Source organism: Prinia subflava, chromosome 22 (assembly GCF_021018805.1).
Source record: "Prinia subflava isolate CZ2003 ecotype Zambia chromosome 22, Cam_Psub_1.2, whole genome shotgun sequence".
In the NCBI taxonomy this organism is placed as follows: domain Eukaryota; kingdom Metazoa; phylum Chordata; class Aves; order Passeriformes; family Cisticolidae; genus Prinia; species Prinia subflava.
In genome coordinates this window covers 3,761,034-3,878,990 of record NC_086268.1, presented here as the reverse complement: position 1 = coordinate 3,878,990, position 117,957 = coordinate 3,761,034, and the positions used below count along the sequence as shown (strand labels likewise).

Genomic DNA, 117,957 nt, shown 5'->3' with positions numbered 1-117,957 from the left:
GGGCAGTTTAAAGGATAAACACCCGTGCCTCAAAGAGAAACAGCCACCTGCCCACGGGGGAGACCCTCTACCTGCCCAGGGTAGAACCCCTTCCCTGCGGCTGGGAAGGGTCTGTGGACAGTGGGAGGGGGTCTCTGCCAAGGGAGGGGGTCTCTCTCCAGGGTCTCTCTGGGGAGTTCCTGGCCCGAGGTCTCTGTCAGGGGTCTCTCCCCGGGACCTCTGTGCAGGTTCTCCTCTGGGGGTCTCTGCCGTGGGCCTCTCTGTGGGATCCCTGCCTGGGGTCTCTCTATTGGGGTTGTCTCTCGGGGGTCCCTGGCCATGGTCTCAGCCCGGCCTCTGTCCCGGGGCTCTCAGTCCGAGCTCTCAGTCCAGGCTCTCTCCCAGGGCTCTCAGTCCGAGCTCTCAGTCCAGGCTCTCTCTCGAGGGTTTCTCTGTCTGTCTCTCAGCCCGGGTTCTCTCCCGGGGCTCTCTGTCCATGCTCTCTGTCCGAGCTCTCAGTCCGGGCTCTCTCTCGAGCGTTTCTCTGTCTGTCTCTCTGTCTGGACTTTCTCACAGGGCTCTCAGCCCGGCCTCTCTCCCGGGGGTCTCTGTCCGTGCTCTATGTCCGAGCTCTCAGTCTGGGCTCTCTCCCAGGGCTCTCAGTCCAGGCTCTCAGTCTGGGTTCTCTCTCGGGGGTCTCTCTCTCCGAACTCTCAGTCCGGGCTCTCAATCTGGACTCGCTCCCAGGGCTCGTAGTCCGGGCTCTCTCCCGGGGGTCTCTCTGTCTGTCCCTCAGTCCGGGCTCTCTCCCGGGGGTCTCTGTCCGGTCTGTCGGTCTGTCTGTCCGTCTCTCCGCGCCCCCCCCAATCCCCTCGCACTCCCCCGCCCCACCCCGCGCCGTTCCCTCACGGCCCCGCCGCTCCCTCACGGCCCCGCCCCCGTGGGCGCGCGCGGGCCCCTCCGGCAGCCAATGGGAGGCGGGAGGCGGGGCCGCGGGGCGGGGCGCGGCCAATGGCGCCGGGGCTGCGGGCGGGGCGGGGCCGGGCCGGGCCGGGGCGGGGCCGGGCTGTGTCGGCGCCCGGCGGGTCGGGGGTTCGGGGCCCGGGCCGCGGTGCCCCGGTCCCTCGGTCCCTCCGCCATGTGGCCGTGCGGGGGCCGGCGGCAGCGCCGCCTCGGGGGCGTCGCGCTGCTCCTCGTCGTGCTGTGGCTGCTGCTGCGCAGGTGAGACCCGGCGCGGGCCCGGGGGCGCGGGGGTCGCGCCCCGGGGGCGGCGGGCGGGGTCCCGCGGCGGCGGGGCCGGGCGGGGGTGGGCGATGGGCGGGTGTCGCTGCCCCGGCGGGCGCAGGCCCCGCCGCCGCCAGCGGGGTTGGCTGCGGGAGAACTGCGCATGGATGGAATCGGCGGCGTCGGTGGAGGGGAGAACGGGTATTAATGTAATTAACATAATTAACGTGATTAAAGTCCGCTCCTCCTGCTCGCTGCCGGAGAGTTACGGGCGGGAGGCAGGCTCGGTAGAACCCCATCTTTTCCCACCGGAGACCCCCGCTCCCATCATCCCTCGGCGGAGCGGGAGCGTGGGAAGGAGCGCGGCAGTAACGCGGCCGCCGCGCCGGGATCACCCAAAGCTTTAAATAAATATCGCACCTGATCCCCACAGCCCTTGTCCATCACCGAAGGCACCGCGGAGGGGAGCCCCGCTGCCAGCGCCCTCGGTCGGGTTCTGTGCGGGGCTCCTGCTCTCCTGCCGACCTTGGCTCGGGGGAGCTTTACATCATCGCAGCGCTGATGGATGATGCACTTGGAGAATCGATCGCTCCGGCACATCTAACCCGGCTCCGGGGCTCCCTGACGTGCTCGCCCCAGCGTTGTTTCTCTCTCTCCAGCCCGTTCTGGAGCTGGCTGTCCCTGCTCTGTGTCCCCAGAGCAGTGTGGTACCCATGGCCCATGCCCACCAGTCTTCCAGTCTTATCTTCCATCTGCTGGTCCTCTGTAGGCCACCAGTAGCAGCCAAAAGTTGTTTAAGGTTCCAGCTTGAATCCCACGTAATTCAGACCACGTTCATTTTAGGGGTGATGCTCTTTCCCAGAGGAAATATCCCAAGTTTGCAGCTTCCAGGTGACAGAAACTCTTCAGTCCCTCACAGTGACATGCTGGAGAATGCATGGAAATACACATGGATATGTATGGAGATGTAATATAGTTGTTTATTGCCAGCTGGAAGTTTTATAACAGGTTCTTAAAATCATAGTCGGAAGTAAACCTGATCCTCGGGGCTATGGAAAAGCTTTAATAAATCTTTGCATAATTAGAAGCAAAATTCATGCACAGCTGGCCTTGGGTTTGTGCCACCTGGGTTTTTAGGGAGGATTATTGGAAACTGATACCTGATGGAGGCACAGAATCTGTCTCCTGGAAGGGTGTATGCAAACCCCTGCATGCAGAATAAACCCCTGTGTGCAGAATTAACTCTTCTACAAAATATTGTGGTTGTTACCTCAGCCATGGTCAGTGAGCTGTGAGCCAGGGCAGCTCAGGGCTTTCACTTTCCCCTGGCCTGAGGAAGCCCAGAATAAACAGCAAAGCCCTTGGAGGTCTCAGTGGAGCTTAGGGATTAGCAGCAAAGTCCCTTCTCCTCTGAAGCACGTCCTTTAGCAGCAACAAAGAATTTACTGCCTTTTCCCCCTGGTTTGGCTGTTTTCTTTTCCACCAGCTTTTTTCTCTGCTCTGGATATGGGGTGGTTGAACACTGAAGGTAAATCTCTCTTGCAGAGATGACTTCAGCCACATTTGAGTTTCACAGGCACGAACAGCGAGGCTCTTTGGTTCAGAAGTTAATTGGGACTTTCCGTGTGTTGTATTTTGCACTTGGAATTCCATCTTACAAAGGCTTATTCCATCTTGTTGGACTAACTCATCCGATCCGACTTCAGAGTCTCTGCTCTGGGGTTAGCTGGGTAATGGAATGCTTGTTTTTGTTAGTTTAGTTTTGGTTTGGTTTGGTTTGGTTTGGTTTGGTTTTTTTTGCAAAAGAGACTTCCCTGAAGCAGGGATGAAATCACAGAATCACAGAGTCCTAGAATTTGGGCCCGAAAGGATATTAATGATGACCCAGTCCCACCCCTGCAATGGCCAGGGACAACTTCCACTACCCCAGGTTGCTCCAAGCCCCATCCAGCCTGACCTGGAACACTCCCAGGGATGGCTACTGAGGTTGACAAAGAAGGCCAGGAACCTTTAACAAAGTGAAAAAAAAAAAAAAAAGATTAGTTGCAACCTGTTCTGTCATTATAGAAGTGAGAAAAAAAATCTACTGGGAGCTATAAATTGCTCTCAGGAGGAAGTGCAGAGCCCAGGTACACTTTAAACTCTGGCAATCCAGCTCAGGCTAACAGGATGAAACTCTGCTGAGTCACAGAAATGTTTCTTCTGAGGTTACTTGAACAGATCCTAATGTGAAATGTGGGTTTCAGGGTATCTAGGATAATGTGTTGAAAATATTGGGAGCCTGGGAGATTCCTACCAACCTTTCTTGGGGAGAAAAAGCACTGGGGCTGGGGAGTTTTAAAGCAGGAAACTTGGTAGGAATGTGCCAGGTTAGCTATGCCTGGGATTTAGAAGATGAGCTTAAGTGATTAGTTTATTTTTATCTGGCTGTGTGTGCTTCCTGAGCACAGCCTTCATTCTGGCACCAGTCAGCAGCACTTCTGTGTGCAGGGGTAATTTAGGGCTCTACCTAGCTCAGAAACAACTTGCAAACTCTTTTCCAACCTAATCTTTAAAAATTGGAGTTTTGCATCTCCAGACCCCTTTTGAGCTTTCCACCTCTGGCTCTCCACCTACAAGAGAAGTAGATGTAACTGCTGGTTTGGTTTGCCAAAGTTACAGTCTGTAATTCAGCAGCATTGAGGGGCAGGTGGCCGTGGGATGTCTTGTTTGAGGCTTGAGAACCCTTTCCCCTGCTGCTGAAATTCTCAACAGCTCTTTGAGAGCAATGCTGTCATCTCCCAGCCTCATGTCATCATTCCCTGACTGCATTTCTCATGTAAATTGAGCATTTTTGGTTCTGTTCTTACTCGGTCAGTCACGCTTTAAATGTGGCAGGTTGGTGTTTTGTACTCATTTCTCCTACCTGAGCTGCACCATCATCATGAACTGTTATCACCCCACCTCCTGACAGAGCACAGGCTCCTGCCCAGCACTGGTTCTGTGAGTGGCAGGATAATCAGTGTGAGTCTCACTGGCCACGGGCAGTGAACATCTCATCTGGCTTCCTTTTCCAGGTATTACCCCTGCCTGCTGCCGGTTGTTTCAGAGCCCTGTGAGAATGCTCTGCTACTCAGGTACCCTCTGAGCTTGTCAGCCAGCCCCTGCAGTACCCTGCAAGCCTTAGATTTAGCTCCTTTTAGCCCCCCTGTGCTGTCAGAGGACGGGCAGGCTGCTGGTTAGCAATCCCTGTACTCCACGAGCTCTGAGCATCCTCACCCTCTGCTAACAACTGTTTCACACATAGCCTAGGCAGCAGCTCAGGTGTTCCTCTCTTCCCTCCCTGCGATGTTTCCCCCAAACGTGCGGGTCATTCCTGCTCTCTGGAGCTGGGAATTCATTCCTCACATCTGGCTCTGATGGGGAACAAGCTGCCTTTGTCTGGCTCTGTGTGTTCAGAGCTGTGCTGCTGGGGTGGGCGATGCAGGCGGTGACACTGCTCTGTGTTTTGTTGATTAAATGGGGTTTGGGTTCAGCCAAAGTGAGCCGGGAGCTTGCAAGGCCATGAGCAGTGCAGGAACTGACCCAGAGGAGCTGTGACAGCACGAGTGCTCACCCTGGGAGGTGCTGAGCAGCTGCTGGCCCCATGGCTCTGGTTCTTTTGGCAAATAACATTTTCAGGATTAACATAAGCAGTGATGTGGGCAGAGGTAAGTTTGTGGTGGCAGCTGATTTAGTCCCTCCTAGGTGATGAGTGTAATCCAGGGGCTTCATTAAATTGAGCAAAAGGTTCTCTGTCACAGGGAACAGGTGAGGGGGTTTTATTTTTTCCATGCTTAGAGTTGGAAGATACCAGAGTCCCCAGGACATTTGGGATGCAGCTGCTGGTGGAACATGGATGTGGAAATCAGCCATGTGCCCTCCTACAAAGAGCAAAGCAGGGGCACAAAGGGCAAATCCTCCCTCCTGCAGAGCAGGGAGATGTTGAATTCCATAAGTTAGGGAAGCGTTTGTGAGTATTGGGAGTGAAAACTTGATCTCATTCACATCCACGATTGCAGCAAGTGAGTTTCATGCTCTGTGTCTGAGCAGTGCCAGTTGTAGAGTGTGGCACAGTGGCTTCAGGGGGGAAGCAGCCAGTGAAATGGATTTAAATCCATATATAAATACATTTGGGAAGATCTCCCAGCTGGCTTAGAGCCTTCTCTGTGCTCTGTATGACCGAGAGTGTGGCTTGCTTGAGAAGCAGCAAGCTCAGAGCTAACCTTGAAGGAGGAGGACACATCCCTTCCCCAGGACTGGCTGCTCACGCATCTCCTCTTCTCTCCCAGGTTTAACTGGAGCGAGCTGACCCCTCTGGGGCTGTGGGGCAGGACGCTGGGCTTGCAGACAGAGAACTCCCAGTTCCTGCTGGAGGGGATGCCCTTCCGCATCCTGGGGGGCTCCATGCACTACTTCCGAGTGCCCCGGCAGTACTGGGAGGATCGGATGCTGAAAATGAGAGCGTGTGGCCTCAACACCCTCACCACGTGAGTGCCCGCCCTGCCCAGCCTCTGCCCTCCTCCTCCTCACCACCCCGTGGTTCCATAACAACGCATTCCCAAACTTCTTACAGTGGGAAGAGACACAGGAGAGGATGGGGGTGTAGCAGGGCATTTCCACTCCAAGCAAAGGATTCTGTTTGAGGAAAAAGTTGTGGTTTGCCGCTGGGATATAAGGAAATCAAGCTGGAATCTTCCATGCCCTTAAATCTTCCATGCCCTTCTAGTCAATACTGGCTCAGTGCCAGCATAGGAGCACCTGTTGTGCTTTGGAAATGTTTCTCTTTCTATTGGCAGCAAGCCAGATTGTCCCTCCTTGATCACTGCGTGGATAAGAAGGAGCACAGAGGTGCTCAAGTGCTTTTGGGGGTGTTTTAGCAAGGTTTCAGGGGCTTCTCTGACACCTGTGCTCAGCTTTTGCTTTTTGTTTCCGTATTGTTTGTTATTTTCTCATTTATTAAAACCTTTTGATTTACAAAACACTCACAAGGAGCCCTCTGGCAATATTATTAAATCACTCTGGGAGGTTGCAGGTCAACCCTCAGGAGCTGATACACCTTCAGGGGCTCATTACACTGTATCATAGTGGGGCCTCAGTTCTTCTTTGAGCATCCCAGACCTCACCGTTCACCTCCTCTGCCTTTCAGGTACGTGCCGTGGAACCTGCACGAAAAGGAAAGAGGGAAGTTTGACTTCAGTAAAAACCTGGATTTAAGGTATGTGGCACAGACAGCTCTGGTGGGAAATACTCCTGTTAGGAGGGGAAGGGATGGATGTTGGGGGTTGGGTGAGGATGTTATTTCCAGATGTGTCTTGACCAGGCAATGGGGACTGGGTCCTTCCCCTGCCTTCTGCAGTCCTGGGAACTCCATCAATGAGGCTGCTTCATCAATCCCCTTCTGCTTTGGCGCCTAAATTCAGTGGTGATTGGAGTGCTGGGAGTGGGGGTTCTGCAGGCAGACAATAATTCCTGTGTCTGGGTCCCCAGGGCCTTCCTTTCCCTGGCAGCTAAGAATGGCCTGTGGGTGATTCTGCGCCCTGGACCTTACATCTGCTCCGAGTGGGACCTCGGGGGCCTGCCCAGGTGAGTGTGGAAATTGTGGGAATTGTTCAGTGCAGGTACAAGCAAATCCCAACTCCTGATCACACAGTCAAGGTTCCTTCAAAGGAATTGCTTTAGAATGGCTTGATGGGAATATTTATTTTCTGTGTCCCCAAAGCAGGTGAATGCTCATTATCTTATAGAGCTCTTCTGATTTTTTTTTGAGTGTTTAAAACAATAATAATTTTTTTATGATATAACGATTACAGTAAGAAAATAGAATTGGGGGAACCCATTGCTGTTGCACCTTTACTTTGCATAACATGAGCAGGATTTGCAGCTTGATGTAAGAATTTGCTTCATCTCAGCCCCATTTTAAAAGTCCTGCTAGAAATCTTCATTTTATGGCTGGCAGTAATGAAACCCCACAAGTTTTCCAGCCTCCTCTTGTGTTTTCCCAGAGGAGGCTCTGGGAGCACTGGGACTTGCCTGGTTCCTGAGTGGAGCCACTGCCACGTTACCTCTTGTTTTCCTTACCTGCACAGAGCACAAAGTTCAGGGGAGATACTTGGGGATTATTTTTTTTTATCTTTTTGCTTTGCCTATTGCATCAGAGTTCAGGTGTCAGGGACTTACTCCTGAGAGCAGAGCTCCTCATGACCAGAGCCAGAAGCCACCTCCACATTTTGAGAAGTTCATCTGTCACATCACCCACATGTTTTATTTATCAGACAGATAAAAAATCCTAATAAAGAGCAACAGTACTATTCTGATTTTCCAGCTAAAGAGGAGATGATTTTTTTTAAGTCCAGAAAGCCATATTTAGCAAAGAGTTGAGTCTTTCAGATCTTTGGAAGGATATTAGTCAAGGCCTCATTTTGCAGAGAAAATGAAGATACAGGTTCATTCCCCTTAAATTCTTACATCATTATACTGTTCTGCTCTTCAACAAATTGCCCTTTTTTTCTGTTAACGCCAAACAGAACCCGGCCTTGTAAACCAGCAGTAGAAACCATGGGAACAATTACAGAAATCTTTGTTTGGAGAAGGGATTGGGATTTTTTGAAGGACCACTTGGCTGCAGAGTGCCCTTGGGAATGCAGGGAATTCACTTTAGAGTGATAAGATGTGAATCCTTGAAGTATTGTTGGTAGAGGTGACGAAATGAGTTTAGGCCTGAAATGCAGAACAAAAAGAAGAGGAAGAGATTGGGAATTGGAGCCTGGAGTGAGTTAGTTAGTTAGTTAGTTAGTTAGTTAGTTAGTTAGTTAGTTAGTTAGTTAGTTAGTTAGTTAGTTAGTTAGTATCAAGGTGAGGCCACACCTTGAGTAGTGTCCAGCTCTGGCCCCTCAGTTTAGGAAGGACATGGAGGGGCTGGAGTGTGTCCAGAGGGGACAACGAGACTGGTGAGGAGCTGGGAGCACAAACCCTGTGAGGAAGGGCTGAGGGAGCTGGGGGTGTTCAGCCTGGAGAAAAGGAGACTCAGGGGTGACTTTATCACTCTCTACAACTCCCTGAAAGGTGGCTGTAAAGTTCTAGTCAGGAAGGGTTGGGCTCTTTCTCCAGGCAGCACTGACAGAATGAGAGGACACAGCCTCAAGCTGTGCCAAGGGAAGTTTAGATTGGATATGAGGAAAAAAGTTTTTTCCAGAAAGAGTCATAAAGCACTGGAATGATCTGCTGGGGAGGTGGTGGAGTCACCATCCCTGGATGTGTTTAAATAAAGGCTGGATGTGGCACTGGTGCCGTGGTTTAGTTGAGGTGTTGGTGCTGGGTTGGACTCGATGATCCTGGAGGTCTCTTCCCAACCTGGTGATTCTGTGAATTCTGTGAATTTACGAGTGAGTGATGGACACTGGTGTCATTCACACCTCGGGGTGTCACAGCTGCCCTGTGGGCTCTGCCGGGTGACACCAACGATCCCTGCCCAGCTGTGACTTGGTGCCAGTGGGTGAAATAGCTCTGCTTGACTGGACAGGAGTCTCTAACACACTCCCTCTCCTGCTTTTCCCCAGCTGGCTGCTGCAGGACCCCGAGATGCAGCTGAGGACAACGTACAAGGGCTTCACAGAAGCTGTGGACGCCTATTTTGATCGCCTGATGAGCGTTGTTGTCCCTCTCCAGGCAAGCACTGGCAGAGAATTCTCTTTTCTGACCCAGAGATGGGGCAGCTGAGAGGTGTTTTAAAAACTTTTATTCCATTTTCAGTCTCATGTGAAGGGTGAAACAGCACAGATGTTATAATTTACACCATCACAATCAGAAGCTAACTATTTCTTAATTACAATACATTATAAGTGTTTCTTGGTCTATCAGCTTTTGCCACACAATGCTGTAAATGCTTTAAATCATCTAAAATTAATCCTTGTGGGTCTCACTACAATGCATCTTTTATAGTTCTATTTCTCCAAAGTATCCAGTCTTATTTTCAAGGCCTTTGAAACTTGTTTCCAGTTCCATTCCTTTCTCAACAATGCCTGCCCTATTCCATGGCCTTTCTAAGTCAGCATTTCTTATCTCAGAGTTTACATACAGATGCACAAGGCTATGTGAGCCTTCTGTCAAGCTTTAAAAATTCTCTACAAATGCATTTCCCACAAAGCATGATCCTTGTCCCTCTCCAGGGCTGGGGGTGGCTGCACAGGGCAGTGTGAGCTGTGTGTGACAGCAGCAGGGCGAGGTGACAACAAATTTTTGTAGCACTTTTGCTCCAGGAATCAGCACAGGCTGCAGTTTGGGAGGGTGGAGCTGAGTCCATTTGACTCTGGGCCATCTTTCCTGCCAGCCAGTGTGATTTAGAAATCATGTTGAACCCCTTCTTTCTCCCTTTTGTCCCCCACAGTACAAGAAAGGAGGTCCCATCATTGCAGTGCAGGTGGAGAATGAATACGGTTCCTATGCCAAAGACCCAAACTACATGACCTATGTCAAAATGGTAATGGTGGCACTTTTACTTGTTCCTCTGTCAATCTCTCCCATAAATCACCTTCCTCACAGTGTTTTCTTTTTTCTGTATAACTCTGGAGTGTGGCCTGAGAGACTCTTGAAAGCACCAGCTGCATTTTCTTTGGATGTTTCCTCCAGGAGTGGAAGAGTTGGCACGTGACCCTCTCAGTGCTGATAAATCTGTGTTCTTACATCTTCCAGCTCCTGATAGGGAGCTGGGGAGTGTCTGTAGTGCAGAGCTGGCCTTGAAGGAGCTCTCACCTGCGGGTCCTGTTTTGCCTCTCCAAGATGATATTTCCAAAGGTTTCCCTTTGCTGACTTTCCTGGGAGGAAAGTAGATGGGAACAAGTCACCAGCACGCTCCTAAACTTGTGTAATCAGCATCAGGAAGGTTCATTTGCCTAATGCCTCCCTTAGCCCTGTCAAAAAGAGGTTAAACTGTGCCCTGGCTGCCCTGAGTCAGTGATAAGGAGTTGGGCTGTGCCCAGGGAGGATGGATGATCCTGGTGGATCTCACAGCATTGTGACCTGTGCAGGGCAGCAGATAACGAGATCTGCAGTGTGTTTGTTAAAAAAACCAAAACAAACAAACAAAACCCCAAAACAAAACAGAGTTTGTTGTTTAATTACCTCCCACTGAATGCCCAAAGGTCTTGCTGCACATCAGGGGGGTCACCCATCCAGTCTTGCACTTGTGCTATGGATTATGGGATCCTTCTGAAACCTTTTAGGTACCCCAGCTGCACTCTGAGCACCCTGAGGCTCGGGGTGTCCCATTGCTCAGGGTGTCCAGAGGCTCTTCAAACAAATAAATCCATGGCAGGAGTGCTGATGTCCTCAGGGCTGTGCCAGCTCCTGCACTGACCCCATCTCCTGCCGTGATTTAAGGTTAAATACAAAGTGTGTATACAAACAAATCAGAGATCATGCCAAACAAGGGATTTTCAGAACTCTAAATGAAGGGGACACGGGAACTCTGGGGGTCTGAGCAGGCTGCAGGCTTGGCCTTGCTTTCCATGGCTCAGTGAGGAAGGAGCTTGTGCTGTTTGAGACTTGTCAGGACAGATTCCCCCGCCAGGTCTGTGGGGGTGTTTTAGCAGTGCTGTTTCATCATATTCTGGGATTGTGTGCAATTTGCATCTGAGGCAGTGTAGAACAGTTAGAGGTGAAAATGTGGGAAAGCAAGATTTGCAGGGCTTTGATTTTGGTTGGAGTGGGATCTAATCTGAGGTGGGGCTCCGAGCCTTGGTTCTGGTTCCTGGCAGGGTGATTAACTCCAGTCTAGCATCTATCACCAAGATGCATCTTCCTGGAATTAATAAACTCATTAAAAACACCCACAACTCACACAAAACCTCAAATCCCTGTGTTTACCTCACTCTTTGGGTGCAATCCCTGTGCCTTCCTAAAAAGTGCCAGGATGTATTGACATGGCCCTTCCCACACAGAACTGAGCTTCTGTTCCTGCTGCACTCTGAGAGGCATTTACTGTGTGGCAGCTCTGCTGTCCCATTTTGCATTTGCACTCAAATGAGGGGAAAAAACTTAACATTAATGCAGTGCTCAAAGAATTACCTCAGTAATATTAAAAAATTCCAGTTCTCTCAGCAGCTGAATTCTGTTTGAATGCAGCTCAGGTGTAAATTTGGTGGTGATGGGTTGATAAAGTCACCAGGTTGTCCCGGCTCTGGGCTGGGTTTCTCTGCAATGTTTCTCTAATGCAGACACTGTGCCATGCCCAGGTCTGCTCTTTGTGCAGGCAGGGACAGTAAACAAAGGGCTTTATCACATTCCACAATTTGCAGTTTAGACTGAAGAGACTGAAGCCTTGTTCTCAGAGCTGCTGGGAGCTGGAGGAGTGACTCCAGTGCAGGTTCAGTGAAATGAGTGGTTAATTAACAACTAAGGTTTCCTGATCTCTCCTCAAACATCAGCCACTGTGCTGTTAAGAGCCAGCTGCAAGAGAACAATCCTGATGGGAGGAACCCTGTGTGTGCAGGGGGACTTTACAACCTGTAATATTGAGGAGCCACTAAATTCATTGATTACTGAAAAACATTTGTACCTGAGCTGTCCTGTGATGGTGTTCCTTGGAAAATCAACTTTTCCCTCTCTTCAGCTTCCACTGTCAGGCAGTCAGGAAGCCTGAGCTGCTTTTCCTTTCCTCCTTGCACCTGAATCCCTCTTGTGATGAAAGCAGTGAAGCTATTTATGACATTGATATCAGAAGCTAAAATCCTGAAGCTGGATGCATCAGTGAGAAACCAACCCAGCTTTCTGAAACAAAAGATTTTCCAGTTGTCTTTAAGCTGGGAAAAGTAGGCAGGGAAGCTTTAGGAGCAATGGGAGACATCACAGGGATAATATTTTATTTTAAGTCACTGCCAGGCTGTCCCCACAGAAGGTGATACTGCAGTGCTTTAATATCCTGGGGAGTGCTGAACTCTGTTCACACAATGGCTTTTGCTCTTTTTAACCCAGGCCCTGTTAAACAGAGGGATTGTGGAGCTGCTGATGACCTCAGACAACAAGAATGGGCTGTCCTTTGGCTTAGTGGAAGGAGGTGAGTGCTGCTGGAGCCGAGGGAAGGCTGTGATCTCTGGGGAACGGGGCTTTGGAAGGAAATCAGGGCTTTAATTCACCCTCTGCACCCACTGGGTGTGTTCTGATGTGGTAGGAGGGACTCCTTGGCTGGATGGTGCAGCCAGGACAAACCCAGACCCTTCCCAGGAAGGTTTAGAGTGGTTTATTTTCCACATAAAATTTAACACTGTGTGAAGGGTTGGGCATCTGTACTTGCCACGGAGTCAAGACATGGCAGCACCCGGAATTTCTTAATGTTTCACCAGACTACAAGGCTGAAAATGCAACTTACTGCTTCATTTCAATATATATATAATATATATTATATTGCTTCATTTCAATAGATATTATATATTTAAATTGTGTTATTATATATTATATGTTATATATTATATATTATAATATTATTATGTATTATTATATTAATTTTTATATATATTATATATGTTAATTTATATATATATTTCTCCTCAGCGATTACTAACAGTAGTAACTCGCTCCTAAGGTAGATGCTCTGCAATTAAAAAGAGAAGGAAAAAAGGTCCATTAAAACCTTGGTTTTGAATTTTACATTTAAGCAGGAATTTAGCAATAGTTTGTGGGGCAGCATTATCTTCACAGCAAGTTTATTTTGGGGTGTAAAACCTTAGGTGGGTAAATGAGGGTGTCAGATGTGTGGAATACAGAAGGATGCCATTTTCCCTTTTTTAAAGTGTAATTCTGATAAGTTTTTTAAGTGCTGCTTTGCACTCTCCTTCATTTTCCTGTGAAGAAATGGAGGTGCAGCTGCCTGAGTTTCACTGAGCCCTAAATCTGACTGTTTGGGGCTGTGATTCTCAGAATTTCAGGTAATTTCAGCAGGGATTTACTCTGTCCTTGGCCTTTGCTGTCTTCTGTGTTCCTCCAATTCAGGCTTTGCAGGGTGCAGGCTTTGAGTGCTCCTGTTACCACTCAGCCATAAATAATATTGAATTTCCAATCTCAGGCATGCAGATGATTACAGGGCAAGACTTTGCCCTCCTTTTTGTCCCTCCTTTTGCTTTTCCATGTCAGTATGAGCGGGATAAATTCATTAACTGAAGTCATGGCCGGGTGATTTTGTCTTTTGTTTTTTGTGGGGAGTGCAGCAGTTTCCAGCTGTGGCCACACAGAGTCACTCTCTGCCTGCCACAGCGCTGGCAGGAGAAGGGAGTGTGCAAATCCCTGCCTTGCCTCATCTCCTCAGGGGATGTTTGCAGCTCCTTCTCGCTCCCAGTTTCTTTTCCAGCTGTTCTGCTGGGAGCTCTTTGACCCCAGTTTGCCTCGTGGATGTCACAGGGATCTGTTTGTCAGAGCCAAGGTGTCCCTGCTCACAGGGTGGGGAGGAAGGAGAGGCAGGAATCTCTCCCCATCCCTGCCCAAGGCCAGGCTGCACAGGGTTTGGATCAAACTGGGATAGTGGGAGGTGTCCCTGCCTTTCCAGGGGGTGGGATGAGCTTGAAGGTCCCTCCCATCCCAAACCAGTCTGATTCCAGGAATTCCAGGCTGGTCTGACCCTTCTGGGAGCTCGTGGGTGCCAAAGGCTCTGCTGTCCCTCCAGGCTGAAGGAGCACGGTGGGATGCTGTGTGTGTGTGGGAAGAGCATCCCCTGGGGAGGATAAATGAGGCTCTGGGGCTGCTTCTCTTTCCATGGTGTGCTGTTAATCTTCATGAAGAGCAGAGCTGGGCATGTTCTCCTTCAGAAGTGCCAGCTAACGAATTACCTCAGTGCTAAATCCACCTTTTATTTTGTTCTCCTTTCGTGTTTTCTGTGCTGAACTCTTCAGCTCAGCGCACTGCATGGGTCAGCCTATTGAAATCAAGGTATAAATAGTGAGAAGGGAGCTTTTTCTTCTGTAAATATTCTGTTTGAAGTGCTGTGCCTGACACAACTGGGGCTGGGTATGGTGGCAGCTCTCTTGTTAGAAGTCACTTTTAAATTTAATGCCGAATCACATCACGGCTGCTGCGTTTGCAGAGTTTGTCTGGGAGAAACATCAGCGTGGCCGAGGGCTGGGAGACACAAAAAGGGTTGAAATTCCTGCCAAGGGCTGGGACACTGATCCCAGATTCCTGTCTCTGTCCTGCAGCGAGGTGTTCCCTCTCCAGAGCCTGAGGATGGGCAGGAGCACAGAGAGCTCTTCCAGTTCCACTCCTCCGTGGTTCTCTTGCCCTGTGGTTGCTCTGGCTCTCCCCCACAGACATGACAAGCTGGAGGATATTTCCTGGGAAGAGATTCCTGCAAAAAGCCTGGGAGAGCAGCGTGGCACGCACACAGGGCTTGCTAATCAGTTTGCCTTTATGTGGTTCCTTTTAAGTGAGGATCTCCAAGTGCTTTACAGGCTCAAATTAAAGCTGCTGACACCCCAGGAGCTGCTCTGATGCTCTCTGTCTCTAATATCTCTGCACATTAGAGCTGAAAGATGGCCTGGGAGGATTCCACTGTCTGCTGTGTTCACTTGGATTCTGCAGACCAAGTGAAGGCTTTGATGGGGAATCTCTGAGGAGGTTATTTGGGGGTTCAGAAGGTGTTTCACCTCCCTCCTGCTGATGGAATCTCTGAGGAGGTTATTTAGGGGGTTTAGGAGGTGTTTCACCTCCCTCCTGCTGATGGAATCTCTGAGGAGGTTATTTGGGGGTTCAGAAGGGGTTGCAGCTCCCTCCTGCTGGGCTGAGGCCCAAGGAGGTGGTCCCCTAGACATTTTGGATGAGTCTAAATTAATGCATTTTTGCTTTCCCACTAGCACTGGCCACTGTTAACTTTCAGAAGCTGGAGCCTGGGCTGCTGAAATACCTGGACACAGTACAGGTAAGGTGCACAAACACTTTGTCCATCCAGATTTTCCAGCACTAGAAGTGAGGCACTGATATTCTGTTAGGGATTTGTGTGTCGGTTTGGGGCTTCCTTCTCTTTAGGCCAAATCCTTCTGGAATCAGGGAAGGAGGGTTGAAGTATCCTGTTATCCAGCACCTTCTAAAAAGGTTTTTCACCCAGCTGTGCCCTGTGTTTAGCTGTGAGGGGTCAGACTTATTCAGGTGTTGATACCCAGAGCACCCCAGTGCACAATTGTTCCATCATCTTTTTCCCAAACTCTTTCACCCTCATGCTGTGGGTGCTCTTTGCAAGCTGCTGATGTGCTGCAGGGGTGTCTGTGCACTGGGGGTTCATCTCCAGGGCCTCATTCAGGGTGGATTTATGAAGTTTTGAGGTGTCACTTGAGCATTTTTGACCCCTCTGTGCTGTCAGGGGTGTGCATCAGGGAGGGAATGAGCACTTGGTGTGAACAGCATCCTGGTTGTGATGAGGGAGGGGTGAGGGAATGGAAAGTTTTGGGGTTAGTGACAGCTTATCTCTCTCTTTACACCCTCTGTCCTCTTTTCCTGAGCTCTGCTTGCTCCAAATGAACGATGTGAGCAGTTGGGATCTGCCCCCAGCCCCGATCAGTTCTCACCTCTTCCCTTGGCTTTTGCCTGGCTGGGGAGGGAGGCCCTGCTGGCCTGCTGGATGTCCAATCCTGCAGCTTTCATTTGTTTTCTTTTCCTCTCAAGCCCTGCTGGCCTGCTGGATGTCCAATCCCGCAGCTTTCATTTGTTTTCTTTTCCTCTCAAGCCCTGCTGGCCTGCTGGATGTCCAATCCTGCAGCTTTCATTTGTTTTCTTTTCCTCTCCTGGCAGAAGAGGCTCTGCTGGAAATGCCTTCACCTCCTTTAGGTCTTCCAAACTTCCCCAAACCTGCAAATGAACAGAAGGTGGCACCTTCCCCACCACATGAATGCAAGGTGGCCCCAAAAAAGCAGCTCCTCCTTTGCCACACTGATTACGAGATAGGAAATGTTTGTAGGGTTATGAAGCTGTTTTATCTTTTCCTGTTTATGAGTTTTTGTTCCAGAAGGTGATAAAACCCCTTCTCTGACCGGTTCACTGGGGATGGATTGATTAAATGCATTTCCAAGAGCTGGAACATTTATGTGATTACAGGCAGTTGCTCTCTCCTAATGAAACACGAGTTTCTTTAATGCCACTTACCTCAGCCAATTCCTGTGGCATCAGACAAAACCCAAAGGGCAAAAATGAAGCCCAGGGGGCTGGAGGGGCAGCCAGGTGAGCACACACTGCCCTGCCCATGCCATGGCAATCCTGCAGGAGCTTAAGGAGCTGGCAGGCGCTGACAAATGGAAAGCAGAGCCTTTAATGAAGACCTAATTCCTGCAAATTCTTCCCTGCCAGCAGCATATGCAGCATTAAAAAGGCATTAAAGCAGCTCAGGTCTGCTGCTGTACCTTGGCAAGCAGTGCCTGCCCTGCACCTGCAAGCTCTCAGCTGGCAGTGGCAGATAAGCAGACATTTATAAATGTGTGTTTCTAGCAGGAACTAAACACTGACAGTTGGTTTGTCCCTTTGCTCTCCCGAGCAGCAGCAGCCAGAGCTGTTTGATGGCACCTGGTTGTGAGCTCTGTGACCAGCACAGGCACAAAGCTTTGCTTGCCTCTTCTGGCCATTGCTGGCCCACAGCTTCTTGTTCCTCACTTGCCCAGAGCTCCTCTTGTGCATTTTGGCCCTGCCAGTTGAGAAGGAAACACTCCTGTAAAACCACGTCACCACATTGGATTTGAACAATGCTCCTCTAGGAAAATAAAAATTACTGGTGACTGCAGGACTGTCCTGAATCCATTTTAACTCTGTTTTTCTCTTGACAGAAAGACCAGCCAAAGATGGTGATGGAGTACTGGACTGGGTGGTTTGATAACTGGGGAGGCCCTCACTACGTCTTTGATGCAGATGGTGAGCACCAAACGCTGTTTGGGGAACAGTTTGTGCTGGATTTCAGCCCCTTGTGAGTGCAGCACCTTCTCCCTGTGATGCCTTGGGAAGGCTGAGCTGGAACAGACATTAGACAGAGTTAAGAGAATAAAGCAGGGATTTATTGAAAGGCCTTTAAGGTACGCCTTGGGCAGGACAAGAGCCTGGCCAGGGCTACACCCAAAGTGGACCCAAAATGGTCACAAAATGGGCATAAAATGGACCCAAAATGGACCCAAAATGAACCCAAAATGTGCACAAAATGGACCCAAAATGGTCACAAAATGGACAATTGTTCACGAGGTCTCACTTTTTTATGTTTTGGTCCATTTGCACATTGGGGTTTAATTGTCCAACTCCAGCTCCAGGCTGTGAGGTCCCATCCTTCTTGTTCCTCCCTCCAGCCACCCTTGTTTGTGCTTTTGGGCTGAAAGTTCTCCTTGTTCTCCAGCAGGAAAAGGATTTGTTTTGTGTCCCTGCTGTGTGCAGAGCTGAGTGACCCTGACTGTGAGCTCAGAGCTGCACCCTGGGCAGCACAGAGCCTGAAACACATGAAAACTCAAATTTAAGGCATCACCTGGTTTAAAAGCTCATTTGGAAGGCAACTACTAAAAAAAACAAACCCCTAGGGCACCTAAAGAGCAGTGAAAACAGAGCTATCCAAGACTGGTTTAACGACTCTCATCCTCCTGCAATTGTCTTTGTAATTGGGTCATTAGTGTGTTCGGGTTAGGATCTGACTGAGGAGTCCTTGCAACTCTTCTTCTTAAAAGCAAAATTCCTGCTGGAGGCCACGAGCTTTTCCCCTTTTTCACCTGGAGGAGAGGTTGTTTGAATGTCTGGATGCATCAGGAGATGCTGCCCCTCACTGAGGGCAAGATGCAAATCCCAACACAAATCACTGCGATCGCACAGGAATGACCAGAAATGTCTGATTTGAATTCCTGGCCCGGATTCGTGGTCTGTGGCTGTGGCAATTAAACACGAAAATCAAGATGCTTGACTCCAGCAGGTAGAAAACATCAGAGGGCTGAAAACTTTTTTTTTTTTTTTTTTATGTGTTTTTATAATCTGCTCTGCTAAAAAGACATGCCATTGGTCTGCAAGAATGGACACCTCTCTCCATTGATTAATAATACAAACAACACCTAGGAGAGAGGTTGTTAAGAGAAAGAAATATTGTTTACCCAAAAATGTTATGAGAAAGAAAAGTGTTCGCACAAAGCTGCCTGAAAAAAGAGAAACTACTGAAAACTCTTAGGAAATCCAGCAATTCTCAGAAAATCGAGTCCACATGTGGCTTTTTTTTTATTTTTGCAGAGATGGTGAATACTGTAGCAAGCATCCTCAAAACAGGAGCATCCATCAACCTCTACATGTTCCACGGAGGCACCAACTTCGGCTTCATGAACGGGGCTTTGGAGGCTGACGAGTACAAGTCGGATGTCACCAGTTATGGTGAGTTTATCTGGGACTGCCCTGGGCCAGGGACAGCGAGCAGCAGCACTGGGGAGTGATCAGCACAACCACTGTGTCCTGCAGAGATGAGCTCACACAGCTCAGCAGTAAATTCCTGTCTAAAAGGAGCCTTAAAGGAGTGTTTCCAATTCCCAACCCATTCCAGCAAGTGGGGGATTCCCTTATTCTGAATTGTAAATAGAGGTGTCACAGATGATGAATTGATATCTCCTTTTTCTAGGGAGAGATGGGGATCCAAGACACCATTTTTTAATTTTGACAAGTCAAATTTTACCATAAATCTCTTTTCATCCCAACAGCCCGTGGTTAGAATGGTTCATTGTTGCCTTCATCCTGTGTGAAATTCTGGCTATGTGCAAATTAGATCTCTGAAAGTGTGAATGGCTCTTCTCTAAATTAAGGAATTTTGTGGCTGTTTAGTGATGTTCACTCAGATTAAAGTTTGCAGATTTCCCTACTACAGACAATGCCATGAAAATTGTGCCTGGGGCTTTTATTTCTTGCATGAAGCCATCCCAGAGCTGTTTTATGTTTTTCAAACACGTGCTGCTTTGCTGCTTTTCCAGATTATGATGCTGTGCTGACAGAGGCTGGGGACTACACATCCAAATTCTTCAAGCTTCGGCAGCTCTTCAGCATGGTCATTGGTAATTCCAAACCCAGGAACCCTGCTCCACCCATGCTGTCAAATTAGGGAATTATTTAAACTGCCCCTTCTGCTGGGGCTCTGCTTGGTTGGGAATTAAGGATGGGAGGATCAGAGGAGGTGTGGAGGGGTCTTGAATTTGAGTTGTCTGAAATGATTGTTCCATTTTTCTTTCTGCTTCCCAGGCCAGCCCCTTCCTCTGCCTCCCATGATTGAAAGCAAGGCCTCCTATGGTGCCATCCTGCTGCACCAGTACATCTCTCTCTGGGATGTGTTGCCAGCACTTTTACAGGTAGTGACACCTCTTTTCATGCATCCCACTCCTAAAAGGCACCAACTTTTAGAGCAATTTGTGCTCTATTTGTTATCCCAAAAGGAGAAGGTTTTTGCCAAGGATATGCAAAAGCAGCGAATCTTTTATCTCACCTTTTTCCACTGCTGCTTCTGTTCTCTTGGAATTGTGGCTTTGCAAGTCCCTGGCTCCTTTTTCTGGTGTTTTGGTGTCGTTCCCTGAGGGTCAGGAGGGAATTTGGGTTGGACCAGAGCTCTGAGGCTCTCACCTGTGGCAAGGTGTGCCAGAAATGAGCCCCCCCTGGGTGCTCTGTCAGTGAGAGGCCACTCCTGATGTTAAATTTGCTTCTCCTCTGCAGCCCATAAAGTCAGAGTTGCCTGTGAACATGGAGAATCTGCATCTGAACGACAGCATTGGGCAGCCCTATGGATATGTGCTCTATGAGACTGTCATTTTTGGGGGGGGCCACCTGCACACCAGGGACCACGTCCGGGACCGGGCACAGGTAGGGGCACAGGGCACAGGGAGGGACACAGGGAGGGGCACGGGGCACAGGTAGGGGCACGGGGCACAGGTAGGGGCATGGGGCACAGGCAGGGGCACAGGGAGGGGCACAGGTGGGGGCACAGGGCACAGGGAGGGACACAGGGCACAGGGAGGGGCACAGGGCACAGGTAGGGGCACAGGGCACAGGGAGGGGCACAGGGAGGGGCACAGGGCACAGGGAGGGGCACAGGGCACAGGTGGAGGCACAGGGCACAGGGCACAGGGAGGGGCACAGGGCACAGGAAGGGGCACAGGGCACAGGTAGGGGCACAGGGAGGGGCACAGGGCACAGGGAGGGGCACAGGGCACAGGTAGGGGCACAGGGCACAGGTAGGGGCACAGGTAGGGGCACAGGGCACAGGGAGGGGCACAGGGCACAGGTAGGGGCACAGGGCACAGGTAGGGGCACAGGTAGGGGCACAGGGCACAGGGAGGGGCACAGGGCACAGGTAGGGGCACAGGGCACAGGTAGGGGCACAGGGCTCCCTAGGGACTCACTCAGCTCGGGTGGAGGCAGGAGATGGGGGAAAACACGACAGATCAACTGTGTGATTCACTCTTTCCACTTCTCACCTCAGCCCTAAACCCTTATCCCTTCTAATTAAATTTCCAGTTCCACTCTGCTAAAACTTAGAACATCTTTAAACATCCGAGTCTTGAATGATATTTTGATTATTTTATTCCCACCTGCGCTGACAGTGACACAGTTTTGGACACTTGAGTTGTAGTTTGGAGCAGTTTTCTCCCCAAATGCAGCTGGAGTGATGTGATTGTGACATAATTGATGAGCAGTTGCTGTGGTCTCCTGTGCTCTGTTCTGCAGGTGTTTGTTAACACCATGTACGTGGGGGAGCTGGACTACAACACAGTGGAGCTCTCCATTCCTGAGGGACAGGTAACTGCTGGGGATGGCTCAGGGTGTGGAGAACAGGGTCACCAAAGAGGGAGAAGTCTCAGAAAGGCACCTCCTCCTAACCCAGACCAGCTTGGTGCCCTAATCAGACACGGGTAGTGGGATTGCACTGCCAAGTTACCATTTGTGATTGAGAATTGGGGCCTGAATGCTCTTCCATGGAGATAATTCGTTATTGTAGCCCTTGCTGCACATAAACTTCTTACCACAGCCACAATATGGAGTACCAGTCCCCTGTTATTGCAGATTAAATCCATGCAGGCTTCATCTTCCTTAGCACAAAGCAGGTTCTGAGGGGCTTTGGAGGCTTTTGGGTCTCAAACTGAATGAGGGGAATGTCTCTCCTGAGCTCTGAGAGCAGTTTTACCCTGGCACTAAGAACACCAAGCACATTTCAACAGAGCTGTGGTGGCTGCAGGAGCAGGTGAGGGGGGTGGATGTTCTTAAGGCTTGTGGGAGAGTTTATGGCACGAGCCTGCCCTGTGTCAAACTCCATTTCTGGCCCTGTGGGCGATACCAAAATGGGAATTAAAAATTCAAGAGGAGTAGAAAAAACAAACAAAACAACTCAGAAATGTTCTGTGCGAAGGCTGCGAGTTCCTCGCTGTTTGCAGCAGAGAACTTTAAAATGGATTTACAAACTGCAGCTGCAGAAGGTGGCAGTGCCACCTCCCCCCTTGAGCACCTCTGCTGAGGCTGGTGCAGCACTGGTGCAGCACTGGTGCAGCACTGGTGCAGCACTGGTGCAGCTGATGCCTCTCCTGGTTTGTTTGTAGCAGGGCTTCAGGCAGCTGAGGCTCCTGGTGGAGAACCGCGGGCGCGTCAACTACGGGCTGGCCCTGAACGAGCAGAGGAAAGGTGGGTTTGGTTCTGTGCCCCCTCCCTGAGGCTGCTCGGGGTGGGGATGCTGCAGGGCAGCCTGTGGGCTGTGCTCAGAGCCAGCTGAGGGCACAGCACTGCTCTGGTGGTGCTGGTCAGGGCTGGGAGTTGGTGGGAATGGGGTGTGAGGGAGGGAATGTGTTCAGGAACATCCTCACCTCCTGTCTGGAGTGAGCAGAGGAAAAGCTGTGGCTGCTCAGTGCCCTGCACCAGGGTTTATTTTATCAGGGTACAGCTAAACCCAGGCTGTCAATGGATCTTGCTCTGCTCTGGGTTTCCTAGGTGATGCTCAGCTCCCTTCCTCTTGCTCTGTGAGCAGATTACTTCACAGGGAGGGAAGGAAAATACCTTTTTTAATACCTTTTTTAATCTGTGTATTCCCTGGAGGGGTTGATATTGGAGGATCACACCATTTAAAAGCTCACACGGTGTCAGGAAGAGGGAACTGCATCCCCTTGAGCAGAATTGACTGAAATGCTCAAGCCTATCACACACAGTGGTGGAGCTGGAAGGGGTTGATTCTATTTTAGTGGGGAACTATGTGCAAAAGCTCTATAAAATAGATTAATGGAGTTAGGCATGTGACTGTATCGATTTTATTTAATGCAGGAAAGTTGCATAAACCTCAGTGCAGCCTAGGCAGCCTCAGCCCTGTGATTAGGAGGCTGCAATAGCACCCAGGCTTTGCTTCAGGGAGAGCAACTTTAACAAAAGGGTGCTGAAGGTGAATGACTTATTCTGTTATAACTTAGATTAAAATCCTGGGATGAAAAGCCCTGGCTGTGCCTGTCAGAGAAGTGACTGACTGCTTTAAAAAAACAAAAAACCTGTGCATGGTCAGCTCAGTGAACCCCAGCAATGCCAAGAAGCCCCAGGTGCTGCCTGTGCCTGCACATCCCAGTGTGTTCTACTGGGAGCCACTGGGGAGTTGAGGGAAAGGAGAGGCCAAAGTTTAGGGATGCTCCCCGCTCAATCTGGATGAGCAGTGGGACCATATGGGCTCTAATTCCACTGCAGAACTTGGCTGCTTTCCATCTCCTGCTGTTCTTCAGGTTCAAAGAGCAAAATCCATCAGCTTTAGCTGTTCCTCAACTCTTCATTACCCCCATTGCTCTTGCAGGCTTAATTGGTGACGTCTTCTTGAATAAAACTCCCTTGAGGAACTTCAAGATTTACAGTTTGGAGATGAAACCTGCCTTCATGAAAAGGTTTGTGGGATTTTAACTTTTTTTTTTAAATTTTTTTGTTCTTTCCTCATTTGAAACCACCTGTTTTCCAGCAGGGCAGGGTTTCATAGGGAGCAGCTAAATGAGACAAATTGAGGTAGCAGTGGGGAGGTGGATTTTTACACTGGGAAGTTCCTTGCTGATAGTTTTGCCTGAAATAGTGCAGGGACTGGTGCCAGCTGATCCATCCCATCATTTAGGGGGGAAATCTAATCCCACTGTGCAGGATTTAAAGCTTTTCTTGCAGCAGGGTTAACTCAGGTAGGTAAAAGCCAAAGGGAAGGATCCCCTCACACCCTTAAGTTGGAGATTTTGGGTCTTTCTGGAAATTACCAATCTGGCTGATATATTTAGCAACTCAGCCTGGCAAGGGATGGATTAATTCTAGAAAGCTACTGATAGTGCATTAACAATCCAGATGGCTCGCTCTCTTTTATGTTGTTTTGCTTTAATTCAAGGAGGGAAATTTAGCAGGGGGATGTTGAAAAGCCTCTGTCAGCACAGACAGAAAACCTCAGCAAATGTTTCAGGCAGCAGATGCCCTCTGGACTCTGGCCACAATCCAGAGACACTCTTTTAGTGATGTTTTTAATACCAGAAAGCAACTTATGTGCATCCCCCAAGATATCACAGCTGCCCCATTTTGTGTAGGAGGGGGGAGAGAGAGGCCACGTTAAACCGAAATGGCTTTTAAAAGGAAAAAAAAAGCCCACATTCTGAAATGAAATACCTAAGGACAGCTTTCCCAGGTGCTGAGGGGCTACCTGAAGGATAACTCCCAGCCTTTTGGACTGCAGGGTGTTAGAGGAACATTTCCAGCGAGGAGCATTAAAGCAAGTGAGCTGCCACGGCCAAACAAAAGCAAGATTAGTCACCACTAGCCTCAGCTCCTGGCTGCTGACCAGCAGCACTGAAACACAATCAGCTCCCAGTCCCCTCGGGGGAGGAGGGAGAGGAGTGTTGTGAAAGGAGCTGTCACAGGCTTTTAGTTGAATAATTCAGCAGCAGCCAGGCTGCACTGGATCAATAACTTCCCCGAGTCCAAGAGCTGCAGTTTGTAAGGGTTGGAGGGAACATGTTCTGACAGAAGCTCAAGGCTTCTGTGGGATCCTGCTCTCCTTATTTCCTCCTCTGCTTGTGCCCTGCTCCCAAATTGTTGCCGCAGGTAAGAAATAATGTCAGATTTCCCCTAATTGCTGCACACCTGCAAGGAGGTGTTTGTGTTCCTCCAGTGTCAGGTTTGAATCCTGGCAGTTCTGCAGTCTCTTTTAGCAAGCCACAGACATTTAAAGCACCCTGGCAGATCTGATGGATCCTGAGTAATGTGATGCGGAGCTTTTATCCCCCAATGATTTGGGTGGATGGACTTAAAGATGCTCCACTCCCACCTCTGCCACGGGCAGGGACTCCTTCCACTGTCCCAGATTACTCCAGCCTGCCCTTGGACACTTCCAGGGATCCAGGGGCAGCCACAGCTTCTCTGGGCACCCTGTGCCAGGGCCTCCCCACCCTCACAGGGAATAATTTTCTCCTAATTTCCAACCCAAACCCGCTCTCTCCCAGTCTGAATCCTTTTCCCCTTGTCCCCTCACCACGCACCCTTGTAAGGAGCATTTCCCGTGGCCACCAGAGGTGGTGGTAGCAGACCCAGGTCCCCTCCTCTCGTCCCCCAGCCTGTCCTGGATGTCCCCAGGATGCTGGGGACAGAGGCAGGTGGCCCCGGGGTGAGCAGTGCCTCTGTTGCAGCTTGCAGCACGTGTCTGGCTGGAGCACGGTCCCGGATTATTTTGTGGGGCCGGCGTTCTTCCGCGGGAGGCTGTGGATAGAGCAGCAGCCACAGGACACCTTCTTGAAGCTGCAGGCAAGTGCTGGGTGTTCTCACTCAGGGTTTTTAAACAGCTGCTTGGAGAGACTCTTGTGTAACAGCTCTGACTGATCTCTGTGCCTGCAGCCTCTCCCTCTCTCTCAGAGAATTATTCCGAGGTCTGACAGGCTCCTCCAGGTGATTCTGTTCAGTCTGGAGAGCTCCTGTGAGCAAACGTGCAGTGCTGACCCTGCAGAGCTGCCAGTCACCACTTCAGCCTTTTTTTATTGGCATACAAATGCTATTTTCTAGTTGCAGAGGGGTAATGGGCACAGAAAATAAAGGAGGGCCTTGTTTTATTCCTGTCTCCTCAGCGTGAGATGGAAAGAGTCACTTCTTTGTGGCCGTGGCATGGGAGTTAGCATTCCTGTCATCCTTCTGTGGGAGACTGCGTGGAACTTCAGATGAGATTTTAAATATTATTAAACTTCTTCCTCTGATTTCCCTGCCTTAGAGCCAGCCTTGTGCCCAGCCTTGCTGCCCTGCTCACTTTCCCATTTATTGGGAAAATCATACTTGTTGTATGAGGCCAGCCAGCAGCAATTCAGATTTTCTGTCACCTGGGAAAGAGGTGAGGGCAGATATTCCATGCTTGGGAAAGAATAAAGGCCTGTCTGTTCAAAGGCAAAAAAATTCCTATACAAGCACGAGCCACAAATTGCACATTTTTGAAAGCTTTATCCTTTTAATGAGCACATTAAGGATAACTCCTGTTCAACCGGGCTTGTTTAAATGTTCCTGGCTGCAGGGATTTGCACAGGCAAAGCAAGCAGAAAACCTGCAGAAAGTGGCTGGAAAGAATGCAAGTGTGAGAGCAGATTTGGGTTCCTGTGGGGATGCTAACGAGGCGGCAGAGCTGCAGCAGTAATTCCGTGTTCTGCCTTCATTGCAGGGCTGGGAGAAAGGAGTGGTGTTTGTCAATGGGCAGAACCTGGGGAGGTACTGGAAGATTGGACCTCAGGAGACGCTTTACCTTCCTGGGCCCTGGCTGCGGAGAGGGGGCAACGAGGTGAGAGCTCTGCTGGGCTTGCTCTGTGCCTCTTGTTACAGGTCCTTGTCCCAAAGAGCCAGACAGGCACAGGCATCAATCATCCCTTAGCTGAAAGCCAGGGCAGTGGAGGGGAAGGACACTGCTACCTCCTAAGACCTCTGAAAGTTAGGGAAGGTGCTGCCCTGAAGCTGCCCTGGCTCTGACAGGGCTGGCAGGATGGCAGCTGAACCTCACAGCTCTGCCTCCAGCTGGAAATGCAGATAAACCTGGTGTGATGCTGCTTCAGCTGGAAATGCAGATAAACCTGGTGTGATGCTGCTTCATCCCTGCCCCACATAGCACCGAGGCAGAGCCTCAGCCACTCTTCAGACCCACCCCGTAGCCCTCATTTCATGTCTGAGATGGTTTTGGTTTGTGACATTTCTTTCCCAGACGATTTGCTGTAAACAAAAAGGTGTTTTGCTCATGTATCTGTGTTATTCCTTTTAGAGGAGGGACTTCTTGATGGCCCTCTGGCTTGAGCAGTGTGGTTGAAGAGGTGTTAAGTTTGCCATCCAATCACATTGGTCTCTGTAAATAGTACATAAAGAAATCACATTTTGAACAAACCTCTCTCTCTAGCCTTCTGAGAATTCAGGCAGTCAGTGCGGCTCATTCCGTGTCCTACAGTGGCACCACACTGACTGATCAATTAAATGGTGCTTCCTTCCCCTCCTCCTAAGAACATTTGAAGCCCCCCAGGCTGTGTAAGAAGGGTTTTTGTCTCTCCCCGTGCAGATTGTCATCTTTGAGGAGCGCACGGCGGGCCGCATCATCCAGTCCGTGGACATCCCGTACCTGGGACGGACCCAGTACGTGGACTGAGAGCTGCTGGGCCACGTCTGGCTCACCCTGAGCAGCCCTGCCTGCATGTCTGGGGACGTGATGGCTCAGCACTGGGGCGTGCTCATCTCCACCACAGCCAGGGGAAGGATTTGCCCTCTGGCAGGGAGTTCAGAGGAGAGGACAGCCGGGGGAAGCAGGGCAGTGCTCCATGGATGGATGGATGGATGGAGCTCCTCGTCCCCCTGGACTGCTGAGGCCCCCCAGCCCCGATGGCTGAGCATGTTCTGGACCATCTGCTGGATGTGGGGGAGTAAAAAGGTGCTGGAGGCAGGTGAGAGAGAGAGAGAGAAAGAACTGAAGCCATCTGAACCTGGAGCTGAGCTCAGCTTTCCAGGGACTTCCAAAATGTGCTGTTGCTGGCCTCCTCGTTTTTATAATTAGGTAGGGAGAAAATGGTTGGTGAACGTGTGGAAAACCATTCTGGTGTGCTTTGAGGCAGATTTTAGCAAGTCTCTCCGCAAAAAGGCCGTGATGTGTTCCCTTGTTGGAAGGCAAGGTGGTTGTCAAATGACTTTTAATCTCAGCTTTATTTTTCACTAAGTTTTACTATGGAGGTCGTCTCTCTCTCAAAAGGAAAAAAAAAATAATTTAAAAAGTGAGATGTGTTTTGTCTTCTGTCAGTTGTATCGTTATGTTTCAGGCCAGGCAGGAATGAGAATTTCCAAGGAGGAGAAAAGAACAAGTGAGTCCTGCAGCCCCCTCTCCACCAGTGCTCACACTGTGAAGCACCTCAAGAGGAAATTCCCCCTTGGAAAATGAGCAGGAATCAGACTTTGGCTGGGGTAGAAGCAAAGGGAAAACTCACTCCCACTCAAGTGGGAAAACTCATCCCTGCTTTCTCCTTAGAGCTGCTGTGGGATCTTGGGTCCTGGTTTCTTTTTTCTTTTTGTCCCTCTAAACAGAAACTCGGCATTTAGGTAAATAAGACTTTTTTTAACTCACCAGCTCCAAGGCACAGAGGAGCTGCAGCCTCCTTAGGGGAGAGATCAAACCTGAGCTGTGAATCCTTCAGAACCTCCAAGGAGTCGCTGCTTTCTGTGCCAGCACTCTGAGAGAAACACCAGGCTGTGTCTGTAAGGGAGGTGCAGGCTATTCTGGCTCTTAGAAACCATCATTTTATTTAACAAATTTAAATACAGTTTGTTTAAAACTGAGAACAGACAGTGCAGCTGGAACACACCCCATGTCCTGGCCAGGTGTGGTCACACCTATCTCTGCTCCCCACGGCCACAGCAGCTCTGGGGCACTGAAAGGACCCAGGCTCCTGTGGCCAGAGCAAATGTGCAGGGCTGTGTTCAGTTAAAAGTTTAAAGTTCCTTTTCTATTTTCTAAAAGTTATTTCCTTCCATGGAGGGAAGGTTGGAACCCAGCAGGGACTGGAATTCAGATTAGTGAACCAAAACATGCAGCTCAGAGAGGACATCAGCTGGAAACTATTTCAACGCTATGAAAACTTGGTAGTCCTTGAAAAAATGTCTCTTTCCACTGTAGGGTTTGCAGACTGAAGGGAACTTGGAAGGCCAGTACAGTAACAGAATAAATCTACTTGAGTGCAGAGTTTTAATCCAAGGTAACAATCCCTGTTCCCATAGAGCAGCCAGCAGCATCCAACACTTTTTTTTCCAAATAGTGCTTCAGCCATTGCATCTAAAAGGAACATTTTTGTAAAGGCTTCTGTGGCTGGGAGCTAAAGAATGTGACTTTTCCCCAAAGGTTCTGATATACAGTGGGAGAAAATAACTTACAAAAAATATTTTCCTTTGAAATATCAGGAAATACACAATGTCATTAGTCCAAGGGGAGACTTCTGCACCGTGAAGCCAACAATCAAACCCAGAGCATTTTTAATAGTTCTATGTGTTAGGGCTAAAAATATCCAAGTCTATTGCAGGATTACATTTTTCCCTCAGTTCAAAGGTAAAATTGTGCTTCAAAATTTCTGAAGGAATGGGGACAGCAGAGAAAGGGGGGTGATCAAAGGTTTGCCAACAGTTAGGAAGGGGAGGGGATTTAGGGGTTTGGGCTGGGGAGAAGGGGCCTGTTGTACCTCAGTTTTTATCTCAGCAGGTTTGGCAGTCTCAAACAGAGTCACCCACAGTGGCAGCACCACCGGGTGCTGAATAAACAGAGCCCTGAGCCCAGGATACCCTTCCCAAGGGCGCTGCTCTCTCCATCGGAGGGCACTGGAACTGCTCCAGGGTGGCTTTTCACACCAGCTCTGCAGCAGCAGCAAAAGGGGCTGGGGCTGAAGGATGTGCTCCAGTCCAATTGGGAAATGCACTAAAATCACCTCTTAGCATCCAATCCCTAGTTTGAAGCAGTTTTATTTTTTTAAGAATGGAAATTTGCCTTTGTATAGGAGCACCCTTCAGAGAATCCCACACCTAATGCTCACAGGAACCAAATTAGGGCTAAACAGGGCCAAGATCTGGATGAATATTACAGTGTATGGCCCCACCAATCTCATTAAACCCCACCTGCAATTGTTCTAGCATTTTTAGAGAGCCACATGCCTCCATCCAGGATCAGTGGTGATGTGGTGGTGATCAGCAGCTCCCTGATCCTGTCCCTCCATCCCACTCTGGAGTCTTAAAAGAAAGATGGGGACAAACCTTTCAGCAGGGATAGGACAAAGGCTGATGGTTTCAAACTCAAAGAGGGTATATTAGATATAAGGATAATTTTTACAATGAGGGTGGTGTCACACTGGCACAGGTTGCCCAGAGAGGTGGGGGATGCCCCATCCCTGGGAATACTCAAGGCCAGGAGCAACCTGGTCCAGCTGAAGCTGTCCCTGCTCGTGGCAGGGGTTGGACTAGAGGACATTTAAAGTCCCTTCCAACCCTTCCATGACCACAGAGGAACATCAGGGTGCCCCCAAACTGTGAAACTGAGGCAGGAAAAGGGGAGGGAAATCAGAGAACAGCGATGCTTCAAGGGTTTGTCCTAACCTGCCTTGCTTTGCCCTTCCCCAAACCCTTCCTGTCTTGTGCAGCGTAACAAACACCGATTAAAGCAGGTTTCAGATTAAGGGCTAAGGTGCCATCTCGGAAGGCAGCTGTCCCCTCCACGGCCACAGAGCTGCTCAGGCTGTCCCACACACGCCACGGGGTTCTGTCCTCAGCAGAACCAGTCCCTGGGGCACTGCCGTGGCTCTCACCCTCACCCAGGGCTGGCACACAGCCCCTGCTCGGTGCAGCCACATCCCAGCCGGAGTCCTGTGCTTTATTCTCCACCTCTGCTCGTGCTCCGAGTCCGGGAGGAAGGGCAGGGGGCCCGGGCAGGTCGTGTTTGCGGTGTGGCTTGGTTTGTCAGGAGGCTAAAACTCGTGGGGGTCGGCAGAGGTCCCGGCGCCCGCCTGGCTGCGTGGGTGCTGTGCAGAGGAACCTTGCAGGCTGTGCAGGAAGAAACACATTTCTCTTTTTTAAAGTGAAGCTATTTTTAAGACAATATGGTAAATACCTGCTGAGAGCTTGAGGGGAAGGGGAATGCAGGGAGTAGGAGTTTAAGGCAGAAGTTGCACCATTAAAAATCCTTGGTTAAAGCATTCCTCAGGTGTTTGCAGGTGGATGAATCCACACCCTTCACCCCTGTGCTTCAGCTTTATTAAAGTTAATAAAGCAATTTTGTTTAGACAAGGATTTTTCTTAATGGTGCAACTTCTGCCTAAACTCCTATTCCCTGCATTTCTCTTCCCCTCAGCCTCTCAGCAGGTATTTAGCATTTTGTCTTAAAAATAGCTTAACCTTAAAAAAAAAGAGAGATTAACGAATGGTCTTGAGAAATTTAGCAGTAAGGGAAGGTCAGGGTTGTGAAAAATGGAAACGAAAAAGCACATTTAAAAGAGGTTTTATCCTTCTCCTGCCCTTGTGTAGCTTCTCCCTGTTAGAAACACGTGCTCTTACCTGGTGTTGGTCTCCGTTCAGCCATGCGCTGTCAGATTTCCACATTGGGATCTGTGAATCCTTTCTTGCCCTCGTTCACCAGCACAGGCTTCTCTGTCCTTGTGTGCCAGACTAAAATCTGAAGAAGCCAGCAGAAGTCATTAGCTGCACCTCTCCAGTGCACTAACAAAAATTCCTGCACATTAAATCAATAGTGCAATTTAACCAGCCACCCTGGAGCCTAATGGTGCATCCACCACTGAGAGGGGCTTTGCATAAACCTCCATTTAGGCAGAGCTGCTGCTCTGCAAAATGCACAGTGCACAGAAATTACCCATTTTACAGCGTGCTGCCGTGGGACATTAACCTGCTCCTGCCATGTAGTTATGGAGCAGCTCCCTCCAAAGGCTCATCAGCCTTGCAATGGGGTAAGGCAGCTCCCTCCCAGCCAGGGAATTCCTCCCTGCCTCCCCACAGTTCGTGGTTATCACCTTACACCCTTGTCCTGGGGAGTCATTCGGTGGGAAAATGCAAATTCCTGATATTTTGGTCAGGTTGTGAGGGAAGGGGCATTACCAGCTCCTCCCATCACCACCCCTGCCTCTGGCTGGGGGAAATGTAACCTGAATTCTTCAGCACATCCCTGAAAATCCATTACTGGGGAGCAGGCATCATTCTGTCCCCTAACCTCAGCATCACTTTCCATTTTAAACCCTTTCCAGAGCCTAAAAAGCCACGAGAGTGTCACTGGGAAGGACTACCTGCTGCTGCAGCCCCGGAGGCAGGAGCTGGTTCCACCATCCTCCCTTCGTCCCAGAGCTCTGGGCTGCACACACCCTCCATCACCTTATGGACCCCACAAAAGCCCCCTCCCCATCCCCTTTGGGGTGCTGGCCCCATCCAGCCACCCCCTCTGCTGTCCCAGCTATTAAAACCCCTCCCCAACTTCAAACAGAACTGAAGCTTCTCCTAAAATCCTCCCTGGGTCTGGGCAGCGAAGCTGCACAGAAATCAACACCTGTGGAGGAGAACTGGCAAAACCTGAGGTGCCTGAGGATTTCAGGGGGGCTGTTAGAGGAAATTGTTTCTGCTTGCTGTGCTCAGACCGTTCTGGAAGCTGCTTAAAATACTCAATTATACTCTGTTGCAGCCGTGAGGCCTGGTAGGCCTCTCTGGCGGGCAGTTGCCTAAAGGCACAGAAATGCCCAGTCATGGTGACTAGGCCAAAATAACCCTTCTCTTGAGCTGGGACCCTCTCTTATCTCCCTGTAAGACAATCTGTCACTTTCTACCCCGACTCATACTATTGGACACCTTTTCAAAACCTCGATACCCTATAAAAACCCCACTTTCCCCCAGCTCAGCAGAAGAGCTGTCCCTGAAACTCTTCACAGAGAATGCCAATAAAGGATTGTCTGTGGAACTTCATACGGCGCTTCTCCTCTCTCTCCCTGTGTCTGCCAAGGCACCTTAGCAAGCTCATGAGCTGAGAATCATTGCAAAAGAGCTGAGCACTGCTAAGAGCTGAATATCACTGTAACTAACCTTGCTAAGTGTTGCCTGTGCCTGGGAGCTTTGCCGGAGTTGCTTGGGCAGGGGGGTGTTGCCATGAATTTTCCTGGTTTGCTGAGCGTTCATATTAAAGGAGAAACATGCAGTTTCTCACGCTGGTGAATTGTAAACACAGGACCATGTTTTGTAAATACTGGCAATGTTATGAATTCTTTCTCCAAGACAAGGGGAGGTTGAATGACAGCCTCCTGGACCAATGTGACAGGAGAGGTGGCGATACCCTTCTCCAATCCATGGTCACCTTGACACAGATATATAATGGAAAAATAAACTAAGGGCAGGGTCTTCTGCCCTGCTGCTGTTGATGCACCCAGATCTGTGTCCCCAGTCTGTTTTCCTGGTTGGGCCTCCACGGTGATAGGGGGGTACGTAGGTGCACCCCTATCCAGGAACAACCAAGGCAGCCCAGACCGACTGAAGCTACCGGGAGAAAAACAAAAATACTCCTTGCTTTCTCCTGGGAGCAGCTTTATCCTCTCGGAGCAGGTTTCCTGCTTCCCCTCACCTGTGCCTGGCTGTTCCCACCTCTCGGGGTTTCCCTCTGGTTGCCATGACAATCCCCTGATCAGAATCCTGCAGACCTCTCCCTCCACCCAGCTCCTGCCTTCCTGAAAAACCAGGCCACGCTCTGCTCCTGAAGGATGAACAAAGCCCCTTTCAAACCCTCCCGGTTCCAGCAGAGCACCTTCCTGAGGAGCTTGTTTGGCCAAATCATCTCTGATCTCAGCACTCACCTCCTGCCTGGAGCTTAAATCTCTGCTAACACTGAAGCAGTAGAGACCAACTGCTGGCTGGAGTGGGTCTAAAAATCCATTTCATCATCCCCCACAAGCACTTCAGAGCCCGCCCAGCAAAGCCACCCTTGGTTCCAGCCCTGCTCTCCCCACGGCAGCGACGCTGCCGCAATTACTGCAGGGAAGGGCAAAACCCAGCAGGGCTCACCCGGGGCTCTCAGGGCTCTGCAGGGCTCACCCGGGGCTCTCAGGGCTCTGCAGTGATGGGGAAAGGATAAATCAGGTGCTGGAGAATTCCTGGAGCCAATTCTCTGTGGGTGCTGACAATGGTCTGAATTCCAGGCTTCAGGCACTGCTAGGGTCTGTGTGAAAGACAGGCCAGCAACTTTCTCCTTCTGGCCTGGGAAGATCTTCAGGAGGGATTTAAGCAGTCCTCGGGCAGTGAAAACCAGCAGCAGGTGGTGTTTTTCCAGCATGTTTACTGGTAAAAGATGTTTACAAAAGGGGTGTGGGCTCTAAGGACCAATTGTGTTCATCTGTATAAAAGGGGAATTTAGAATAATAAGGATTGCTCTCATTTGTGCATCATATCCAGAGTCATGTCATTATCCCAGGCCGTCCAAAAATCATTCCTGACAATTCTCCTCCTCAGAGAGAGCTGGTGGGAGCCCCTTGCACTCCTGGAGCTCCACACTCAGCCCTGCTCGTGGCCCAGGGGCTCACTCACACTTCAGAGCAGAGGGCCACACCAGCAGTGCTCCCTCCAGCTGGATCCCACTCCTGCACTGTCAAAGCCAAATGCCAAAAAAGGCAGATTAAACGAGCTAAAACGGACCCATTTTCAGAGCCTGCAGCTTGACAGAGCAGCTTTTACCATTTTTCATGCTGTGCTCTTTAACGTGGGAGGTAGATCACCATTTAGCACAGAAACATTTGCTTTTCCTTTCAGCCAGTGCTTGTTTTTTTTTCAACAAACAGCATGTTTTGTGCCTCAGAGAAGCTTTGGCTCTTTCACAAGAGACTGAACAGTGAGGGGGACCAAATATCTGACTTTTCCTGAGCAGTGATTTCATACAGATCACCCAAGGGACTCCCACTTAAAAATCAAAAAAAGAGTTTTTTACTGCAAAAAAAGTTTTTTAAAAGTTTTTTTTACTGCAAAACCCTTTCACTCATTTACAGCCCTGCCATTCAGAATCACAGGACTCAAAACAGATCTAGGAGACCACCAGGCTTCATCTCCACAGCAGAGGGTTCGACCTGCAGTGGGAGGGGATCACAGGGTTTTCCTCCCTCCAGGAGGGATTCAGGAATTGTTTGAAATGGAAACTACAGAATGAGAAGGGGAAAAAAAAGAAGAGATTGGGCTGAAGGGGCAGCTCTGCTCCCCGTTCTCCAGCCTGACAGAAAATGTTCCCCCAGCTGTGGCATTAATGGCACCCATGGGCCCCTGTCTCTGCTTGAGTCCCCCCTGGCTGAGCTCACTGCAGGTTGCTCCCCTGGGTGCTCACAGGATGTCCCCCCCTTCCATCAGCCTCACGGGAATGCCAAACCTCAGACCTCTCTGCTGTGCCCAGGGATGGAGGAGAGGATGGTTTGATTTGGGGCGTGGGGAAATGCACAAACAGCAGAACCCCCAACACAGGGAGCCCTTGCAAAGCCCTTACAGCTCCAGGAGAAACCAATCCTTCCCTCCTCATAAGGAGGGATAACTTTCTCCTCAGCAATTAATACCAACTTTCTTTACTTTCTCCTTTATTTTGGGCAGTTCCCAAATCCAACAAAACATGCAGGATGTGTGATCTTCGACCTAAACTTCAGCTTTTAGCAGGAGTGTGCGTTTGTGGGCTGAATTCTGATCAATATTACCAGCACCAGCAGCGCACACAGGGAAGGCAGCATTTTTGGAGAACAGATGTCTGTGCTTATCTTACCCATTCCTCTGATCCCTCCTTAATGACTCTGTCTAAGCACATCATAATTTTTAATGTAAATCTCCCTGCAAAGCAGGTGTGTGGTTATGTTGAACAGAAGCAAAGCACGACAAGTGCTGGGAGCACAGGAGAGACAGAGGAGCCTGTGCTTTGACCTCGGGCTCAGAGGAGCCACAGCTGCCTTTGGTGCTCCTCTGTCCTGCTTCCATGAAATGGGGCTGTGCTCCCCCCAAACACAGAGGAGCAGCCTGGAGAAGAGGAGACTGAGGGGAGTCCCTGCTCCAGGGGATCAGAGAGGCCACAGGAAAGCCCACCCTGAAAATAATGTTTTTTAGGGGTAATGTAAGAAAGAAGAACAGTTACAGGGGAGAGGAGACTGTATTTCAAGGCTTATGCAAACCACTACCAGCCTGCAGCTGAGAGAGATTAAGTGCCCTGCACACATTTTAGGGTATAATCCCCCATTCCCAGCTTCCATGAAATGGGGCTGTGCTCCCTCCAAACACAGAGGAGCAGCCTGGAGAAGGGGAGCCTGAGGGGAGGCTCACAGCCACCTGCAACTTCTCCATGAGGGGCAGTGGATGGACAGGCACTGACCCCTCTTCTCTCTCTTGAGGACACAGCTGGAGCTGTTCCAGGGCAGGTTTAGGTGGGAGAGCAGGCAAAGGTTCTTCCCCAGAGGGTGCTGGGCACTGCCCAGGCTCCCCAGGGAATGGGCACGGCCCCAGGAGCTCCAGGAGTGTTTGGACAGCGCTGCCAGAGATGCCCAGGGTGGGACTGTTGGGGCAGGAGTTGGACTGGACGACCCTTGTGAGTCCCTTTTCACTCGGGACATTCTGTGACTCTACAAAGTGTTGGAATGATGGGGAAAACCATGGGGCTTCTTCCCCCTTTGCTGTGGGCCTGATTTTCTGAGGCCTGAGAATTGCTGGGTTTTCCGAGGGACTTTTTCAGCGGTTTTCTCTTTTCCCAGGCAGCTGGCCCAGGCTCTTCCCCTGGGAAAGAAAATGGGTGGGAAAAGCAGAACTGGGCATCTCCAGGGGAATGGAGGCTGCTGGTGCTGGAGCAGAAAGGCAGAGCCCACCCTGCAAAGCTGCACTGCCAGGGGCAGGCAGCACTCAGCTCACAACAAAGACCTTGTCAGCTCTCCCCAGCCCAGCCAAGAAAAGAAACTCAGTCTGCTTCCAATGCTGGGCAGCAATCCCTGCTGCTTCCTCCCCGTCCCTGACCTGTGTCACTGCCCTGGCTCCAGCAGCATTTTTATCCTCCTGCCTGGAAACAACATTTTCCTTCCTCCACGTGCTCCTCCAGGGCCGTCATTTCCCACCCCCAGCCTTTTAGCACAGGTTCCTTCCAACAGGAATTATTTACAGCAGGGACAAAGGACCAAACTGAGTAACTGAACGTGGAGTAAACACCCCCAATCTTCTGTACACAGCGTAAAAGCAGCCTGTCCATCTCTCCTGCCTGTTGAAAACACATTTAATTCCACACAGTGCCCAGGAGCAGGGATCTAATTTTAATCCAATCTTTTTCCCCATTCTTGGGATACTGCTTGGGTTATTTGTCCCAGCGTTGGACAGCCATAACCACAGAAATGTGGCTTCAGAGAGCCACAGCAGGTATCAGATAAAACCCAGACCTGCTCCTTCCCCTTGGCTCCTCCTCCTTATTCCTGGATTCCTTGTGAGAGCACTGCTGAACATTCAGATTCCTGTTTTTTTCCATGGCTTTGGAGCAGTGCACATGGAAATCAGGCAAAGGGTATTGGTCACATTTCCTTTCCTATCCCAAAAATGATGGAGACCTGGATCCAACACGGGCTGTTGGCAAGAAGAACTTATTTGCAATAAAAGAACAATTCTGTTGAGGTAATTAAACAATAAAGGCTCTCTAAATCAGACTGGCTGATGTTTATAACAAACAAAGGTGTGAGAGTGCTACATGGGGGTCTCTGATCTCAGAAGGACCCCCCACCACACCTCCAGAATTTAGGGAACCACTCACAAAGCTTCAAAGCCCTCAACAGCACCTCTGTGGCTGTGATGGATGCCTGTCACTCCAACCAGCTTTGTCTCCTGGTGTCTCCCACGCTCCCTGTCAGCCCAGACAGATCCATCTCTCATCTCAGACAGGGGAGTCTTCAGCAGAAGAACCATCAGAGGTTTCTGTGTTATTTAGGGTTCCTGCTCCCTGACCCAGCACCGTGTGCAGGCAGCGCTGATCACTCAGCTGGCAGCAGCAAAATCCCCCCCAAACGGAGCTTCCTGGAGCTCAGAGCAATATCCCAGGCACTAAAACATTCCTGCATTATCTCTGACGCAGAAAGATCCGGGTTTTTGCGGGCACCTACAGCACAGACATTGCACAGATGTCAGGAGGGAGAAGACAATGTGGCAGCCAGGCAGAGACTGTGTGAGCAGCCCCTCCCTGCAGCCAGGAGAGGCTGTGGCTGCTCCTCCTGGGTGACAGCTCCCACAGAGCCAAACCTCAGAGTGTCACTGCACTCAACCCCACACTCGGGAATTCACAATAAATAACTGACATTTCTCCCATGGAATTCCCTGCTCCAGGGGATCAGAGAGGCCACAGGAAAGCCCACCCTGAAAATAATGTTTTTTGGGGGTAATGTAAGAAAGAAGAACAGTTAGAGGAGAGAGGAGACTGCATTTCAAGGCTTATGCAAACCACTACCAGCCTGCAGCTGAGAGAGATTAAGTGCCCTGCACACATTTTAGGGCATAATCCCCCATTCCCAGCTTCCATGAAATGGGGCTGTGCTCCCTCCAAACACAGAGGAGCAGCCTGGAGAAGAGGAGCCTGAGGGGAGGCTCACAGCCACCTGCAACTTCTCCATGAGGGGCAGTGGATGGACAGGCACTGACCCCTCTTCTCTCTGCTGAGGACACAGCTGGAGCTGTTCCAGGGCAGGTTTAGGTGGGAGAGCAGGCAAAGGTTCTTCCCCAGAGGGTGCTGGGCACTGCCCAGGCTCCCCAGGGAATGGGCACGGCCCCAGGAGCTCCAGGAGTGTTTGGACAGTGCTCCCAGGGATGCCCAGGGTGGGACTGTTGGGGCAGGAGTTGGACTGGATGACCCTTGTGAGTCCCTTTTCACTCAGGACGTTCTGTGACTCTACAAAGTGTTGGAATGATGGGGAAACCCATGGGGTTTCTTCCCCCTGTGCTGTGGGCCTGATTTTCTGAGGCCTGAGAATTGCTGGGTTTTCCGAGGGACTTTTCCAGCAGTTTTCTCCTTTCCCAGGCAGCTTTGTGTAAATAACTATCCTTCCCATAGCATTTCTGGGTATTGGTCCCCATTGAGGAATCAAACTTCAGTCTCCTGCGTGGTAGGTGGAAAGGAGAAAACCGCTGAAAAAGTCCCTTGGGAAACCCAGCAATTCTCAGGCCTCAGAAAGTTGGGCCCACACTCTGCCTCCTCAGCCCTCCCCACCCTGTAGCCCTGATTTCAGGTCTGAGATGCTTTGGCTTGTGAAATTTCTTTCCCAGGCAATTTGCTGTAAAGAAAAGGAGATATTTTCTTAACTATATCTATGTTATTCATTCCTTTTTAGAAGAGGCACTTCTTGCTGTCCCTCTGCCTTACCCAATGTGGTTGAAGAAGTGTTAACCTTTCCATCCAATCACACTGGTCTCTGTAAATAGCACATGAAGCATTTTGAACAAATCTCTCTCTCTAGCCTCCTGAGAATTCACAGAGCCAGCACTGCTCATTTTGTTTGTGGCAGCGACGCCCCACCCGCGCGAGGACGAGCTGTACCTTAGTGCAGTTGGCAGCCTTGGGCTCGAGGTCGCTGAGGGTGACCAGCTCGCGGAGCAGGCTGCTCTCCTGGTAGCCGCCCTTGACGCCGCGCAGTTTGAAGTAGGCCTGGGAGCGCTGCAGGATGAGGCGCAGGTTGACGGCGAAGCCGGCCATGTCGATGGCGAAGGGGCGGTGCGGGTCGAACACGGTCTTCCAGCCGTACACCTTCCCCGCCGCGTTCACCTTGGGAGACTCGTACCGCAGGCCGCCCACGAAGGCCACGGGCCACACCGACACCTTCCTGGTGCTGCGCATCTGCGGGCGAGCACGGGGACACTGAGCTGAGCCTGCCTTGGCAGCCCATGCCCGTGTGTTGCCATGAGATTTTCCCACTTTGCTGAGCGTTCATATTGAAGTAGGTTTGCACCTTCTCACGCTCCTTCCATGTAAACACCAGTGTTACCCATAGATCTTCCTAGTTTCCTGAGCGTTCATACTAAAGCAGAGGTGTGCAGCTTCTCACGCTCCTTACAAAACACTGGCCATGTTTTGCTAACTGCCTTTCATTGTTCACATATTTCTAGGTGGGAGGGAAAAAGTGATTGACAGTTAGCTCGACCAGTGTGGATTGAGAGGTGGAATTCCATCCTCCAATCCACAGGCTACATAAGAAATGTATAAAACTGAGTTTTGTAAATAAATTGGGCTCTTGCTCTCCTGCCGGCTGCTCTCATGAACTCAGATCTCTGTCTCCTGAGTGTGTCCTTATCTAGCTAAGCTCACTGTGATATACCAGCTGTGCTCTATAAACACTGCCATGGTTGTCACATTCCTTGCTGGGACAGACAAGGCTGTGTGACAGTCCCTTTGACCAATGTGGATGAGAGGTGGGAATGCCACTCTCCAATCCATGGTCACCTTGCTGGCAGTATATAATAGGAAGTAATAAACAAAGCAGGGGATTCTCCCTGCTGCTCTGATCTCCCCAAATTCCTGATTTCCCTGTGTCTTTTCGGGCGAGGCTCACAGCAACACCCATGCCCTCCAATACCTCCGAGTGTTGGGAAGGATGAAACGGGAAAGCCTGATAAATATGATTACTTGGCAAAAGATTTTGGGAGTATGAAACCTATACTCTCATTATAGAAATGAAGGCGAGCTTTGAGATGTAAGATGCTGAGCCGTTGGTTACTGAACAAGCAGAAAACAGTGGTTGAGCCAGCTGAAGGAGAATCCCTCTGGATTGAACAAATAAAGCAAATAAAGGGATGCCAAGGGTCCAAAGGATGGGGGGATCCTGCCAATGTGGCAGGGAAGAGAAAAAGGGAAAGTAGCTTTTAGGGTTTAAAATGTAACACAGTATGGTAATGTAGAAAGTCTTACAGGCTGTATGTAAATTCTATAGGATCTGGGTCTTTTACTGGTTGGTTGATATGCTAATTTTCATATTCAAGACAAAAAGAGATAAAATGTAACAAGAACTTAGGCCTCTTTGCCTCTCTCTCTCTCTCTTGCTCTTGCTCTCTCTTTCTTGGGCACGCTTCCAGCTGTGGCTGGCAGCTTTAACCAGAGCTCTTGTACTCATGACCCTGTGCAATAAACTGCACGTTCCAAGAGCTGCCCAGACTCCGGAGATCTCTCCTGACTGTCCACAATTCTCCTACATCTGAGGGTGCAGCCCTTGCAGAGAAATGGCTTTAAAAAATTTAGAGAGATGGGCACGGTGGAGTTTGTCTTGGAAAAGTAAAAAGGTTTTAATAAAAGAAAGAAAAGAATAAAAAAACAAATAACAGAGCTGCACACAGTATCAGGAACAAGTCCATGTACCTGGACAATATCTCAAGAACGCCCTGAGCACCTTTGTTCTCTCACTTATCTATTTAATGATCAAGGAGGGCTTAATTGGCAAACTGCCAATAGCAACAGGGACAGCTTTTGAAGAGCATCCAGAAAGTCCCAACAGGTGCTTCTGTCTTGACTCTGAGCCAATTGATGTGAGAGAAGCAAGGAAAGTTCTAGCTAAAGTTCCTAATATGTCTAGAGGTAAATTGAAACTTCTTTCCTTATACAGAACTGCCCACTTAGATGTGGGGTCTGCCTTCCTACACCTTAGGCTGTAGCCTTCATGTATTTCAGATTCTGTGCTGCTTAGGTGCAGTTCTGAGCCTCAAGTTAAGGGCTAGTGAGCTCTCTTCACAGAGCAGGGACACAAAACAAATCCTTTCCTGCTGAGGACCAAGGACAACTTTCAGACCCCAAAGCACAAGCAACAGTGGGGTGAAGGGAGAACAAGAGGATGGGAACTCACAATCTGAAGCTGTAATTAGACAGTTAAATCCCAATATGTAAACGGACTAATGTGGGTCTGATATTTTTGGGCATCTCCAGAGTGAGGCAGTGCAGCTCCCAGCCTGGGGGCAGCTGGGAGGCACAGGCATTCCCAGGCATTCCCTCTCCAGGCATTCCCAGCAGGCAGGACAGTCCTGCCTCTCTGCTCCTGCCCTGTGGAATGACAGTGGCTGCCTCTGCTCCCTGTGGTCACCAGAAATGGGGCAGAGCCACCAGGGGCCCCTTTGGCCACCCGCACTTGCCAAGGCAGATGCTTTGAATGCCACTCACCCCCAGCACCCTGCCCTGCTCAGGCTCAGCCTCCCGCTCTGCTCTCAGCTCACTCTTAGATCTGGGATCTCCCAGAGCTAATCTCATCACTGCTAATTACTGCAAACGAGAGCAGAAGAGCTCTGGCACTCGCCCTTGTGCATTATACAGCTGCTAACGGCAGCCCCTGTCCACAGGGAACAATAATGTGTGTCTCCTGCATTTCACAGCACATTTCCTTGGCTCAGTGACCTTAACTGCAGAGACATCTCTGAGAGGAGAAGCCTCTACGAGCACAGCACACGAGTGAATGAAGGAACCCTTTCTGCTTTATTCATGTGAGGAGTCTGTCTCAAGATGCTGCCAGAGCCAGCCTCACAGGGGACGGGGGAAGAAAGAGATTCAGTCTGAATTCACTTTCAGCTTTCAAAGCCTGTGTACTCCTGTGGCTGTGCAAGCTAAAGTGAGAGCCATCGGGGAGGGGAAAGAGGCATGTATGAGGAAATAAACAGGAGATCCCTGGTATGGAAACTGGCAGCTGGTGGGGAAGGAAGCAATCCTCCTTTCTTGTCCCTTCCTGCAAGAGTTTGGCCTCAAGAGAGCAAGGGAACAACTGATGTAAGTAAGTAAGTCAGAAGTAATTTCTGAGCTGGAAGGCAGGTGAGGTACCTGGCACTGTAAGACCACTCAAGCCTGCACACATGAGCTCATTTTGAGCCCCAGCTGGACTGGAACCAAGAGCAAAGCTGGGAAAGCCCGTGGAAAAGCTCCCCCTGCTCAAGCCCAACCAGATTGTCAGGACATGCTGAAATTCAGCCCCGGGGCTGCAAACTTCCAGGGGAAGGTGTCAGCCCCTCTGCCTGGGAGACATCCATGCCCAAGTGCTGGAACAGGAATTGCTCCAGGGGGAAAAGCTGCACTTGTCTGCTGGCACAGAGACATCCCTCCCCCAGGCAGTGCAGGGAGGGCTCTGCTTTTCCAGGAGGGGAAGCAAAATCTCTGACAAACTCCTGCTCCTCTTGTGTGCAGCAAGGCAGAGACAAGCCCGGAGAACCTCTCTGAACAGGATGTCCTGGAAAGGGTCTGGCTGTGCTGACACAGCTCAGGGGGGGCTGCTGCCTCAGCCGGGGTCTGTGCGGAGCACACGGAATTTAACCCTGGGATAGGAACAGGCAAAGGCCAACGGCAGGGAAGGTAAGGGATCCCCCAAATAAAAGCAGCCTGGAATTAACAGACAGCCAAGTGGTGGAGGAGGAAGGTGGGTAACACCAGATCAGCTGGAAATCTTCGGGATGAGGCGAGGAGGGAGGATGGCTGAGGTTTCTCAGCACTTGGCACAGCAGGGGATGTTCCAACCCTAACAAGGCTCCCCACAGGGGCAGGCAGCTCCTCACTAGCTCCCTTTCCATGGAAGTTGCCTCCTGATCACACACCACAGAAAAACCAGGGTTCCCATTGCTTCCCATGGGATGTTTTGACTCTGCAAACACACAGGGTAACAGAGCTCGGGAGAAAACCAGTGAACAGCTGCAGCCAAGGCTGATCCAGAGGTCAGGAGAGGCCCAGCACCTGCTCAGCTCACCCACAGCACCTCTCACCCCCTCCCCAGGCTAACCAGCCACATCCATCCCCCCGCCCCTCCAGCAGGTTCTCACCTCCTCGAAGAGCTCCAGGCTGTAGGTGTTATCATCATCAGCAAAGTAAACAATCCCGGGCTGGCTGTTGTTCTTGTTAAAGGTCTCTCTGAGCCACCTGAGGGCCAGGTTCCTCTGCATGGTGCCGCGGGGGATGCGGGGGTCCCTCATGTCCCCTCGCAGTTTGTAGTTGCGCGGCGTCTCCACGTTGAGGTGCGTGTAGTTGAGGCCCGTGTCCCGCAGCAGGCGGGTGATGAGCGGCGTGCGGCGCTGCGAGTCCTCCACCAGGATCCAGTGCAGGTTGGGCACGTGCAGGAGGGTGTTGGCCAGCCTGGTCAGCTCTGCCTTCTGCACCGGCCGGCTGTAAGTGGGGGTGACCACGTGGATGGTGGGCAGCGTGTCCGACCACGGGGGCGGGCGCGTGTAAACGTACTCTGTCCTCACCACCTCCACTATGTCCCGGTCCGACAGGCAGTATTCCTTGGAGTCCAAGCCTGCAGCAAGATCACGCTGGGAGTCACCACCATCATCTGGGCAAGGGCATGGAGAGAAGAGAAAGCCGCGTGGGCTCGGGCGGCCGGCACTCCCCGGGTCACCCGCCAGGAGAGGAAACAGGCTCGGGTGGAGGCTTTCGTGGGTGAGGGCACGGATAAATAAAGGCATCAGGGACAAACACACGTGAGAAAAGAAGATTGTGCCGCTAGAAAATCAGCACCGAAGAATAAAAGAGAGTCCAGGAGAACTGGGCTGAGTGCTGACAACAAAAAGCTTCAGAAAGCACCCAGAAGAGACAGGATTGTAGAGCAAGTCCTAGATAAAGAGTAAGTGCTACATAAACTTGTAGATAAGTTCTTCTAGATAAAGAGAATGACCACGTGGACTGATGGTCCATCACCTCTGAAGAGCTCCAGTGCTCTGGGCACCATGCCCAGAGGGGCAGGACTCACAGATCTGCACTCAGGAACTGGAGCACCTGGACTGGGAGGCAGGATAAAAACTGGTGGAAAACACCAGGCCAGTGAAGATCCCAGCAGCACAGTCTGGGCAGGACACTGCAGTGCCCCACTGCTCTCTGACAGACAGGAGAAGGGGGGAAAGACACATTTCAAATCCAGAAATGGAGAGAGGAAATTAAAGCCTATAATTGTAGAGGTTTTTTCCTGCAGAGACTTTCCCCTGCCTCAAAAAGGCCCCTCCAGCCTCTGAACATAGCAGCCCCCTCCGGGGTGCAGCTGTGAGCATTGAACAGCCTAAAGATCAGATACTCTGATCCAAACATACAAAATCCCTGCAAATTGTTCACAATCAGCTCAAGGAAAACCAGTGTTGACACACCTGCCGCTTTTCCAGGGTGCAACTTCCACATTTTCCACTGCAGAGCAGCAGGAACGCCAAGGTCTGCAGAGATGAAGGGGAACCCCCACTCAGGATGTAAGGCTGCCTCTCCAGTGGGCACAGAACACTTTGAGCCATTGATTATATATTTTTTTTTAACCAGGAACTTGAGATGAGAAAGAGCAGGAACAGAGGGCCATTAGATCTGACCCAGCAGGAGACTACCCATGGCTTTTTCATAGCAGGTTATTCTTCCAGCAGCACAGACTTTGATACCCACACCAGATGAAGGCTTTGTACCCCATGGCATTGACAGAAGGGGGGTGGATATTTGGGGGAGGGAACAGGGCACAGGCTGCTGTCAGGCCCTGTGCACTGCAGAGCACCTCAGCCTCACACAGCAGAGCTCTCCGAGAGCGCTGGAATCGATGCAGAAATAAATCTGCGAAATGCATTGGACACAGACACGAATGTGATTAGCCAGGACGGTGCCCGAGACAGTTTGCACAGCCCTGCAGGTCAAAGGCTCAGCTGTGAGCCCTGGCACGGGCAGTGCTGCTGTTCTGGGCATCTCCAGGGGCACATCTCAGCATCTGTGAGCAGAGCGTCTCAGAAACGCCTCACAAGAACAAAATGATGCCTCTCAAGAGCTTTCAGGTGTCTGTTTTCCACTGGGGGCTCTGAGAAGCAGAGAAGTGTCTCATCAAAGTCATTGGTGAGTTCTTGACCGAGCCATTGGAGCAGTCTCTGTGCTGTAACTGCAGAGGCCATTCACAGAAAACACATTTTAGAGCAGTGATCAAACTGCTGTACAGACAGGCAGCGCGTTTCTACTCATCTTTAAAGTCCTCTTTCATATCCCTCATCCTCTGAAACACTGCCCCACCTTCCAGAAGGGATCAGAGTCATTTTTCCCTGCCCAAAGCCTCAGAGGTGTCTGTCAGGAGAAAGGGAAAACTGCTCAGGACAGACTGAACTTCCTGCAACTCAAACTGCACATCAGAGTGTCCAGCAAAGGCATAAACAGCTATGGAGGATGGGGACAAACACTGAAAGGGGAGAGAATCCCTCAGAGAAAGGGACCAAGAGGATGACAAGGTCCTGAAAATGCGCTGGCCTTCTTCCCCCAGAGCAGCCTGGCCACAGCAGAAGGGCAGAACCAAGAAGAAGGTGGCAGAAGGCAGTGTGGCTCCTTCCAGCCCCCAAGAGTCCCCATGGCCCTTAGATATTGCTGCTGTGCCAAGAACAGGACCACACTGGGACGCTGCTGGCCAAAAGGGTTCCCTGGAGGCCCCTGATCTGGACCAGAGCTGTATTTACTGCCATGTGTGACTTCTCAGAGCCCTTTAACTCCCCCAGGCAGGTGAGATCTGGCTCTTGCCTTCTCCTTCAAGTGCAAGAGCACTGCTTTTCTGCTTCCCTTAAAAAGTGCTCTCAGCCTCACTCCTCCCAGAGCAGCTGTCTCGAGTGTCAGCTTTGTTTCCTCTGCTCCCTCCTTTGCAGCTTTCCTGCCGGAATAACTTTGTGTGCAGAGTTCTGCAAAGGCCAGCAGGGAGGGAATCCTCTCTGGGGAACACGGAGAAGCAGCACTCTGGATTGAGGCCAGAAAGAGCTCTCCAAGCACAGCGAGCACATCCCATGGCGTGCAGTTTGATGCCTCTGAAGAACCCCCACGAGCAGCGGGCTGTTCCCACAGCAGAGGTGGGGAGGCTCCTGCATGGGCATGGTCTGGGAGCTGAGATGAGCATGGCTGCCATGGAGAGATGGAATGAGAGAGGAGATGAGGACGAAGGGGGGATGCACGGGCTTGGCATGGGCTGGTTTGGTTTCTCTCACCCTTGTGCACTGCAAGCAGTGGAGCAATGGTGCTCTGGTGCCAGACGGTGATTAGGAGCGTCCAGGGCAGAACTATCAGCACGATAGCCAGGATGTCTCGTCTCTTCGGCATCTCCAAGACTGACTGGGCCCACAGCTCCTCATTACCTGACAGTGAAAACCCCAGAGACAGAACAGCAGAGCACATGGAGAACAGAAATAAATGGGCAGGAAGGAGCAAGGACAGAGAGAGAGAGAGAGAGAGAGAGAGAGCGCGAGAGGGGAGGGAGAGAGCAGCCAAGGCGACACGACTCGTGGGTCTTACCAGTGCTTACAACCCACCCATTGCAGAAGCAGGTTTGGAGGGGCCTCAGCTGCTGAGCCCGGGAGCAGGAGGGCACTTCTGCAGGGCACTGCTTGGGCTGCCAGCAGGAACCTCAGGGACTCATGTGGAAGGAAACCTGCAACACAGAGCAAAGGCCGGTAGGCAGAGAAGGTACCGGAGCTCTCCTCGGGAAGGACGGACCCCACCGAGGCAGGGAGCAGCAGCAGGGTCCCACCTCTCCAGGAGATGCCTCCTGGGTGTCCAGGGCCTCGCCTTCCCTTTGCATCCCCTTGTCAAGCAAGTCCCTCTTGCCAGGTGAGGGAAAGCTGCTCAATGCCTCAGTGTCTGAGCCATCCCAGTGGGATCTGAGCCATCCCAGTGGGATCTGAGCCATCCCAGTGGGATCTGAGCCTTCCCAGTGGGACCAGTCTGAGCCTTCCCCTCAAGCCAGCCAAGCCCATGGAAGGAGCAGAGACTGCCACAACCACACCAGAGGCTGTGACACTGTGACACATCAGCCCACGCTGTGACCCCCCAGATCCTCTCCCGTGACCAGGCAGAGCCCTCGGAGTGGCTGCTCCTCTGCTCCTGGGGCACAGAGATGTGACCCTCTGGTTTTCCTGGTGCCTTAGGATTTTAGCTTTTCTATTTTTCATCTATTTGTGATCCTGCAATTCTTGAGTCTGTAACTCCAAACTCCACACACAGTGTGAGCTGCTGCTGCCTCCCCATTTTGGGCAGACACAACAATTCCTCTCCAGGCCTGGCAGTCAAGGACACCTCACTGCCTCAGGCCTGAGAGATGGAAACAGAAGTGAGTTGGGGCAGCAAACTTGGGGTCAATGACTTCATTACCTGGAGCTGTCATTGGAAGATGAAGCCCCAATGTGCAAATGGACCAAACTGATCAAAGTGTGCAAACCCGTGACCATTGTCCATTTTGGGTGGGCTTCATCTGCCCTAAATGTACCTGAAGGCCCTTCCATAAACAGAACTGCTTTTTATTCTCTTAATTCTGTCTGCTCTCTGTTTTAGGTAGACCTGGAAAAAGGCAGCATTCCCATCAGCATTCCCCCAGCTCAGCCCATCCTGCTGGCAGCTCCAGCACAGCCAGTTTTAGCTCAGGCTTCCAGCAGCCTGCTCAGGTTGGTTCCCTCTCGGAGGTGCTGTGCCTGGAGTATATTAAAGTGCCACAATGGCTTAGTTTGATGCAGCACGAGCACATACAAGATTTAAGCAGACTGGGTTTCAGCCCGGCGAGCAAAGCGCAGCACTTAGCGGGGCTGCCACGCACCCTGGGCAGTTTGCAAACACGGGTAGCACTTTAGTGCTGCTGCTCCCAAGTGGGGACACGCATTAGAGGAGGCTAAAAGGGCTGCAGAGCAGGCAGGCAGAGCCCAGGGATACTGCAGAGGGAGCAGGATGCTCTGGGAAAAGCACTGCTCTCCCACTGACAGTGATCTGGGGGTCAGCAGATCCCCTCCTTAAATCCCCTCAGATCTTGGTGCCACCCTACTCATGCAAATATTTTCCCAGAGCTGGCTTCTCCTTGGCTGCATGGGGCAGGTGTGGAGAAATGCAGGTTCATGTCGGAATCCAGGGCATCCCTCTGGCTGCCCTGGGTGGTCCAAGACCCTGGCAGGGGGGTCTGGGACACTGGCAGAGGGGTCTGGGACCCTGGCAGGGGGATCTGGGACCCTGGCAGAGGGGTCTGGGACCCTGGCAGGGGCAGTCTGGGACCCTGGCAGAGGGGTCTGGGACACTGGCAGAGGGGTCCGGGACCCTGGCAGAGGGGTCTGGGACCCTGGCATGGGGGTCTGGGACCCTGGCAAGCTGCCACAGTGGGCTGGCATCACCAAATGCCCTGTTTGTCATGGGCAGCTCCCTCCAGACACAGTGCCCCTACCTTAAGGTGCTTTTTCCGCCTGCCCATCCAGGCTCACTTCAGCCTCATCCCACGGGACAGGCTGAGCTTGCCATGCTGGAACAGTGGCCCCTTTGTGCTGGGGGGCTGCTCTGCTCCCCAGCCCCTCAGCACAGGGGAGAGTGAGCAGGCTGCAGGGATTCCTGCTTTGCTCTGTCCCCAGCCTCCCTCCCTTTCCGTTTCTCCGGAGCATCCAGCAGCTCCCTGCTCGCTCACTGAGGAGCTGCAGCTGCCCAGGGCCAGCACAGCCCACTCGTGGCCTGGCAGGGAGAGCTGCCAGGCACAGGGAATGTTCCAGTGCTCCCTTCCCAGCTGCCAGGCACAGGGAATGTTCCAGTGCTCCCTTCCCAGCTGCCAGGCACAGGGAATGTTCCAGTGCTCCCTTCCCAGCTGCCAGGCACAGGGAATGTTCCAGTGCTCCCTTCCCAGCTGCCAGGCACAGGGAATGTTCCAGTGCTCCCTTCCCTGTCCCCCTGGAGCTGGCTGAACTCCCTTTGCACTGTCAGTGTAGATGTGGCTCAGATGCAGTGTGTCACCAATGTCCCCAAAGGGACACGAGCCCAGGGGGTGTCCCAGATGATGATGGGTGGCTGGCAGGGACATGGGGCCAGAGCCTGAGCCCAGTTCTGGCCACGCTCTGCCCCCTGAGCTGCCCAGCAACATCCAGGGAGCACCACGGGCTCTGCTCTGCAGCATTTCCTCACCGCTCACTCCTGAAGGGATTTGCTTTTATTGATGATCCTGGCTGAAGGACGTGGTAAGAATTCCTTTGGGATATAAGGGAGCACTGGGAAGTCTCCATCCAGAGCATTTCAAGCTTCCCTCTCCACGCCCTGATGGCACCCAGGGCTCTCAGGGTCACAAAGCCACGCTCCCCCCTCTCATCAGGGGCCAAAGGGGCCAAAGGTGAAATCCATTTCCTCCTGAACAACACCAGGCAGGAATTGCATGGGAGCCTGTGATTTTACACCGCTGCTGAGAGGAGTCACAGCTTGCCCTAAATCCCAAAATTCCCTTGTTGCCAAAGCCAGGTGATGATTTTTTGTTGCTGTTGGTGGCACAAGACAAAAATTGGCCTGGGAAAAATGATGCTGCTCTTCAAAGCATTCCCTCTACCCCTTCCCCATCAGAACATCACTCTCCTTCTCCCACTGAAATAGTTCGAAACAAAACCTGCTTCGTTCAGATTGTCACTTTTAAACTTCTCTTACCTCCTCTTCCCCTGGGAAACGAAGGAGGAGGAACAAATTTAAACATCAATTAAAACAATCAAACTCGATTTTCCACTGCAGAAAGTATTGTGCATTATTTTTTTCACTTTTGAAAAGTGAGATGAAAGCCACAAATCGCTGGCTCAACTCTAAGTGATTTGGGGGTTAAAGCACTCCTAAAACAAAGGAATTTTGCTCGGTTTTGGGAAGAGTCGGGTGCCACATGATGAAAGAGATCCCCATCCTCCGGCAGAGGGCAATGGTGTCGAGGAATGACAACATGGAAAGGGCACTGATCTAATAAAAAAGCTTTAATAAATCCTGGAGCCACGTGTTAGTAACATGCTGGATTATTAAACACTGAAGGTTCTTTTTTTAAATCAAGTTAATTGGCATCAGCTCTGACACTTGCCATAGGAACGAGTGATTTGATCTGCAGCCTTTACAGTCACTTTTACCTTCATTCCTCCTCTGGGGCTGCTCAGCCCCAGTGTCATTAATCCTTGGTTTGCCCACACTGAAGAGGAGTGATTTAGAAAATGTTAGACTAAAGAAGGGCTTGATTTGAATTTGTACCTGTACATCTCACTGGAGTAAAAACACTGTCTGGATGTGGGGAAAACACACCCAAAAAATCCCCAAACAAACCCAGCAAATACTTTGTTGTGCTCCAAACAAGCAGGAAATAACAAACAAACGCTGCCAAAAGCTGCAACAAAAGCTTTGCAAAGAAAAGAAACACACTTCAGGATATTCTCTCCAAAAGCCTTTCCCTCCCAAAATCTAAACACTAAATCCTTTCACTTTTGCAACAGGGCTGAAAAATGATGTTGGGGTGGCACAAGACAGAGTTGGTGCCTCTGCTCTGCCCACCTCAACCCCTGTGACCCAAAACCCCTTCTGAATTCACAGCCAGGCTCGGGCACAGAAATCAACCCCAGGGATGTGAGTGCAGGGATGTCCTGTGCCCAGAGGGGGAAACTGAGGCACGGGGTGGTCCCAGCCCAGCAGACACCGGGGACAAGGCTGGGTCAGGACAAGGAGCCAGCCTGGATGGGATTGGGACTGACCTGGGATAGTGGGAGGTTTCCCTGCCCATGGAAGGGAGTGGGGCTGGATGAGATTTAAGTTCCCTCCAAGCCAAACCAGGCTGGAATTTTGGGATTCTGGAGCAGTCCCGAGCTCCACACTCGTCCCTGCTCCTTTCCACCCTGCTTGGCAGGGGATGGGCACTCCAAGCCTCTGTCTAAGATTTTTGGTGTTTGGCAGAACAGCCTTGTAAAGCACAGGCTAAAAATAAAGGTAGTAATAAAAGAAAAGCCTCTTGCTCGTTAATTACTCTGTGAGCCATTACTGCCTAAAAACCCCATAACTTTAATGGGGGCTATTATAAGTATAGTAGCAAAACTGTGGAGCTAATTAGTGTTTAGTTATTAAGCAGAACATAGCCAGAACTGAGTAATGAGCACACAGAATTGCTGCTTCTTGGAGGATTTAATCAGGGGTGGTGTTTTCAGCTCAGATCTCCCCATCCAGGGGACAAAAGGACAGAGGATTTTCAGGCCAGCCCTGTGAGGGGGAATGGCCATTCCTGAGCTGATGTGTGCAGCACAAACCTTGGAGTGCAAGCCAGCAAAGGGAGGGAGAATGATCAGAAATGTTTCAGGTCTCCAGGAGAATCCTTCCAGCTAGAGGAGACCAGGATTCATCCATGAGAATCCGAATTTTGGGGCCAATGCTGCAGTGGAGGGTGAGGGTTTGCATCATCTCTTCACCCAGCATTTGTTTCCTTCTTTTAAAAATTAAAACAATTCCTATGGCCAGAAATACAGAAATAATGCATTCTTCTTTTTATTTTTTTTTTTCAGAACTCAGAAATTCAGAGATACTGGAAAAGCCTGGGAAGGAAGCTCAGTTTCTGTAGTTTCTGGTTTTTCACTCAGCATTTTCTCCAGCTTCACCTACAAACCACAATCACTGCTCTTGCCTTGGTTACAGAGCCATTCCTTGTGTTTTCCAAGCTGCCACAGAAACTGAGGCACAAAATTTCCCTGTTTTTTCCAATTTTTTTTGTTGCCACAAATGGGATCAAGAACACAGATTATCTCCCAGAACAAAAAAAAAAATTAAAAAAATTACCAAGCTTCTCAGAACAACACTTAAATTTTAAAGCAAGCATGAGTAAAGTGGATCAAGGGAGCTCAACACAAGCACAATTAGCTGCTGGAACTTATTGCCACAGGATACTGAGAAGAACAAGAACTTAACAGGATTCGAAAAGGATTAGTTGTGTATGTGAATAAACTGCATATCCAGAATTAGAATGAACCACCCACCAGTTTGGAAAACATGTAAACCCTTGAGTTTCGGAGCTTCAGCCAAATTTTAACAAGCATCAGAAACTTTCTCTTCTCCGGATTAATCCCCCCTCCATGAATCAGGACAGGAGGTGTGGTGGCACTGCTCTTGTGCTGTGGCACAGGCCCAGGGTTCCACTGCTCCCTCCAGCAAGGCCCATCTCCTGGGAAAGCTTGAAAAGATTGGATTTATTGTGCTAAATGTGTTTGTTTCCCTGTGCAGGCTCCCACTCATCACTCATCACCACAGTGCCCCAAGCGCTGTCCACATTTCTCCTTAACTACAGGCACTTCCTCTCCTTGCTGCTCCAAAGGGATCCTTTCCAAGGCTGCAAAAGGCAGGAATCCTTTCATTAAGTGATTTTAGAAACTTTACCTGACCTGTGCAACCTTCCTGTGCTAAGCAAAGCAGGAGCAAAGCAATGTGTCACCAGCAGCGGTGAGGCTGCTGTGGGTGCTGGGACAGCCTCACCAGGGAATGGCACCACTTCCAGGGACCCTTTCTGCTTCCAGAGGATGCTGTGCCCTGCCAGGATTGCCAGCACTCTCCCCAGCCAGGAAAGCTGTGGCTTGACTCAGCTCTGGCATTGGGAAGCCTCCCCAGCACCCAGTCCTCCCTGAGAATGCACTTCACACACGGTTTTTAAAAAGCATCTCTCCCGAGATGAAAAGCTGCCTGACTTCCAGCCCGCTTCCAAAAGAGAAAGGCAACTGGGAGTTGTTTTTCTTTGGGAAGAGTTGGTGTGTTTTGTTAAGGTTGCCTGTGGGTGAGTGCTGGGGAGATGCTCCAGCAGTTAGCTCGTGTCAGGGTTTCTCCATCTGGTGACACAGCACACCTCGAGCTGTCCCCTCTGCTCAGCTCACACCCCACCAGACACATCCCCAGGCTCTCTATTTCCACCTCTGGGGTCTGCATCGCTCCCATGGATCTGAAAAAGTGACATTAATAAAAGATGACCCAATTTCAATGTGATCAGGCTCAATTCCACAGCTCCATAACAGGCTTTGCATGTGCTTTGTCCAAGGCATGAGCTGCCGTGTGACACCTCATGGGAACAGGTCACAATGGCCAAACCTCACCTTTCCACAGGAAAAGCCTCACCTTTCCAGCCTGCAGGCCAGCAAACTGCATTTTTTCCAGGATGTGCAAGGCTGAATCATCGAGCCAAATATGTCAAGGCTTCCTCTGGGCTTCCCTTTCTCCCTCTACCCAAGGAAGCCTAACCAGCCAAACCAGTACAGAACAATAAAAGGAGCCAGACTGGTGCTGGGGCAAGGATTCCATCACTTCCACCAGCCCACAGCTTGTGCTGGTGATGGCTGAGAGAAGCCCCAGGCTTTTATACCCTGTGTGAATTAAGGCTGGAGGGTTCTGTGGGTGCACCTGGAGCCCTGGGCTGCTGGGATACGCTGGGAGCTGCCTCCCCTCGTGCTGGGAAAGTTCACAAATCCAACCCTCAGACAGGAATAGCAGTGCCCAGCGAGCCACGATTCCCAAATTCCCAGTTTTATCTCCCAATTCCCAAAGTTCTCAATTGCAGACCTGGACATGGGACTGCTCTCCCCCCACACCCAGCTCCAGGGGGGCACAGCAGGGTGGGACACACCTCGGGCACCCCTGGCAGCAGCTCAGCCAGCAGCACTCACCTTTAATTAAAGAGTTCTTCCCTACCCCTGGAAGAAAATAAATCCTGCTCTATTTAAAAAGAGTTATTAATAACCTGATTCTAATGTATAAAAGAGAAGGGGAGAAAGAAGCTCGCAGAGCTGTGAGCAAGTTCGGCCTCTCCCACTGCAGGAAGCCACCACTGGGCCCTCTAAACTCCTTAAAAAGGGATTTAGTTTTTAAAAACATGGTTATTCTCTTTTCAATAGCAAACATCAAATATCTTAAAGATTTTTTTTTCAAAATTACATGAAGGCAGCCAAATTCTCCATCACTTTTGGAAACAGCAGCAGCTGCAATTCTACTGCCATTCTTTAGTGTGTAACTCCAAACTCCACACACAGTGTGAGCTGCTGCTGCTTCCCCATTTTGGGCAGACACAACAATTCCTCTCCAGGCCTGGCAGTCAAGGACACCTCACTGCCTCAGGCCTGAGAGATGGAAACAAAAGTGAGTTGGGGCAGCAAACTTGGGGTCAATGACTTCATTACCTGGAGCTGTCATTGGAAGATGAAGCCCCAATGTGCAAATGGCCCAAACTGATCAAAGTGTGCAAACCCGTGACCATTGTCCATTTTGGGTGCAGCCCCTGGGGGGCTTTGTCTGCCCTAAATGTACCTGAAGGCCCTTCCATAAATAGAACTGCTTTTTATTCTCTTAATTTTCTCTGCTCTCTGGTTGTAGGTAGCTCTGGAAGGCATTGACAGGAGTATTTCCAGCAGATTTTCACTCCCGTGGCCTTTCAGGACAGCTCCAGCAAAGCTCAGTGTGGCACTCAGAGCTCCCAGCTCCCCTCTTAGCAACTGGACAAGAAATCAGCCACTACTTTAGTCTGGAGAGAAAACTCCCAGCTCCCATCCCTGTTAGGCTCCTTCAAAAGGATGAGACTCAAATCCTGATCCCTGCTCAGTGCTGGGTGCCCAAACAGGAGTCACTAATGGGACTTAGCGTTGATTCTTCGATGCCACAGCGTGGAAAGGGAAGCAAGGGGGTGGAATTTGGCATGATTAAGCAGAAGCCTGACTCTAATTCAGCAGCTTGCAGCACAATCAATCGGTGCTCGGGGTTCTGCAGGCCATTAGTGCAGCCACAAACCCACACACCCTGCTTGGAAGGTCATTTTTAAATTGTCTCCCTTGAGGATTTCCAGTGCCTGCCCAAATTCTGACCCTGCTGGGCCTGCTGAAAGGAGCCCACAGGGCTCCCCGAGGTGCTCTCACCATCCTTGGCTCACCAGCTCTCTCCCCAGGAAATGTGAACTTCTGCCTGCCTGGGAACCTTTGACATGTCAGCATAACCTGGCCCATCTTCCATGTGAGAGGTGTTTGGCAGGGACCCACTCCTTCTCTTCTAGCAGCATAAACCCTGTGTGCCAATCCAGTAAATCCAGAGCTGTTCCAGCACTGCCTGAGGAAATGGGATTTGGCTCCTGGAAAGGCACAGGACCAATGTTCCGGTTTGTCCAGCTGCCAGCCCCAGCCTGCTTCTGACTCTGCCTTCCCTGTGGCTGAGTTATTTTGGCTCACCTCAGCCTGCTCTGGAGGTGAGATGGGAGCAGCTGCCCACTTTTGGCCAGGAATCACAAGGCTCAGGGCTCAGAGGCTGGGCACAGCCGTGGCACTGGCACCGATGCCCGAGGTGCTGGCAGAGCCCGGCTCTCACCAATCCCATGGCCTGGAGAAGGTCATTTCTCCTAATTTTAGCATCACTTAAGGTCCAAGCCCATCCAGATCTTCTGAAAGAGAAATGGGGGAGCCAAACTGGTGCCTTGGGATTTCAGCTTTTCTATTTTTCATCTATTTGTGAACCTGCCATTCTTTAGTGCAGAACTCCAAACTCCACACACAGTGTGAGCTGCTGCTGCCTCCCCATTTTGGGCAGACACAGCAATTCCTCTCCAGGCCTGGCAGTCAAGGACACCTCACTGCCTCAGGCCTGAGAGATGGAAACAAAAGTGAGTTGGGGCAGCAAACTTGGGGTCAATGACTTCATTACCTGGAGCTGTCATTGGGAGATGAAGCCCCAATCTGCAAATGGACCAAACTGATCAAAGTGTGCAAACCCGTGACCATTGTCCATTTTAGGTGCAGCCCCTGGGGGGCTTTGTCTGCCCTAAATGTACCTGAAGGCCCTTCCATAAACAGAACTGCTTTTTATTCTCTTAATTCTGTCTGCCCTCTGTTTTTAGGTAGCCCTGGAAAAAGGCATCAAACCAGAAGCTGGAGACAGAATGAAGCCGACAGTTTCACAACTCATAACTCAGTGAGCACCAGGTTGTCACAGGAAGAAAAACGTCCCCAAGTGCTGTCCCCATGCCAGCATCACTGCCCAGCCCCTGCCCAGGAGCATCCTCACCCCTTGGAAAAGCTTGTCCTGATACCAAACACTGACACCAAATCCTCCCTGTGCTCCCAGAGTGTCTCAGCCGCAGGGAGCTCTGATCTACAGGTGGCAGAGGGCACACACCCCTCACCTGACACAGCCAGAGCTGCAGAGGTGTCCGAGGGACACCCAGACCCCCCTGCAGGCTTTGAGTTGCAAGGTGAGGTGCCAGATGAGCCCTCGGGGAGCTCTGAGGAGCCGGAGGGGTTTGCAAGGCTGCTCTCAGAATATTGTAATCACGCGGTAATTACGGCGCAGCTCAAATCAACCAGGCAAATCACAGCGCTATTATCCCGGCTGTCACCCACCCTGCCTGGCACAGATCGGGCCCAGGGAGGGAGCAGGGCTCAGGGAACATCCCCAGAGCTCCACCACGCTCCCCTCAGCCCTGCCCAACACACACCCCGCCAGCCTGGCAGCTCCCTCCTTGCCAGGACCACGCCTGTACCTCCCTCTGCTGCATCTCAAGGTACCACGCTTAATTAGCCAGGCTGATTTTACCTTTTTTCTTTTTAATTAAACCACCATCTTCAAGTACAAGAGCAGCCCTTGTGATTTGATTGGAACTGTCAGTCTCTCAAATGTCATTCCTGTAGATGAGTAATCTTTAAAAACAGGAGTTACTAAACTCATTGACTCAGTTGATAATGAGCCACAGCAGAGAAGATGGTTGAGACAGAGAGGGAGGAACCAGAGCTGCAGGGGCTGGGGCTTCCTGGGAAATGCCAAGTGCAGGGATGTGGCACATCAGTGAGGACACCTGGCACTCCTGCTCCTCATGCTGACAGAAAAAAGAGGATTTTCTGTCCCAGCCTCTCTCAGCGTGCTGGCCATTGCTTCCCTCCACCTCCAGCACCGGCTGCCTTTGGAACAGGATTCCCTGAGCTCCCTGAGCCTCTCTTTTCCCAAATCCACCCATCACGAGCAGCAGAGGGGCCACGTGCTGATCCCATCCCAAATGTGGATCCTTCCCCACCCCGCAGGCTCCGTCCCGCCCTGCAGAGCTCCCACTCTGCTCTGCACCAGGATAACTCAGGCTCTCAGGTGAGTTATCCTTCTGGAACGAGACAGAAAGGGCTGCCAGGCCAGGCAGAAACGGTGCTGGCAGCATTTTCCACAGACAAACGGGTGGAAGGGAGGAGGTGGATGTGTGCAGGGACAGCCTTGCAGCAAATCCTTTGCCACAGCGGCTTCACAGCTGCCAAACTTCCCAAAGCCAAGGGGCAGAGCTCAGGTCCCCCTGCTGCCCTTCCACACATGTACAAAACCCCCAAAACCTTGAGCAGCAACTGATTTATGGGGTGCAGCATTTCCCTGACAGGAATCCCTGCATCCTCTCGGTGCCACAGCAGTTACTCCTCCACAAAGGGCAGAAATTGGCAGCTCCCCCTCCTCCCCTCCTTTGGGCTTTATTTATAGAATGAACCTTTTATTGCCATTTTTTCCTCTTTCCTGAGGCCAGTGGAGGCAGGGGCAGTATCCACCTCTGCAGGATCCAGCCAGACCCCCTGGCTGCCAGGGGATTCCTCCCAGAGTGGATTTATTCCCAGCTGTGCCTGCCTGGCCCCTTCTCAAAGCTCCTCCCTGAACTCTGGCTGCTCGCACTCGGGAGAATTGCAGAGTTAAAGGAACTAATAACTTTTAACTCCAAGGGAGATGAGGCTTCCAACTGGGCCACCCAAGAGAGGGCTGAGCTCTCACCACGCTGCTGCCCAGGCTCAGGCAGAGCTGTCCTTTCCCACACGGATCCCAACCCATCTTTTCAATACTCCCCCTTTTAGCACTTGTAATTTTTTGTCCCTGTCGACCTGACAAACAGAAGGAAACACTTCCAAAGCCTCCCAGAAGGTCATTCCAGGAGCTGCACTCTCTGGGAAGAGGAACATGTCCGAGTGGTGCCTGGTGAGTGTGACACTGATCCAAGAAAAACACTGGAAGAATTATTCCAGTGACTTGTGTGGCTCCAACCTCCATAACCAGCTGCTGTTCCTCCAGGTGGATCACTGGAATAAACCCCTAGCTAAATAAATCCCTATAAAATCCCTAAATAAAGCCAGAGCAGCCTCTCCTGGAGCTCTGCAGCCTCCGTGGGAGCCAGGGATGGCAGGAGGGAACATTCCTGCATCTCCAGGGCTGCAGGGAGCAGGCAGACAGAGAGTGCCATGAAGTGGCTGGCAGCCTTTCAAAGGTGGCAGGCTTGTGCCAGATTATCCTTCTCCCTCTCCCAAATTAGAAGCAGAACGTGCCACTACAAAGTCAGGTGAAAGCTGTCTCTCAAGGAAGAGAGAGGCTGAAAGCATCCTGCTGATCTGAGCACAGCCAGGGCCTCCCAAAAATCCCCCCAGCTCTCAGGCCCAGCCTCTGGGCTGTCCCAAACCTGCTCACCATGTCCTGGGTTGCTGACCCACTGCATAAACTGGGCCGGGATTTACTCAGAGCAGTGATTTAAATGTGGCTCTCCTGCCACAGACACAGCCACAGGAAGCCCCTCTTGGAGGCAGAGAAATGGCATAATAACAAATATTCACCTTCCCCAGCCCCAGAGCCCGAGCTGGCAGTGCTGCACTGCACTAATATATAACATATTTTTATATAAATATACACTATATTTATATGCACTATATTTTATATACTCCTGACTGCAGGAGACACAAAAAGCCCAGCCTGCCCCCCTCTCTGCCTCAGTCACACACATTTACATCCAAACATCACCTCTGCCAGTTCTCCAGCCCCCAGCCAGCTCCCAGTTCAGCCCAGGACTGCCTCACTCCCTGAGCATCCCTCCCTCCTCCAGACACCCAGCCCCCCTCACAGCTCTGCCTCTCAGCAACCATCACGTGCATCTATTATTCAGGAGAAATATCAAGTTATTCATGAGCCAAAATAGGCTCCAGGTACTGCACCCAGCCTGACAAAATCCCTTCTGTTTGCTGCTCCTTGCCTGAACTCGGGGAGAGGAGAGAGGATCTGCTCTGCCTGGGGTCCCTCCCCAGGGATCTGTGGCTTTGAGGACAGGAGGAACAGCCCTGCCAGCCTCTCCCTCATCATCTGCCCCTTATTAATGTGTCTCTCATTAATGGCCAGGGCTCAGGGTCCTGCACAAACCCCTTGGGCTGGAGAGAGCTCCCCACAAGGACAGAGGGCTGGCAGGGCTGGGACTTTAACCCGAGCAGGGACACATCCAGCCACAGCTCCACGAACCAGCCCCTGCTTCCCTCCTGCCTGAACCCAGGTGTGGTGGGGAGGATTTCCCCCAGCCCCTCCCTGCCCTGGGCTGGACCAGGGCTCCTTTACCCCGAGAAGGAGCATGGATGATTTCCCTCCTGCTCCCAGGGGTGCACAGCCTGGGCAGGAGAGCAGGATGGAACAATCCACCTCCATCTGTGTCTCCTTGCACCCTGAGCACTCACAGCCCTCCTAGAAGGAGCAAAACACTCCAGTGCAGACCACACACACACACACAAAAAAGCCCTAAATCCTGCACTGGAGCACCCAGAAATGCTGCAGCACTCTGATGTGCTTCTGCTGTGCAAGGAAATGATTCCACAGAAAAAATTCCTACCACAGAACAGTAGGGTGGCTTTTATTTATTTATTTGTTTATTTTATGGATGGATGAGGCTGACTTGAGCTGGAGCTGGGAAAAGCTCACTTGGATGCCCTGGTTCCAGCGGGGTCCCAGTTTATTTTCTGTGTCACAGTCTCTGGGATTGAGATGGAAAATGCATAAGAGATCACCCAGCCTGTGGGGCCAGGGCAGTGTCACCCCCCAGCCTTTACTTTTTGCTCCTTCCCGAAAAAGCAGGGCTGCCCCAAGGCCATTTCCCAGTGGGAACAGTCCCTCACAGAGCCACCTCCGTGAAGAGAAATTCATTGGGACACATTTCTCCTTCAGCTGTAGGAACTGCTGAGCAGATGGAAAACACAAAGGGTGAAATCCAAGGAGTCCATCCAGAACTCCAGGGTGGAATTTCACAGCCAGGTCCAAGGGAGGTGACCCAGGCACCCACCCCTGTCCCTCTGGCACCCCACACACCCTCAGGCAGCCCCACTGCCTCACACAAGAGCATCTCAGCCCTCGCTTGGTGCCACCAGGACAAGAGTCTGGACCCTGCAAACTCCAACTTATCCAAAATTGGATCCCTGTCCCCCTGATGGCCACAGGAATGCTGCTTTTTATTCACTGGGCCCCAAATCATGCTGGATTATGTTATGATAATGCTGGAAGTATTATAAATGTTCTGTGTGCCAGACAAATCCTGGAGCAGGCTTCCAAATCCCCTCAAAATCCCCTCTTGCGTCTCTACATTCATCCATTCATGAAATCCAGAGCAGAGCCTCAGCATCCATCCTGCTCCAGGGCTCTTTCCAGCTGAATGGAAGGTGAGGCAGACTTAGGGTGTTTCTCCTGGATTAGCTTTTTTTTTTTTCTTTTTTTTTTGCCTTTCAGGTGCCAAATCTGCAGAGGAACCCGCAGGGCATTTAGGAATGATGTCCAGCAAGGCAACTGAGACGAATCCCGTGGTTCTTTCTCCTGTCAGAGAGTGGAAATTCTTATTCTCCTGCTCAGGGCCATAGGAGCAGGGAGGTCCTCTCAGCAGAGCCAGCTGTCTTTATTCTTTTTGCAAACAGGGAGAGTTTATTTGGTCTATTTTAGGGGAATTCCTTTAGATCAGAGCAGCTTCACCCTGGAAATTCCTATTTTTCTTTACAGCTGAACCTCCCTGAGGCGACACCCCAAATTTGAGAGCACTAAAGCAAAGGGTTCCCCTCCTTTTGGGGGTGAGCAGACTTCTCCCTCTGAGCCACAGCTTGCAATTCCCTTTTTGTGCACTTCAGGAACAGCACAAAAATCCCTGTAGGGAAGCTTAGCTCTTGTCCTGGCTTTAGGAAAAGAGCTCAGATCCAGGCAGGAGGGGGATCTCGAGCATTTCCTATTTACTCTGCTCTCACAGCCTCGTGCTGCCCGTGGCTCACAGGGAGAGCAGAGCTGGAGGGATTTCAGAGGCACCACTGCAGCTGGGAATGGCTGCAAAGCTCTGGGGTACCTGGGCAGGGCAGGAGCAGAGTGAGAACAGCACAGGGCTGGGCAGGGGGAAGGAAACCAATTCCAGGATGGAAAAAATGAGTGTGGAAGGGAAGGAAATCACTTCCAGGATGGAAAAAATAAGTGTGGAAGGGAAGGAAATCACTTCCAGGATGGAAAAAATTAGTGTGGACGGGAAGGAAATCGCTTCCAGGATGGAAAAAATGAGTGTGGAAGTGTGCCCCAAAGTGTTTTAATGCCCAGAATTGTGCAGAAGGAAGGAGTTCACTTCCAGGATGGAAAAAAATGAGTGTGGAAGTGTGCCCCAAGGTGTTTTACTGCCCAGGAATCATGTTCTGAGCCTGTGAACAACGTCCTTTGGGAAGTGTCACTTGGTACAACCAAAAAACCCAGAGGGAGAGGGATAAGGGTAGGAGGAGGGCTAAACTGGCTGAATTTTTGGCACAGAGCACTGAGAGAGCAGGATCTGCTCCCCAGCACTGTGAGTTCTTTGCCCAGCCTGTCATTCCCTGGGGATGTGAAGCTCCCATTGCAGCAGGAGGAGGATGTGACAAGCACACCGTGTCACCCACAGCCCGTGGGGGTGGCCCTTGTGTCTCCATCAGGAGATGGGCATTAATTACAGCCCCACCCCATCACCTCTGCTCAGCAAACCCCTCCTCAGCTCCTCACCCAGCCCTGATGTCAGCTCGCCAGCCCAAACACAGAAAGTCAAGGATGCAGGAGGAAAAGGGAGAGCCCCTCCTCCCCCTTCAGCCCTCGTGCTGGGGGCACTTGTGCCACCACAGCAGCAGGACACGGGCAAGTGGCTGGGTCAGGATCACCACGGGGTAAACACGGACAGAGGAAAGACACTGGATTGTCCCAAGGACATGGATGGATTCCACAAGGAGCTTTGCCTTGGGTGGGTTGAAGCCACACCAAATCCTCCTCCAGCTAAACACAACTTCCAGCTCCAGCTTGACTCTTCAAATGAAGGCTGCAGGAAAAGAGGACGGTGAGGAAGGCACAGAGGGCACACAGAGGAAGATGCTGAGCAGGGTTTGCTGCATCCCCAGGAGTCAGGGACTTGCTAAAAAGCAGTCCTGGAATCCAGACACTGCTCATCCCTGCCAGAGAAAATGCGCAGAAATGCAAGAAAGGACCACATCCTGTCCTCCTCTGGATCCAGATCTGGCCATTGGGTTTTGTTGGAGGAGCTAAAAATTGCTTTTTTGCACAACTTTTTTTTTGTTTTTTAGCCAGTAGAAATAGAACAAGGGCGAGAGAGAGCAAAATCATCTCAAAAGGCAAGTCTGCAAAGAGTACTGAAAACCAAAATGCAACATTTGCCCCTGTGTCCCTTTTAAGACAATTCTTGTCATTTCCTAAGGTTTCTGCTGTGGCAGCAGGAGGGGGTTGAAAGGGCAGACGCTCTGTTTTGGGTTCAGAAATTATCATTTTGGCAGGGAACAGGCAGCTTTGGCCAAGGGGAGAGCGTGTGCTCACACTTGGGTCCTGGAAGGTTTCTTGGCGAGCTTAGGCCAGACCTCCCAGAGGGCTGCCAGGAGGATGCAGCAGGGCTGAGGATGCTGAAACCCAACCAGCCCAGCTCTCCTGGCTTCAGGAGGTGCAGAACTGCAGAGAAACCCCAGAAAGAAGCAGGAGAACCAGGCAGGAAAGAGGAAATCCAGCAGCCCTGAGCCTGGCTGGGCGCTGGAGGCACTGCCCTGGTGAGGACAAAGGCACAGACTGGCTGGCCCTGGTGCAGCTGTGACACACACAGGGTGACAAGTGCCAGGGTTGGGTCACTTTGTGTTCAGTGTCCACTCTGAGCCACCCTGGTGGGTCAGGAAACTTTGGGAAGCCAGGTGGGAAAGCTCTGCCCCTCTCCTGTGGACACTCACACTGAGGGAGACCCTTATGGAGCCCCTCTGGCTTTCCTGTCCCAGAGAATCAAAGGATGAGGTTTGTGTTCCTTGTTCTGCACCCTCTGGCTCAGCCAGCTCCTGCTGGAGCTGTCAGGGCACTGCTGGGAACCCCACAGCATTTCCCTGGGAATTCCTGCAGGAGGGGGTTTGTGATCCAGCTGGAATGGAAACGTGCTCAGAGCCATCACTGCTTGCATGTTTCTTCCTCTGCCTTCCCCACACCCATAAATATTCAAACAGGAAAATAAAGTTATTGATCAGCTGCCTTCCCATTATAGCAATACCCAGTGTCCTGCTGGCTTTGGCCATTTCCAGTGCCCCTGCCACAGATTTAATCCTTCTGGGAGAAACATTCTTCCTAATTATTCAATTCCTTCACTTCTACATTCCTCGAGGCTGGCACAGAAACCTGAGTTTGGAGTTTCACACAGAAAGAAGATATTTTCCCCTTCTTTTCCCCAGTGCCTCCATTTTCCTTTCCACGCCCTTTCAGTCCCATCTCTGCCAGGTAAGCCAAGGAATCCCAACCTTTGTAACCTTGCAGCCAAATCTTGGTGAATTAATTCCCTGAGGTGGATGTTCAGAGACACCAACAATCCACGAGTGTGCAGAGCAGTGCAAGAGACTCCAGAGTCTCTGCCAGTCCCTCACACTGGGCCACAAACTCCCTGAATGTTCGTGCAGGCTCTCACAGCCACCGACACCAGTGGGGACCTCTGGGACACGTCATTATTTCAGTAATCAGAGCAAATGCTTCCTCAGCCCGTGCCAAGAGCCGTCAAGAAGGCCCTGAGGGCCAGGGGAGGAGGGGGATGTGGCAGACAGCACGGAGCAAGGGATGCTGCAGCAGCAAACGCTGCCCAGGGTGGTGAGGGATGGCCAGGGAAGGGCTCTGCTCGCTGGGGATCTCTGGCTGGGGGCTCCAGGGCTGTGAACATCGGCCTCGCCTCGGGGCTTTCCCAAACACCTGGGTTAAGGCACCTCCCAGCGCTGTTCGAAGTTGTGCTTTCTGCTCTGGCTGAGGGAAATTCGGAGTTTGACGGTCAGAGCCCCATGAACTGAGTCAGAGCGAGGCCCAGCAGGGAGAGGAAGGCATCGTCTGTGGGCAGCTTCATTGATCAGCACCGACTTTCTCCCTCACAATCGCTGTTTCCCATCCCCTCCCACTCCCTAACACAACACAGAGATCCCTCCTCAGATGGCAAAGCCTGGCTCAGCCATCTCCCGTTCCCCCGAAAGAAGCACTTGGGAAGATTTTCCCTTCCAGCAGCCTCAAAGTTGGCTCTCGGCAGCGCTGGCACGAATGAAAGCGATTTCAGTTCCCCCTCCTCCCGAGCCCCATCCCTTCCTGGTGCGAAGAAAAGGCAGGGGATGACCGAGGGAATGGAAAACAACTCCGGCTCGGCTCTCACCTCCCTGCCCCGGTTCTGCAGGGATGCACGAAGGGTGCAGGGCCACCGTGGTCCCCGGGAGCCCGAGGAGAGCCCCGGGGCAGGCGCAGGGTCGGGAGGGCGATGCTGCGAGCTCCCGGAGCGAGGCACGGGCGCGTCTCCCCTAAGGCAGGCAGCGCTCCCCGGGGAAGGCAGCTCGGTGCAAAGCGGGGGCAGAGCCATCTCCAGCCCCGCAGCCCCCGGGACCCGCTCTGCGTCCTTTAAATGCGCGGGGAGGGGGAGGAAAAATCGCTCGGAGTGCCTGCTGCTCCCTCCCATCCCCTGCCCGCTGCATCCGCACACCCCGGGCATAAAGGATGCGTGTCCTGCTCGGCTCAGCCGCGCAGCGAGAGGAGGCAGGAGTTACCTTATTGCCACGGCCGGGGCCGCCGTCTCTCTCCATCGCGGCCGGGAAGCTGCTCCCATTCATGCTTTAATCCCTGGGAACAGAGGCACGATTCAGAGCGGCTCTTCGCCCATCCGAGCGGGCTCCCCCAGCAACCTCCGCCTCCTTCTCTCCTCCCTTTTCTCCTCGTTTGTTGCGTCCGGCTCTGTGGTGGTGGTTTTTTGTTGGTTTGGTTTTGTTTTATTTTTAAAAAAAACCGTTTTCTTTCTTAATCCAGGCAGCAGCCACGGCGCTGCTTCATGGCATCCCCGCCTGCGTTCCACTCGCACAGGAGCATCCTCGGAGAGCTCCGCGCTCCTGCCTCGCCTGCGTGCAGCCCCGGCTCGCAGCGCTGCCTTCTGCGGCGTGGCGTTCGGGAGAGAAAGGGACGGAGGGAGGGAGCGAGCGAGCAGGGAGGAGGAGGAGGAGGAGGAGGAAGAGGAGGAGGAGGCCAGCGGGATGCAGGAGGAAGGAGCCAGAGCGTGGCTGCTTTGTATCCAGAGCAGCGCCCACAGCCTCTCCCCGCCGGAGGAGGACCTGCGCTGCCAATGGTCTGTAGCGATTTATCCCGCTCCGCCAGGGGCTCCGCTCCCTGCGACAGCCGCGAGGAAGGGCCGGGGGAGGCTCCCGGATGGCCCCGAGAGGAGCTGCTGGGTCCTGCTGTCCTCGCTGCCAGCACCCACCGAGCTGGGGAGAGAGGGGAGGGGATGGGATGGGATGGGATGGGATGGGATGGGATGGGATGGGATGGGATGGGATGGGATGGGATGGGATGGGATGGGATGGGATGGGATGGGATGGGATGGGATGGGATGGGATGGGATGGGATGGGATGGGATGGGATGGGATGGGATGGGATGGGATGGGATGGGATGGGATGGGGGAACAGGGACAGGGAGAGGGACAGGGAAAGGGATGGAGACAGGGATGGGAATGGGGATGGGGATGGGAACTGGCCGGGCTGGGGGCCAGGGGTGGCTTTGTCTGGCAAGGGGCCTCAGCATCACTCGGAGGTGACCTAGGTGAGGCTCCCCTGCAGTCCCTGGGGTGGCAGGCAGAGCTGAGCTCCACTTGCAGCTCCTCAGAGGAGCACCCTCGGCTCCTCTCTGCCCGTGCTGCTGGCTCCCAGCTGAGCCCGCTGGGCTTTGGGAACAGTGGGCAGCACTCCTCACATCTCATCCCACTCCCCTCCTTGCAGCACCAGCCTTCCCACGGCCCCGCTCAGCCAGCCCCACCCGAACACCCAGTGCCCCATGCCCCTCCTGGGGCTGACCAAGGGTCCTTGCACTGGACAAAGGGCAGCAGGAGCGTGATTTCCCATGGGAAGGAGCTCTGGATGTGACTAGGGCTGCCCTTAAGCTGTGACACCTGCACCCAGCCCAGCAGGCCCACAGGACCTGGGTGTGACCTCTATCCGTGCACAGAACCAGAGGGATGCTCCCTCCTTGGGGACCACTCAGAGGAGGCAGGGCTTGAAGGGCAGGGAGAGCAAAGGGCTCCTCTCCTGCTCCTGCTCTTGAGGAGGTGACCCAGCAGGGCTGACTCATGCTCAGCAGATCTCTCCCAGCTGGCTGAACACCACAGTGTGTCCAAATGCCACAGCTGGGCAGTTTAAACCGAGATAAAAGTCACTGCTGAGCTTGGGGACAAGGCACCTTTCACCTGTCCTGAGCTGCTTCCAACCACACCAATCCTCTCTAATACCACCACGTCCTCCTGTTCCACAGTGGACGTGCACAGATCCACAGATACTCCCCTGCTGTTCCCTCTCTGTGAGGTTACAGTGCCATGGAAACCTGTAGGTATAGACAGATTTACTTATACATTACCAAAAAAGGAAGAACAAAGTGAAAAAACCACAACATTCCGGTGACTGGGGAAAGCTCAAGTGCGCTGGGATCTGAGATCCACAGCGTGGAGCAAACTCAGTGATCCTCACTAGGGGTTCCCACCATTTTCACTGGACTTTTTGGGTTTGAACCTACAGCATTCAGACTCTGGTTTTGACTTGTGAGATTTCTGCTGGGAAGTTTGGAAATCCAAACATTTCCACAAATAATCAGCCATCGCGGCCCGCTGACAAGTCCCAGCTGCACCATCAGAGGGACAGGGATTCCCACACTCCTCATTCCTGGAGTGGAGCGAGCTGGAGGACTCCACACCACTGCCTCAGGTGGAAATGAGCTTTGCTGAGCCTGGCAGGGCCTGTGCTGGACAAAGCAGGGAGATGATGCCTCCAGGCCATGCTGAAACGCTGTCCAGGGTGGAAGGAAGGAGCTTTAAACAACCTCTCCCTGCAAGCTGCACCTGCTGTGTGGAGGAACAGGATGAGCAAGGACTGCCAGCCCAGAGCCCTTCATGCACAGCCAGGCAGCTCCTGCTCAGCCACCTCCTCTGCAAAGCACAGCAGCTCCTGCAATCAAAGGGAACGTGGCCTTTTTTTGTCCTTGGTCTCATTTTCTGCAAGGTACCTAGGGAGAGATCAGCTCCAAAGACTCCTTGCCTGGGAATTTTGTGCCAGCTCAGCTAGTACTAAGGGTTTCACTGAGCTCCGTGCCTATTAAAAATGCATAATGTCCACTTATATCAAAAGGGTGGATTCAGACCCAGTGCTTTTCCAGTGTGTCCCAGGCTGTTATGGCATGCTGGAGATGGAGAGGAAGGATCTGTCCCTTGAGGCCCATATCAGAATGAGAAAAGGGCATTTCGTTGAATATTTCAGGGAAAAAAAAAAAGAGAGAAGAGGCATAAAAATGCTCCTGCCACAAAACCTAAACTCATAAAAAATCAGGGGGGAGGGGAGGGAGACGTGCTACACCTGAGATTTATAAAAATTATGGGTGAGCGGTAACATTTCAGGCTGAGCCCTGCTCCAGTGCCTCAGAAGGCTCACAAAGGTGGAAAGCATTGGGAAAAGGATCAGGAAGCTCAGGAGGGACAGAGAGAGGCATTGCTCCATCTCTGTGGACAAAAATTACAGCGTGACGCCCCCAGAGCTGCTTTTGGTGATCAGAGCAGCAGAACAACCATGCGAAGACACTGCCCTGACATTTCCCAAGGTTGTCCCTTTGAACCTTCGCAGATCCACTTGGCTGCACTCCCCAGGGCCAAACTGCAGGAGAGGGACGGGAGGAGAGGCTCAGCCAGCCCTCCTGCAGGATCCTGGGATAAAGGGAGGGAATTCTGCTCCTTGCCTGGATCCAGGGAGCTTCACAGAGCATGTGAGTCTGGAGAGGCAGCATTGCTGTTGACAGCAGTGTGTATAAACAGAGCAGCATTTCCCTGCTCCCTCCCCCTTCTTATTATAGCACAAAACACCCCGAGTAAAACACACACACACAACAATCCACTATAAAAGGAAAACAAAGCCCGGAGCGTGAGCGCGCACACGCAAGCACGGAGACACTCTGCTGGAGAGCACAGCATAGATCCAATACCTTGAATGTCATTTTTTTTTAAATATTAATGCTCTGCTTCCGGCTAGGTTTATGTAAGGGCTGTTACCACAGGGCTGGAGGCACGTGGAAACCTAAAGGAGACGCTCCCAGCCCCACGCCCTGTGCCTGCCCCAGCCACCCTGGGGCTCAGTCCTTGACCCCGCTCTGTCTTGCCCTTCCCAACTCCACAGCCAGCAGCAGAGCTGGGGCAGGCACGCTCCCACCAGGCTTTTTTTCCTGTGAGGAAGCAGATCTGCAGCTCCCTCTTCTCCTCTCCCCCGTGTTTGCCATCTGGCAGTGCTCGGAGCCAGGCATGACCACGAGCAGTTCCTCTCTTGGGTGAACAAGCAGCTCATCAGCCGAGCCTGGGAGGGCACAGGGAGCAGCACCGGGGCAAATCCTCAGTAGATGGCAGGGTTTGTTCCAGCAGGGCACACAGAAACGGTGCTGGGAGCAGCTGGAGAGATCCCCATTTGCATCCTGGCTGTCAGCCACAGCTTCACACCTCCAGCAGCACTGCCTCGTTTTCCTGCCTGAACACGGGAATTGCCTCCCCTCCGAGAGATTCCCCAGGTTATCGTTGCCTTGTGGTGCCAGACTGGAGATGTGAGTGCCTGCAGAAACGGGGAGAGGAGTGGGATGGGCCAGGGGCTGAAAGGCCAGCTGAGCTCCTGAGACCCAACCCTGACCTTGGTTCAGGGCTCAACCCTGAAGGCTGAAAGGAACAACCTTGGGAAATGTCAGGGCAGTGTCTTTGCATGGCTGTTCTGCTGCTCAGGTCACAAAAAGGCAGCTCAGGGGGTGTCACACTGTGATTTTCATCCAGAGGGATGGAGCAATGCCCCTGTGTGTCTGTATCACTCACCTTGGCATGCAGGTGAGAGGGACCAGAGCTTGTGGGAGAGGCTAAGCAGGGAAAAATTGCCAAAGTCTGGCCACTTTGCCAAAATAACACCATTCCCCTTTCTCCCCATGGTGGCTGTGGCTGCTCATACCCAGGAACCAAACCAACAAATTGTGTTCACCCCCCATCCCACCAAACCCCCACCCCGCTGTTTATGGTGTTCCCTTCAACCCCCCCAGTCCATCCCACTCTCTGGAAGAGATCCTTGCTCCTGCTTCAGCTGTCATTTGCACCCTGGGCAAAAATATCCTCCAAAATCACCTGCTGTCCTGGCTGTTACTCACCAAGGGCTGGAGACCAGCAGGCTCCCCTCCTCGAAGGCAGGGAGGCACTTTCTCCCCCGGCAGCAGGGAGGAGCTGTCCGCCCCTTCAGGGCTCTGGAGGAGGATGGAGGAGGATGGAGGAGGTTTCTGCTCGCTGGTCTGTGGGTGCAGCCCTCAGGACGCTTCACAGCCTGTGCCCAGCAGGCTCTGGAGCAGGTCAGAGGCGGAGGAGACCAGAGGAGCCCTGGTGCTGCATCAGCAGGTGGTGCTCTCCCCTTCAATTAAGGCACAGTCTGGAGTTTTTCCACCGGGATTTCCTCCAGGAAAGTCACCTCAGCCTCACACAAGCCCCCTCTTCTCTGCCCTGCTGAGAGGCTGAGCCTGCATCAGCTCAGGCAGGTGAGAGCTCTGCATGGAGCTCCCCAGGGGCAGCGGTGCTCCTGAACCTCCTGGAGGAAACTCTTTGTGGGCTGCAGACCCACCACAGGTGAGCTGAACTCGGGGGAACATCCAAGAGGAGATGGTTCAGCATCCTGCTGGGAGCTGGCGGGAGTGCTTCAATAACCCCCAGACTCCTCGTCCAGCTCCAGCCTTTCCCCGATCGTTATCCTGGCCAGGATCCAAGGCAGAGATTGCTCAGAGACCAGGAGGGCTCAGGCTGTGCTAAATCACACACCAAACTGTTCTCTGAGGGGCTTGAATTGATTGGAAGCACCCTCTAAGCAGACAAACAGCAGCTCTGTGATAAGCTCCATTTCCAAACCCCCCTCGCACCCCTCACACAGGTCAGGAGCTCCTGCCTCTGCTGGATGCCACAGCTTGAGAAGGGAGGAGACGAACCCAACACGTGCAGGCACTGCTGGAGTTATTGCTGGGTCTCTGGGTGTGCTGAGACAACTCCAAATGGTGACTTCAGGATGGCAAAAGCCACAGACCCTTCGTTTTCAGGGTCAGCAGCCAGTCCAAGCCTGATTCTCTCTCTTCCCTAACACTCCAGCCATGCTGTTGGCACATCCTCTGCCCCATCTCCTGCTCTGCTGTCCCCACTTTTTCCACCACTGCTTCTCCAGGCAGTTTTGGCTCTTACTGAGAGAGAACCTCCTTCAAGAGCAGCTTGTGACACTCTGGGATTGCAACACAATGAACTGATAAAGCGAGACATAGAAGCGCATAAATAATCATAATATCTCACGTCCCAAGATCACACAAGCAATTTGGATTCTTTTTTCGTGTCCCGTTTATAAATATTCATTTCAGAGATGTTTTAAACCAATAGAGCCTGATACAGAATTGCTCCAGAAGCTCCAGCCTGGCGTTCCCAGGCAGTGTGGAGAGACTACAACTCTTTACAGCTGTAAGAGTCGGTCCAAAAATCCCTCATTTCTTGCCTCACGACTGTCAGAGGCTGAGACCCCCCCTGGACCCTGGGCCACAGCACAGGAGAGATCCAAGCTTCTCCCTGCAGCTGCACCCACTGGACCAAGACGCCCTCCTCAGGGACCCGTGTAGGAACAATGGACACTGTCATGGTTCCTGGCCATGTTTGCAGAGGCCGTGTTTGCTTTGACTGACTGTGCTGTACCTGCTGCAGAGCCCAGACCTGCTTGCCCCAAACCTGCCTGATCTGAATGGTTGCACCTGATTCTCAGAGCAACGGGGCTCCTCACAATGACTCTTGGGTGCTCCCCCCACGCTGGCCAGGTGCCCCCCACTTCTGCCTGCATTGGCCGGGTGCCCCCTGCTTCTGCAATGACTATAAAAGCTTCCCCCTGCGACTCACATTTTGAGGCCTCCCCAGCGGACGACGGCTCTATTGACCTACGTGCCACGGAGACTGCGAAGGTGGTCTGTTGGCAACGACGTCACGAGGACCCCCGTCTGTCAGTTGGTAGCTATACCCTTTCTTTACCCCCCTTTCTCTCCCTCTCTCTCTCCCTCTCTTCTTTCCCCTTCTTTTCTATCGCATAACTGTGTGTATCAATAAAGATACAATTGATTTCACTTGAATTAAGTTATCACTGCCTCTTTTTGCACTCTGAAATCAAAACGAACCATCACGACCATCCTTTGGCTCGTGACATTAAATTGGCGTCACCGTGACAGGGTCCTGATTGACAGAGGGGTTGCAGGTTGTCTATAGTCTGTACTAGGAAGAGGAAGATTTGCCTCAGCCGCACCTAGCCCGTCACTTCAGTGAACGAAGCTAGAAAGCAAGGGGGGCTTTTCTGATTCTTCACACACTGTAGACACCTAGGTGAAAAGCATCCCTATACTCTATTGAGGTGTATCTGTCTTCAGGATTTCACAAAAGATCTCCTAGTGCAAAAAGAGAAACTGTTTTTTGTGTGTGAACTGTCTTGTTGAGAGAAGGGACACCTTGATGTAACTAAACAGTGCCTCAGCAGACAGATTTTGTCCCTTCACCCACCCCAGGGAAAGAGGGGAGACGCAGCGTAGCTGTGTGTGTGTACAACCAAGCATTACCTCCCTGTAGTGGTTTTCTGATCCCCTTTACAAAATGACTAATGATTTTATACATAAAACTGAATTTTATGCTCTACTAGCTAAACACAATGCCAGACCCTCTCCAGAGGTGGAATTTTGGGCTAATAATAACTGGTCTAATTTGGAAAGTGTGGTTGATAAAGTATGTTCTTTACAACATGAAACAAAATTTAAACTGGGCAAAAATAAAACCATACTGTGCTCAGTTCTGGGAGCCTGCCTTACCGCAGCTGTAGAAACTCACTTTAAGCGAAGAAGTGAAGAAAATGCAATAATAGACTCCCTTCAAAATTTAGTTGAAATTTTGCAAAATGAAAATCATTTGCTGCGAGATGAAAATAATTTGCTACGGACTGCCTTGGGAGATGAATATTCTAAAAATTTAGAGAATGCTGACTTCCCAAAAAAGGCAGAAGAAAAAGAAACTCCTCACATTTATCAGATTTACCCCCAGAAAGAATTAGTGTTTGTAAAAAATTGTGAGGAACACTGCTGCCCTAACACAACACCTCTAGTTAAAACAGAATGCAACTATATTGATGAAAATTCAGACCTACACATAATCACTAAAGAAATCCCGGACACCACCACTGAATTATCTAAGTTAAAAGGAGAGTACTCGCATTTCCCTCATGAATCAGAGACAGGACATGTTTCCCGAGTTTCTCTCGGTGGTGGAGATCAAATTAAATTGACAGAACAAGAAGCTAGTGGGTACTGGGGACGTGGAGTTTTCTTAACAATAAGAGACAAACATAACTCGTGGTCCCTGATTCAATGCTCAGCTCGCTGGGCAGAGGGGTATAACCCCTTGGAAAAGGGAAACCATTTAACTTTAATTGGTACTCCCGAACAGCCCATGGAAAACATTCACAAAGCTGCCTGCCTGCAAATGATACATGATGACTCTCCAATGCAATTGCCTGTAAAGCCTGAAATTATGATTCCTTTAATTCAAAAGCCTTTTGAATTACTTAAACCTATAGCAATTGTTTTAAGTTCTGTAGAAAAGCTAGACAGATCCCTCGGAAACCCAAGTGAACCAACCGGATCTACAGATCGTGGTTTCAGTCCTTATCCTACCCCCTCCCAGCCCCCAGCCCCTCAATCTAATTCACCTGTTGGTGATCGTAATGTCTATGTATTAAGTGAAATTGCAGTAGAAGTGACCAACTATGTTAAAACTCCTAGTAGTGAAAAACCAGAGAAAAGTAAACAAATCACTAGCCGCCAACACTTGTTGCTATTAGATATTAAAAAAGGGGTCCCCAAACAAAACCCAAATTTGCCAGGGCAACCCCTCCCTAAAAAGTCACAGCAAATTACACACCTTTCTTCTGAGAATCTGGGCAGTGAGCCCAGAAACAGTCTAACAATCCAACCCCCCCCACCCTCCCCCTCTCAGCACCCAGGCAACGAGCCAAAGCAAAGCCTTCCTTCTCAAGGGAACCGACATTCACCCACCCGTGCCCACCCTGCTTTGGCCCAAGAGTTAGAAAAAATACCCATAGCTGACAATGTAGCTGTTTACCAATGCATCGATGATATTTTTGTGGGTAGGGATGAAATAGAAGTGGAAGATCCTCAACAGAAAATAATCTCCAACTTTGAAAGCTTTGATCTACAAATTTCCCCTGAAAGTAAAATTTCTGGGAATTTGATGGAAAAGAAGCATGATACGCATTTGATAACCTCCTTCAACCAAATTAAAATGCCAGAATCTACGAAGGAACTGCAACAAGTTTCAGAATTACTAGTGCTTTGCAGAAAACACATCCCTGATTTTTCTATAATTGCCAGAACCCTTTACAGCCTGCTGAGAAAAGGAAAAATTTGGGAATGGGGTGATTCTCATCATGAGGCTTTAAAATTGTTAATTTTTGAGGCAACTGCCCACCAAACACTTGGTCCTACTTATCCTACAGATCCTTTCCACATGGAATGGTGTTTTGCTTTTTCAGGATTGTCAGTACAACAACCTGTTGTCCTGAGAGGCCCTTCTCCATATGCAACCCCCCCACCTGACGGGGTGGCCAAAGGAGCCTCATTTGGAGCTGTAAAAAATCTGACAATGAACTTGGATGGTAACCCAGACAAACCTGCCTCAGTCACTGGAACAGCCCCTCCCTTTTGCCCCAAGCAGTCTCACTTTTCTGCAGAAATTGTCCCAGATTGGGCAAAACGTGAAAAGATCAAATGGGCTTCTCATACCTGTTATGGATGGGAGGCTAACAAATGTTCCAAAATCACTGCTTTTTGCCGGGCAGTTCCAAGCATAAACACACCCTGGATAATTCCTTCATACTAACTTTTCTGCCTTTGAAGGCAGATTCTGTTGTGTTTACTTTTCACAGGAGAACTCCGATGGACATAAAGACCACATAAAACCATGATAAAACTGGTGATATTTTAAACATTATTTGTGTTATAGGAACAAAATTAAGAATTTTAAACAGTATTGATTTAGAAATATTCGTTAATAAATTGGTTGTTACAATTAAGAATTTGACAACATCTTTTACAGTCGTCCTTATTGGCTTTGGGAACGACTCAGTGGCTATTATCAAACATATTATCAAACTGAGAACTGGTAAATGTGAATGATTATAAATTGATAATTGATCGCAAAACTAAATCTTTTAGCTCTTAGCTGCCTCCAGTCTCAGTAGTGGATGCAGTTAGTGGCTGCCTCAATTATAAAAGATGGCAGCTTTTTCTACTGAAATTTGGAAAGTAATTTGGAACAATGCCAATGATTTCAAAAGAGATTTTCAATTCTAGTTGAACTTAGTGAATTTTATTTATGACTCTTTTATAAACACAGCCACAGCTTTTGTATTGACCATATGTAATGCCTTGATACATTTGATATTCCCTATTATTGTGTTAAGATTAAAACATGATGGAGCTATTCTCTATCTTTTCCAGTATAGGGAGTGGGCCCGTCAAGTCGATAAAAAATGGCAAACTGTTAACTTAGAATCCTGCATAGTCCGAGAACAACAAGGCTTTATTTGTGAAAGTAATAAAATTACATTTGTGTAGACATAGAACAAAATATTTGTCATTTTAAAGTTTATCCTAACGAGACTCCTGAAACAGTGCTTTTATATGTAGGCAATGGATGTGTATGCTTTAGGACTGCTTGTGATGTTGTAACTGTAGAAAATGTTATACTAGAAACCAAAAATCATTCAAACTTTTGTGCTTGTAACTTTACTAAAATTACAGCTTTTGATTTTTCTTTTTCAGCTCCCGTTACTTCTTACCAGCTTTTACAATCTAATTACACACTGATCCACAAGCTACGGCCTACTGTGATTGGGATGAACCTCACTTTGGTAAAGTAATTGTTGCTCCATCAGGATCTAAGTGAAATTTTAGATAAAACCAAGACCTTGATAACAAATTATGTCATCCCATCGTTGTTCTTTTAACTTTATTTTGATTGGCTTTTGTTTTGCAGCAATCTCATTCTTTACTTAGAAACAATAGATATACTTAGAGATGTTGACACAAGACAAACTTTACAAGTAGGCCATAGCCGCGGACTGTGAAATGGATTTTGCCTAAGTAATACATATATTTTAAGAAAATTATGTATTTTGATTTTTGTGATTTGTGTTAATCATTTTTAAATTTGTTCATGCTACTTGAAAATTGTTTTACAATAATTTTTTGCCTTGATTGAAAATTGTTTTAACTAATATTTTACTTAATATTGTTAAGATTTTGTCTTGATTATTTGATTTTGTGAATCATTTATCATCATGAAGAGTTTTATTATTAACAACAATTATTTGTTTTGAAATTTTAATGTCATTGGATTTGTTTTGTCATAATGATTTGTTTTGAGATATTAACAATCAATATTAATCATTATGATATCTCTTGTTTTTCCTTCTCCCTTCTCTATTTCTTTTCCCCCTCTCTTTTTTCTCTGGACTCTATTTTCCTGGGTATACTACTGACACTGACAATGAGTCCTGAAGACTTCAGAACAACGCAACGAACGCGACTGATGGAGCTCTCCTGCCGACCAGTCATGAGTCACGGGGTGGTGTAAGAGTCGGTCCAAAAATCCCTCATTTCTTGCCTCACGACTGTCAGAGGCTGAGACCCCCCCTGGACCCTGGGCCACAGCACAGGAGAGATCCAAGCTTCTCCCTGCAGCTGCACCCACTGGACCAAGACGCCCTCCTCAGGGACCCGTGTAGGAACAATGGACACTGTCATGGTTCCTGGCCATGTTTGCAGAGGCCGTGTTTGCTTTGACTGACTGTGCTGTACCTGCTGCAGAGCCCAGACCTGCTTGCCCCAAACCTGCCTGATCTGAATGGTTGCACCTGATTCTCAGAGCAACGGGGCTCCTCACAATGACTCTTGGGTGCTCCCCCCACGCTGGCCAGGTGCCCCCCACTTCTGCCTGCATTGGCCGGGTGCCCCCTGCTTCTGCAATGACTATAAAAGCTTCCCCCTGCGACTCACATTTTGAGGCCTCCCCAGCGGACGACGGCTCTATTGACCTACGTGCCACGGAGACTGCGAAGGTGGTCTGTTGGCAACGACGTCACGAGGACCCCCGTCTGTCAGTTGGTAGCTATACCCTTTCTTTACCCCCCTTTCTCTCCCTCTCTCTCTCCCTCTCTTCTTTCCCCTTCTTTTCTATCGCATAACTGTGTGTATCAATAAAGATACAATTGATTTCACTTGAATTAAGTTATCACTGCCTCTTTTTGCACTCTGAAATCAAAACGAACCATCACGACCATCCTTTGGCTCGTGACAACAGCCTCACCTCATCCAGGCAGGGTGAGCACAGCCCTGCAAATATCCACAGACCATGAGGGCACAGCACAAAAGAACCCCTCCTGTGGCAGTCATGTCCCTGCCATGTCCCCATTCTTTGCTATTAACCTCCAGCTCCAAACTATTATGTGACAACACGGGAATCACGTCACCTTGTCTGGGGCTTCCAAGCTGCCACTAAACAAAATCACTGGGACATGTATTAAAAAAAAACCAAACTCCATTGTGTTTATGCCTGGAAAAGAAAAATCAGTATGCAAACAGTGATAAATCCTCTGATGGTCACATTTATGTTTTTGTCATGTAGTTAATCAGGAAGGAGTATGTTCAGTTTAGATACAGCTCCACACTTTGCCTCTCTAATCCGAATCCCAGAAGGGCCTTATAAAACCATAATCTGCAATGCAAAACTGCAAAGCATATGGGAGTGTCTATAGATTTTCCAAATCACCTGTGCCCTAATTTAATATGAATAACAATTAGTTTACTCTTATCAGTTAATTGTGCCCCTTGTGGATTCAGCAACACTGCGTCTCGTCACCGAGCGCCTTTGTCTGAACAAACTTTAATTACGCTGCCTCTCGCCCAGCCCCGCTGGCGGCTCCGGCAGCAAAGGTGAGATTGCTGCTAAACAAAAACACCACCAGCGGAGAAAACAAACAGGAGGCAGCAGGATGAGGGGAGGAGCAAACAGAGCAGCCCGGGGTTAATAGCAGGGAGTGCAGCTCCGGTCCCTGCAGCATCCCACAGCATCCCGGGAGATCCGCCAGCCCCAGACAGCACTGCCGGCTCTGCTTCCCCATCTCCGCTCCGAGCTGTGCCTCTCAACCCCGGACACATCACCAGGAGGTTGGGGAAAGGCTTCATTCCCCTCCAGAAGATGGAGAGCCCAGGCACCGGGCTCCTGTTTCCAGCCCTGCTGTGGGTCCAAACCCGAGCCCGCTTCCTCGCCCCCTTCAGCCTCGGCGTTGATGGACACACATCCACTCACCCAGCGCTGAGGGATCAACCCTGCCCTGCAACCACCCTCACTGCCCCAGAGGTGTCACCACATTTACCTCTGGCACGGGAAACTCGCTTTCTTTTCAAGGCAAAGAATTCCCCCTTGCCCAATCGTACAACAACAACAAAAAAAGAGCAGATTGAGGACGGCTGCTCCTGCTTCCATTTCAAACACTGCAGGGTTTTGCACACATCCAGGCCTTCAATCTCAGTTACACCATCACCTTGGCAGCAAAACGTTGCCTGTGCACAGCACAGGATGCAGGCTACAAACCCTTTGGCAGAGCTGAAGGAACAGGCCTGCAGCGTGGCAGATAAAGCCTGTGGCGTGAGGAATGCTCCCCTTCCTCTCCATCCAGCCCAGGAATGCTCCCATCCTTCTCTATTCAGACCAGGAATGCTCCCCTTCCTCTCCATCCAGCCCAGGAGTGCTCCCATCCCTCTCCATCCAGCCCAGGAGTGCTCCCATCCCGCTCCATCCAGCCCAGGAATGCTCCCATCCCTCTGCATCCAGCCCAGGAATGCTCCCATCCTCATCCATCCAGCCCAGGAATGCTCCCATCCTTCTCTATTCAGACCAGGAATGCTCCCATCCCCATCCATTCAGCCCAGGAATGCTCCCATCCCCATCCATCCAGCCCAGGAATGCTCCCATCCCCATCCATCCAGCCCAGGAATGCTCCCATCCCTCTCCATTCAGACCAGGAATGCTCCCATCCCGCTCCATCCAGCCCAGGAATGCTCCCATCCCCATCCATCCAGCCCAGGAACACTCCCATCCCACTCCATTTGGACCAGGAATAAGCTGCTGAAGCCACGGAGGGAGTGCACCTTCCCTTCCTTGCTGGATGAGGTTCCAGCATCCTGCTGCTGCTCCCTCTCCCCGAAGGGTTTGGTGGAAATTCTCACTGCCTCTCCACAGCATAAAGTCCTGCAGATTTTTGCCTCACAGCCTTCAGAGCAGGTGTAAAAATGAAGGATTCTCCATAATCTGTGCTGATCCCTGCTCCTGGCCGGCCCTGAGCACAGATGAGAAGGACACTCACCCTGCTCAAGTCAGGGAATTCATTACCTGCCACATCAAATATGCTCCTCACCTCTCTGCTGCCTGACCTCTGCTCCTCTCCAAAATAGGATATCTCCACCCTTACCAAGGAATAAGCTGCTGTGAATACTTAATTGCTTTTATTACACTCCTGTAATTGTTATCATGACCTTTCTATGGACTATTTTGATGTGCCTCTCACCAGGTCATTATTTCCGAGCCATAGGTTCCAGCAGAACAGAAACATTAATCTGCTACAGACAGCAGATCCAAAGCTCGTGGTATTTGATCTCTCCTGGTGAAAAAAGGAGCCCACAGGCGAGGCCAGGTTGAGCTCTGGCATTTTGGTGATGCCATGAAATCCCTGATTTTTCCCAATGGTTCCTCCCACCTCCCTTGTTGATCCCCTCATCAGCTCAGCAAACAGCAAAGCAAAAGCAACCACAATTAGAGATCTTAAATACAGCCAAGAGCAACTGGAACAGAGTGAGTGGGGAGTCCAGGCTGCAGTGGCCAGGATAATTCTGCAGGCAGCATTAGCTGAGTGAGTCACTCCCCCAACTAATTCCCAGCTAAAGAGAAAGATCAGGCTTTGATTCTCCGTGGAGGTAGGAGCAACAACACCTTTGCAGTTCTCGTTTCTGCTCCAAGCCATCCCACACAGCCCACTGCCAAACACAGCAGGCAGGAGGAGCTGGCAAGAGGGAGCAGGGGCTGCCTTCTGACCACCTCATCCTTCTCAGAACAAAGCCATGGCCCGAGCAGGGTTGTTTTGGCTGAAGAAGCTGGAAATATAAACCCAACAAAAGCTCATCCTGCGGACCTGCCAGCTTTGGCAGCGTTCATGCAGGGCTGACAGCCTCGCCCTGTAAATAAATTGTTCCTGGTGAAAGCAGAGGAGCCATCTCATCCATCTCAGGTGCTGCAAATCCACTGCTGGCCTTTCTGAGACACTGCACTATATTAAGGGAGCTGTTTAAGTGGCCACCAGCTCACCAAAGAGCCTTTTCATAAACAGAAATGTAACATTTGTAAAGCTGCAGTGGCTGCCCCATCCCTGGAAGTGTTCCAGGCCAGGCTGGACAGGGCTTTGAGAGACCTGAAATAGTGGGAGGTGTCCCTGCCCATGGCAGGGAGTGGAACCAGATGATCCATAAGGAGCCTTCCAACCCAATCCATTCTATAATTGGCTGAATTTCTAATTACTGACAATGCTTTCCTCTTTCTTCCCCAACCTCCCAGCTACTCATTCCTGTCTAGAAAGAGAGAGAGAGACAAACATCCAGCCAAAAGTGAGATAATGTCGTGCTCCCTCTGAGAACAGAGCACACTCCAGGGGAGGGACTGCCCAAGTCCTTGCAGGAAGAAACCCCCAAAGCCTGGGGGAGCAGGGACAGCAATCTCCTTCCCATCCTCACTGGTGACACTGGTGCCTTGTTGGGACTACCTAAAAACAAAGCTCCGACAGAATTGAGAGAATAAAAAGCAGTTCTGTTTATGGAAGGGCCTTCAGGTACATTTAAGGCAGATGAAGCCCACCCAAAATGGACAATGGTCACGGGTTTGCACACTTTGATCAGTTTGGGCCATTTGCAGATTGGGGCTTCATCTTCCAATGACAGCTCCAGGTAATGAAGTCATTGACCCCAAGTTTGCTGCCCCAACTCACTTTTGTTTCCATCTCTCAGGCCTGAGGCAGTGAGGTGTCCTTGACTGCCAGGCCTGGAGAGGAATTGTTGTGTCTGCCCAAAATGGGGAGGCAGCAGCAGCTCACAATGTGTGGAGTTTGGAGTTACACACTAAAGAACTGCAGGATCACAAATAGATGAAAAATAGAAAAGCTGAAATCCTAAGGCATCAACACAGGCACAGGCAGGGAGGGGCTCAGCACCTGGACAGGGGCACAGGCTCACCGAGAGCTCTGTCCCTGCAGAGCACAGCCCTGAGCTCCCAGAGCATTCCTGTGCAGGGATGGGAGGGCTGGGGGCACTCCCAGCCAGCAGCTGCCTCTGCCAGGGAGCTCAGCCCAGCATTTCAAAGCACCACACTGTCATAAAAATGACAAACTCCTAAATAACCACTTTGTTGCTGGGTCTCAGAGCCCTTTTGCAGAGCTGCTGCTGTGCCTCTGACACAGGCACGGACAGAACGGGGCTGAGCTCCTGCTCAGGCCACAGAGACAGTCTCAAACTGGCCCTAAGTGTGCTCAGAACTAAATAAACTTGCAAATGCCCGGTTTAACACTGTGTTGGATGCTGACCCAGTTTCTCCTCCCCTCTCTGCTCCAAGAAATGCAGCTGTACAGGGAATCAAATCATCAGGGCTCACTCGGAGCCTGGCTGGTCACGGCGCTGCCCTTCGGGCTCTGAACTGCAGCACCAGGACACCAGGCTCTGCTTTTGTGACAGTCCAGCAGCTCGTGTCTGTTCAGGTAAATTAAATATCACCCTGATTAGTTCTGATACACACAAGCATCCCCCACCAGCAGCCGAGGGACAAACAGGCAGGACAGGAATAACATTTTTCCCTTGCAATGAAAGGAGCAAGGAACAGCCTGGAAAAGACAATAATTTCTCATCTGTGTGAAGCACAGCATCATTCCCACCGGGCAAACCACTTCCAGAAACACATCTGGATCAACCACAGGGGGCTTGATGCCCACAGCCACTCCTGGGAATCCTTCCTGGGATCAGGCTCTGCATGCACACACTCTGGGGCTGTTCTGTGCCCACCCTGCCCTCACCTTTCCACCCTGGCCCCAGGTGGGATGGATCCCCTGGGGCACAGGCTGGTGGAGGGGCAGCCAGAGCCCGTCAGGAAGCATCAGGCTCAGACCTGTCTCCTGCACTCAGCTCCATCCTGCTGCTGCTCCCCAGCTCCACACAAACACTCTCCACTCTCCCTCTGCACCGCCTGCCCTCGGGCGGCACTCGCGGGTTTCATTTCCTAAATGCTGTGATTATTATTTCATGGGAAGCCGGCTGGAGGCCGGGCTGGCTGAAGTGGGGCTGCTTTCCAGGCAAACTGCTCGCTTGAAGGGCAGCACAGTAAACCTGGGAGGGAAGGAAAACACTGGGAGGTATCCAAAAGCCTGGGATGGAGGATGGAGGATGGAGGATGGAGATGGTGTTTCCTCTCCTCTCCTCCTGGTCCCTCACCACAGGGGTCAGAAATCATCCTGTGGTTCAGGACAGGGATAAAGGAAAGGCTGAGTTTTGGATTTACCAAGTTCTACCTTAGAGCAAGGCACCCAGTGTATGAATAATGGAAAAGTCTACAGCAGCTCCTCATTTGGGTTTGCACAGACATTTGCACTTGAAGCAGACTCAAATCCCGCTGCTTCACCCTTCCCTGATTGATTCCAGCAGCCAAACTCAGTGCAGTACTGAGGGCAGGGAAACATCCCATGCAAATAAAGTGAAATATTAACTTATATTTGTAGATGACTTTTTTAAGAGTCTGTGAAATACCACTCTGAAATACCACTCTGAAATACCACCCACACCTTTTAGCTCTCCCCTGGCCAAACCCCCAGTCACAGGCTCCATCTGAGCCCAGGCTGCATCTCAAGCAGCAGAATTGAGCAGAAAAGTTTTATTCCTTGGATTCTAAGACTAAAACAGCTCAGGACACCTCTAAGAGTTGGATGCACAACTCATCTGCCAAAAAAGGAAAGACCAAGTAAGTGATACCTGTCCCTAAATGTCACCCCCTGCCCCAAAGCAGTGTCCCCAAGGACCCCAAAGCTGTGGATCCCTGTCCTCTCCCTGCAGCTGATATCTGCCCTTAACTGCCACTCCCTGCCCCAAAACAGTGTCCCCACAACAGTGTCCCCAGAGCTGAGGATCCCTGTCCTCTCTCTAGAGCTGATATTTGTCCCTAATTGCCACTTTCTGCCCCAAAGCAGTGTCCCCAAAGCCGAGGATCCCTCTCCTATCCCTACAGCTGATGTCTGCCCCAAAGCAGTGTCCCCAGGGACCCCAAAGCAGTGTCCCAAACCTAAAGATCCCTGTCCTCTCCCTGCAGCTGATATTTGCCCCTAATTGCCATTCCCTGCCCCAAAGCAGTGTCCCCAAAGCTGTGGATCCCTGTCCTCTCCCTGCAGCTGATGTCTGCCCCAAAGCAGTGTCCCCAAGGACCCCAAAGCTGTGGACACCTGTCCTCTCCCTAGAGCGGATACCTGCCCCTAATTGCCACTCCCTGCCCCAAAACAGTGTCCCCAAAGCTGAGGATTCCTCTCCTATCCCTAGAGTTGATATCTGTACCTACAGCTGATATCTGCCCCAAAGCAGTGTCCCCAAGGACCCCAAAACTGTGGATCTCTGTCCTCTCCCTGCAGCTGATACCTGCCCCTAATTGCCACTCCCTGCCCCAAAGCAGTATCCCCAAAGCTGTGGATCCCTGTCCTCTCTCTAGAACTGATATCTGCCCCAAAGCAGTGTCCCCAAGGACCCCAAAGCTGTGGATCCCTGTCCTCTCCCTACAGTTGATATCTGCCCCTAATTGTCACTCTCTGCCCCAAAGCAGTGTCCCCAGAGCCAAGGGTCCCTGTCCTCTCCCTGCAGCTGATGTCTGCCCCAAAGCAGTGTCCCCAAGGACCCCAAAGCAGTGTCCCAAACCCAGAGATCCCTGTCCTCTCCCTGCAGCTCTGTTTTTTGGCCCTGGCCGTGGCCGGGGCTGGAGCTGTCAGCCCCCAGCTCTGACAGGAGCAGCTCTGCTCGGCACACTCGGGTGAGCAGCCCCTTCCAGCACAGTTTGTTATTCACATGCTCTGCCTGCTAATTGCTTTCTGGAATGGGCAAGGAACAGATGACGAGCAGAATGCAGCTCCTGACAAATTCCCCGGCGCTGTAAATACGGCTCACCTTGCTGTAAACAAGGAAGTGCTAAAAGAGAAGGGAAGCAGAAAAGGCAGAACACAGAGTACAGGAAAGAAAAAAAAAAAAATAAATCTCAAGCTTCTATGCTTCAAGGCAGGCTGCACAGGGGTGAGGACCCCAATCTATTTTGGTTTTTCACTCCAAAGGCGCCTGGGAGCCCCTGGGGAGCTCATGCTAATGCCAGCACAGCTACAAACCATTCCAGCAGAGCTGATTAGTGCCCAGCAACCTCTTTGTCTTGCTGAAGATACCCCAAATCAAGGTCTCCCAGGCAGGCTCTCTGCCTTCAGAACGAAATCCTAAAGAATGGGATCAAGGCAAGGTTTAAAAACATAGCAAAGAACTTTATTTCCTTCAGGCTCTGAGTATCTCATCAGTTAGGAGAGGCTGCTGCACCTCCCAGTGCACAGCCCCACCTCAGAACCAAGGATCTGATGCCTCTTTGAGGGCGTTATGTCTCTGCTGTTTTAAGGAAAATATAATTTGCTCTTAAAGATAATGAGATTTAAAATTAATAAACTTGGGGCTTTAAGCTCTCTGGGTTGTGAATCCACAGGCAGCACTTCCAACACACTTCATGATTTCTCCTCGACAGCCTCAAGGCCTAAAAGTCTTTTTAAACCCTAAACTTCAAGGTTCCCACATTTCCAGGAGCTGGGGCTCTACAGGGAAACATCAAATACCACCAGATTCACAAGCACGTGGCAAAAATTGACAGCACTGGTGTCTAAACACCAGGAATTGGTGACTAAACTCCTGTGCAGTGAGAGGGTCCAACAGCGTGAGTCATCCCACCCCAGAGGAAAACACATTTCAGTTCTAGATGTGGAAGAAACACAAACCCAGCTCTCATTCTTTGAAGGTAAAAGGTGCTGGAAGCCCTAAAATTATGGGCTGCAAACCACGGGAAACTCAAGAGTGACAGATAAATGGTTTCTAGAGTTCTTTGTAGAATGACAAGCAGGAGAGAATTTCCACGTGTGGGAAATGAGCTCTGTCACTGTTTGGGGCACGAGGACTCTGATAGAAGATATCAAATGAAGCCAAGCAGATTAGGGAAAACGACCATGGGAATTTGAATTCACGGGATCCTTTTTCTGCAGACAGATGGTCATTTCAGCTTTCTGTTCTCTAATCCCTTGTTCTGCCAAGCAAACATCCTAAATCCCAGATAATGCAGGTTTTACCATCTCGTGCGTTTCCCCCAGCATTAAGGGTGCATATGCTGGAACATCTGCATGCCCCAGGAATTCACAGCCACGGGATTCTCCCACCTGGATCCAGCACAAGCCAGCCTGGCCTCCAGCCCCTGATAAAGCAGCCTTTTCCAGCCATCCTGGGGATTAAAGGAACCTTTCCTGGGAATGGCCTTTCCCTAGGAGCTGCTCAAAGTCCAAAACCAGACGTGAAAATCTGCTGGGGAAAAAAAAATCAGGCTGCCAGATCAAGCAAAGGAGCTGATTTCTGAAGGGAAGAGGGAGAGGAGCAGGAGACTGATGAGGGCTTGGTGTTCAAAAATCCATTCCCAGTTTCCCTGTTTGTCAGCTCAAGTGATTCACTGAAGCAGCTCCTGAAAACTCACCGAGGGCGTTCACAATTAAACAGATATTGAGCTGAATTTCATGAAATATGCATATTGTTTCCTTTCTAAAAAGCTATTTAGATCGGGCCGTGAAAAGAGCAGAAATTGAGAATTAGAGCAACAATCGCTCCCCAAGTAGCCTCTAATGAGCTCTGGGTGGATGTGGAACAAAGGGATGGTCTGGAGGAGCTCTGCAAGGATGCACTGGACACTCTCTGCTGGTGCTGGACACGGTCCTGAGCTCTTGGAACCAGCTGTGGGTCCAGCCTGGCTCCCTCACAGGGCAAAGCCTCAAAGGTTGAATTACTGCAGCACAGAAATCACCCCTGCACTGGTAGTGATGGTCACAGCAGAGTCCCCAGTGGGATATCTCAATAAATCCATTTTTAGGAGCTCCAGAGGCAGAGCAAGCCTTTGAGGAGCCCAGGAACTGTGGGGAAGCTCCAGGCTGGGGAACAGGGCCACTCCAGCCACGCTGTGACAGCCAAGCTTGGGGACAGGGAGGACGTGGTGTCCCTTGCAGGGGCCCTGCCACCCTGCCCCCAGCACTGCCTGCTCTGCAGCAGCAGGGCTGGGTGCCCTTCATCCTCCTCCCACATCATTTTGGACAGGGAAGGGACATCCCTGACCAGGAGGAGTTACCCTCCTCACCCTGCAGCCCTCCACAGGGCAGGGTTTGGGATTTCAAACTGAGAACATTCTCCCTGCCCTGGAAATATCCTCCCTGCCCTAGGAACACCCTCCCTGATGTTCCAAAGGAGCCCATCACACCCCAAAACTGCTGTTCGTGTCTCCCACTCTGTGCCTAATGGCTCATTGTTTGTATTCATGCACGAGGAGTAAATTCTTCATTATTGGAGAGAGATCTGACATGTACAAACAATTGGAGTAAATTGATTGTATTTTCCAAATCATCACACAGACTCTAATTCTATCTGCAAGGAGCACTAATTTGCACTAGAATTGCCTCCTAAATTAGGAATTAGAGCTTTTGACAGAGAAGAGCAATGGCTGTCCTTGTGTCACAAGGCAGGAAGGCTGCAGGTCCCTTCCCAGCTCACACCCAAGAACCTTTTTGTCCCTCAGAATTTACTGATGGGTGGTGGAGGAGGTAGATCACTAAAGGAGCTTTTAAGGGAGGAAAGGAATGTTCTAAACGGTTCTTTTAAAAATAAGTAAAGCATTTAAATGTAATTGTTCCTTACCCAGAACATACCTTTTCCTCAGGCAGGAATTTATTGAAAACTGGACATAGAAGCCTTTGCACACCTTGTTGTGGGATGGGCGTGCTCAGCAGGGAGCAGCACTGAAAATCAGATCTCAGAACACACAGGGAGAGGATTTGTTGGTGCAGGAAGCAGAGGACAGCGTGCCCTGTGCTCTCCCAGACATGAGGTCATCTGTGCCAGCCCCCGAGGATGGCAGGGAGACAAAATCATTGAGTTCACTTGAGTCATGCACCCACAAGCGTCTCTGTCTGCAGGAAGGGAAGGGATCAGGGCATTCTGCACTTCCCAAAATGCCAGGCACGAGGTGTGAGCTCCTCACACGTCACCCTCTCCATCCCAAAAACGTTCTGCCTCCAGTGCTCACAGGCTCCTTTCCCAGGGAAAGGTAGATGTCAGTCGGAAGGAGCAGCACGACAAAATAAATCCTAAATATGTAAGGCTTAACACTCAGGTCACACTGTGGGTGGTGGAACCACAAACCCCCTGAATTTCCCATGGGAATGGATGGAAGTTTAGGCACAAGGCAGCTTTTCCTGTTCGTGGGACATTTGGGATGTCTCCCACACGGATCCTGGTTTCTTAGAAGGGTGGCCTTACCCTCAGCCCCCAGCAGTGCGATTGACACCCTTTGCTCTCCCACCTGTGTTTACAAAGCCTATGGAAATACAGAATTAACACCTCTCTTTCTCCCACCTGTGTTTCTGAAACACACAGAAATACAGAACTCTGCCAGTCCCTTTGGGTAAGAAAAATCCTCATCGAGTTCTCTTTGAGACTGACACACGCTGGAGAAATTTGTTGGAAATTCACAGATGGTTCAAAAGCTATCAGGGAGCCAAAGACAGTGGGATCTCAAAGGCCCCTGTCTTGTTTGAAAACCCAAGGAAAACCATCTCAGAGGAATAAATATAATTATCACCAGAGCCCAGAGAACGCTTGCAACTTAAGCTGGACCCGACACAAAGGAATAGATAAATAATGGAGAGGGAAGGGGGAGGCCAACACTGCATCTCTCAGATATGCAAAACCACCCAGCCAGACCCCAGGGAGCCAGAGAACTGCCTTTGTACGGGGATGATTAAAGACAAAACAAACACCCTGAGTTTTTTCCCTTTGCCTTTCAGCTCCAGCAATTACAGAAACTTAACCTGAAGCACGCTCTGTGTTGATCTGCAGAGCTGTGTGAGATCTTGATTTCCAACACAGATGGTCAGGGAGGGAGATTCCTACATGGAAGGTGTTGTTGGGTGACAGGACCCACGATTTCTCTTCCCTCAAAAACACAAATTTCCTGGGATGAATGGCAGAGCTGTGGAAGCAGCACCTGAGGTCACTCAGGACTGCCAAAGCATTACCAGCGCTCTGGCAGGCTCTCTCCAGGACACACAGCAAACTTCCCAGAGCCTGAAATGAGCCAAGACAGTAATTTAGGAAAGGAGGAATCTCACCTCTGAAAAGTGTTTAAATTTGCCTTTGGTCCTGTGCCACCCACAGGCTGTTTTCAAAATCATTCTGTGTGAGCACAGATCAGCCTCGCTCTTCTTCGCCACAGCCAGGGCCACACTCAACTTTGTGCCAACAAGCACACTCAAAAAGGTGTTTTCCTGGCTTTTAACTTTTTATTTGATCTTTGGAGGGCACATTGCCAAGTTTTTCCCTCTGCCCACAAGCACAAAGAAGTGAGAGATGAAGGGTGGGGTAGAGAAAGCAGCACGGTGAGAAAGGAAACACAGAATGGAAACAACGTGAGTCCAGGAGCAAGAGCATTTAATGAGGAAACAAAGGTGAGGAGCCAGGATCAGGGACCAGAACCAGGGTTTTTAATGGGGAAAACAAAAGGTGAGGAGCCAGGATCATGGAGCAGAACCAGAGCTGTTAATGAGGAAACCAAAGGTGAGGAGCCAGGATCATGGAGCAGAACCAGAGCTTTTAGTGAGGAAACCAAAGGTGAGGAGCCAGGATCATGGAGCAGAACCAGGGTTTTTAATGGAGAAACAAAAGGTGAGGAGCCAGGATCATGGAGCAGAACCAGAGCTGTTAATGAGGAAACCAAAGGTGAGGATCCAGGATCATGGAGCAGAACCAGAGCTTTTAGTGAAGAAACAAAGGTGAGGAGCCAGGATCATGGAGCAGTTCAGCAGGCCGAGAGCAGTGTGGGTGCTCCCAGGTGACAGCACAGTCTCACTTTAGCTGGGACAGCTCCAGCCCTGCCTCTCAGGTGCACAAATGCAGTGTAACACCCCCAAGCACATCCAGAGCAGTGCACCTGTAAAGGTGAAGGATCAGTGGGTTATGGGGTGAAGGTTTTGGTGTCTTTATTGCTTGTGAGCAGCTGGGCTGGCTCAGGATCCTGCACCCCTTTGAGTGTGCAGACACAATCTCCCACATTGTCCTGGACACTTGGTGTGAGCCGTGCTGGGAGAAGCATCCCTGCTCTCCTTCAGCACAGGGAAAATTGGCCGTGGATGCTCCGTGGAAAAAAGCAGCTGTGGTTTGTTGTTTTCGGGGTGGTTGTTTGGGGTTTGTTATTCAGAGCTGTTATGATGAGTTTGCCTTCCCTTCCCACTTAACTGAATTAATTATCCAGGGTTTGTGCTGCCAGTCCTCTCCTGGAGGTGCCCAAAACTGGAGGCAAAGCGGGGCTGGTGCTGTCCTCTCCTCAGGCACTCCTTTGGCTGGAAGGATGAGACCACGGCTAAAACTCTGTATTTGCTACTACAGCAATCTCTACACAGCAAGATGGGAAGGATTTATAATTATTACTTATAATTACAAATGCAAATCTTACTCCAAAGTGGTTTTTCACAAGGTCACTTTGTATTTGGGCCAAACAAACACTTTTGACTATTTCTAATACCACGCCCTTCATGCAAAACTGCATGTGTCTGCAGACAGAGCCTAAACAGGCTCCATGGAAACCCCCAAAAATTCAAATCTAGCCCCTTCTTTTCAAAAAAGAGGTGGTGTAAAAAATGCAGCTTTGTCTTCCACTGTAAGACAGAAATACAGCCACAGTTTTCCCTCCCAAATGGTCTTTTTTAAATAAAACCACCTCATCCATTTCATAAAAGCAACTCATTTTAAAATAGCACTACTTTGGCATTAAAAATGTTTCCCCTTCATAAAACACCGCTGCTACATTTTTAATATAAGAGCAATTCATATCAGCTAGAAATATGCTGCAGCTTATACTTAAAGGGACATTAAAAATGTTTCCAAGGCACAGGAGCTATTCAAAGGCATCCTTCCCCCTTTTTCTCCCCACATGGGGGATAAAATAGCTTTTAAGGAAGCTGACAAAGGGTTTTCCTTTTTAATCACAACTGTTGCCCATTTTTCAACCAGGATTCTACAAATCCTCTGTGTCCAACCCAACAGGAGATGGAGGTGTGGAGTCCAAGCTCAGAGCGTTTGATTTCCCCTCTGGGGTCCAGCCCCACCCAGATCAGTGATGGTAATGGGCACTTTCAGGACTTTCATCAACAAGTGAACCCTAAATTTGAATTCCAGATCACGCAGAAAAAGCCAGACAAGTGGAATTTCATGTCCTGCTCCTTCAATCAGCCTCCTGCACTCAGATCCCTGCCCCAATTTGAGCAGGGCGTTGTGCTGACAGGCACTGGCACACACACATTTGGCTGGAAATCATGGGCTTTCCTTTCCTTTCCTAAGCAGCAGGAGGTTTCATTAGAAGCAAATCATTAAGGAACAAAACAAAACAAACAAACAAAAAAAACCCCAAAAACACAAAACAAAACACAAAACAAAACAAAAACAAAAACCCCAATAACAAAAAAAAAAAAAACCACACCCACCAAAAAAACCCCCCAACCCCCCCCACACACACAAAAAAACCACCAAAAACCAACCAACCAAACAAAAAAATCCCAACAAAAAACCCGCAAAAAACCCAAAAGAAAAATAGAGATAAGGAAGGGGAAATCCAAAATAATTGTGTTCGTTTTCCAATAGTGCTGCAGTCACTTAGGAACCCTGGCACGAAATAAATGTGGAAATAAGAGAGTTCCCCTCTGCTGCCAGCTGGCTGCAGGGCTCCTGGTGCTGACAGCAGTGGCAGAAGTTGTCTTTGCTTTTGGGGTTATCTTTTATTTTGGGGTTATCTTTGTTTTTGGGGTTACCTTTGCTTTTGGGGTTATTTTTGCTTTTGGGGTTATCTTTTCTTTTGGGGATGGTCAAGCCACGTGTCCAGGACAATCCTTGCTCTTGTCACGGATCTGCTGCTCCCTTCCAGCCTGGGGTTTCTCCATAGATATTTCTCATTCATATATTAGATATTTCAACTCCTCCACAGGGAAACCCCCTCTCTTTGGGTTCATCTTGCTTGCACAAACCTTCTGCCTGTGAAACCTCCTCTCCCTGGAACCAAACCCTGCTGTTGTCCCCAGCCCACCCAGCTCTACAGGATTCTTGTCTTGGACCCCAACACCCTGCACCAAACCAAAAACTCCTTTTTATCAACACCATTTCAGCCAGCCCTCCACATTCTGGCTTGGGTTTTCCCTTGTGCAAAGTCTCTCCTAGCCATGGAACAGGTTTTTTTGGAAGCCACTGAGTGCTGAAGAGAATGGTTGATGTGTGTAGGGACACGAGGAAAGGGAAGTCAGCAGCAGAAGCAATTTGCTATGTGGCTGCAGATGGAACACTGGGAACACACAGGAGCAAGGTAAATCTGACCAATTTGCACCTGCAGTGGTAGAAAACTTATCAAGGGAGGAAAAAAGATGTTCTGTCAGCAAAGTGGCGCCTCTCTCCTCCATAAATCCCTGTGCTCTGAGGCTCCCAAACCTTGCTCACATCCCTCTTTCCCTTTGTGGGGCTGGCACAGGAGTCCAATATCTGCAAACTGAGGAAGGAGCAATTAAACTTTGCCTCATCCTGCCTGGAAAAGAGGCAGAGATCACTGCCAGGCAGCAGAATGCCCGAATGCTCCTTCCTTCTCCCCTCCTTTGTTTTCCAAAGCACTGGGACAGAGCTGGATGTGCTGATATTTATTTCCACAGCGGGTGGGACTGGAAGAGGGAAGCAGTGAGGGGCTCTGCCTGAGGCAGCAGATCAAGTCAGCAGCAAAATAAAAAACCCCGTGTGACCCTGGCTGGTTTGAGGATTGCCCACCTGGCTGTGCCACCTCCCCCTGATCCGCAGCACTTCCACATCCCAGCACTGGAGGTTTGTTGTTCTCACTCAGCAGTGGAAAAGCGAATATTTACAGAAAGGGCCGCAGGACTGCCAGGTGGGGACTGTGCATTAACGAGGCGGGGATGTGGAATTTATCAGGCACAGATAAGCTTTTGAGGAACTGGGGGGAAATGTTCATTAGCTGGCAAGATGCATTCCCAGGCAGCAGCAAGGTTCCCCTCTCCATCAGGAAATCACACCTTTTGCAGCAGGATTAGTTGATGACTTTAATGATAATGTAAGAAGATTACACTCCCCCTTTCTCTTCACGATCCAAAGCCTTTAAATACAGAGAGCCAGTGATATTTCTTGAAATATCACCGTGGAATTACCACTGTCCTCGCACAGAAAGCTGGAGAGGCCATCAGAGTGGAGCAATGCCTCAAACACGTTCCTACAACAGCTCAGAGAGACAAGACAGGAGCAGGTGAAGGCCTCAGATCCCATCTCCAGCAGGGACAGCGCTCAGGAGATCAGGGATGCTCCTTGTGATGGAGACCTGAGATAATCCAAACACTGAGTGCTGGAGCCCTGGGCACTGGGAATTTCAGGGTTTCTGTGCTCACAGGCACTGACCCCCAGGCAAACACTGCATTGACCTGAGGCTGTGGAACAGGCTCCAAAATTGAGTGACAGCACTGGGATTGTGGGTGTGGAGTTTGGATAGAAGTGTGTGATAGCACAGGGTGGAAAACTCAGAGTTTAAGGGTTTAGAATACAGTAATATATATAAAGCACAATGGAGGATTTAGGGCTTTGGCTAAGTTCTTCTTCTTCACCTTCTTTGTGGCTCTAGGTGGTGTTTTGTAATTGGGTAGAAAAGTCCTCATTGCGGGCCATGGGTGGTTGGTTATTGGGTTAAAAGTAAAAATAATTTAGGTGTCATTTCTTAATTGGACAGTTTATCCTTAAAAGGCCTTGTAGAGGGATAGATATGGCTCCATTTTTGGTTTTTTAGCTTGAAGTGCTGTAGAACTCACAGTTTGTGAGACTGTAATAGAGATAAGAATTAATAAACATCTGAGTCTGAACACAAAACACCATCTCGAGCATTTAATCCTGACCCTGGCAGAAAAAAAAGATAAAATGCAACAGCTGAGCTCCACCCAAGCACTCCTTTTGGGATGTTTCCAATCTGAACCAAGCTGAGGGACACGGCCATGGATCCTGGGGATTGGGAAGCAGGGAAATCCCATCCTGCTTTGTCCCTGACAGCTTCTTCCTGTGGAGGGGTTTGCAGCTTTAAGCGCTGGTATCCAGGGGATATTTATATTGGGAGATGCAAATTAAGGAACATTTCTCTAACACAGAAAGCTCTAATTAACAAATAGTCCATCCAGGCTCAGTTAAATATTTAAATGATCTGACAGAGCTGAACAGGGCTTGGAAACTGAGCTGCAGCATTTTTATTTTTTTTTAAAAGCATGAGGGCTCCACTCTGAGAGTTTAGGGACAGGGGAGCTGGAACTAAACCAAAGGGAATAAAGATGAAACCAAAGGTGTAACAGAAAATTGGCAGTGGATGGGAGGGGGGAGTTTTCTATGAATTAAATGATTCATTTAGGTCCTCCTAAACTTCCCCCAGGCTCCAATCCTCTGCTGAGGAACAGGAAAGCCCTGACCTTTGTCTGAGCACTCCCAATTAGGGGTTTCTCATCCACCCCCATCCCCAGTTTCTCACCAGGGAAAGGTGGGATGGCACACAGGGAGTGCTCTCTTTGGGTGGGCAGCTTTAATCAGCGCCTTTCTGGAGGGATAAAGGGCTTATTCTAGAAAGCTCTCACAGGAATTGTGTCTTCCTCAGCCCCAAAGTGGCGGGGGGACTGTTTGTGGCTCATGAGACACCCAGCCCTTCCCATCACGGGAGATAAGAACATCCCAAATCCCAAGATAGCAGCTGCTTATGGGGAACTTAAGAGAAAGAGAGAAATCCTCCTTTTCTTTTCTTTTGGTGCTTATTTTTACCATCCTTTATATGAGACATTGTTCTCTGTTAAAGCCTAGAGGGTGACCTAGAGGTGAAGAAAGTTCTTGATTTCTATAGGACTACAGAGGGTTTGACTTCTTGCTAAGTCATTTTTAATTCTACAATTTCCTTTGGTTTCACCCCTCTGAAATCCCCCAGGATGGATTTGGGAGGCAGCAGCTCGTTAAAGGCAGAGGGGCAGGCACAGAGCTGGCTCCTGCCACAGGGCTGGGGTTGTTCCCTCTTTGCTCCATCCCATCCCTGGGCCCAGGAGAGGACAATGCTTGTCCTTCTCAGCCCAGGGGAATCCAGGAAGGAGAACCTGAGGAAGGGTTTTCCTGGAGAGGAAATAACGGGAAGCAAAAGGCTGGAGATGTTTTGCTGATTCCTGTTTGCCCACAGTGTCCCAAGCCTGCTGCTGTCCTGGGAGAGTGGGGCAGGATGTAAAAAGGGCCCCGATTGCTCTTTTGTGCACCCCTGGAGGGCTTTGATCTCCCTGGATACTGGGATTTCAAGGACGTGGCTGCATTTCCACTGAGGGATGGAAGAAGCTGATATCAGTCTCCAGGTTTTCTCAAAGCTGAGGAAACTCACAGAGGATTGTGGTAAAAAAACCCAAAACCAAATAAAAATAGTTTCTACCCGAGCACCTGGAATAAACCCAAGCTCAACAAAGGGATCTCATTTCTGGGAACCAGACTAGTTTATATTTAATTTCATATCATTCATCTTCCCTCTTGCTGTACCTCCACCCATGTGTTTCTGCTGCTCCCTGAGCCAACAGAATGAATAAAAATCCCAGGTTGAGCCTTTATTAGCTTGTGTAATGTAAGTCAAGCTGCTTTGAACATCCTCTTGTTGGGTATTAATGCAGCATGCCATTTGTTACACGAGTATTTTGCTGTGGCAGACAGAAAGTGACATTTATGGGTCTATCATGAGAATGAATTTCACCATCCATTAAAATGATGTACAGGTAAACACTCCATTCATTTTAAATCCAGGAGCTTTGGTTCTTTCTCTGCTCTGCTGGATGGGTCCATCAATACAACCACTATTAGCCAAACTATTTGCTGGGAAGTGAGAACGACTGAAAAATGTTACAGGCCTGTAATTAAAGGGGTTGTAGCTTGAAGGGAGAGGAGAAAAGCTAAAGTTATTGGTGAACTCTGCTTTTTTAGATATCTGTGATATCTGCAGCTGGAAAGGCACTGCTCCATTCCATCAGCAGGAGACATCAACGAGGCTCTACAACCAGCCCAGGGCCAGATGTACAAAATGTGTATCTAAAACAAAAATTAAAAAAGGTCAATGTCTGGAAAATCTGTACATCTTTGTGGGTTTACAAACCACTCTGTGGGGTGCAGCCACTAAAGGAAGGCAAGGAGTGCAAGCTCTTGGCACTGGGGCCTCAGCTGTTGGCGAAATTTGTGGGGCAGGTTGGTGTCCCTCAGTCACCATGTCCCACCCAGGAGCTGGCCAGAGCTGAAGGAGAAGTTCTTATTACCATAAGAACTTATTACTATTGATGCCTTAAATTTTATTTTTCCTGTTTCCCAGATTCTGCACTGCACTGGTGCATAACTCTGAACTTCACATAAAGTGTTCGCAAGGTCTCCTCACAGCTCAGTCACACAGAACAATCCTTTCCCAGCCCCAGAACCAAGGGCACCGCTGCAGCTTTGGGCCCAAAAAGTGCAAACAACAGGGGAGCAAACTGGGAGGATGGGACTGCATCACCTGAAGTGTAAATGGACAATTAAATCCAATATGTATATAGACCAAAACTCATAAAAGTGTGAAAATTCATGACCCCTGGTCCATCTTGGGTGTAGCCCTGGCCAGGTTCTTGTGCTGTCCAAGGTGTATCCTTCTAAAAAGCCTTTTAATAAATCCCTACTTTATTTCTTTAACACTGCCCAGTCTCTGCTCCAGGCAGCCTCTCAAGGCACCACCATAAGAATATTTTCAAACTCCCTGCTTGGGAGGATGTACACGACGTTTTCTAGAGATCTGCTGTGAGAAATGAGCGAGGCAGGAAGCAAACGTGCTCCAAACGTGAGCCACGTCCCTTGGAAAATGAAGCCCTGTTGTTTACCCACTGTAATTGTAGAAATTAAGGTAATAACAATTACAATTAAGTGACTCATATGTACAACCGTGCAATTAATTTAGGCTTAGAGGCAGCGTTATTGTGAATTAAATAAAAGGCAATGATGATGGATCTGGCTGTGTGTGTGAATCAGGCAGGGGCATTGCTCATCTGGGCCCAGCCCTTCTGCAGAGCCTTGTGAGGCTCCTGGGATCAGCAGACAGGTCCCACTTCCCTGGGTGCAGCATTAAACTTGGGTCTGGTGCTTTTTGCAAAGTCAGGATGCTCACCTGGCTCTGTGGGGTCAGTGCCAGCCTGGAAAGGTTGTGTCTGCTCTGGTCACTTTTCTTTGTCATCCCTGACCTTTGGAATGTGTTGCTAAGCTCAATTTTAATAGTTCCAAGCAAAATGTTGGTGCTCTGCTGGGCTCCCTCTGCATGAGTCACATCTGGAGGCCTGCTCATGGTGTATTACACAGCATTAATTTCTCAGGCTCCTCAGGGCTGAATTAAGCCCAGAAGTGCTGCAGCAGGAGCTGTGTCACCAACCCAGCACTGTGAGGTCACAGAGATGCTCCTGTCCCCAAAAGATGGTGCAGGTGATCCTCAAGCATGGCCAGTTCCCTCAGCCACTTCCTGCCAGTGACAATCTGCCTTGGGTTGCAATGGAAGATGTAATCAAAAGTTTGTGTTTTATTATCATCTGTTCAAATCAGCTCTGGCAGTGTTCTTTATCACTTCTTTATCCCTTCCAGGACCCACCCTCCCTCCAGGGGATCTCTGCTGTCCAGGGGCCATCGAGGCTCCCTGCAGGGCTGATCCAATTCCATCATCCATGGGAGATGCTGCACCCAGGGGAGGAGCCCGGCATTCCCACCTGGATAAACCCTGGCATTCAGAGCCCAGCACAGCCTGTGTGCTCTGCATTCCCACCTGGATAAACCCTGGGATCCAGAGCCCAGCACAGCCTGTGTGCTCTGCATTCCCACCTGGATAAACCCTGGCATTCAGAGCCCAGCACAGCCTGTGTGCTCTGCATTCCCACCTGGATAAACCCTGGCATTCAGAGCCCAGCACAGCCTGTGTGCTCTGCATTCCCAGAGGAAGAACAGACCCATCTCACCCCACTGCACCTTCAGAGGAAACTGCCCCTGCTCCAGGATCATTGCTGCAACAGAGCCACATCTGTCACTGCAGGAGGGCTGGGCTGGGCTGCTGCAGCACCCTGAACAACAGCGGGTCAGGCTGTGTGCTGACTCTGGCAGTGGTTTTATTTTGTGCTGCTGCATTTTTATTTTAATTTTCCTAGTAAAGAACTGTTATTCCTATTCCCATATCTTTGCATGAGAACCTCTTAACATCAAAATCATCATTCAGAGGGAGGGGGTTTGCATTTTCCATTTTCAGGGAGGCTCCTGCCTTCCTTAGCAGACACCTGTGTTTCACAATCCCAGTGACAACCCCAGCAGTTCTGTTCCTAAGACAAGTTGCCAGAGTTCCAAACCCACCTGTTGCTTTTGCATGAAATTTTTCCAGCTTTTGTGAATATTTTGAGCCGCTTAATCTCTAATCCTGTCAGCTTTTAATGATGGTTGTCACGGTTAACCTGGTGCTGGCACCATCAGAACAGGGTTCTTCACAGCAAAATGGTTGCCCACAAATCAAGAGAATAAAAGGTTTCTATGTTTCATTTTTAATTCCAGTGGCTGTGTCTCCAGAGTCTAAATATTTCTAACTGGAGCCTGTGATTTATCACCTGCAGTCCCCTATTCATCCAGTAAGAACCAGAGAATTTAGAAGTTATGGCAGCAAAACTTCAAGAAAGAAATCTCTCTTTTCCTGATAACATTCTTCAAAATAAGTGAAAAAAAAATTAAAAAGATTAAAAAGGGTGTAGAAAAATCAATGCAAAAAAATTATTTCTAAGTAGGATGTGTTATAAAATGCTCCTAGAGCCATCAGCAGGTCTAGGATTCCCATAAATAAGTTTTCCATAATCAGTCAGTATTTAATTAACACCCAGAAACTGCCTGACGGAATCTAAATGGAATCTTTAAGGCACTTAATTTAGCAAGTGTTGCTGAAATGTATTGCAAATGGTTCTCTTGGCCAGTTGTTTCTCTCCCACAGATGCAAAAGCTTTATCTCAAGGGCAGCTTGTCTGCCTGAGTTTGGGCAACCTGAAAAGCTACAATTCCCTTTCAAAGTGGATCTGTTTAATTCATCCTCCTCTTTCTCTCAATCACAGCCCCTTCCCTGAGGAAAGGCAAGCTAAGAGAACCTGTTAGCTGAGGCTGAAACAAGCAGAAAGCAAGAGGGTATTTCCCAAAAAGTGCTGTAGGAATAATTACTGGAACTGCACAGCTCTCGTTCTATCAAACAAATTATTTTCAGAGTAATCCTCGCTCTCCTTGCTAATTTCTGCTCACATTCATTTTGGACATGAATGTCTACAGCTGCCTTTGTACCAGCTAAGCTTTGCCTTTGATCTCTTTATAAGCAGGGGTCCTTGGAAATGTGTTTTTATTAAAAAACATGCCCTGGAAAATGTTCTGTCCCAAAATCAGTCCTGGCGTGGCAGTTTACTGAGTGAGGGTTAAAGACTGATGCTTTTGGTGCAGAGCAGGAGAGATTTGCTGGAATTTTCAGTGGAGAAGGGGGAAGGATTCCATTTGTCTGGAAAATTTCACCAAATCCCACTAAAAGCCCACCCAACCAGAGGTACTTTCAGGGTGGGTAAAACCAAATGTGGAAGGAAAAATGCAACCAGAGGGTCAAGGATTCCTCTCCCAACATGATTCCACAGTCTCCAGGCATGGGGATTTCAGAGATTCTCCACTCACCTGTGGCATCTTTGTATTTTAGAGGCCACGATTAATTTTTCCTTCTTTTTCCCCCCATTAATTTGTACAAGGATCACTCTGTGATTTCTCATTCTCACATAGGTGCAAACAACATGGGAAAATTGCATTTTTTCCCGGATTCTCACTGTCTCTTCCATGTTTTGACCTGAGTGAGACACTCAGACCATTCTCCATTATTTATTGATCCCCACTGCTGGGGAAAGCCCTTCTTTCAGCTGGGGAGGGCAGGGGGAGGAGCAGATGTAGCAGAAATTCTGATCACTGAAGCCCCACAGCTCCTCTCTCTCCATGCAGGGCCCTGCAGCAGGGTTAGCCCAGGGAACAGAAACTCCAGCTGACGTGGCTGCAGCTCAGTCCCCAAATAGAAGATTTACAGAGCTCCCCCCTGGGCTGAAACAGCTTTTTCCTGAAAAAAATGGTGTTGAATTGAGGGGTCTCTGCACTGCAGGATGTGGCACAGACCCCTGGCACAGCAAAGCAGCGTGGTCAGAGTGACCCTTCCCACAGCAAAGGGCTGGAACTGGGCTGGAGGGAATCAGCCTCTCCCAAGCCCCATTCCCCAGAACCTTTCAGGCTGGAAAACACCTCCAAGATGATCAAATCCAACCTGTGAGTGACCACCACCTCCACCAGACCAGAGCATTGAGTGCTTGGCTCACTGTTTTAGCAAACATCTTTAGTGAAAATGCCCCGCTGTGGTGGGCGTTTAAAACTCTGCGTCCTTCTCATCTTGAAATTTTACCAAATTTCCCACCTCACCTGCAATCCCCCCTGCACACAACCTGTGCCTTGAAGCTCTTCTGCACCTCCAAGGCGGGTGAGGTACCCAGATCACACCAGACACAATTTGACACCAACAAAACACACTGAACTCTTTGGTGGAGGTGCAGGGCAGCTCCCCGAGGTGTCCCACCCCCGTGTCACAGTTCAGGCTGTTCTCCTGTCCCAAACTGCCTGTCCCTGTCCCTGCCCAGCTGTCACCTCCCAGAGAGGCAGGCCCAGGCTGCAGCTGGTGCTGAGCAGTTTCCAGGCAGCTGTGCCCATTGTTCCCTCTGCAGACAAGGGATGTTTGCAAATGTCTTTGAATTCCCCCAGCCACAGGGGATGCAGCCATGCCAGGTTTTCAGCTGATTGTAATGGACACGAGATAATTCACACGTTATAAAGATCAGTTTACAATGAAGAATGATTGTTTTTGAGCCTGACAAGGAAGGGTTTGAGAAACAGCCATTTCTTTTTTGTGAAGCTCGGGCATTCAAAGCCATTCACAAAATGGCTACAAATAAGAAGAAGGCAGCATCAGCTGAAAGAAAATGATCTGGGGAGGAAACTCATACTGGCCATGTGTGTTTTTCCTTTTTTTCTTTTTTATTTTTCTTTTTGGCAGCAGAATATGAGACACTGCTTGGAGCATCTCCCTGCCACTGGAAGCAAAGTCAAGACTAATCTCAGCCCGTGGGCTCGGTCTGTGTGCAGATCTTGCTCCCAGACTCAGCAAAGCACGGCAGAACAGAGCCAAATGTCCACCCCCAGCTGTTCCAAACGCTGCTCCCAGCTCACAGCATCTCCTGCTGCTGGGAGCAAAGTCAAGAATAATCTCAGCCTGTGGGCTGCTGTCTGCAGAGCTCGTTCACAAACACAAACCAGGCTGAATGTCCAACCCAGACTGCTCACAAAAACCTCTCCCAGCCAGGACAGAAGGGGAAAGGGCTGCCAGAGCAGTGCTCAGACCCAGGGTGCAGAGGGGATGTGGCAGTTCTGAGCACGGGGCAATTTTTGTTATTCTGGAGTAGATTCAAACTCCAGTCCCTCGGCAGTCTCGCCCCACCTGAGCAGGGGGGGATATCAGCAGGAGCCATGCCCTCCCTGGGGCTGGCTGTTCACTAAAAAAAGACATTTACAGGTGGTGAAAAAAACCCAGAAAATTGGCTCAGTGTCTTGGGCTGCAATGGAAGATGTAACCAGCAGTTTGTGTTCTGTCACCAGCTGTTAAAACCAGCTGGGGCAGGGTTCTTTATCCCTTCCAGGACCCATCCTCCCTCCAGGGGATCTCTGCTGTCCAGGGGCCATCGAGGCTCCCTGCAGGGCTGATCCAATTCCATCATCCATGGGAGATGCTGCACCCAGGGGAGGAGCCCGGAATTCCCACCTGGATAAACCCTGGCATTCAGAGCCCAGCACAGCCTGTGTGCTCTGCATTCCCACCTGGATAAACCCTGGCATTCAGAGCCCAGCACAGCCTGTGTGCTCTGCATTCCCACCTGGATAAACCCTGGCATTCAGAGCCCAGCACAGCCTGTGTGCTCTGCATTCCCAGCTGGATAAACCCTGGCATTCAGAGCCCAGCACAGCCTGTGTGCTCTGCATTCCCAGAGGAAGAACAGACCCATCTCACCCCACTGCACCTTCAGAGGAAACTGCCCCTGCTCCAGGATCATTGCTGCAACAGAGCCACATCTGTCACTGCAGGAGGGCTGCACTGGGCTGCTGCAGCACCCTGAACAACAGCGGGTCAGGCTGTGTTCTGACCCTGTCACTGCTTTCTTTTTGTTTGTTTTCTTTTATTGTACTACTACATTTTTAATTTTCCTAGTAAAGAACTTTTATTCCTATTCCCATATCTTTGCCTGAGAGCTCCTTAATTTGAAAATTATAATAATTCGGAGGAAGGGGGTTCACATTCTCCATTCCAAGGGAAGCTCTGGCTTTCCCTGGCAGACCCCTGTCTTTCCAAACCAAGACAGTGGGCAGGGACAGGCTGGGGGAGAAGCTGAAGGCACTGGCTCTCCTTTTCCCAAGGAAACTTCCAGACGGCTGTAGGAGCTTTCCAACCAAAGATTCACAGCTGTGTTCAAGGCTGTGAATCTTTGGTTGGAATATTTGCAGCCAGAGAGGTCTGGGACATCTTTCAAAAGCTGCCTAGATAAGCAGTAAATTAAAAACCAATTAAGACTGAGAAGACAGAGGGAGAGGATGCCAGGTGTGGGGAGCAGCGTCCCAGGCTCTGTTTAAACTTGCTGCTCTCCCTGTCACACTTGGTGGCACTGCCAGCTGTCACAGCAGGCTGCCTGTGCCCCAGGCCTCGAGGTGAGCACTGGTGCGTGTCTGGAGCAAGTGGGCACCTTCTGGAAAAACATCTCTGCTGCCTCATGCCATTCATCACAGAGCCAGCTCTGTCCTCCTCCTCAGCATTCCATGCCCTGCTGCGCATCCCCAGCAGCTCTCCTGGATCAGGATTCCCTAACCTAGCCAAGTATTATGAATCCAGTATTTGGATTATTATTAAGTGTGATCATTGTGATCATTGAGAAGCCACTCCCAGGTTCCTGGTTTGTTCTGAGTACCCAGTAAATAACACCACCATTCCAAAAAAACCCCATAAACTTCCCAGGTAACCCAGACGAAGCAGGTCCCTACTGCAGCATTTCCCATCCTGTAATACAGTCTGACTTCCCATGTCCAACCCCACTGAAATCAGCAGGAAATTTGACAAGGATCCCATCTCTCGTGGCCTGAATGTCACCAGGGGCAGGTAATGGCACTCAGGGCTCACCTTCATTCAGAAAGGCTGAATTTATTTATGTATGGGTTTATTCATTTGGGGTTCTGCTAATGAACAGAGACTCCTGACTCCTCTGCAATGAGTCCATTGGCATGCACGCTGCAGATTTTGCTAAGCAGAGTTTACCAAGCTTTTGGAATAAAAACTCCTTAAGATGTCCAAGAGCCTGAGCTGCTGATATGCCTCGTATGATCTGTTTTTCAGGACTGGATTATAATTCCAAACACGGCACTACTTATTCCACTCTGTGGAGTCTAATTAACTGTCAGAAATGCATTGTTGAAGGGATGATGGATTATACCAAGGAAAACATTAATGAAGCTCATTCCAGGCAGCCCATGTGAAGACCAGAGCTGATGTCACTGGCTGCATGGGAAGTCCGTTCCTTTTGGTTTCCAAAGCCTGGAGCAGGGTCTGAGTGCCAATCCCACCTAATTAAGAGCTCATTAGCTGCACCCTTTTCTCTCACTGTCATGATCAAGGTGATTTTCGCCTCTGAGAGTAGAGCAGAGACTGTGGAAGTGAGCACTGACTGGGGGAGTTCCTCACTCTGAGCTGTCAGCGCTCCCTGAGAGCAGAGCTGGAGTGGGAGTGAGGGAATAACTCTGCCTGGCCATTCCCACATCCTGGAGAGTCGGGATCTGCCTCCTTCTGTGGAGCTGGGAGCAGCCAAAAGCTCTGCAGAGCCAGTGGAGCATCCATCCTTTCCTGCTGCCTCACACCCTCCCAGCCCAGGTGACACCCAGCCCTGGAATTCTCCTGCTCAGCTCATGAATTTCGTGGCTGTGACCTGCACACAGCCACCTCCAGCCTGACACTGGTGTCTGCACTGTTCTGTGCAAACCCCTGCAGGATCAGGTTTTCCTCCCTCCCTTCCTGCAGAACCATCCCCAGCAGGAGCAGCCCAGTCAGGGCTGGGCTTCCCCACACAAACTGGGGAGCTTTTTGGTTTGATGCCTCTTTGGGGCAACTTTAAAAGAGAGGCCAGACAAAATTAAGAGACTAAAAAGCAGTTCTGTTTATGGAAGGGCCTTCAGGTACGTTTAGGGCAGATGAAGCCCACCCAAAATGGACAATGGTCACGGGTTTGCACACTTTGATCAGTTTGGTCCATTTGCACATTGGGGTTCATCTTCCAATGACAGCTCCAGGTAATGAAGTCATTGACCCCAAGTTTGCTGCCCCAACTCACTTTTGTTTCCATCTCTCAGGCCTGAGGCAGTGAGGTGTCCTTGACTGCCAGGCCTGGAGAGGAATTGTTGTGTCTGCCCAAAATGGGGAGGCAGCAGCAGCTCACACTGTGTGTGGAGTTTGGAGTTCTGCACTAAAGAATTGCAGAATCACAAATATGTGAAAAACACAAAAGCTGGAATCCTAAGGCATCAGTTTGGACATCCAGCCTCCCACTGGTGGCAGCTCCAGCACCCTCAGCCTGCACAGCCTCGGCAGGAGCTGCTGGCCTCAGGGCGAGGAGCATCCCTTCAGCACTGGCCACCCCTGGGCTCCTGCTGGCCATGGCTGGGCCATCTGCTGTGGGCATCCAGCGCTTCCTCAGCCTCTCTGCAGCCTCTGTGTGCCCTGTCTGAGGCAGCAGCCAAGGTGACAGCGTGTAATTAGGTGGGAATGGATCCCCACGTGAATCCAGCGGACAGGGGTGAACATAAAAGCCTGGCAGAATTTTTCTCACCTCACCCTGAGCAGATGGCACCAGATTAGTCCTCTCTCCAATTTTTTTTTTTTAACCTTTTAAATAATGAAGCAGCAACCTGTCTGAAATGGCCCCATCTGGATCATATAATCCTAATCTTCCTCCAAGGTTAAGTGCAGGTTATGTCACCACGAGCTGAGGTGACAGCGTGGGCAATGGCACAGAAATCCAGCCTGTAAGTGACTTCATTTCCACCCCTGGTAAAGCTGGGATTGGGAATGCCCCCTCCTGACTGCAGACCTTTTCCCAGAATCCTAAATCAGTGGGAATTCCACTGCTGCCTTTTTTCCCCATTAGCAGTTCTCACCCTGCTCATTGAAAATGGAACAGTTTGGAAGAACAAACAGAGCCTTGCTCTAAATTCAGCTAAATCCCGACCCTGGAGCTGCCCTGAGGCTTGTCAGGGTTCAGGTCAGGGTGTAGGTTGTGGTCTGTCCTCTGTTTCTACTCCAATTTCTCACCCAGCTATTTAATTTAGTGTAGTGAGATGCCCTGGAGATTAAATCCAAGATTTGTCTTGAATCTCCTCCTTCCAGAATCTGCAGGGAAAGTCTGTCAGAGGCTGTGAGCAGCAGGAAAGGAAAGGGTTTAGGGGTGATGCAGAAAACACTGAAAAAAACTAGCGGGATTAAATAAAGCACTGAGAGTTTGACACAATCAGGAATTATATCCTATTAGACTACAGGATAATCCCAAGAGAGGTGGCAGAATGCAGCAGGCAGTTTAAACCAAATTGCTTATACCAGCCCGTGAATGCTGAAAGATAAAAGGCAGCAGATAAATTAATTAAAAATCCATAGTTCAGACAGGCCTTGCTTTGCCTCTCACTGTCCCTGGAATTCATGAGGAGAGAGAGAACAGCACAAAGCCAATGGCACGAGGGCAGGGCTGAGCCTGGCATCTGATTATGTCACTTAATTTAAGGCAAAGACACTGCAATACAAAGAAAAACATTCCAGCAAACAAAAGTGGCATCCGAACGAGCCATTTTTCACTTTTTTTATGACCGCATTTAAAAGGCAATCTCCGAAACAAAGTTCACCCCACTTATATCTCATCACGAGGACCTGCTGCCTGCTGCAATGAAAGCAATTAATTGAGGTCTTCTACATCACTTTCTCTCATGCATCATTGAGTTAATTATTTAATGACATATAAATCCTAACAGTTCAAAAGGTCTGGGGCTGTGCTGCAGCTACATTGCAAAGCTGTCTTTCATCTCCCTCTTCTCACACAAGAGCCACTTCCCTTCCCTGTGAAGAAGGAGCTCTCTCTTTGAGATACTGTTGTGGCAGCCATCAAAAGGTGTGATATGAAATGTTTATTCACACACAGATAGCAGATATTAAATGAAATGAGACATATGTGGTTGCCTGTTTGTTTGGTGTTCCCCTGCTAAACCCTGGAGACACTTCCCTGTCACTCTCTCTCCTTGGATTGGCTGTGCAATGGGATATGTCTGTTTGATCCGGTGTTTTCACTTCCATTAGATAATGCTTGTCATCAAGGAAACACCACAAATTAATTAATTTGTTAAAAAGACTGAGCGTTTTCTTAACAATGCCTCGCATTTGTTTGGAACCTTTTATGTAAGGCTCTTGGAAAGCTCTGCAGAACTGAATTAATTAGTGGTGAGGTGGCATGTTCTGTCATGCAAGTGTGAGCTTGGCACTTTTGGGCCTGCAGCTTTTTGTTTGTGCTTTAAATCGTGTTTTTGGGCCCAGCCCTGGCGGCTGCTGAGTGCCTCCATCCCTGGGTGACACAGGGACACTCTGCCCCTCCCACAGCCTGGGGCACATTCCCATCTCAGGGGGGAATTATGCTGACCCTTGTCTTGCAAAATCTTTCCAGAGGCAATTTCTGAGTGTCTGGGTTTGGAAACACAGGTGTCTCCTAAGGAAGGCAGGGGTCTCTCTTGCAGATGTAAACTCTTTCCCTCCAAGTTATTCTAATTTTGAAATTAAGGGGCTCTCAGGCAAAGATAAGGGAATTCTCATATGGGAATTATGATTTTGAATTCTTATCATGATTTTGAAATTAAGAGGTTCTCATGCAAAGATAGGGGAATAGGAATAACAGTTCTTTACTAGGAAAATTAAAATAAAAATGCAGCAGCACAAAATAAAAACACTGCCAGAGTCAGCACACAGCCTGACCCGCTGTTGTTCAGGGTGCTGCAGCAGCCCAGTCCAGCCCTCCTGCAGTGACAGATGTGGCTCTGTTGCAGCAATGATCCTGGAGCAGGGGCAGTTTCCTCTGAAGGTGCAGTGGGGTGAGATGGGTCTGTTCTTCCTCTGGGAATGCAGAGCACACAGGCTGTGCTGGGCTCTGAATGCCAGGGTTTATCCAGGTGGGAATGCAGAGCACACAGGCTGTGCTGGGCTCTGAATGCCAGGGTTTATCCAGGTGGGAATGCAGAGCACACAGGCTGTGCTGGGCTCTGAATGCCAGGGTTTATCCAGCTGGGAATGCAGAGCACACAGGCTGTGCTGGGCTCTGAATGCCAGGGTTTATCCAGGTGGGAATGCAGAGCACACAGGCTGTGCTGGGCTCTGAATGCCAGGGTTTATCCAGCTGGGAATGCAGAGCACACAGGCTGTGCTGGGCTCTGAATCCCAGGGTTTATCCAGGTGGGAATGCCGGGCTCCTCCCCTGGGTGCAGCATCTCCCATGGATGATGGAATTGGATCAGCCCTGCAGGGAGCCTCGATGGCCCCTGGACAGCAGAGATCCCCTGGAGGGAGGATGGGTCCTGGAAGGGATAAAGGACCCTGCCAGAGCTGGTTTTATCAGCTGCCCATGAACAGAAGACACTGTGTCTTCCCTCAGAGTTATAAGGAATGGGTCATGGAAGAGATAAAGGAAAAACACCTCTCCAACACTGGTTCAACAGATGGCAATAGAACACATACTTTTGGTTGCATCTTGTATTGCCACCCAAGACACTCACAAATCCCTCGTGCTGGGCAGACCCTGGGAAAGAGGGATAAAATCCTGGTTTTCCCCAAACCACGGCCCCACAGTAGCTGCCAAGGACGTGGTTGCTGCTCCCAGGGCAGGATTGAAGTCACTGTGAGAGCTTCAGCAGCTGCCTGAGGATCGGCTGTGCAGTGCCCGTTTGTGGGCCAGGAAAAACGTGATTTTAAACTCAGGTCATTCCCTTCTTCAAAGGAATCTGTTCCCCCCCAAGGCAGTGCTGCTGCCCCTTTGAATGCAGCCACAGATCACAGAGGGACAATTTTCTGGGCACAAGGCCTGCTCCTCATGTCCCTGCCTCCAAATGGTCCCTCAGGTGTCCTGGGGAGCCACAGTGTCCCCTCCTGTGTTTGTTTGGAGGAGTAAATTGCAGCAGCCACCTCCAGCTGGTTTGTTTGTTTGTTTGTTTTCCTGCAAAATGCTCCCTGAATCCAATCAGAGAACAGGATGAAGGATCTCAGGGGTGGTTGGGGTGATGGAGCCTTGGCAAAGGGCAAAACCGCCCTGCTAGATAAAGGAAAACCAACAAAGTGAAAAAAAGCCATATTTTCCCATTATAAGTTGGTACAGCTGATGCCCTGGCCAATTTCCACATCTCCTTGATCTTAATTCTTATCACCAGGAAGCCAAGAAGAATCTGAGTTCTGCATTTAGCCTTCTTTTTTCTACATATTAAAAAATGTTTTAAAAATATTTTTGTGATAACAACACAGAAGCTGACTCCAAGTGTGTGCTTAAATTGAGCCGTTCTGGGAGCCTTAAATGAGGCTGCACCCTGAACTTTGAATATTTTTATTTTTTTAAAATCTTATTATGCTCAACTTGTAGATTTTTTTTTTTATAGCAACGCAAGCTGGAGTGAAGGAAAAGAGTGAGAACTGGAGCAGAAGATTGGATACACAGCTCCCAACACTCCTGATAGCTACTCATCGATTATTTTGGGTGTAAATTGCATTGATTATGGTGATGAGGAGGTGACAAGCCCAGGGACAGCAGGGGAATGCCTGAACGGTGTCTGCTGGCACTCACAGCTTCGGGAGTGCTGCACTGAACATCCCAGCACATCTGGAGTGCTGAGGAGGGCCCTGGATCAGAGCAGGCTGAGTTTCACACCTGGAAAAGCAGAGACAGACCTGCCCTGCCCAAGGAGTGCCCCTCTGGCCCTGCCAGAGCCACGTTATTTTCATTTATAACAGCCAGGACCAAGCCCAGCGTTTCCAGCAGCTCTGACAAACCGAGCTGGGCTCTCACAGCTCCCTGGCCAAGGCCCGTGACAGCACAGCTCCTCTCATCAATACTGAAATGCCTCCAAAAAAGCTTTGTTTTCCTGCTGGCGGAGCGGGGAACCAATTTTGCAGCGCAACCTTTGCCAGCTGTGGATTGATGAAGGGCTGATATTGGAAAAGAGACGGGCTCCCCTTGCCAATCTCCCTCGTGGCTCCCGGGAAAACGGGCTGGCAATTTTTCGTGGGGATGTTCCGGGGACAGGGCCGTGAAGGATTATCAGCTGCTCAGACACAGCCTGGGAGATAACAAATGAAAGCCAAAGCAGAACTGGAATTCCTCAGCAGATATTGCATTTCTTGTGTGTTTTTCTCCTGCCACCCAAGGTATCTGATATTTCTCCTTGCATTCGTGTCAGTGAGGGGATTTCAGCCTTCAACCTCCAGCCACCAGCATATTAACAAGAGAGGGGTTCAGCATCTGCTCTGATGCTTTAAGCACAAAAAAAGACCTGTAGCTTTGTCTTGCCAGTGCTGGTAAATACTTTGTGCCTGCTCCTCTTACCCGAGGGTTGCACAAAACATTACTGCAGAATGGAAATGTCCTGTCAGGCACAGAGACACAACAGTGGCTGCTGCACAAATTCTTTCCACGCTATAAATATAGATCTTCCCCCATAATTGCAATGCAATCTCGATCTGCCTGTGGTGATAAAGAAAAAAAAAAAAAGTAAAAAAAGCTGTTTAATTTAATTAGAGTCCATTTGGAAACCTAGCAGCATGAAATAATTTGATTTACAGAAATAACCCTCGCTGGCTACAGACAGCATTTCTTTGTGTCTTATCTTGGGATAAACAGCAACTGCACCATTTCAAACCTTAAACTGTATAAACAGTGTGACCAGAGAGAGCTCTGAGATCATTTAAAGTGACGTCAGGGTGTTGCCACTGATTCAGCTCTCTGTCCTCTCCCAGGCAAAGATGCTAAAAATTCTGCTGGAGCAACATTCACCCCTGAGGAAATTGTTTAATTCCCATCCAGCCTCTCCACTGCAGCTCTCATCCTTCCCAAAGGAAGCAGCTCCCACTCCAAGCTCCTTTTCTGTGGGTGAGGCCACTGCTGGCATGAGGGTGATGTTTTATGAAGAATGCCCTAAAACTGAGAGGTTTAAAAACTTTTAATTCATTCTACAGCAGGTGAGTACTAGAGGTAAAAAAAAAAAAAAAAAAAAAAAAAAAAAAAAAAAAAAAAAAAAAAAAAAAAAGTGGGACAGGATGAAGATTCTATGGACGAGCTGATTTAAAAACATGGTTATTACTCTTTTTGTCAAAATCTTAAGGGGAAAATGCTTCCCTCCCTTCCCAATTGCCTTTGAATACTTTTAAAATTTGTTTTCTTACTGCTTTGTTTGGGTCTAATTGAAATTGAAAAACCTGGAGAGAACAAAGTTGCTGCAAAGCAAAACATTACCTGATATCAAAAAAAAGAGCTTTCCTTTGTGTTTACTTACACTTTCAGCTTCCAGCACCTTTATGAAAAGCAGAAAAACAAATGATATCACCACAAATTCTTCTGTTGCTTTGACATTTTCTTTCTTCCAGAAGTAAACTACAAGAGAGAACAGAACCTTTCTTTGAAGGTAAGAAGGAGCCAGCTGATTATTGAGGTGATCTCCTGTATATCACAGATGTTACATTTACCATGATACCCATCCATTTATCTCTGCTGAGCCCAGAACTTTCATTTAAATTAAAGCATTTCCATCCCCTAGGACTGAACACAAGAGAGAGATCTTTAAATTTGATTTTAGTAAGTAAGGTAGGAAAATCCCACCATTTTTATCTTTCAAAAGGAGCAGGGCCTGCTTGTGAGTGACAGAACTGAAGAAAAAGAAGAATGAATGTGTATGGGAGAGACTAAGAATATAATATAATAAAATAAATAAAATATAATAAATAATATAATGTAATATGATATGGTATACGAGAGAAGAGAAGAGAAGAGAAGAGAAGAGAAGAGAAGAGAAGAGAAGAGAAGAGAAAGAGAAGAGAAGAGAAGAGAAGAGAAGGAAGAGAAGAGAAGAGAAGAGAAGAGAAGAGAGAGAAGAGAAGAGAAGAGAAGAGAAGAGAAGAGAAGAGAAGAGAAGAGAAGAGAATCAATGTAATCAAAGATGTGTGTTCTATTTTCATCTGTTGAAGTCAGTTGGGAGATATTGTTCTTTATCTCTTGTTACTCTAGGGGTGGAAGAGGGCGATGCCTTCTGTTAATGGGACACCTGATAACACCAGACAAGGCAGGGCCTCCTTATCTCTTCTCCCCCCATCCTCCTCCGAGGGACATCCCCTGTGAATGGGCCATTGAAGGCTCTCACAGGACTGATAACATCACCTCATCCCATTGGGAGATGCTGCACCCCAGCGGGAGGAGCCAAAGCCTTTCCACCGGGATAAAACAGCAATCCCAAACACCAAGGGAGCTGTTCCCACTGGATTCCCAGAGGATGACTGGACCCTTTCCTGAGGATCATCTCTGCTCCAACAGAGCCACATCTGTCACTGTGGGAGGACTCACTGCGGGCTGCTTCCAACACCCTGCCCAACAGGGTGTCAGGTTTGCATTCTGACTCTCTCAGTGGTCCTTTGTACTATTGCATTTGTCTTATTTTATTTTTATTTTATTTTTATCTTTCTTGTTGTTTTGTTCTCTCTCTATTAAATTGTGTTTCTGACTCGGAGTCTCACTGGTTTTGCTTTCAAACCAGCACACAGGCCCAGCCACCAGTGCTTATCCCACCTGTCCCCTGCCCTTTCCCAGCTCCCCAAAACCCTCTGGAGCAGGGACAACCCCTCCTGCCTACCTGACTTCTCCCTCCCCGCCTCCTGTCAGGCTGCAGGCACACAAACCCGCATTTCTCTGTGACAATAGCCGGGTTTCTCTCTTTATTTATCTGCCTGTCTTTTCCCTGCAGCCTCTCTGGACAGGCACGGAGCAGGAGACTGGGAGCGGCACGCACCAAATGCCAACGAGCTCGGCGGGGTGCGTGCCGAGGAAAGGTCCCTTTGTAAAACACGCCTGGTGATCAAAGGGCTGATGCTTGCTGATATTTTTGACATTAATAATCTCCCAGCTGCCTCCCTCCATTCTCTGCCTGCCTATTTACCTCTCCTTCACGGCAGAGCTTAAAACAATCAGCTGGTTGGAGGGACGGGAGGTGGTCGGGCGCAGGGATTCACCTGAAGGAAAAAAAAAAGGTGTTGGCACTGCATGGAAAAGCATAAAAAATGTATTAAAAAAATCGTTGTATTGTCATGTAATACTCCTGGCACAGACTGAGAGGCATCTCGAGATGTGGGCATGCATACAAAAATTATGTATTTTCACACTCCAGGTACTGCACGTGTGCCTGGGCCACTCCTCCGCTACCCACCAAGATAGATGGAGTCAGGAATGGAAACCTAAGTGGTTCATCAATAAAACAGGAAAATTACTGCCAAAATGCAGGTCCAGGCAAGGTGCTCCCCGCAGAAGGCAGGAGCTGGCTATTTCTGTGATGGTTTGTCTGCTTGCTAAAGAGCAGCGAGAAGGAAGCCAAGAGAGGAACTAACCAGAGGCAGAAACAGCTCCAGCAGCACCGCTCTGAATGACAGCACGGGGAGAATATTTGGGCCAAGTGCTGGCTGAGACAGAGCTGAAGATTGCGAGGAGAGGAGATGTTTTGCATGGCTTGGCTCCTGCTGTGCTCTGTGGAGCAGGACCTGGAATGTTCCGTGTCAATCACCGGGACGGCGTCAAAGCCTCCCGGCTCGGTGGCCAGTGCCTGCTCCGAATAGATGTCCTTTTGCTCAAGGAGAAAGCTTTCATCCAAGCTGGTTATAAACCCTGCACACTCTGGGAAAATGTCATCTGTCACTGATAACGCAGCCAGCAGCGGCGTGGCAGGCGGCAGAGCTCAGAGCAGCGCTCTGCCAGGCCGGCAGGGAAAAGGCTCCACATCTGGCGGGGACTGTGGGGATGGTTGGAAACGAGGGGGAAGGAGGAGGCGGAGCACAGCAAACACTCAGGTGGGCTCTGTGCTGGCTGTACAAGCCCAGACTTTAATTCTCTGTATCCCAGCACCTGCCTGTGGAAAACCACGGGGCTGTCCAGGATGTTCTGAGCCCCTGGGTGTCCCCTGGGTGTCCCCTGGGTGTCCCCTGGGTGTCCCCTGGGTGTCCCCTGGGTGTCCCCTGTCCCTTTGTACAGCTGCCTCACTGGGAGCTGTTGGGACAATCTCTCTCTCCACCATCAGCCACTCAAGCTGGACCTGCAGCCAGGCTCTCCAAAACACAGGGGAGTCAAAGATTTTCAGAAACAAGGTCCATTTTTAATCCATTAAAGCCTGAAAATGCCGCAAAAATAGGACTAACACTGAGTTGCCGGCAAGGGTGGAAATTTATCACTACAAATATTTTGCTTTCCTTCTCCGTGGTACTTAAGGGCTTTCTAAACTCAAAGGTCAGCGAGAAACTGCTGAGAGGAATCACAATCAGAGAAAAATATTTCCAGAGGGGGAGAGCCTTTCTGCAGGAAACACATGCCCAGACTGCCAAGGAAGCGTAGCCAGGGCTCTGCATCCTCCCAGGGCAGTGCTGTGTGCTGGGAACCTGCACTCCATCTCCAGATTCCATTTCAGCTGCATTTCCTGCCCTAACCCACCGAGAATTCGAGGCTATCTCAATGCCTGCCTTATCACCACATCCCCAATATATGCAAAGGAGGCTGATGTTATCTCCTGCTGGAATTGCATTGTATTGCTGGAGCTGCACTCCAGCAGCCTCCTGCTGCTGCAGGGGGGGATTTCACTTCCTTCCCTCCTCCCTGCACAAATAAATTCATTTAAATATAGCAGGTGTCGTGCTGGGGCATCAGGAGCAGGATTTAATTCCTGATCCAGCAGGACATGGGAATTTTGGAAAGGACACCAAAAGCTTCTTCCTTTTGGTGTCTTAGTTAGAAGAAGACCACAAATAATGAGGGGAAAGGGGAAGGAAAGGAAAGGAAAGGAAAGGAAAGGAAAGGAAAGGAAAGGAAAGGAAAGGAAAGGAAAGGAAAGGAAAGGAAAGGAAAGGAAAGGAAAGGAAAGGAAAGGAAAGGAAAGGAAAGGAAAGGAACAGGAAAGGAAAGGAAAAGGAAAGGAAAGGAAAGGAAAAGGAAAGGAAAGGAAAGGAAAGGAAAGGAAAGGAAAGGAAAGGAAAGGAAAGGAAAGGAAAGGAAAGGAAAGGAAAGGAAAGGAAAGGAAAGGAAAGGAAGGGAAAAGGCTGGCAGCAGTCACTGGAAGATGTTTAAAGCACAGAAAATCAGGGGAGTTTGCTTGGGAATTATTCTAGAGGGATTTATTTTTTTGTTATAGATGGTTTTAGGCCTCTGACCAACAGAGCAGGGTCTGAGATGTGATAAACCTGCAGGACTGTGGAGAAAAGGCAGAGCCAGCATCTCCCTGGCCCTCGGAGCTCCCTCTGCAGATGAAAGAGGAGCCAGGCTCTTTTTGCATTGCATTTTTCACATATGGCAATGTTTACAGAAATCTAAAATTCCCCAGTGGCCAAGTGCACAGAGACACATCGGCTGGGAGGACAAAAGGCAGCCGGAGCCCTGTGCACACTCATCTTTCACTGGGGCTTGTGTTCACTGAACACCACAGGCTCCAAAGAGAGCCCTCCTCACCCACCTGGCAGCAGCACCTCGCCGTGAGGGTGTGAGGACTTGTGAGTGCATAAAACAGAATAATGGGGGAGGGAGTGAGGCAAGAGCAGCACGGTTATGAGGGACACAGGTAAGGAATTGCCTTTTTTCAATGCATCATTTACTGTGGGATTCTCTGCTAGGTAAAATGGAGGTCTGGAGGGTTTTGAAAGGAGATTATTTAAATGCTGAGTGTGGCCCTAAACTGCTGTAAAAGGAGGAATTAAGGGGAAGGTCCCTCTTTCCAGGCATTTAGGTAGGACTGAGACCCTTCCAGTGGATCTGGGCACTGCTGCTCCTGCTGTGCCCACTCCTTCCCCAGCTGGGAGGTGCTAATGAGCGAACCCAATTAGCATTGAAGGACCTGTTGTGCCAATTAGGCCCTGGGATGGTCCAAGAGCTCCTGCTGCTCCTCTGGCTGCCAAGGGCTCCTGACTCTGCCGTGGGGCACAGCCACTGTCACCTCTGCCGGTGTCACCTCAGCCAGTGCCACCTCAGCCAGTGTCACCCTCAGCCAGTGTCACCTCTGCTGGTGTCACCTCTGCCAGTGCCACCTCTGTCAGTACCACCTCTGCCAGTGTCACCTCTGCCAGTGTCACCTCTCCAGTGTCACCTCTCCAGTGTCACCTCTGCTAGTGCCACCTCTGCCGGTGTCACCTCAGCCGGTGTCACCTCTGCTGGTGTCACCTCAGCCAGTGTCACCTCAGCCAGTGTCACCTCTCCAGTGCCACCTCTCCAGTGTCACCTCCCACCACGGGGGAGCAGGGATGTCCCCCCAGCCAGCCAGGCTGGACAGGAGGGCTGGGGACACACAGGATGGGGCTGGATCCCTCCAGGATCATAGAGAGAAAGGATCTGGGAATGTCCCGAGCTGGGAGGGACCCACCAGGATCACTGATCCATTTTCCTGGCCCTACAGACACCCCAAAATCCCACCCTGAGCAACCCTGGAGCGGTGTCCAAAGGCTCCTGGAGCTCTGGAAACCCACAGAGATCATCAATTCAACTCCTGACCCCAAAATCCCACCCTGGGCATCCCTGGAGTGGTGTCCAACCCCTCCTGGAGCTCTGGCAGCCTTGGAGCTGTGCCCATTCCCTGGGGAGCCTGGGCAGTGCTCAGCACCTTCTGATATCAAAAGTCAAAAGCCTTTGCAAGAGCATCAAAATGGGCAGATAAAAACGCAGCTCTTTATTGGAAGCTCCCAGCTGTGTCCATAGTTCTGGGCTGTGGGCACCCCTGGTATTGCATTTCTGCAATTTTTATAAGTTTAACAACTTAGCATCTCTAACAAACCTTGGCCAATTAGAAGAGCAGTTAATTAGGTAATTTTTCCCCTGGGTATTGCCCCACTGGAGTTGGTCCAGAGGCTTCTTGTCCCATTTCTTGTTGTGTCTTCTCAGATCCTGATTGGAAAACAAAATGTTCTTCTTGAAAGTCAGACCAAACAGTGTTTCAGGAATGTGTTAGAAGGTTAACTTATTACTCCAAAATCCAAGAGAAAGGGTAGGAAAAATACCAGGAGCTGTATAAACCACGTATTAATAGTCTACAAAGCTACAAATATAGGAAAAAATGTCTAAAAGCTGAAATCTTCAGGCATCAGGGGAAGAACCTTTCCCAGAAATCCAACCTGACCCTTCCCCGACCCAGCTCCAGCCGTTCCCTCAGTTATCCACAGAATGGTCATGGCACAAACCAACACAAAGTTCTGGAGCAAAGCACCAGAATAAACAACAGCCACACTTCACTGATATTTCATTTGGATTGCAGAAATCCAGTAGGGAAAAATATGTGCACTGTGACAATCAGATTATTTTTCTTTTCAGATCTTTTTTTTCAGCCAGCAAGCAAATAATTAGACCTTTGCACTGAAGCAGTAAGAGAAAATGATATATCCCTGTCCTGCTTCGGGTGAGTAAAATATGCCCTGAAATAGCTGCAGTCTCACAGCTATGGCTCATGGATATCAAGAATACTGGTCAGGGTTAAATCCCTCTTTCTTTTCAATTATTTTTTCCTAAATGAAAGCCAAATGACAATAAATCATGCTATAAAAAATTAAAATGTCATTTGCTTTTATCAGAACTAAAATTAAGCCGTACACACAGTGAAGATGTAACAAAGGGGAAGAGGGAAAGGGGTAAAAAGGATGATAATGGATTTTTCATATACTTTGGTGCAGTTGAGATGAGTCACAAGGTCTGCATCTGGAACTGGGTCACAGGACTTTTTCAGACTTAATGTTCTGGTCTAGACAATTAAAAATTAGCCCAAAACTGAGACTCCTTAGAGACTCCCTCAGACCCTGAGGAAATGCAGGAAAGCTCACCTCCCCTGCTCCCAGTTCTGGGAGCAACTTCACAGAGCTCTTCACCATCTGCTTGCACACTGATAAAATTTAGTGCAATGATAAAAAATGGAATTAAAAAGACTGAACTTTTTACTTCCTTCCTTCCTTCCTTCCTTCCTTCCTTCCTTCCTTCCTTCCTTCCTTCCTTCCTTCCTTCCTTCCTTCCTTCCTTCCTTCCTTCCTTCCTTCCTTCCTTCCTTCCTTCCTTCCTTCCTTCCTTCCTTCCTTCCTTCCTTCCTTCCTTCCTTCCTTCCTTCCTTCTTCCTTCCTTCCTTTCCTTCCTTCCTTCCTTCCTTCCTTCCTTCCTTCCTTCCTTCCTTCCTTCCTTCCTTCCTTCCTTCCTTCCTTCCTTCCTTCCCTCCCTCCCTCCCTCCCTCCCTCCCTCCCTCCCTCCTTCTCTCCCTCCCTCCTTCTTCCTTTTTCCTTTTTCCTTCTTCCTTCTTCCTTCTTCCTTCTTCCTCTTTCTTTTTCCTTTTTCCCTTTTCCTTTTCCCCCTTTCCCCTTTCCCTTTTTGAGCTCCCCACACTTTTCCCCTCGAGGCCAAGCTGAAGTTGGTGGCACTGATTTGGGGACAGTGACTGGGGAACGCTGACAACCAACCCACACAATCCTTCTGCATAAAACTTAACTCGCCTGACCAAGGACAAAGACCTTGAGCCTGGGCTCAGTCCTGGACTTGTGACAAACCCCAAAAGAACATCTGGGGTTAGTCCAGGATCAGATAAATATTGAATATTGAATATTGAATATTGAATATTGAATATTGAATATTGAATATTGAATATTGAATATTGAATATTGAATATTGAATATTGAATATTGAATGTTGAATATCCCCCCCAAGAGCAGAGCCCACAGTGCCAGGCAATGCCCAGCACGCTTTAGCCTGCTCAGAACTCCAATTATTTTATTCAATAACCTTCCCTCCTCCCACACTCTGAAGGCTGCAAGAGAAGGAGCTATTTCAACCCTAAAGAGGGCATGAAATGGCATTTATGTTTTACCAGGGCATTAAGGTGGAATGAAGGAACATCCCGAGGCCTGAAGGAGGTGGTGTAGCCAGTGAGAGGAAACAGGGACAACAAATTGCCTGTGCTGGCTCCAAAGTGGGCAGAGATGTGGCTGCTCATTACCCCAGCAGAGCTGAGCCGAATCCTCTGCCTGGCTCTGCAGTATCAGGAGAAAGAATGATGAAAACATAATGGGAAAGCAATGAAATATGACCAAAGCCTTGTAATGATGAAATATAATGACTCGTAATGAAGCAGAGGTGGGAGAAAAAATAAGCTCAATTCTTGTGAAACACAAATAAGAGACAGGAAGAGTGTGAGGAGGAAGGGGGGAGAGAGGGAGAGGAGAAAGGGAGCAGCAGCTGGAAATGACTTTTAACTTTTCCACTTAATGTTTTAAAACCAAAAAGCAATTACTGCCAGGCTGGCATTGCCTTTCTGCACATTAATTTCCTATTATGAATAAAATTAATGAGTTTAGCAATCTCCTCGTCCTCACAGAGTTGTGCTCTCCATTATTGGTGTTAATAATCCACCAGGGACCCTGACTCCAAAACTCAGAGCCACGGCCTGGGTTTGTGAAGTTTAAAAAAAGAAACCAGAGATAAGGTGAGGATGGAGATGCCAAGAAATGGAAAGTGATAAAGTTATCACTCCAAAGAATGAGTGGAGGTCATTCTTTATTCACTGACCCCTGTGGATACAACCTGTGGGGCCTGAGGAGGGGGATTCTTGTGCTTTTTTGTCCCAGTGGAAATCAGGAACCAAGGTCAAACATCCCAAATGTTGCCTGGCAGATTTGGAGCTCCTGACAGGCAGGCAGAGCAGGAATGCCTCATTTCTTATCTCTGTCTTCCACTTGGAAACCAAGATATCAGGGAGGGGACACAGCACACAG

General features: G+C 50.0%; 2 protein-coding genes across 6 annotated transcripts; one reads left to right on the top strand and one right to left on the bottom strand.

Moving 5' to 3' along the window:
* Positions 1-1,026: 1,026 nt before the first annotated feature.
* Positions 1,027-27,428, top strand: LOC134561116 (beta-galactosidase-1-like protein 2). Of its 4 annotated transcripts, none has more exons than XM_063417795.1 (20): positions 1,027-1,200; positions 4,260-4,319; positions 5,514-5,711; positions 6,371-6,439; positions 6,712-6,807; positions 8,781-8,889; positions 9,608-9,700; positions 12,193-12,274; positions 15,057-15,121; positions 17,010-17,094; positions 18,433-18,570; positions 19,158-19,238; positions 19,423-19,529; positions 19,888-20,034; positions 20,899-20,970; positions 21,768-21,846; positions 22,988-23,075; positions 24,840-24,954; positions 25,850-25,966; positions 26,726-27,428. In XM_063417795.1, exons 1-20 carry the CDS (start codon positions 1,118-1,120, stop codon positions 26,810-26,812), a joined length of 1,971 nt encoding a protein of 656 aa, XP_063273865.1. In that variant the 5' UTR covers positions 1,027-1,117; the 3' UTR covers positions 26,813-27,428. The 4 variants fall into 4 exon arrangements, with proteins under 4 accessions (XP_063273865.1, XP_063273864.1, XP_063273867.1 ...); XM_063417794.1 differs by having other exon boundaries at positions 21,765-21,846; XM_063417797.1 differs by lacking the exon at positions 4,260-4,319.
* A 134-nt stretch (positions 27,429-27,562) lies between these two features.
* Positions 27,563-69,518, bottom strand: B3GAT1 (beta-1,3-glucuronyltransferase 1). 2 transcript variants are annotated; one of them, XM_063417799.1, is made up of 7 exons: positions 69,360-69,518; positions 64,717-64,789; positions 46,441-46,559; positions 42,970-43,478; positions 38,735-39,031; positions 30,739-30,856; positions 27,563-30,228 (listed from the first exon to the last, which is right to left on the bottom strand). In XM_063417799.1, exons 3-6 carry the CDS (start codon positions 46,442-46,444, stop codon positions 30,770-30,772), a joined length of 897 nt encoding a protein of 298 aa, XP_063273869.1. In that variant the 5' UTR covers positions 46,445-46,559; positions 64,717-64,789; positions 69,360-69,518; the 3' UTR covers positions 27,563-30,228; positions 30,739-30,769. The 2 variants fall into 2 exon arrangements, with proteins under 2 accessions (XP_063273869.1, XP_063273870.1); XM_063417800.1 differs by lacking the exon at positions 69,360-69,518 and having other exon boundaries at positions 42,970-43,442; positions 64,717-65,333.
* Between the last annotated feature and the right edge of the window lie 48,439 nt (positions 69,519-117,957).

What these genes read in the sequence shown, in the direction of transcription:
- B3GAT1 (XM_063417799.1), bottom strand. An exon ending in GCCTGGAGCTCTTCGAGGAG is followed by an intron (nt 39,032 to 42,969) that starts GTGAGAACCTGC and finishes GCTCGCCCGCAG; the next exon opens with ATGCGCAGCACCAGGAAGGT. An exon ending in AGGCTGCCAACTGCACTAAG is followed by an intron (nt 30,857 to 38,734) that starts GTACAGCTCGTC and finishes TGGCTTCTTCAG; the next exon opens with ATTTTAGTCTGGCACACAAG.
- LOC134561116 (XM_063417794.1), top strand. Translation starts at nt 1,118, where the DNA reads ATGTGGCCGTGCGGGGGCCGGCGGCAGCGCCGCCTCGGGGGCGTCGCG. An exon ending in ACATGACCTATGTCAAAATG is followed by an intron (nt 9,701 to 12,192) that starts GTAATGGTGGCA and finishes TTTTTAACCCAG; the next exon opens with GCCCTGTTAAACAGAGGGAT. An exon ending in GCTCTTCAGCATGGTCATTG is followed by an intron (nt 19,239 to 19,422) that starts GTAATTCCAAAC and finishes TCTGCTTCCCAG; the next exon opens with GCCAGCCCCTTCCTCTGCCT.